At 50.7% G+C, this 141,676-nt stretch overlaps 3 protein-coding genes across 9 annotated transcripts; 1 reads left to right on the plus strand and 2 right to left on the minus strand.

Annotated features, from left to right (window-relative positions):
• Nucleotides 1-17,251: 17,251 nt before the first annotated feature.
• ANKDD1A (ankyrin repeat and death domain containing 1A) lies at nt 17,252-44,627 on the plus strand. 3 transcript variants are annotated; one of them, XM_055126283.1, is made up of 14 exons: nt 17,252-17,412; nt 20,976-21,079; nt 22,871-22,969; nt 26,524-26,622; nt 29,582-29,686; nt 29,992-30,090; nt 32,704-32,802; nt 33,039-33,137; nt 34,873-34,971; nt 36,111-36,209; nt 37,910-38,005; nt 40,775-40,979; nt 42,067-42,198; nt 43,477-44,627. In XM_055126283.1, exons 1-14 carry the CDS (start codon nt 17,355-17,357, stop codon nt 43,536-43,538), a joined length of 1,455 nt encoding a protein of 484 aa, XP_054982258.1. In that variant the 5' UTR covers nt 17,252-17,354; the 3' UTR covers nt 43,539-44,627. The 3 variants fall into 3 exon arrangements, with proteins under 3 accessions (XP_054982258.1, XP_054982257.1, XP_054982259.1); XM_055126282.1 differs by having other exon boundaries at nt 17,254-17,412; nt 43,393-44,627; XM_055126284.1 differs by lacking the exon at nt 17,252-17,412 and adding an exon at nt 18,579-18,701 and having other exon boundaries at nt 43,393-44,627.
• A 7,937-nt stretch (nt 44,628-52,564) lies between these two features.
• On the minus strand, nt 52,565-80,316 carry SPG21 (SPG21 abhydrolase domain containing, maspardin). Of its 5 annotated transcripts, none has more exons than XM_055128805.1 (9): nt 80,177-80,316; nt 75,579-75,665; nt 71,917-72,078; nt 64,080-64,160; nt 61,401-61,546; nt 58,145-58,253; nt 57,765-57,872; nt 54,261-54,401; nt 52,565-53,165 (listed from the first exon to the last, which is right to left on the minus strand). In XM_055128805.1, the coding sequence occupies exons 2-9, from the start codon at nt 75,639-75,641 to the stop codon at nt 53,052-53,054; spliced, it is 924 nt and encodes a 307-aa protein (XP_054984780.1). In that variant the 5' UTR covers nt 75,642-75,665; nt 80,177-80,316; the 3' UTR covers nt 52,565-53,051. The 5 variants fall into 5 exon arrangements, with proteins under 5 accessions (XP_054984780.1, XP_054984784.1, XP_054984782.1 ...); XM_055128809.1 differs by lacking the exon at nt 80,177-80,316 and adding an exon at nt 80,053-80,070; XM_055128807.1 differs by lacking the exon at nt 80,177-80,316 and adding an exon at nt 79,878-80,010.
• Nucleotides 80,317-93,627: 13,311 nt separating this feature from the next.
• MTFMT (mitochondrial methionyl-tRNA formyltransferase) lies at nt 93,628-120,557 on the minus strand. Its single transcript, XM_055129192.1, has 9 exons — nt 120,317-120,557; nt 116,878-117,087; nt 114,726-114,848; nt 112,592-112,694; nt 111,444-111,519; nt 105,668-105,759; nt 96,263-96,341; nt 95,300-95,382; nt 93,628-94,023 (listed from the first exon to the last, which is right to left on the minus strand). The coding sequence occupies exons 1-9, from the start codon at nt 120,529-120,531 to the stop codon at nt 93,874-93,876; spliced, it is 1,131 nt and encodes a 376-aa protein (XP_054985167.1). The 5' UTR covers nt 120,532-120,557; the 3' UTR covers nt 93,628-93,873.
• Nucleotides 120,558-141,676: the final 21,119 nt, after the last annotated feature.

Genomic DNA, 141,676 nt, shown 5'->3' on the forward strand with positions numbered 1-141,676 from the left:
CCGTACAATACTCCAGCACCTGTCCCTTCAGTGCACATTTCCCACTCCCAATGTCCCACCCCAGTTTCCCTCCTGCCCAGCCCACCTTTATGGTAGACACTTTTCTTCTCTCTCTCTAAGAGGGCTATTTTTTTAAATTTTATTTATTTATTTATTTGCTTTTTGGGTCACACCTGTCGATGCACAGGGGTTACTCCTGGCTCTGCACTCAGGAATCACCCCTGGCGGTGCTCAGGGAACCCTATGGGATGCTGGGAATCGAACCCGGGTCAGCTGCGTGCAAGGCAAACGCCCTCTCCACTGTGCTATCGCTCCAGTCCCCAAGAGGGCTATTTTTTTTTTTTTTTAATTTTTAAAGTTTTATTTATTTATTTATTTATTTTGCTTTTTGGGTCACACCCTGCAATGCACAAGGGTTACTCCTGGCTCTGCACTCAGGAATTACTCCTGGTGGTGCTCAGGGGACCATATGGGATGCTGGGAATCAAACCTGGGTCAGCCGCATGCAAGGCAAACGCCCTCCCCGCTGTGCTATTGCTCCAGCCCCGAGGGCTATTTTTTTTTTAAAAAAACATGGACTTAATTTATGTTTTGTCTTTTTGGGCCACACTTGGCGATGTACAGGTGTTATCCTGGCTCTACACTCAGGAATTACTCCTGGCGGTGCTCAGGGGACCATATGGGATGCTGGGCATTGAACCCAGGTCAGCCGCGTGCAAGGCAAATGCCCTACCCACTGTGCTATTGCTCCAGCCCCTAAGAGGGCTATTCTTTTTTTTTTTTTTTTTTTTTTGCTTTTTGGGTCACACCTGGCAATGCACAGGGGTTACTCCTGGCTCTGCACTCAGGAATCACCCCTGGCAGTGCTCAGGGGACCATATGGTATGCTGGGAATCGACCCCGGATCGGCTGCATGCAAGGCAAACGCCCTCCCCGCTGTGCTGTTGCTCCAGCCCCAAGAGGGCTGTTCTTGGTCTCAAAGATCAGTTGATGCAGAGCAGCCCTCCAAAACTACGCTGAATAAATGCTCACCTCTCTGGCACCTCCAGGGCAGCCAGAGACCCTCTGGGGGCCCTGCCTGGGACAGGAGTGGGTGTCGCTGCTGAGTGGGGCCCTGGGAAAGGCGGGAGGCCGGCCAGCCCACCGTGCCCAGAGCCTCCCCGTCTGAGGCCAGTGGAATTTCCTTGGCAGAGGCCTGCCTGGCTGGTCGGGTCTCCTGAACAAGGCCCGGCTCTGTGCGGTCCCAGCGTGAATTAGCGCTCTGCCAGCCCTCTGGCCCCTCTCCTGGCGCCAGGGAATGTTTTCTCCAAGGGGGACTTGACTCCGCAGGGTCCACTGGAGTCCTGCACCTCCCCGTTCCGCTCAGGCTGGGCAGTCGGACCCTGCCTGATGGCCAGGCTGCCCTTGCCGGACTGGGGCCCCCCTCCACCCCATAGGCGAGGGTGGGGGCAGGCCCCCACCGCAGCACTCCCAGCCCTCAGCAGGACTCTGTGCCCTCAGAGGGGACCAAGGTCATCCTGGCCCCGCAGCTCAGCAGGGCTTCGCCTCTGGGGTCTATCTGCCCGAATATCTTTCAACCCACACCCAGAAAGCCGATACTCCTCCGGAAAAAAGCAACATTTAAAACTAACAGGAAAAGTTCTGAGAAGGGGAAGGAACCGGGCTCACACCAAACTCAAAAGTCTTAAAGTAGAAGGTCGATGATCAAAGGGAAGAATGGAAAATGTAAAAATCCAGAGGCCAGGGTGTGGCTCACTGGTGAGCCCCTGACTGAGACCCTGGGTTGATCCTGGCACCAAGACGTCAGAAAAGACCAAAGAAACACCTGAATGGAGCAAATCAGCCAGAACCAAAACGAAACCCCAGTTACACGAGATGAAATCCCAGCTATACACTGGGAAAATGATTTATGTCAAATTCAGATAAACAGACAAACTCCATTCTCTTCACATTTGAGAAATCAATTATCATCATCATCATCATCCCGTTGATCGTTGATTTTCTCGAGTGGTCTCAATAACGTCTCCATTCGTCCTAGACCTGAGATTTTAGCAGCCTCTCTTTACTCGTCCTTCCCAACAGTGCCGCATTGGAGGCTCTTTCAGGGTCAGGGGAATGAGACCCATCATTGTTACTGGTTTTGGCATATGAATACGCCACAGGGAGCTTGCCAGGCTCTTCCATGCGGGCAGGAAACTCTTGGTAGCTTGCCAGTTTCTCTGAGAAGGAGAACTAGGCTATAAGATGTTGCACTGCGCACTTCCGGGAGCTTGGTTTTATAGTATTGAGCTTGGTTTTAAAGTATTGAGAAATCAATACTTTTATTAAAAGGGCAATTAAATGGGGCCAGAGAGATACTATAGTGGTAAGGCACTGTATGCGCCTTGCATCTGCTGACCCAGGTTTGATCCCTGGCAACACATGTGGTCCTAAAGGCCCACCAGGAGAGATCCCTGAACTCAGAACCAGGAGAAGCCTGGATTACTGCTGAGATCCCTGAACTCAGAACCAGGAGAAGCCTGAATTACTGCTGGGTGTATCCCCCCCAAAAACAAATTGACTAAAAAAGACTATTAAATGGGCAAGCAAGTACAAAATATATAAGGAAAGGCCTTTCTTGGGGGGAGGGGGGTCACACCTAGTTGTGCTCAGGGCTCGCTCCTGGCTCTGTGTGCTCAGGGATCACTCCTGGCAAGCTTGGGGGACCACGTGGGGTTCTGGGAATCAAATCTGGGCCACTCACATGCACGATAAATAAATGCCTTGCCCACTATACTAGTTCTCCTGCCCAGTAAAGAAAACATTTTTATATGAACAGTAAGTCAGCCACCAGGCCGCTTTCCGGACACTCGGGCCGAACCTCACGCATGAGTGAAGCCCCACAGAACCAGGTAAAGCAGAACTTTGCGACCTTGGACTCCAGGCTCAATGAGACCTGGAAACAAGATCCTCTGTCTGCCTCCTCCAATCTCCCGCGCTCCAGGGATCAAACCCAGACGCCCCACCTACGGGAGCCAGATAAATACCTTACCAGCCGACCTCCACTACCCAGCCACTGCCATGCTCCAGGCTGAGAGCGACACACCATAAAACACCTAATACCCATTTTCCATAATTTCCGCACCATATTTTATGGGGTTCAAATACATGGGAACACATGTAAGGGTGATTGGAGGCTGCCCTAAAAGCCTCCATCCCTCTCGGAGAGCCTGGCAAGCTACCAAGAGTACCCCATGCACACGGCAGAGCCAGGCAAGCTACCTGTGGCATATTCGATATGCCAAAAATAATAACAATGGGCCTCATTCGCCTGTCACTGAAAGAGCCCCCAATATGGCAGCGTTAAGAAAGATGAGCAAGGAGAGGCTGATAAAATCTCAGGGACGAACTAGACTGCCAAAACTAAGAGGCTAAAATGACTGTCTGTACTTTCAATGCACGTACGCTGGCATCAGAAGCATCCATTGAGGACCTGATGGTGCAAGCACAGAAGATCAAGTACGACATCATTGGTCTGACCGAAACAAGAAGGCATCGTTCACACCACGCTATTTTCGACATTGGAGAAGAACTGTTCCTCGGAACATGTGACAGCAGAGGCATCGGTGGTGTCGGTGTCCTTGTCAACACAAACTTGGCCATGAGCATTGATTCATTCGAATGCCTAACAACCCGAATCGGACGATTATGCTTGAGTAGATGTGGCTCACTGCTGGCAGTTTCTATCTTCATCGTCTACGCACCAACATCCAACTATGATGAAGAAGAAATTGAGAAATTCTACATGGAGCTGGAGAAGTTCTATAAAGAAGACCACACCTTCTACAAGATGATTGTTGGTGATTTTAATGCCAAGATAGGACCGAGAAGGTCGCCCGAAGAACTCCACATTGTCCACATTGGGACCCATGGCCTAGAATGGAACGAGTAGGGTGAGAGACTGTCTGAGTTCATCATGTTGACCGAGACCATCCATGGTAACTCACAATTCCAGAAGGCCAAATCTAAACATTGGACATGGGAGTCTTCCGGTGAACAGTTCCACAACAAAATTAAACACATCATATTCAAATCGAAGGTTTTGCCTGACCGATGTCGCCGTTGTCCCAAAATTCCAAACGGAATCGGACCACCTCATGGAATGGGGGTGGGGGTGCCCCTTTCCATCCCCGGCAAACGAGATCCCAAGTAGCTGCTCATGAGCGGCCTCTCTGGCTCCTGACCAAGTTGCTGAACGGCCAGCCATGATTCCAGAGACTCAGAAACAAATCTCGGAACCCAGCGGCTTTTGGCAGAACTCCCTCCAGATTTAATTATCAAAATTCCAGAACTTCAAAATCGTGTGGCTATGGTATGCTATTCATAATCAGCAATAAAAAAACAAAGTGTCTAATGTTGCTTTTTCGGCAGATCTAAGTCTTGGGGAAAAATCTCAAATAACAATGGTGGGGCCGATGTCGAAATATTGAATGTAATCGAAGTAGAGAGAGAGTAACGTGGACATCATCTGCCACACAGGTAGGGGAGGGTGTGGGATGGGGGTATACTAAGGTTATTGGTGGTGGGAAATGTGCACTGGTGAAGGGACGGGTGTTTCATCATTGTATGACCGAGTCTTAAACCCGAAAGCTTTGTAACTGCTCTCACAGTGATTTGATTAAAAAAAAAAAAAAAGAATGGTCCAGGGGCCTGAGCAATAGTACAGTTGATAGGGCACTTGCAGATTTCACCTCCGAGCAGGTTTCAACCCCCAGGACCATATACAGTCCCCTGAGTCCACCAGGAGTGATCCCTGACCTCAGAGCCAGGAGTAGGCCCTGAATACCGCTGGGTGTGGCCCCCAAACAGAACAAAACAAAACAAAGAGCTGAGTTTCAGGGTGGTTTGGAATCCTGCAGTAAGTATCAGTAAGTATCCAGATCAACTGTCCAAATGTAAGTCCCTTCCTGGAGTCAGCCACGGCACTAATGCGACTCTACCCTACTGAAATAAATACTTTCAGAGACCTAATATCCAGACAAAGACGCCAACCCAGCATTGTTTTGTTTGGGGGTCACGCTGGGCAGTGCTTAAGAGCGATTCCCACGTTGCTGCTCTGGGATTGCTCTCAGAGGAGTATCAGATACCCTCTACTTGAACCCGAGACTCCTGCATGCAAAGCATGTGCTGTAGCCTCACAAGACTGGGGACCTTCACCAGTGCACGTTTCCCACCACCAATAACCCTAGTGTACCCCCCATCCCACACCCTCCCCTACCTGTGTGGCAGATGATGTACACATTACTCTCTCTCTACTTCGGTTACATTTAATATTTCGATACCAGCCCCACCATTGTTATTTGAGATTTTTTCCCCAAGACTTAGATCTGCCTACAAAGCAACTCCTTCATCCAGGGAATTAATGAAACCAATTCATTACATCAAGCCAAATTAATTAGAATACATTAATCTGTTTAATTAATATATTGTCACTGTCACCCCGTTGCTCATTGATTTGCTCGAGAGGGCACCAGTAACGTCTCCATTGTGAGACTTGTTGTTACTGTTTTTGGCATATTGAATACACCATAGGTAGCTTGCCAGGCTCTGCCATGTGGGCAAGATACTCTCGATAGCTTGCCGGGCTCTCCGAGAGGGGCGGAAGAATTGAACCCGGGTCGGCCTCGTGCAAGGTAAACGCCCTACCACTGTGCTATCGCTCCAGCCCAATTAATACACTAATTAATATTAATATATTAAGGCTGCAGATAGCATCTGCTAAAGGTCCAAGACAAGAAAAAGTTCCATTGGCAGGTCCTGGGAGCCTGCAGGGGCGGTCAAGAGCAGGCAGTGAGGCGTGGGCTTGGCCACGGGTCCCCGTGTGACTCTGAAGAACTGCTTGACTTCTCTGCTGGACTGCTAAACTGTCTGCCCATTTCAAGCCACCATCCCCGCCCCCCCCACGGGTAAAAACAAGTCTGATAGTCCTGGAGCCTGTGTGACAAGGGCTGAGGTAAGAAATAAATACCCAAGTGCCATGTCTGTGATGCGGCATTAGACCGAAGCTGAGGGGCTTGGGGTTTGATGGGATCAGCGCCAGGGTTTAGTATTTGGGTGGGATTACAAAAGCCCAGGATTGGCCAGAGATCGGGTCTGACAAAGGTTTGAAGGCAGCGAAAATGGGGGCGCAACACGTTTTTTTTTTTTTTAAAGAAATGGACTCAGACCAGTGACTTCCTGTCCTGCCTCTTGCTATCTTTTACGCAGCTGGGCAGGCGCAGACTCATGCTTCTCTGACCACAGCACGTTGCACTCGCAGTCTGCGGGGCTCCTTTTACTTCACTCCCCTACTGAGAGGTTCTTGGCTGGGGGCCAGGTCTCAGTGCAATTAGAAACAAACAACCAGGAGCCAAACGTCCTTGGGCATTTAGCTTTGCCCCATCTCTGCCATCACTTCTCCGAGTGGATTCCTAGAAATGGGTTTGCTGAGCAGAAAGTGTAAGAACGTTGGAAACAGCCTGATAACTCTGTTCCGTTTGTTTCAATGTTTCAAATGGCCCTCTTCCACCCCTTCACTGCTCTTATTTTTATAACTTTGTGGTCAGTACATGCTTACTTGTTGCAAATGAACTTGAGCGTTCTTGTACCAAGTCTTATCAGAGCCTGGCGTTTGAATGAACTCAGGGCTGAATCAGTTATCAGCTCTGCCCGGTACGCTTTGGTCTTCTGGCAAGACTTGGGCTGAGTGTGGGGGAGACAGGGGTAGTACCAGCTGATACTGGGGCTTTGCCACCCCCTGACAGCAGCAGCATTTTGGGCCTGGGGCGTCAGGGAGGCCTCCACAGGGGGGTTTCTTGCCAAGTCTTTGCCGGGTCACTGGAGCATGATTCTTACAACAGGGAACATTCTCTCCACCTGCCAGAGGAGGACAACTGACGTCTTGGGAGTGAAGACCTTGCCCTGCCTCCCAGCTCTTAATTCTTCTTCTCCCTTCTCTCTGCTCCGTTCCCAGTGTATCTCCCCTCCCTGCCCCTCACCCTCTTCCCGCGGGCTCACTCCTGGCTCTGCACTCAGGGATCACTACTGGCAGGGCTCAGGGGACCGACCATATGGGGAGCTGGGGACCGAGCCCAGGTCAGCGGGATGCAAGGCGAGTGTCTTCCCCCTGTGCTACCCCCCCTCCCACTCCTCGCAGGGCTACTCCGACAGAGCAGGGGACCGGCCCACGTGCAGAAAGGACAGTGTGTGCTCCCGCCTCCCTCCTAGGAGGACACGGTTCCCCGTCCCCCCCCCCCCCCCGCCCCCAAACACCAGGTTCCTGCAGCCCTTCTCCAGCAAGTGCCTCTTGGTGAGGGGCCCTGGAGCGTCCTCCGCCTTTGAAGCCTGCACACATGGACACATGGTTCCAACAAGAACTCAGAGTGCTTGGGGGAAGTCCTCGGGGTCGGGGGTCCAGTACCTCAGCCCCCACTGACTCCGTTTCCCACTGCAGTGTTCCCTTCCTGGGCCCGCCTGACCTCCAGGAGCCGGTCAAGACTCTCAGTCTCTGCGGCTGGAGCGGGGAGGGAACTTGCCTAGCTCGCGGCCGTCCCGGGTTCGATCCCCAGCATCCCATATGGCCCCCCAAGCACCGCCAGGAGTGATTCCCGAAAGCCGAGCCAGGAGGAACCGCTGAGCATTGCCGGGTGTGACCCCCCCCCCAAAAAAAAAAAGACTCAGTCTGGAAGACACCTGGGATCAGACGTCAGGAGGCGGGATGCCAAGGGCCCGACTGGGACAAACCCCCCCGCCCCCCTCGAGCGCGCCGGCCTTCCCAGCGGAGGAACCACGCAGCTTCCCGAAGGTCGCCTTGCGTCTGGCGCCCCCGCGCTTCCATAGTTGGAACTGCAGGCGCGCCGCAGCGGCTGCGCTGTTGCCCCCAGAAGCAGGCGCTCCCACCCGCCTGCAAGTGGCTGGCGACCCCGGCTAGCGATTACTGTTGTCAATAGAGAGAGGCACACGGGAGGCCATTCATAGCTGTCGCCTGCCGCTGTGTGTCCCTGAGGGAGTCACGAACCTCTCTGAGCTTCACATAACATCTTCTGGAAAGAGGAGCTTGGACTTAAGAACATTTACCTCCCCGCTGTCTAATGGCACATTCACTGCGTGTCAGGGACACTCTGGACATTCTGAAACGCCTCCATTAAAATAAGTGTCCTTATCATTAAAACACTCCCTACCCATTCTCCAGAATTACACCACATTTAATGGGGTTCAGACAGCAGGCAACAAATCATAGAGGGAAATATATACATGCATATATACATATTTTCAAATATATATACCAAAACTCACATCACCAAAGCTTTATTTATTTATTTATTTATTTTTGCTTTTTGGGTCACACCCAGCGATGCTCAGGGGTCACTCCTGGCTCTGCACTCAGGAATGACCCCTGGCCGTGCTCAGGGGACCACATGGGATGCTGGGAATCCAACCCGGGTCGGCCGCATGCAAGGCAAATGCCCTCCCCGCTGTGCTATCGCTCCAGCCCCACATCACCCAAACTTTAAGAACATGTTAGTGATGTCCTATCGAATGTCTTAATGGCTCCTGCCAAAATAGAACAATCTTCACACTGTTTCCTATATGAACACTTTTTTGTAAGCATGTTCAGCAGTTCTTCATAACAGATAATACAAAATATATTATTTCTGTTGTGTTTTGGGACAGGGATTGGGGCTTGGGAAGGAAACATCCTGAATTTGGTGGTGGGAAGGTGGAATGGTGGTGGGATTGGTGTTTGAATATTGATTGCAATCAAACACTGTGAACTAACTCATAAAATTAAAAAATTAAAAAAAAAGTAATGTGGAGTTCATGCCCAATTCAATCAGGTTAATTAATGGTTGAATAAATAGCAGTGCTCCTACATTATAAAATAAAATAAAATAAGTGTCTTCCACAGATGAAGAATTGAGGCTGGGTCTGGAGCAATAGTACAGAAGGGAGGGCGTTTGCTCTGCACATGGCCAGCCTGGGTTCCATCCTGGGCACCTCAGATGGCCCGCTGAGCACCATTCCAGGAGTAGCCCCTGAGCATCACTGGGTGTGTCCCAAGATCAAAATAAATAATAAAGGATTGAGGCTGAGGGAGTCCGTGGATTGCCCAGGGCCACACAGAGGGCAAGGCTTAGGACTGGACTCAGAAAGACAGGGCTAGGAAGTGCCGTGAAGGGCCAGCGAGTGCCAGTTTGGAGTTTGTCCAGTGGCCTGAAAATACCCTTTAGGCCATTAATCAGAGCTTGCTCTCTTCAGTGGATGTAAGATTCTAGAATTAGCTAATTAATTCTATAATTAGATAATTATGTGATGCTTTTGTAGCCAGGACTTGAAAGACCATCCAGATGTGCAACCTCCATTGATGTACCAACAAGAGAAGGGGAGGCTCCGTCCCAGTTGCTCCTTAAATTATATATTGGGGGGAGGGCCACTGCTGGCTGTGCACAGGGCTGACTCCTGGCTTCACTCGGAGTTCACTCTTATTAAGGCTTGGGGGACCATATGCGGTGCTGGAGATCAAACCCAGGTTGGCTGCATGCAAGTCTTTTTTTAATTGGGAGGGTCACACCCAGTAATGCTCAGGGTGTTACTCCCGACTCTGCACTCAGGCATTACTCCTGGTGGTGCTTGGGGGACCATATGGGATACCGGGGATCAAATGTGGGTCAGCCGGGTGCAAGGCAAACACCCTACCTGCTGTACTATCACTCTGGCCCCCTGCATGCAAGACTTATCCCCTGTACTATCTCTTCAGCTTCTGATGAAAACACCTTAAAATTAAGTGGTGATGATCCTGCAGTTGAACAATACTAAAAATATTATAATTGTAGACTTAAGTGTCATTATTATCATTATTATTTATTTTTTGCTTTTTGGGTCATACCTGGCGATGCACAGGGGACCGTATGGGATACTGGGAATCGAACCCAGGTCAGTCATGTGTAAGGCAAACACCCTACCCGCTGTGCTATTGCTCCAGCCTCAAGGAGAGAAGTTCTTAAAATGAAAGGAAAGAGGCCTGAGAGATGGTAAGTGGGCAAGCACTGACCATGTGTACGGTGGACCTGGGTTCAATCCCCAGCACCAGGTATGGTCCCCTCTGAGCCCCGACAGGAGTGATACCTGAGTAAAGGTATTTTACTTTTACCAGGAGGCAGCCCTGAGTAAAGCCAGATGTGGGAGAGAAACAGAATTTAAAGGAAAATCTAAACAGGCCTATAAAAATAGTAAAAGTGCTGTTTTATCCTAAATATAAGCTTGTGTCTATGAATTTATTATTATTATTTTTTAAATATCCAGGGGGCTGGACAGGGAATACACGGCTAAGGTGCTTGCCTTGAATGTGGCAGACTCGGGTTTTATTTCTGACACCCTGTGTGGTGTCCTGTACCCAGGTAACCCCTGAGCACAGCTGGGTGTGGCTCAGAAACAAACAAATATCCAGTAGGGCCAGAGTTAGGGCTCACACTTGCTGTGCATGCGTGAGGCCCTGGGTCCCAACCTCAGCACAGCAGGACAGTTCAGGGGGGAGGAGGAAGTGAGCCTCCCGCGGCCCCTGTGCATTCTCCCTCCCTCTGTCTCTCTCTAGGTTGGCTGGTTGGTTTGTTGGGGCTGGGGATTGAGCCCTGGGATCACAGAACTTTAATACAAGTTGATACTATCCACTGAGCCACATCCTGATCACCTTCCTGGAACTGAACAGTGAACAAAAGTCCCCCAAGGGAAGTGGAGGCAATAGATAAGAAGCAACAAGCCACAAAATAGATAATCTCTTGCCTTCTCAAAAGGATTAAGCTGTGTTGGTCAGGACCTTTGAAGGAGGTGATGGGCTGGCTGGGGGCTTCCCTAGAGCCTGTGTGGAAGAGGGCAGAGTCTGCTGGGTTGTGAATCCACAGAGTACTGTCTCTGGAGCTGGGAGAGACTCAAGGGGCGGGGGCCGCTTTGTCTGCGGGAGGCTTGGGCGCAATCCTGAATCGCGGTGTCTTTTGAGCACTCCCTGGAGCCACCTCTGATCATCTCTGGGAGTGTCTCAATGACTACCCCCCTCCAATAACTTAAATGGAAAAAAAAAAAAGATTGGGAAGATGGTGTTAGGCTTTAGAGGGAACAGGAGAACAGGGTGCTGCGAGGTGGGTCGGCCCTAAGGAAAAGAGAAGCTGAAGTCAGTATTTCTTCCTTTTTGGGTCACACCTGGCGATGCACAGGGGTTACTCCTGGCTTTTGCACTCAGGAATTACTCCTGGCGGTGCTCAGAAGAACCATCTGGGATGCTGGAGGTCGAACCCAGGTCAGCCGCGTGCAAGGCAAATGCCCTACCCGCTGTGCTATCGCTCCAGCCCTGAAGTCAGTATTTCTATTTGGTTTTGTTTTCATAGGGCGATTCTCGGAGATTCTGGGGTCCCCAGAACCACATCCAGAGGTGCTCAGGCAGCAGACAGAGTCAGAGCTCGCCCCTGGGGCATTGCTCACGCCAGTGTAATGGGTGGTTGTGGACACCAAGACTTGGGCATCTCAGTAGGGGAAGTGGGCCGAGAGGCTGCATGACCCATTTTTCTGAGGTCCAATGCCAGTGGGACCGCCAGGCTGCGTGGCCCTGGAGAAAGGGAGTGGGATGCAGCTGCCCCTAAGGGCCCCAGGGCCATCAGGACTGAGCCGGAGGCAGGCCTGTGCATCCCCTCTGCAGATGTACAGAAACCCAGAGACACACAGCCTTGTCTCCGTGAGAGTAGCTGTGTGGCCAGCATCTGATCACCAGGTCTGTGGGGCTGGAGCAATAGCACAGCGGGTAGGGCATTTGCCTTGCACACGGCTGATCTGGGTTCGATTCCCAGCATCCCATATGGTCCCCTGAGCACCGCCAGGGGTAATTCCTGAGTGCAGAGCCAGGAGTGACTCCTGTGCATTGCTGGGTGTGACCCAAAAAGAAAAAAAATTAAAAAAAAAAAAAAGGATCACCAGATCTGTGTCCAACCAGAGTGATAGCTGGTCTTTGTGTCTGTCCAGGGCGATGGGTGTGTGTGTGTGGGGGGTTGGCTCTGTAATGGTTCACAGTTCCCAGTTTCCTTAATATTTTCAAGAAGAATAAAAAATATTGAGTATATAGATGCTCAAGCTGAACTTTTCAGTATCTGTATTGCAAACCATAATGCCTAAGAGGGGAGAGAGAGAGAGAGAGAGAGAGAGAGAGAGAGAGAGAGAGAGAGAGACAGACAGACAGACAGACAGACACACACACACACACACACACACACACAGAGGAGAGAGAAGTGCCTGCCATAGAGGCAGGCTTGGGGCATGGGGAGTGATGGGAGGGAACCTGGGGACACTGGTGCAGGGAAATGTACCCTGGTGGAGGGATGGCGTAGGAACACTGTATGACTGAAACCCAATCATGAACAGCTCTGTAAAGGTCTATCTCACAGTGATTCAGTAAAAATAACTTTAGGAAAAAAAGATGCTCAGATTCAGAATTAGATAATAGGGGCCAGGGCAATGATACAGGCGGAGGGCCTAGCATGGTGCCCCAAGCACCGCCAGGAGTGATTCCTGAGTGCAGAGTCAGGAGGAAGCCCTGAGTACTGCCAGGTGGGGCCCAAACACCAAAGAAAGAGAAGGAGGGAGAGAGAGGAAGAGAAAGAGAAAAAGGAAGGAAGTAAGAAAGTGAGGGAAGGAGGGAAAGAAAACTAAAGAAAGAAAAAAGAGAAGGAAGGAAGGAAAGGAAGGAAGGAAGGAAGAAAGAAAGAAAGAAAGAAAGAAAGAAAGAAAGAAAGAAAGGAAAGAAGGAAGGAAGGAAGGAAGGAAGGAAGGAAGGAAGGAAGGAAGGAAGGAAGGAAGGAAGGAAGGAAGGAATTATTTTTTTTCTTGGAAAGTAGATGATTAAAAAAAAAACTCCTCAGCCTCGGAATACTTTGTCCAACACTGCCCTTTAGTACAGAATTAAGTAAAGTATGGCTCAGTTTGTGGGTTTTTATAGGAAAACTGGGTCTTTGTGTTACTTGTTATGTGACAAGAATGTTTTGGAGGATACCAGGATTTCGCAGGATGTTCTGGCTAGCTCAGGCCCTGTCCGCTTATGTGTGACCATTTTCCTAGGCATTGCCCCCCGTCTCGTAGTTTCCCAGAGTCTCAGGTCCCCTCCGGGCAGAATCTAGGATATTGGAAAATTACTAACGTGAGGTTCTCAGGAAGAGCCCAGGAACTTTCAGGAACCTTTTATTTTTATTTTTATTTTTTTTTTCTTTTTGGGTCACACCCGGCAATGCACAGGGGTTATTCCTGGCTCATGCACTCAGGAATTACTCCTGGCAGTGCTCAGGGGACAATATGGGATGCTGGGATTCGAACCCGGGTCGGCCGCGTGCAAGGCAAACGCCCTACCCGCTGTGTTATCACTCCAGCCCCCCCTTTTTTTTTTTTTTTTTGGTTTTTGGGTCACACCCAGCGAGGCTCAGGGGTTACTCCTGGCTTTGCACTCAGGAATTGCTCCTGGCAGTGCTTGGGGGACCATCTGGGATGCCGGGGATCGAACCCGGGTCTCAGGAACCTTTTAAACGGAGATGGCTAACATGAAGTCACTAGCAGCAGCTGGCATGGGGAAACTGAGGCTTTCTCTTTCAAGGATGGACACGCTGGGACACAGGTGGTGCTCAGCTTGGGACCCCCAGGCTGTGCACCCATTTTCTCCCTTGAAAGGAGGATGTACCCACAGGGAAGGAGGCTGGGAGAGAAACCTCACAGCTGGTGTTCAATACCCAGCAGCAGCTCAGAGAGGTGAGAGAAAGAAATTGGCTTGAGAGGTGAGAAGTGTCCTGCCTTTTTGACAAATCCACCCATCAGGGGCTGGAGCGATAGCACAGCGGGTAGGGTGTTTGCCTTGCACGTGGCCGACTCGGGTTCGATTCCCAACATCCCATATGGTCCCCCGAGCACCACCAGGAGTAATTCCTGAGTGCAGAGCCAGGAGTAACCCCTGTGCATTGCCGGGTGTGACCCAAAAAGAAAAAAAAATCCACCCATCAATAAGGAAGGTGGTAAGCAAGAGCCCCAGTCCTGATGTGCAAGGCGGGGAGGCCGGGGAGAAAACTGCAACCTCAGCCAGGAGCAGGAGCTGTTGCAGGCAGGAAGATGGTGGTGGTGGTGGTGGTGGTGGTGGTAGAATTCCAGGCCTAGTGCTGGGAGAGGTAGCGGGACCCCCAGGGAGGAGAGGCTGGACTAGAAGCCAGAGAACATCAAAGGAAAACCATCAGCTACCCCCCCTTGGCAACCACCCTAGCAACGGAATATGGGAAAGACATTTGGGGGAAACTGCACATAAATTAATGTGGTTGAGGCTGAGAGCGAGTCACTCACACATCAGTGTCTTCGCTTGAGATGTGCAGTTAGCCTTTGCCTTGCCTGCATCTGCCCCAGGGGACTCTGACCTGAGGGTGCATTTCCCTGCCTGGGGTGTGTACTTGCTTTTTTGGAGAAGTCCCTGTCTCTCTTGATTACTCTCTTGATTCATCACGTAGCTTCATCAACCTCTCTCATTCCCTCCCTTTATTTCTTGGGTAAACTTTTTTATACGAACATTCTTTTTTTTTGTGAGGGAAAGGAGATGGATCCAAAAAGCCCGAGGAAGGTTTAGGACTGCCTTTCCTTTCCTGCAGAGAGCAATTCCCCTCCGACAGCCTGAGTCCAAGCGTCCCTGGGAAGTCTGGAATTGGGATCATCTCCCACGCGGGGCAGAACCAGCGGACTCGAGGTGCAGCTGGAGGACTGGTCCTGAGACTGGTGAGATGTGAAGTCGGTCCCGTGTGGGGCTGTCACAGACACTCTTCAGTCTTGGTCTCCCCAGCCACGTCCCGGGGGTTATCAGGTAGGGAGAGAGGGAAGCCGGAGATTTCCTTAGGAGGCTGCCACCTCTCCTCCCCGTTTCACAGAAGCCCCCTCGGGAATCCCACTCCACCGCTGGTGGGGATCAGTGTCGCACACCTGCCGCAGAACCACCAAACCCAGATACCCCGCCTCTAACCGTGCCATCTTACAGAGGAGGAGACTGAGGCTCCCAGCCAGCCAGAGCTGGTTCAGGCCACCAGTAGTGGCATTGTGCCCTCCAGGGAAATCCTTCCGATGGGCCAGGGTTAGAGGAGTGCTGTCAAGTCATGCCCGACGGTCAAGGAGAGACAAGGCTGACAGGGCACCCAAAGATCTGAGGCTCCACCCGCTCTCCCGGGTTTAAGGTGTCTCTGTATATGTTTGGGCGTCTCTTGCTTGTGGTTCTCTCCCCTCTATAGAGCTTGGAAATGGGGAGGGAGGCTGGAGTGATAGTGGGTAAGGCACTTGCCTTGCACGTGGCCAGCCAGGCTTCAGTTCCCCAGCATCCCGCGTGGTCCCTGAGCATCACCAGGAGGAACCCCTGAGCACGGTCAGGTGTGGCCCCCAAATAAAAAGAAACAAAAGAAAAGAAATGGGTGGGGAATTGCCCTCATTTAGTCAGGTGCTTGTGCAAATTGGTTGTGGTGTTCACACACATACTTGCGTGTGTGTGTGTGTGTGTGTGTGTGAGAGAGAGAGAGAGAGAGAGAGAGAGAGAGAGAGAGAGAGAGAGAGACAGAGAGAGAGAGAGAGAGAGAGAGAGAGAGAGAGAGAGAGGGTGGGGGTGGGAGTGCAGTTTGTACATCTGATCTGATGACCTGATTGGGTTTCGTGTTTCCCTTTCAGGCCTGGGTGCTGAATCCATGTTTGTCTTTTTTTTTTTTTCTTTTTGGGTCACACCCAGCGATGCTCAGGGGTTATTCCTGGCTTTGCACTCAGGAATTACTCCTGGCAGTGCTTAGGGGACCATATGGGATGCCGGGGATCGAACCCGGGTCGGCTGCGTGCAAGGCAAACGCCCTACCCTCTGTGCTATCGCTCCGGCCCCCATGTTTGTCTTGTCATGCCCCTCCAACCCTCATATTTTTAGATTATTATTTTTTTGTTTGTTTGACTTTTTGTTTGTTTTTGGGTGAACCTGGCTGTTCTCAGGGTTATTCCTGGATCTGAACTCAGGAATTACTCCTGGTTGGGCTCAGGGCACCACACGGATGCTGGCCATCAAAGGTTGGCAGTGTGCAAGGCAAGTGCCCTCCCGCTGTACTGTCTCCAGCCCCTCTTGTTTGTTTTTGGGCCGTGCTCCAAACCTGGCTCTAGTCCAGTGCTCCGGGACCACTCCTGGTGGGGTTCAGAGAATCATATATTGGTGCAGGGCGTCAAGTCTGTGTCTCAAGCAAGGCGAGTGTCGTACCAGCTCTACCAGCTCTCTGCCCCGCTTGCTTCTGGGGATGCACACGGTCCCTTTCTCCCCCATGACACAACACCCCATTTTATCTATCCCACACCGAAGCTGCTGCAATCCCCCAGGTACCAAGTGCCACACAGTCAAGCATCCTCTCTATGGCCCCGAACCTGAGGGAGGTCCTGGCTGTGCGGTATCTGGCTCTGTTACTGCAGGCGGGGTCCCAGCTGCAGGGTCCCTTCTTATCGCCAGGGTGTTTTCCAGAAAGCTCATGGTTGGGGCTGGAGCAATAGCACAGCGGGTAGGGCGTTTGCCTTGCACTCGGCTGACCTGGGTTCGATTCCCAACATCCCATGTGGTCCCCTGAGCACCACCAGGGGTGATTCTTGAGTGCAGAGCCAGGAGTAACTCCTGTGCATCGACAGGTGTGACCCAAAAAGAAGAAGGAGAAAAAACCCAACAAACAGAAAGCTCATCGCAGCATGCCTTGGCTGAGAGCGCCCCATTGACAACCAAAATCTAATTGGCTCATTGTAATTGTCTTTTTTGGTTTGTTTTATTGGGGCCAAACTGGGCCGTGTGTAGGAATTACTCCAGGCAGGGCTCCAGGGAGCCATGTGGGATGCCAGGGATCAACCAGGGTCAGCTGCGAGCAAGGCGAGGACCCTACCTGCCCGCACCACCATCGCTCTGACCCCTCTCAGTTGATTTTATATTTTATTTATGCAATTCATCAAAAAACATAAAGAAAATCTGACCTGTCTTTCAAACTACTCTTTGCCTCGTCCAATTTATTAGGAAATCTTAACCTATGGTCACCCACCCAGAAGCGTTTCGACAGAAACAGAAGCCACTGGGTTTCCTGTTGGTTCGGGGGCCACAGCGGTTTGGGGGCTCCGGGGCGACTCCTGCGCCTGAGCTCAGAGGTCACTTGAGGTGGCGGGGAGGAGAGGCGGGGCCGAGGGCGGGTCTGTCTGGCGCGGAGCGACGTGCCGGGGGTCTGGCTGGCTGGGGGCGGCGCCCGCGGGAGCCGAGCCTGGAGCCGAGCCTGGAGCCGCGGCCTCTGGTCCCCGCGATGGACTCGACCGGCGAGAGTATGGGGGAACCGGCGCGGACCGCGGGCGCCGGCGGCCGTGAGTGCGGGCGGGCGCGGGTGGGCGCGGCGGGCCGGGGCGCGGGTGGACGCGGCGGGCCTGGGGGCGAGGTGGACGCGGTGGGCCCGGGCGCAGGGTGGACTCGGTGGGCCCGGGGCGGGGGGAGAAGGCGGTGGGCCCGGGGCGCGGGGTGGATGCGGTGGGCCTGGGGGCGAGGTGGGCGCGGTGGGCCCGGGGCGCGGGGTGGATGTGGGTCCGGGGCGCGGGGTGGACGTGGGCCCGGGGCGCAGGATGGACGCGGTGGGCCCGGGGGGCGGGGTGGACGTGGGCCCGGGGCGCAGGATGGACGCGGTGGGCCTGGGGCGGGGGGAGAAGGCGGTGGGCCCGGGGCGCGGGGTGGACGCGGTGGGCCCGGGGCGCGGGGTGGACACGGTGTGTCCGGGGCGGGGGGAGAAGGCGGTGGGCCCGGGGCGCAGGGTGGACGCGGCGGGCCCAGGGCGCTGGGTGGACGCGGTGGGCCCGGGGCGCGGGTGGATGTGGCAGGCCCCGGGGGCGGGGTGAACGCAGCGGGCCCGGGGCGCGGGGTGGACGCGGTGGGCCCGGGGCGGGGGGAGAACGCGGTGGGCCCGGGGGCGCGGGATGGACGCGGTGGGCCCCGGGGCGCGGGATGGACGCGGTGGATCCGGGGCGCGGGGATGGGCGCGGTGGGCCCCGGGCGGGGGGGAGAACGCGGTGGGCCCGGGACGCAGGGTGATGCGGCGGGTCCTGGGCGCGGGTGGACGCGGCGGGCCCGGGGGGGCGGGGGTGGACGCGGTGGGCCCGGGGGGCGGGGTGGACGCGGTTGGCCCGGGGGGGCGGGGTGGACGCGGTGGGGCCTGGGGGCGCAGGGTGGACGCGTCGGGCCCGGGGCTCGGGGTGGATGCGTCGGGCCCGGGGCGCGGGATGGACGCGGCGGGCTTGGGGCTGGGGAGAAGGCGGTGGGCCCGGGGCGCGGGTGGACGCGGCGGGGCCCGGGCGCGGGGTGGACCCGTTGGTCACACCGCGCCTGCCGGCGGGAGTAGGGACGCTCGTTCCCGGGTCCCTGCGCGACCGTCCCTAAGCACCCCTTTGTACGGGGAAAGAGGATCACGGGGGCTCATGTGGGGGGTGCTCGGAGGACTGCGGTGCTGAGATGCGCCCGCGCTGGGCCCCGGCGCCTCCCTTGGCCCCTGAGCTGCCTTCAGATAGTGAACGGGTGTTGGGGGAGGGGTGAGGGCAAGAAATCCCGGCCAGGGACCCACGCAGGGCCGAGGCCACAAAGCCGTGCAGGGCTGAGGAAGGGGAGACAGGTCAGTTGACACCGCTGGTGTCTGGGCCCACACCCCCCTGGCACTCTGGCTGCACCCCCTTCTAGGTCAGGGAAGACTGAGGGTGTCAGCGCCGGGCGGGATCTGGGCTGTCTGCTTGATTCTCCTGGTCAATCAGAAACGTCTGGAGCCGCGGGTATTCCCCAGGGTGCTCAGGGCCCACCTGGCAGTGCTGGGCACGCGGTTCTGAGGAGCCACCAGGCCTGGGATTGGCCGCTTGGACCAAATCCTGGCCCTCCCTGCCCAGATGTACAGTGAGAAACCAGGAGGGCCTGAGTGGGAGACAGGAGCCCCCCTTCTCTAAGATCACCCCAAACGCCCCCTCTCAGAAACTGCTTCTTGGGCCTGGACCGCAAGATTCAGGAAGGGAAAGTGGGGGGTCACAGTGGTGCCAGGAGAAGATGGGGCTCTAAGCAGCTCTCGGGTAACTGGTGGTAGCTTGGGAAGGGAGCAGGCCTTTGGGGGTCAGTGGAACGGGTGTTTCCTTGTCCCCGACTGTCATGTGAAGCCTCTTCCAGGAGGCTTTTTCCTGCCTTTTCGAGCATGTGTTTCAAGAACGTAAGAGGTTTTTTTTTTTTTTTTTCTTTTGCTTTTTGGGTCTTATCAGGTGAAGAGACCATTGGGATGCTGGGACTCGAACCCGGGTTGACTGCGTGCAAGGCAAACACCCTACCTACTGTGTTATCACTCCAGCCCCAGAACTAAGAGTTTTAATTGGGGCAGCAACTTCCTTCCTTCCTTCCTTCCTTCCTCCCTCCCTCCCTCCCTTCCATCCTCCCTCCCTCCCTCCCTCCCTCTCTTCCTTCCTTCCTTCCCTCCTTCCTCCCTCCTTCCTCCCTCCCATCCTCCCTCCCTCCCTTCTTCACTCCTTCCTTCATTCCTCCCTCCCTCCCTCCCTCCCTCCCCTCCCTCCCTCCCTCCCTCCCTCCCTCCCTCCTTTCCTTCCTTCCTTCCTTCCTTCCTTCCTTCCTTCCTTCCTTCCTTCCTTCCTTCCTCCCTCCCTCCCTCCCTTCCTTCCTCCCTTCTTCCTTCCTTCCTTCCTTCCTTCCTTCCTTCCTTCCTTCCTTCCTTCCTTCCTTCCTTCCTTTTTTCTTTTTTGTTGGGGACAGTTGAGAACACACCCAACTGTGCTTAGGGATTACTCCTGGCTCTGTGCTCCAGGGACTCTGAATAATGAGGACAGAATTGCGGTTGGCGTGTACAAGGCAAGCACCTTAGCCCCAGTCCTATCTCTCTGCCCCAAGATAATTTACTTTGGGGCACAGGGGTGGTTCCGTGGCAGAGGACCTGCTCTGTATGCCATGAGGCTGTGAGTTAGACCTGCGAGAGCAGCAGTTTGACCCTGGCTCTGCTCTGTGACCCTTGAACTCGCACCTAAGTGTGTTTGACTCACAGTGAGCACCACTATGAGCAGTGTATTATGAGTGCCCCAGTACCCCCCCCCCCAACACACACACTGGCAACCGAGGGAAGAAGCACACAAAACTAAAGCTCATGGGGCTGGAGCGACAGCACAGCGGGGAGCTCCTTGCATGCAGCTGTGCTGGGCTCAATCCCTAGCATCTCATACGGTCCCCAGGGCCCCGCTAGGCGTGATTCCTGAGTGCAGAGCCAGGAGTAAGTCCGGAGCACCACTGGGTTTGATGCAAAAACCAAAAAAAGAAAAAAAGGAAAAAAGAGAGAAAAGGTTACTGCGCTGGTGGCAGTGAATCCCTGTCCCAGCCCCAGGGCAGCCCTGGGGTCCCAAGAAGGGGGCGACGTGCCAGCTGCCCAGGTGGGTCAGGCTGGTGTCACCCATCTGCGGGGTTTTATCCGATCTTACTCATTTGAACACGCGATGAGCTTAGGGAAACCCCCCCCTTTCCCGGGGGAGGCGTCGTGGCCTCTCGCTGCTTTCTCGGAGGGGAGGCAGGGGGCTCCCTAACTCCTCTTGTTTTGGAAGTGGGGGCGCACAGCCAGTGATGCTCAGGGGTCACTCCTAGCTCTGCACTCAGGAGGTACTCCTGGGTGGTGCTCGAGGAAATACCTGGAGTGCCGGGGATCGGTAGTTGTTTGGGTTTTTGTTGTTGTTGTTGGCTCTGGGGCCACATCCCGAGATGCTCCGAGGTTACTCCTGGCTCTGCACTCGGAAAGTACTCTTGGCTCGGGGGACTGGGGATCGAACCCGGGTCAGCCTCATGCAAGGCAAACACTCTGCCCGTTGTGCTCTCGCTCCCACCCCTCTTACTCCTCCTTTGGCCCCACTTCTCCCCACAGTGCTCCCTCTGGAGCGGCAGCTGCACGAGGCTGCCAGGCAGAACAACGTGTGCAGGATGAGGGAGCTGGTGGCCCGGAAAGTGAACGTCAGGGCCAGGAACCACGTGAGTGCTTAGCTCCTCAGTGGGGCACCCGGGCGGGGCGCCGTGGGGAGGTGCCCCACAGGTGGGACCTTGCCGGGGCCACACTTGCATGTGCCTTAGGGACTTGGGCAGCTCCAGAGACCCTGTAACCCCAGTACCCACCCCAGATGCGCCCAAGAAACCTGGGCTGGAGTGAGAGGGCAGGGGTGAGGGGTGAGGGGTCAGGGCTGGCAGGAGGATAGACGCGGGCTAATGCCTGTCTGGGCAGCATCTGTGCTCCGGCCTGCGGGGCTCAGCACTGCGGGGGGCTGCACGGTTAGGGGGCAGCCCCCGGCCTGCCAGGGACAAACCGCTGGTCAGGCCTCAGGGAAGCCCGGGGTCAGCCCCGTCCTCGAGGGGAGGGAGAGAAAAGCCTGTCCTTCTGCTGGGGCGGTGAGGAGGGGCGTCAGCGGGCAGGGGTTCCTGGAGACGCTGAAGCCTGGGGCGCGAGCAGGGCCGGGGGTCGCTGCAGCGTCTCCCTCTGAGGGATGGGGCCAGGCTGTCTCCAGGCATCACTCCGTGGGGCGCTGGGGACTTATGGGGTGGCAGGGATTGCACCCGAGTCCCCCACGTGAAAAGCCTGAGCACTAGCCCTGACCTGTCTCCCGGTGCCGGATTCTCTCGTCCCCTCCCACTCGTCACCCTCCTGCTGCCTCCCTCACTCTCCCTCACCGTCACACTCACTCTCACGCTCTCTCAGAGCTCTCTCTCTCTCACACACACACACCACACCACACCACACTACACACACACACACCATACCACATACCACACTACACACACACAAACCACACACACACCATACCACACACCACACACACACACCACACTACACACACACAAACCACACACACACCATACCACACACCACACTACACACACACAAACCACACACACACCATACCACACACCACACCCCCCACACAAACCACAAACACACGCCACACACATATCACACTACACACACCACACACACACCACACACCACACACACCACACACGCACCACACACCACATACATACACACTACACACACACCACACTACCCCCCCCACACCACACACCACACTACACACACATACACATACAAACCACACACACACCATACCACACACCACCCCCCACACAAACCACACACACACCACACACACACTACACACCACACACATACACACCACACACACACCACACTACACATACACACCACACTACCCCCCATACACACACACCACACACCACACACCACACACACACACACACACACACGCATGCACGCGTGTGCACACACTGTGGGCCTCACCCTCTCAGCTCAAGTCATCAGAGAGGCCAGCGGGCCGCTCATTCCCGATGAGCCAGTGAGGTGTGTGGGCCTGTCGGGGTGCAGGCACAGGGCTGGCTCCCCTCGGAGGCGGCATCCTGACTAGGTTCATTATGGACCCAAGGAGGGGAGAAGTGTTGGTTCCCAGAGGACCACACAGAGAACACGTGTGAGATTTTCCAGAAACTCTGGGTCAGAGTCCAACATCCCGGGGTGTCCTGAGGGTCGAGAGCAGGAGACCTACCCCAGCGGGCAGCCAGGGAGGTGGGGGTCGGTCACGTCCCTCCTCGGGGGAGGGGAAGTTACCGCGGGGCCCCTGGCGCAGGACAGGGACGAGGGAGGACCGTCACAAGGAGCGGAGGCCCTGCCTCGGACCCAGGGCTCCTGAGTTTCCTCCGCCAGCTCTGGGCAGGGCTGAGGGGCCCCGGGGCTTACGGTTGCCCGTCCCCCGGCAGGAAGGCAGGGTGGCCCTGCACTGGGCCGTGGCCGCTGGACACGAGGAGGCGGTGCAGCTGCTTCTGGATCGCGCGGCAGCCGTGGACGACGAAGATGTGGTAGGAACCGTCATGAGGCGTTCTGTCTGTCTCTGTGTGTCTGTCCATCCTTGGCACCGCGAACCAGCGTTGTTGCCGCTTAGCAGAAGTGGGGAAACGGGTGAGGAAGGTGGTCATAGCGCCAGGGCCGGGGGTCCCACGCTGACTCCATTCTCCTTGGCATAGTCACGAGGGCACCGAAGAGAAAGGGTGTCCCTGCCCCTGCCAGGCGGTGAATGTGAGGCTGCTGTGTTTGGGGCCCTTCGGGTTTGAAATTAAACACTGGCTTGGACCAGAGAGAGCAACCTGGGAGGCCTTGCCTTGCACCCTGCCACCTTCGGTTGGATCCCCGGCACCACGCCGGGTCCCCTGGGCCTTGCCAGGAGTGATGAATAAGCCCTGAGCACTGCTTGGTGTGTCCCCCACCAAACAAACCCCAATAAAACACTGGAAACTTTCTTTTTTTTGCTTTTTTGGGTCACTCCTGGCTCTGCACTCAGGAATTACTCCTGGCAGTGCTCAGGGGACCCTATGGGATGCTGGGAATCGAACCCGGGTCGGCCGTGTGCAAGACAAACGCCCTCCCCGCTCTGTTATGGCTCCAGCCCCGAACACTGGAAACTCATACATCATTTTTTTTTTTTACCCCCGAGACCCCAAAATCACCTGGTGTCTTTCCAGAGGAACTGAGTCAAAAAATATCTAGAGGCCCTGAGGTGTGGCTCACATGGGTCCTGGGTTCGATCCTGGCCCCTGGGGCCCCCATTCCCAGCAGCGTGGCGGGGCCTGGTGCAGGTGTGGCCCTTCCTATGTCTCCCCTGTGGCCAGCACTAAGCGCCTGGGGAGACAAAGGCAGGCTGGGGTGTGACCTTCAGCCGTAGGGCGGGGGCACCCCCACCGAAGCCTCCGCCTTTGCTCTGCCACCCAGGCTCCTGCGGTGCTCCCTGTGCCCAGCCCCCTCCTCCCCGCCTAGGCTAAGCGTCTCTCTGGGCTGGGCTCTGAGCCTGTGCGCCCCCTGGGCCCTCGCGGTGGCCCGGGCCAGCCCCTGCCTCTGAGATGCCATGACCGGCCCCGCTCTGTCCCCAAGATTCCAGAGTCTGAGCACACGGTTTTTTTTTTTTTTCTTTTCTTCCTTTTTTCTGGGTGGGGGGGGAGGAGGTGAGGGCACACCCGTCGGCGTTCAGAGCTGATTCCTGGCTCTGCACTTGGGGATCACTCCCGGTGTGGCCTGGGGAACCCGATAGGGTGCTGGGAATCGAACCCGGGCCAGCTGTGTCCAGACAAGCGCACCACCTGTCGAACAGTCTCCTGGGCCGGGTTTTGCCTTTTGCCTGAACCACTTTTACCCCAACACATTTTGGTCCCGAAGGGGAATCCGGAGGCTTCTTTGCCTGGTTTCTCTCGTGAGAGTCTTGGTGAACCCGGGGCGGAGGGCTGCGTGCCCGGGTGCGGCAGGCGGCTGCCCGCTCAGCTCTCCCGGCTCTGCCACCTCCCGAGAGCCCTGAGGGGTTGTTTCCTTAAAACTCCAGTCTGTGAAATCGAGGTGGGTTCAGGACGGGACTGTGTGTGAGGGGTTAGTTGGTCAGTCCTGGCCTCTGGCCCAGGCTGCGGGCGGCTTGGGGCATGCCAGGAATGGGCAGGTCAAGGGGACACGAAGCCTTCACGCATTGCGAGTTGGGTCTGCATGTCTGCTCCAGCTGGGCTGGTCAGCACCAAGCCACCCCGTGGCCTCATTCTGTGGGTGACACATCGTCCAGGAACCTAGGGCTGCTCTCTCGCTCCCTCTCTCTCTCTCTCTCTCTCTCTTTCTCTCTCTCTCTCTGTGTCTCTGTCTCTCTCTCTGTGTCTCTCTGTGTCTCTCTGTCTCTCTCTCTCTGTCTCTCTGTCTCTCTCTCTCTGTCTCTCTGTCTCTGTCTCTCTCCCTCTCTCTCTCTCTCCCTCTCTCCTGTTTTTGTTTTTGGGCCATACTGGCAGTGCTCAGGGCCTGGTGGTGCTCAGGGGATCACATGGGAATCCGGGGATCAACCTCGAGTTGGCTTCATGCAAGGCAAACGTCCTCCCTTTAGCCCCTCCCACTTCTTTCCCCAACACTCAGTGCAGCTTGGAACAGCTCCTAACTCAGTGCTCCGGGGCTGTACCCAGAGGTGTTGAGGGGACTTCGTGTGGCCGGGGTGGAACCCAGGGCTCAAACATGAAAAGCATATGACGTGATCCGGCTCTTTGACCCACTCAAACAAACGAACAACGAGATCCCAAAGGCTGCACTGCACACACAGGCCTGTCCTCTGCCACTGGCGCCACCTCCTGGCCATAAATATATTTTTGGTGTGTCTAGGGGGCGTGTGGGGCACAGGCGCGGGGCCACGGATTTGCTCAGGGCTTTGCAAGGAGGGACTGACCCAGTGAGCGGCGGGCGTCTCCTGCACTCCTGTCCCTGTCGCCCACCTCTGTCTGCGGTTCTGGAAGACCCTCGAACTGGCATTTGAGAACTGGCAGGTGGGGATGTGGCCTCCACCAGTCAGGGCATCAGAAAAGCTCTCCACAGTGGGTGTGTTGTTGTTGTTGTTTTAGCCACACCCAGCGATGCCAGGGCTGACTCCCAGCTCTGCACCAGGAATTACTCCTGCTGGTGCTTGGGAGACCCTCTGGGATGCCGGGGATTGAACCCAGGTCGGCCGCGTGCGAGACAATCGCCCTCCCCGCTGTACTGTTGCTCTGGTCTCTCTCCACAGTGTGGTGGCTTCCACGAAACTCATTTGGAAAAAATATTGTATTTCACTGCGTAATTGTCACAGATTTTCCCCATCCCCTGGAATGGACCGTGTGGGGCCAGGGGGCTCTCCCAGGGCCGGGGTGGAGCCTTTACACACAGCCCATTGGCCCCCAGGCCCCCTGGTCTCGGGAAGTGGCCAGGCCTGGTCCTGGTGGCCGCCAGCACCCCAGAGCCCCAGCGTCTCCCAGCCGCAGTCCCTAGCCCTCGTAGCCTGGATAGGCGGAGCATCCCTGGGGGTGGTCCCAGCCCCCTGAGCTCGTGTGGAAGCCAAAAATATTAAAAGTGGGATGAGACCGTTATGCAAAGCTTTTTTTTTTTTTTTTTTTGGTCACTCCTGGCAATGCTCAGACCCATTCCTGGCCCTGTGCTCGCAGATTTCTCCTGGCGTGTTTGAGGGACCGACCAAATGGAATGCCAGAGACTGTGTTCAAGGCCAACACCCTACCCAACGTACAATCTCTCCGCCCTCCCCACCCCCGGAAGTTTTTAAGATGTATTTATATATCTGATTTTTTTTTTGTCTTGGGGGCCACACCCAGTGGCGCTCAGGGATTCCTCCGGGTGGAGTATGGTAAATTGTGGCGCTGTCCACATTTTGTGTAAAAATGGTGTTTCTGAAACGATGCTGAGTATAGTGGCAACTGATTCATTGTTAAGTTATCGAAGCAAGAACAAAATTGGCATATTCGTGTGTGGGTTTGAATACCTAAAACGGAGCCCCCGGAATGGGGGTCCGTATGCTCCTATGCTGTATGATTCTACATGCCTCACTCGTGCCCCTCACCCGTGTCCTCTCCCCCAGTTTGGAATGAACGCATTGCTTCTGGCTGCCTGCTATGGGCATTTGCATATCCTCCAGACCCTGGTCCGTTCTGGAGCCAACATCCACTGTGAGAACAAGGTGAGTCCTTCGAGTTCATTCTGTTGTTTTGCTTCTGGCTTTGGCCCACACCCAGCGATGCTCAGGGCTTACTCCTGGCTCTTCCTGCAGGAGTCACTCCTGGTGAGTCTCAGGAGACATATGGGATGCCGGGGATTGAACCCAGGTTGGCCACATGCAAACTAAGCCCCCAGTGCACTGGCCTCTCCACTTTATAAAATGAAGATTCTGTGACATGTTTGACGTTTGATGAAATCCTGGGGCTTTGGAGACTGATTCAACCTCCATCCCTTCCCCTCTCGAGTGGGTGGTTAAGTGGGTGAGGCTGTAAACGCCAATTGAATCCACAGCTGGTTTCCATGGCAACCAGCCTCTATCCTAAAGCTACCTGGGGGTGTCCAAGTCACCTCATTAGCATAACAAAGGACACCTTTCTCCTAGGCTTCCTGTGCCAGGGATGAATCCAAACCTGTAACTCTGTCACTGGGTAACCTGGTGAGGATCAGGCTTGGCCTTTGGCATTTCCAGTTTTAGAGACTCTTCCAAGAGGTTTTGTTTTGCACTTCAATACAGGCAAATGTCAGAGATCCTTTCTTATAGCCTTTTTTCCCATCTGAAAAACATCTTATTTGGGTGTCCAAATTATTTTCTAAACATGTTGTTTAATCGATCAGTTTTTAGTCTCCTATATATTTGGATAGGTTTATTTGGTTATTTACTTAGGTTTGGGGGTCACGTGGGGCCATATTCAGGGATTACTCCTGGTTCTACACTCAGGGATTAATCCTGGTGATGCTGGGGGGACCATATGGGATGTGGGGGGGGTGGGGGATTGAATCGGGTTGGCCTCATGCAAAGCAAATGTCCTTACATGCTGTACTCTCTATTTCTCCAGTCCTTGGCTATATTTTAAAATAGTGGGTATTTTGGTTGTTGTTGTTTTGTTTTATGGGCTACACCCAGCAGTGTTCAGGGCTTCTTCCTGGCTCTGTTCTTAATGACCGCCCTATGGGGGATGGGGAACATATGCAAGTGCCCTACCTGCTAAACTATCGCTCTGGCCCCACTGGTCTTTGTTTTGGTTGGGGGCCACATCTGGGTTGCTGAGGGCTCCTTGGTAGTGCTCAGGGTACCTTGTGCTGCCAGGGTTCAGACTGGGGCTTCAGCCAGAGAGCTCCAGCCCCCTGACCTGGAATGTACACATCTTCCGTGTTTACTTGGATTTGGCAGGTGGGCAGCCTAGTTGATGGTCAGGAGGGGCAGCGCCATTCTATTCTTTTTTTTTTTTTTTGCCTTTTGGGTCACACCCGGTGATGCACAGGGGTTACTCCTGGTTCTACACTCAGGAATTACTCCTGGCGGTGCTCAGGGGACCATATGGGATGCTGGGATTCAAACCCGGGTCGGCCGCTGTGCTATCGCTCCAGCCCCCATTCTATTCTTTTATAGCCCACTCACAGGCATGATCTTTTAAAAAAAATTTTACTTATTTATTTATTTATTTTATCGAATCACCATGTTACAGTTACAAAGCTTTCATGCTTGAGTTTTGGTCATACAGTGATCAAACACCCATCCCTCCATCAGTGCACCTTTTCCACTGCCAAAGTCCCCAGTATGCCCTCCTCCATCCCACCCCTTCCCCCGCCTGTGTGGTAGACAATTTACACAATACTCTCTCTACTTTGATTACATTCAACATTTTGACACCAGCCCCAGCATTATTTGGAATTTTCCTGCCACCACTCAAACCTGCCGAAAAGGCGATGCTAGACAATTCGTTTTGTGTTGCTTGTTGTGAATAGCATATGAATAGCTCTCGCAGCCGTGCGCTCCTGAAATTCTAAAATTTTAATAATTAAGGTCGGGAGAGATCTCTGCAGCGAGCTTCTTTGTTTGTGTATCTCTGGATCATGGCCTTTCAGGAGCTTAAAGCGTAGCCAGGGGCAGTTCGTGGGCTTCATCTCAGAGCCCCGTGGGGCGGGGGCCGGATGGGGGGAAGGAGAGGGACGGCTCCTCTCCTGTCCCGTGAGACCTGGCTTTTCGCTGAGTTCTGGAAGACGGTGGCCGCTGGGATTCCTAGGGGGCAGGTGGAGGGACAGCACCTGTCCCCGCCTGGAGTGGCCCGGCGAGAGAGGGCGAGAGTAGCCCATTGCAAGGTCGGGAGGCATCTCTGCAGCAAGCCGCTCGGTTCCGAGGTTCGTTTGTGTGTTGAAGAAGGTCTTATCAGGTCTTGCTTTCTGGATCCACAAGGTGGGTCAGACTTAGGACTTTACTTCCCAGGTAAACCCTGGGGGCTTTATTTCTCAGACACTTCATTGCCCTGGGCCGCCTCCCTGTCTGTCTGCCCACAGCAGTGTCACCTCCTGGTGATCGACGCGGAGCCCCAGCATTGCTCTCCCTGCTGTGGTTGGCCTGGGCGAGCAGGTGCAGCCGTGTGTGTGTGTGTGTGTGTGTGTGTGTGTGCACGCGCGTGGCTGCTCTCGGCTGCCAGTGCTCTCCAGCCTCACCTCCCTCCCCAAATGCCCAAATGCTGCCAGTTACCGAGACTCTCCCCATCAGTGCTGCCGTTTATTCCTTCCAGTCAGCCCCCCACCCCCCCGGCGGGCGGGTGGGATTCTTTTTTTTTTTTTTTTTTTGCTTTTTGGGTCACACCCGGCGATGCTCAGGGGTTACTCCTGGCTCTGCACTCAGGAATTACTCCTGGCAGTGCTCGGGCGACCATATGGGATGCTGGGAATTGAACCCGGGTCGGCCACGTGCAAGGCAAACGCTCTACCCAATGTGCTATCGCTCCAGCCCTGGGCGGGTGGGATTCTTATTCCAACCTGACCCATCAGGAAACGGAGCTCAGGAGCTACAGGTTTGGGGCTGAAGAGAGAGTCGGGTGGGCGGGAGCCTGTGTCCCGGGTGCCCGTGTCACTGCAGAGGACCTGGGGCGCGGCCGGCACCCGGCTGAGACTGTCTGGCTCTGCCGCAGGACGGCCTGGGCCTGCTGCACTGTGCCGCGCAGAAGGGCAACCTGCAGGTGCTGGCCTTCCTGGTGGAGGAGCTGGGGGGGCTGCCCCTGGACGCCGCTGACAAGGTGAGGGGCGCCGGGGGAGGGAGCAGGGCCCTGCGGCTCTGGGGGGGGTGCTCCTGTGAGTGGAGAGCATCTGGGGGTGCGGCAGGGGAGCAGGGGCGGGGCAGCGGTCCTGAAGGAGGGCACAGTCCAGCCCAGGAGGGCTGAGCCCCGCGAGTAGCCCCGCCTCCGGAGCTGCAGGGGGCCTGGGGGGGCGGGAGAACCCCACTGTGGTTCTGCTCTGGGCTCTGGGGGTGGGGCGGGTGAGGGGGGCAGGGCAGGGCCCAGGGTGTTGGGGAGCGGAGGCGGGAGGTTCTCTCTCTCCCCAGCTGGGCAGGACCCCATTCCAGCTGGCAGCGGAAGCTGGGTACCTGCAGGTGTTGAATTTCTTCGTGGACCTGGGCTGCGACCTCAATGTCAAGGACAAGGTGCTGGGGCGCGGCCAGGGCTGGGGCGGCTGCTGGGACAGGGGCCAAGGGGTGGTGGTGCAGAAATCAGCAGGGGGTGGGTACCCTCTGGGCCCCCAGGAACACCGAAGCCCTGTGACGGTGTCAGCCGGCGGGCGGTGTCATTGCACTGCATGGGGTGGGGGTGATGTCGGTGGGCCCCCCCCAGGGAGGCTTCTGTGAGGCGGGGAGGAGAGAGACAGTCACTTTCTCGCGCTCCGCCTCTGTCCCCCCGAGACCCAGCTGGAAAAGCCGGGACTGATAAAGTCTTCGAGGAGCCCCTGCTCGGCACGGGCCAGAGTCCGGCCCACCCCCTCCTGACGTCCGCTCGGTCTTCTTGGCACGGGAGTTGCGTTCTTGGGGAGCCCCAAACTCGTGCTGGGACGAGGAATTGCTTCTTTCAGGAAAGGAGAGTCAGTCCTAGGCGTTACCCAGGGTTGCCGGGCTCTTGTCTCACCTCGCGGAAAAGGACTGCAGGAGTAGATGGTCAGGGAAGTGGAACAGGTTTTATTGGGGGGTTCTGGAAGGGGAGGAGAGAGGGCAAGTGAGAGAGAGAAACACGCTCCAGAGAAAGCACGGGCTTCTCCCCGGGGGAGAGAGCCCCTGCACACACCCAGCGCTGGACTTGGAAGCCGGGAGTGCACAGCTCGCGAGGGGAGACGTGGGCGACACAGGTGCCCGGCACGGCCGCACACGCGGCACGTGGGCTCGGGCAGCGTAGCAGACACGGGGATCTCTGAGTCAGAGGGTGACGCCAGCCCCGAGTGCTGGGGCCGAGCCTGCCCGCATCCCTGGCACAGAGTGGCGTCCCCTGCCCACAGCCCCGCCGCGGGCAGCCCTGGGCAGCTCTGAGGGAGACAGAATCGACTGTGGAGGGACCTGGCGTGCTCAGCGCTGACTCACGGCTCTGCATTCAGGGCTCCTTCCTGGAGGGGGAGGAGGGACTCCACGGGGTGCCGGAGATCGAACCGGTCAGCCACATTCAAGACAAGTGTCTTCCCCTGCTATATTCTTGGCCCAAAGTTTTGTTGTTGTTGTTGCTGTTGTTTTGTTTGTTTTGCCACACCCGGCTGTCCTCAGCGCTTAGTCCTGGCTCTATGCTTAGGGAATCACTCCCGGTGGTGCTCAGGGACCCACATTGGCAACATGCAAAGGCAAGTCCCCCTAACCTGCTGCTGTCCTGTCTCTTAGGCCCCCAAGGCTGAACTTGAGGCTTTGTGTATGGGTGTGGGCACTCACCACTGGGCCTCCTTCCTGGCCCTCCCCACCACACTGCCTGTTCAGATAGTTACTGAACCTTTCCATGCACCCTAGGCCCAGTTCCATATTTCCTGTTGGAATTTGGGGCCACGTGCAGTGGTGCTTCTGGCTCAGTGCTTGTTGATCGTGGCAGTGCTCCAGGAACTGCACGGGACCCGCTGGGCCGCCTAAGCTCCGTCCATCCAACTGCCCAGCCCCCTGCTAGGTGCTGGGGAAACCTCAGGGGCTCCAAAAGGTGCCTGCCTTGTGGCTGGACATTCTGGCAGTCAGACGGCGGCCTGGCAGGGTGGCAGCTGGTTGGAGGTTTGGAGCAGCCCCAGGAGCCGGCCGACGGCAGTTCCCGCCCTCACGGCCCCCGGGCCGGGCCTCCTTGTCTGTGAGAAGCGGCTTCAGCGACAGAGCCAGGTTGTTGGAGCAGGAGTCACGGGCGGCCGCGGGCGGGAGCACTTCTCCTTCGGACTTTTGCTCTTAGAAGTAACGATTCCCCTGGGCCAGAACCAAGGGGCAGCGGGGCGGACGCTTGCCTCACACACGGCCAGCACCACATTTGCTCCCCCAAGCCCCTCCAGGAGGGTCCCTGAGTGCAGGGCCAGGAGTCAGCCCTGAGCACTGCAGGGTGTGGACCCCCCAAACAGAAACAAAACCAGAAAAGAAGTATCCTTTACCCTAAAGCAGGAGAGGCTGGGCCGCAGAGCACTGTTGTGAGGTCCAGGGCCAGAATCCTGTGTGAGGGTTAGAGTCTTGGTATCCCCAGGAGAACAAAATAAAAGGAGGGGCTGGAGTAACGGCACAGCAGGAAGGGCTCTTGCCTTGCACACGGCTAACCCAGGTGTGACTCCCGGCACCCCATACGGTCCCCTGAGCACTGCCGGGAGTGATCACAGAATGCAGAGCCTGGAGTAACATCTGAGCATCGCCAGGTATGAACCCAAAACAGAAAAGAGAGAGAGACAGAGACAGAGACAGAGACAGAGAGACAGACATAGAGACAGAGAGATAGATACAGAGAGAGAGAGACAAGACACACAGAGAGAGACAGACACAGAGACAGAGACAAAGACAGAGGCAGAGAGGCAGAGACAGATAGAGAGACAGAGATACACAGACAGAGACAGAGAGACAGACATAGAGACAGAGAGATAGATACAGAGAGAGAGACAAGACACATAGAGACAGACACAGAGAGACAGAGAGAGACAGAGAGAGCGAGAGAGAGGGCGCACCAGTCTCAGGGTGCAGCCGCTTCTCTGGGACCATCTACCTGTGTCCCCGGACTCCAGCTTGGTGGCCATGCGAGTGCCGGGCCTGCGTGTCCCTTCCTCCCTGTCCCTGCAGGAGGGGAACACGGCCCTGCACCTGGCTGCCGGCCGGGGCCACACGGCTGTGGTGCAGAGACTTGTGAACCTGGGGCTGGGGCTGGAGGAGAGCAATCAGGTGAGTGGGCAGCGGGGGGCAGGGGTGCCGGTGGAGCACAGCCCAGGACAGGGGAGCCCGTGGCCAGCCCCAGGCAGGGACGGGGTGGGGGTTGGCAGCAGTTCCCCACAGAGTTGGGGGCGGACAGACAGAGCGGACTCAGGGGTTGGAGGGTGAGTGTGGCTATAGCACGTGCCCCCCCAAGAGGGAGCATCCCGGGGGCTCGGGACGCCCTGGCTCACGCCCGCCCGTTTCAGAGTGGCCAGACGGCCCTGCACGCCGCCGTGGAGGGGGTGCATCTGCTGTGCGTGCGGCTCCTGCTCCGCGCCGGGAGCAGCGCCAACGCCGTCACCCAGGTAGGCCCCGCCCGCTCTGTGCCCTGGCGTGCCAGGCCGACCCGGGGGGGCGGGAACTGAGGCCGTGGGCAGCCCCCCGGGTTCTGGGTCCCCACTGCTGAAGCCACTTACCCCTTCTCTCCACCGGTGCTGACCCGTCCTAGCAGTGCTCAGGGGCCCTTCCTGGCTCTGTGCTCGGGGCTCACTCCCGGCTCTGTGCTCAGGGCTCACTCCCGGCTCTGTGCTCGGGGCTCACCCCCGGCTCAGTGCTCAGGGCTCACTCCTGGCTCTGTGCTCGGGGCTCACCCCTGGAGACCACTTGAGGTGCTGAGGTGCAAAGCAGGGTCCCCTGTGTGCTAAGCAAGAGCCTTGATCCTTGTGCTTTCTCTCTGGTCGCTGCCTTGTTTCCCAGTTAGACATGGGGCTGATACACGCAGAGCTGAGGGCTGTAGCCACTGAGACGCCTCAGCCTGGAGCCCCGTGGGAGACCACACTGGGCACAAAGTCAGGCCTGCATAGACCCCGCCATTTCCCTCCGGCGATGCACAGGGCTTACTCCTGGCTCTGCACTCAGAAATTACCCCTGGTGGTGCTCGGGGACCATATGGGATGCTGGGAATCGAACCCGGGTTGGCCACGTGCAAGGCAAACGCCCTACCCGCTGTGCTATCGCTCCAGCCCCTCTCCCTGGCCTTGGGACCGTCTCCAGGTGCTGGACAGGCCCGGAGCGTTCCTCAGGCGGGGCTCAGTGTTTTCCTCTTGCTGCTGTGACTCTGCCGGCGGCGCGCAGGGTCGGGGGTGGAAGCCGGCGCCTTGACTAGACTCCGCCTGGGGCCGCAGCTCCAGTGCCCTGTGTGACTTTATATTTTCACTCTCTTTCTGGGATTCAGAAATCTGAATATTATAGCAAAAAAAGAACAAGAAATAATACAATGCAAGTAATAACATCAAATTAGAGTTCAGAAGGGGAATGAAAGTTATAAGACCCTCCACCCCCAAGAAAAAAATAAACCCCACCCACACATTTAACACAAAGGTATTAGTTAAAGAGAATCAGAGGGCTGGAGCAATAGCACAGCGGGTAGGGCGTTTGCCTTGCATGCGGTTGACCCAGGTTCGATTCCCAGCATCCCATATGGTCCCCCGAGCACCGCCAGGAGTAATTCCTGAGTGCAGAGCCGGGAGTAACCCCTGAGCACTGCTGGATGTGACCCAAAGAGAAAAGAGAGAGAGTGAGAGAGAGAGAGAGAGAGAGAATCAGAGCAACAAAGGGTCAGAGACAGAGACAACGAATAGCAAAATGGCAAGTGGAAACGGAATGTAGAACTCCATCAAGGCTGAGCCCTTCTGGATGCGCACGGTGCCATTTGAGCCTGGCTCTTCAGAACAGCTCTGGCCCTGTGACAACTGCTTCCCCAGGCCAGGTGGGGACAGCAGAGCCCCAAGAAGAGGGGCAGCCACCCAGCATTGCTCGGGGCTCAGGTCCCCAGCCCTCTGCCCCTGCATGCCAAGAGTGGTGTCTGTGGCCGGGCCTGCCAGCTGCTGCGAACCTCTCTGAGTCCATTCCAGGGACCCCAGCGGGCTGTGGCCACTGGCCCACAGCGGGGACAGATCCCTGCAGGCTAGACAGTCACTGACTTCTCCAGCTGCAGGTTGCACGGGGCTAGTAGCCACTGGGGTGTCTGAGATGCAGATGGGGTGATCGAGGCCCGTGGACGGGCCTTCCGGCCCGGCGCTGCCATCTCTGCTTTTCCAGAAACAGAGCAGCTGCCTCCACTACGCATCCCTGTGCGGCTCCAAAGACGTGGTCCGGGCCCTTCTCCAGGCGGGAGCCTGCACCAACCTGGCTGACCACGTGAGTGTGGGGCCTGGGGGGCGGGCAGCTGGGAGACTCCGGGGCCTTTGGGGCCTGGAGAGGGGTGGGAAGCAGCGGGGTGTGGGCTGGTGTGATCCGGGAAGCGAACCACTTCCTAGGGGCTCAGCACTAGAGACCCTGCTCACACTGCCTTCCACGGGGATTATCTGCTCCGGTTTTCTTTCCCTGGTTTTGGGGCCACCCCCAGTGCTTCTCCGTAGGAAGGAGAGACCCAGAGCAGTTTTATGGCTTTGTACTGTCGGACTGAAACAATAGAACAGCGGGTAGGGCATTTGCCTTGCACGCGGCCGGCCGACCTGGGTTCGATTCCTCTGTCCCTCTCGGAGACCCCGACAAGCTACCGAGAGCATCCCGCCCACACGGCAGAGCCTGGCAAGCTACCCGTGGCGTATTCGATATGCCAAAACCAGTAGCAACAAGTCTCACAATGGAGCGTTACTGGTGCCCACTCGAGGAAATTGATGAGCAACAGGATGACAGTGCTCCAGTGCTCCAGTACTGTCCCGTCATGTGTCACGGTGACCCCTAGAGGGCGCTGCGGAGGCGGCCGTGGCCCGATCCACAAGGGCTGGGTGTCAGGGCACAGCAGCCCACACAAGAGGCCTCAGCCACACGTCTTAAGTTTCCTGAGCATCAGTGTTTCCGTTTGTGAGAGATGAAACTTGGGAGGCGAAGAGCAGGGCAGAGTGTCCTGGTCCATGTGGGGTCCGAGTGAGCCGATCAGGGAGCAGAAAGCCACCGCACATTGCTTTTGTTCTTTTTTTGGGTCCGGGGCCACGCGTGGCAGTGCTCAGGGGTTACTCCTGGCTCTGCACTCAGCAATTATCCTGGTGGGCTCCGGGGACCACAGGGGGTGCTGGGGACCAAGTCCAGGTCGGCTGTGTGCAGGGCAGGTGTGCTCCCCACCTGGCTCCGGCCCCTGCTGTGCTCATCCTCTCTTGCTGGCCTTTTATCATTCCCCCCCCCTCCGCTGCCGAGTGCTGACTGAGCCCAGTGTCGGGTCTCCCATGACTTTGAGAGAAACTTTGTCAAGTCCTGCCTTGATTCTGCCTCGGCTCTGAGTCCCACGGGGCACCTGCAATGCTTTTCAGCCGCCCTGTGCCCTTATCTCTTCCCAGAGGCAGCAGACGCCCCTGCATGTCGCGGTGGAACACGCCAGGCACGATATCGCAGAGATGCTGCTCCTCGCTGGCGTGGACTTGGACCTGCGGGACAAGGTACCTCTACTCCCGTGTCAGCGCCTGCCGGAGCTTCCTGGGCTCCCTGCTTGCCAAGACCAGAGACCTGCTGTAAAGGTCTCCTGCTCTCAAAGCAGTCAAGGCCTCCTGTCTTTCATCAGCCAGCACAAAGGTCACCACCTCCAGGAAGCCATCCTGTCCTTCCACCACCTGCCCTGCCTCCTACGAGGCCTTTTCTATGATTGGCTGTTGGGTTTCATGATCTCGGTCAGACTTTGAGCCTGTCACCTGGCGGGTCTGTTGGAGAGAGAGCCCCTCACTCCCTGGCCCCCTCCAGGGGGAAGAAGCGTGACTGTATCCTGTCCTGTGCAGGCTCCTCCTCGGGCCGAATGTTCACAGGAGTGAGGGCCGGGGGTGGTGCTGAGGGAGTCCTGACTGGTGACCAGGACTCGGCAAGGCCAGCTATGGGGAGCGGGTGGGGGACGGAACAGACCTAAGGCTGGTCCCGGGTGGCTTCTTGGCTGTGAGCTGGGTCCTGCGGCCACGGCTGGAGTTTCTTCTTCCAGGGGGAGGGGTTTGATCCCACCCTGGACAGTGTCTGGGGGCTACTCCTGGCCCTGTGCTCAGGGCTCGGTGCGGGTGGTGCTGGGGATGGAGCCGGAGCTGGCCGCGTGCGAGGCGCGTGCCTTCCCGCCTGTGCTGTCTCTCCTGCCCGGCAGGCAGAGTTTCCACCAGCTCCAAGGGGCTTTCTCACTTCTGTGTTTTGGTCTGTGTTGGGCCACCCCTGACAGTGCTCAGGACCCTCAGGGACGGGGCTTGGGGGACCCTCTGGAGTGCTGGAGACTGAGCCTGGGTCAGTTGAGAGCAAGACAAGCGCCCTGCCACCCTACCACCGCCCAGACCCCACTGCTTCAAGGGCAAAGGGACACAAGAGGGAGCATGGGGAGCGGCCCAGGCCGGGGCCCAGGCCCTGCAGGCAGAAGGCCCCGGCTCAGTCCCTCCGAGAGAGGATTCTCAGTGCCTCTGGTCAGTGTTCGGGAGGCACCCCACCCTAAGACACCTGGAATTCTCCATCGCTCTGCTGCCTTTGACCGAGTCCGCTCTGCAAATGTCTGTGCAGAGTCTGTGCTGTTGGGTTTAATTCTCTGCAGGCCAAGGCAGGGGAAAGCCGGCTGCCCAGGTCTCCCAGGTGCTGCTGCTTCAGAAGACCTCAACTAAACGCAAAAGTCAGTGGGGCTGAAGGGATGGTACAGAGGGGAGGGCACGTGCCCTGCACGCAGCCGACCCAGGTTCAATCCGTGGCATCCCAGGTGTTCCCCTGAGCACCACCAGGAGTAATTCCTGAGTGCAGAGCCAGGAGTAAGCCCTGAGCACCGCCAGGTGTGGCCCAAAAGCAAAACAGAAGAAGGAGGAGGGGAAGAAGGAGAGGAAAGAAGGGAGAGAAGGAAGGGAGAGAGGAAGGATGGGAGAAGGAATCCTTTCTGGGATGATGATGATGATGATGATGATGATGATGATGATGATGATGATGATGATGATGATGATGATGATGATGATGACTGCCTTATTCTGCTGGACTTTTCCACATCCCTCACTGTGCCTCCCCCCCACCCCCCCTTCCGCAAGTCTGCTGTTCCCCGGTGTAGATGGCTGGAAACCACTTTCTCTGGGAGGGAGGGTTTGGCCGGTGTTGGATGCCTTCGATGGCTCCCGTAGAAACTCGGCTTCTCCTCTCGTAGCAAGGGAAAACCGCCCTGGCTGCGGCCGCGCGCAGCAACCACGTCAGCCTGGTGGACATGATCATCAAAGCCGAGCGATTCTACAGCCGGGAGCAGGTATGGCCTCAGCCGCCCTGCGGGGCGGGGCGGGGACGGGGAGCACTGGGCTCCGGGCAGTTTGCTCTGAACCCCGGTCCTGGCCTCAGCTGCCGGAGGGGTGTGACAACCTGGAGATGGCACTGTCCACGCACACTGCACCCGGGGCCCAAGTGGCCACACGGACCCCAGGGTGCTGGCTTTGCACGCAGCCAACCCTGGCTCCCGCCCCATCACCACATACGATCCTCAGAGCACCCCCGGGCGGTCCCTGAGCACTGTGCCCCCAGCCAGAACAAAAGCAGACTGAAAGACTGGCCAAGTCCACTGCATCGCAGCCCAGTGAGGGCGATCAGGTCGTGCGGCCATCAGGCCGCTGCTGCCCTCCTGAGTGACGAGCAAGTGTGTGCAGGGATGAACAGAGAGACGGCTCGGGGTGGATGAGAGGCACCAAGGACGGGAGCACCCAGGTGCGATCCCCTGGTTCCGTCCCTGGCACTGCACAGTCTCCCTTCAGCACCGCCAGGTGTGACCTCCAGAGAGACGGCCACGGGGCTCCGCTCTCTGCTCACACCTCCAGGTCTGCTCTGCAGAGGTGCTGTGTTCAGGCGACTCCCTGCGAGCCTGAGAGCCCAGCAGGAACGTGTGCTGGGATCGACTGGTGATGCCTGCCGCAGGCCCGCAGAGCCAGGGCAGCCCGGGGGCAGCGTCTTCGCTAACCCAGATGTGGAGGGCAGGTGGAAAGATTTTTTAGTGTCTTCAAAGGTGTTTATTTAGGTTTGGGGTCACACTCAAGCACCTCAGGAGCTGCTTCCGGTTCAGTTACGGGGGGACTCCAGCCCTTCCTCTCTAGCCCTTTGGGTTCTTAGAACTGTAAGAACTTGATGTTGTCAGGTGCTTTTGTACTTTTTCCCCAAAGTATAGGGGCTGGACAGTGCAGTAGACAGGGCACTTGCCTTGCATGCAGCCTACCTGGGTTCGGTCCCCAGCATCCTAAGTAGTTCCCTGAGCCCGCCAGGAGTGATTCTTGAATAGAGCCAAGAGTAAGCTCCCCAAAGCAAAACAACCCCTCTCCCCCCCAAAAAAAATAAATCAAAGTACAGACTGCATTATTCTAGAGAACTTTTGGGGTATGTGTGTGGGTTGAGTCATACCTGGTGGTGCTTAAGGGCTTACTCCTGGCTCTGTGCTCAGGGATCACTCCTGGCAGGGCTTGGGGGTCCGTATGTGGTGCTGGAGATCAAATTTGGGGTCAGATGTGCAAGGCAAATGCCCTGTGCACTGTATTCTCTCCAGCACTGATTTTTATTTATTTTTATTTTTAAATTTTAATTAATTAATTTATTTCTTGGTTTTTGGGTCACACCTGGCGATGCACAGGGGTTACTCAGGAATTACTCCTGGCGGTGCTCAGGGGACCATATGGGATGCTGGGATTTGAACCCGGGTCGGCCGCGTGCAAGGCAAACGCCCTACCCGCTGTGCTATCACTCCAGCCCCAGCACTGATTTTTTAAGAATAGGAATGCCCCGCAAATGACCCCTGAGTGTAAGACCAGAAGTAGCCCCCAGCAGTGCTGGACGTGGTCCGGCCACACCTTGCAAGTAGGGACCAACGCCAGGCAGTGGTGGGTCATCTGTGGCCTGATGCTTTGTGCTAGGGGACCTCTGGGGACCCTGGAACCACAGCCAGCAGTGCTCGAGGGCTCTGCAGGGCTGGGGGCTGAACATGGGGCCTGGCCATGCTGGCATGTGCTGTGTCCCTTGCGCTCATTCCACGACCCGAGATCTGGCTTTTCTGCCCCAGATGAAAGCCGGCCCATTAGACATTCATACACAGGACTGACTGGACATGGTCATACTCGGGGATCACTCCGGGGGGTGCCTGGGAAACCATGTGTGGTGCCGGGGATTGAACCGGGGCCAGGGTGAAGGTCTTAGCCCCTATCCTCTCCCCGAGCTCGGTAACGGCCAACGCCCGGCATCCTTCCCAGGGGCTTGCGGGCCACGATGGGTCTCATCAGGACAGTGCACAGTGCTCTCGAGCCTCACCTCTTGCAACTTGCTTTGGGCAGAAAAGTCCTACCAGCAGCCCTCACAGGAGCTGGGTGTGGTGAGCCTGGTCTGGGGCCCCGCCTGCCCGGAACCACAGCTGCAGGGCCATTCCGGTTTCCACCGTCTGGTCACAGGAAGGAGGGGTGCCGCCACGGCTCCCTGGGACGGGGGCTCCGGGGTGGCAAGAGGCTGGATGCACAGGGAAGAAAGAAAAGGAATCTTGGGGTGAGCAGCTCCTGTTTGAGCCAAGCAGGTCAGAGAGTCAGGAACCCCAGGGGATGGACCGGAGGGATGCTACACTGAATAGGACATTTGCTTTGCACACGGCCCACCCAGGTGTGATCCTTGGTCCCGTGTGGCATGCTGAGCCCCTCCAGGAGGGATTCCTGAGTGCAGAGTCAGGAGTAATCCCTGAGCATCGCCAGTTTTGGTATTGGTGGCCCCAATACCAAAAAAAAAAAAAAAAAGGAAAGAAAAAAGGAAAAGAAACCCAGGCAGAGAGATAGCATAGTGGTCAGGCTCTTGCCTTACATGTGGCCAAGCTGGTTCAATGCCCAGCACCCACAGGATTCTCCAAGCACTGCTAGGAGTGATCCCTGAGTGCAGGGCCAGGAATCAGCCCTGAGCACAGCCAGGCGTGGGCCAAAGCCGAAAAAGAAAACCAAAACCAAAACCCGGACGGTGGGGAAGCCCCAGGCCCGCCACGGCTTCTCTACTCTGGGGGTCTGCCCCGCAGGCTCGCCTCTCGTGCAAGGACCCTGCGGACCCCGTGGAGAAGACGGTGACCTTTAAGTCAGACTTTCGGCCGGAGATGCGTCCGCTTCGCTTCGTGCTGTGGCAGCTGGCCTCCAAACACCTGCAGCCAAACGAGTGGAAGCAGCTCGCGGACTGGTGGGGGTTCACGGAGCCCCAGGTCGAGGCCATTGAGCAGCAGTGGACAGGTACCACCGGTGGCAGGGGGTCGGGGCCCAGGAGGGATGCTCGGATTTCTGTGCTTCAGGGAATAAAGCTTGTGTGGCCCCCAGCCCCAGTCCACATCCAACAACCCCCACCCCCCACCGCCCAGACACACTCAATGCCTCCAGGCCTGCGTGTGCTGCCCAGCTCTCCCGTGACCCTTGAACTCGGGTCCTTTGTGAAGTCAGTCCCAGCTGTGACCACTTCCACAAACTAAGCCCAAGGCACTCCCGGGAAAGTGGGGGCAGCTGGAGCCACCCTAAGGTCCCTCGGGAAGCCTTGGCCCTGTATGACAGCAGGACACAGAAACAGAAACGGGGTGAACAGTAGAAAGAAAAAGGGTTGGAGAGATAGTACAGAGGGGAGGGCGCTTGCCCTGTAATGCAGCCGACCTGGGTTTGATTTCTGGCCCTCCATATGGTCCCCGAGCCCACCAGGAGTCGTTCCTGAGTTCCTGAGTGCAGTCAGGAGTAAGCCCTGAGCACTGCCGGGTGTGGCCCCAAAACAACACACACACACACACACACACACACACACACACACACACGAAAGGAGAAATTTGTAAATGCCAGATTTACAATAAAAGAAGTCCAGAAGAATAAACTTTAAAGCTCTGAGGATAAAACAATCAGTGAAGTGACTAAGCGTAAGATACGCAAACATCATGGTTGGGTCGAGAGTCGGATTAGTTTTGTCTGTTCCCTTGCTTCCCTCCACCCTAAACATACACCCACGGAGCAGTGCTCAGGGGTCACTCGTGGCTCTGCACTCAGGAATCTCTCCCGGCAGTGCTTGAGGGACCACATGGGATGCCAGGGATCAAACCCAGGTCAGCCGTGTGCAAGGCAAGCACCCTCCATGCTGTATTATCTCCCTGGCCCGTTATTCCCCCCTTAAAAAATATTTCCTGTGTGAATGGTGACTTTGTCTTCTGGAAACAATTTCTCATTTCGGGCACCCGCACCTCCCCATCACCTGAGGCTCCTCCAGGCGGTGTTGGTAGCTCGTGCACGTGGTCCGGCCAGTGTCAGCTGGGGGCTCCTCCTCTCCCTCTCCCCATGTCACTCACAGGCACCAAGAGTTACCACGAGCACGGCCACCGGATGCTGCTCATCTGGCTGCACGGGGTGAGCACTGCCAACGAGAACCCCTGCAAAGCGCTGTTCGAAGGCCTCATGGCCATTGGCAGGAAGGAGCTGGCAGGTAAGCAAGACCCGGCCCCGGGTCTGTGTGGCCCCCTCTGGAGTGCAGGACCCTCCAAATGCCCTCAGACCCCCCTGCTCGGGTGCTGTCTCCAAACCCTCCAGGTTCCTTCCTCGCAGCCCTGGGCAAATGACCGTGCCCATGGCCCTGGCTTTGGCCATCTGGGTTGGCCCTGATGACCCCTGATCTTTCAGGCCCCGGCCACTGAGTCCAGCCTTTCTCACTCTCTCCCCTATTATTCTTTCTTTCTTTTTTTTTTTTTTAAAATCCCTCTAGCTCGGAATAAAGCTAGAACTGTTTGTTGGCTTTTTTCACCAGCACCAGGAAAGGCGAGACTGGGGGTGCAGCTCAGAGGCAAAACTGAGTGAGAGGTTCGGGAGTCCCATCTGGTGACAATAAGGAAGACAATGGCTGGTTCATGCGGAGAGGAATCAAATTGATTTTTTTTTTCTTTGCTTTTTGGGTCAAACCTGGTGATGCTCAGGGGTTACTCCTGGCTCTGCACTCAGGAATCACCCCTGGCGATGCTTGGGGGACCATATGGGATGCTGGGAATCGAACCCGGGTCGGCCGCGTGCAAAGCAAACGCCCTACCCGCTGTGCTACTGCTCCAGCCCTCAAATTGTTTTTTTTTTTTTAATTTAATTTTGTGTGTGTGTGTGTGTGTGGGGCACATCCAGTGGTGCTCCCAGCTCTGCACTCAGGAATCACTCCTGGTGGCTCATACGGGATGCCGGGGATTGAACCCAGGCAGACACCTCACCCTCTGTACTATTGCTGTGGCCCCGGCTGTTTAATTTTGACTAAGGGCCGTGTCCACGAGGGCCTGGGGATCTGGGCAGTGCTGGGCCCACCAGTCTCCGGGGTGCCGAGGACTGAACCAGGGTCTCACCCGTGCTCGCAAACTGCTCTGCCACTGCCCGAGCGCTACAAGCCTGTGGCCGCCAGAGTCGTTTCTCTTCTCAAATTGCCCACATGGGAGAACACGCCCCTCAAGGATGAGGCGAGGAGCAGCTGCTGGTTTGGGGGCTGGGGACAGTGCTCAGTGGCTTGCGTGTCTGAGGCCTTGGGTCTGATCCCCAGTGCATGCACAGACACACACACACACACACACACACACACACACTCTCTCACACATACACATGAGCTATGGGGCCAGAGAGATAGTACAGCAATTACTGTGTCTCCTTTCAGTATACGCTCTGGAGGACAGTCAGAATGTGGCCTTGTGTGGCGAGGCCCTGGGCACGGAGTGACACTTCCCGTCGTCTTTGGCAGAAAATATCCGGAAGAAAGTGAACGCAGAGCCCCGGGCCCCCAGGAGATGCTTGGCCATGTGACCCGGAGCGGGGACCAGGGCACAGAAGAGGACAAGCACTGAGGGCTTTTCAGTCTCGTAACTGGACAGGCCTCCAGCTGCTTCCTGTGACGCCCGGCAGACACTGTGTGACGTGCCCTGACCCTGGTCCTTCGGACATACTGCAGTGTGCCCTGACATTGGTCCCTCAGACACTGTGTGACGTGACGTGACACTCGTCTCTCAGATATTGTGTGATGTGCCCAAACTGGTCCCTCAGACACTGTGTGACGTGCCGTGACACTCGTCTCTCAGATATTGTGTGATGTGCCCAAACTGGTCCCTCAGATGCCTTGTGATGTGCTGACATTGGTCCCACAGACTGTGATGTGTGACACTGGTCCCTCCTCTCCTCGGGTCAAGCACAACTTCACTTCTGAACTTCTCCTAGTCCTTCTGTCCCAAGCCTCACTTCCGTCCCCAGGACTTTGGGATTGCATACTCAAGTGCCAGCTACTCTAGGGACACGGGTTGGTGGGAAGGAGTTTTTCTTCAGGCCCTCGCACCCTGAGAAGGCAGGAGTTCTTGTCCCAACAGGACCCAACCTCTGGCCTTGGGGTTAAAGAAGCTGGCGGGAAAGTCAGAATAAACTCTGGTTGTGGACAGGGGAGGGGAGGCCTGTCTGGAAGCAAGATGGAGCCTCTGACGCTTGCTCACTTGTCCCCTGAGGTGAAACTGAATCTACCCAGACAGGCTCTGGGGGTGGGGGTGAAAAAGCAGGTAAGTTGTGGCGAGACTCGAGTCCAGTGTTACTATGTGCCGTCTACCCAGCCTGACCGTTTCCTGGCAAACTGGATGCCGCTTCCCTGGCTCCGATGGGAGAGGGTGGGGGTGGGGGTGGGGGTGGGGGGGCGCCTCAGCTATTCCTTTGCCCTGTCTGTGACTGATTTCAGATGTAATTCAACTATCTCAGTTATAGCTTAACGCATATACTTGAAGTGGACATAATCATAGGATCATTTTCAGTCTCTTCAGCTGAAATTTCTGTCTCTGGGACTTTGCCTTCAGCATTGATGTCTACACTGTGCCTCTAGAAAATTCGCTACTGCTTAAATGGCTTGAGAGAAAGGTCTGTGGTGTTTCTTCTGATTCGCAGTGCTGGCGTGGAAGCTGGGGCCTCGGGCACATAAGGCATGTGGACAAGGGACAAGGGACAAGGCTCTACCACCAAACCATATCCCGGGCCGCTGTGGATTTACTTTTTTCTTTTTCCTTGAGGGCTGAGGGGGGGCTCCTGGTGGTGCCTGAGGGACCAGGAACAGACTCAAGACTCTGGCCTGCAAAGCCAGCCCGCCAAGTCAGCCCCCAGCCGCCCTTAATTTTCTTCTTTTTTGCTTTTTGGGTCACACCAAGCGATGCACAGGGGTTAACTCCTGGCTCATGCACTCAGGAATTACTCCTAGAAGTGCTTGGGGGACCATGTGGGATGCTGGGAATCGAACCCAGGTCGGCCGCGTGCAAGGCAAACACCCTCCCCGCTGTGCTTTCGCTCCAGCCCGCTTTCTTCTTGAGCTTTGTGGGCTCAGGGGCCCGCGCTGTCATTCTGCTGGCGTGAGTGGCTCTCTGGTAGCCCGTGACTCCACTCCTATGGAAATCTTATAAAAGGGGCTGAATTTTTGAAAACACTTATTTTGAAATTGCTGCAAACTGACAAAAATATTGCAGAAACACAGCAAATTGTTTCTGGATACACGTTACTCGGCTTCCCCCAGGCTGGAGGAAGCGGCGGGGGCCAGAGTGACAGCACAGGGAGGGAGGGCGCTTTCCTCACACGGGGCTGGTCCATCATCCCAGGTGGTCCCCCAAGCCCACAAAGAGTGATCCCCAGGCGCAGAGCTAAGAGCAAACTCTGATTGCCTCCAATGTGACCCCAAAACAAACAAAATACCCAGGATGGTAACTTTTTTTTTTTTCTTTTTTGGTCACACCTGGCAATGCACAGGGGTTACTCCTGGCTCATGCACTCAGGAATCACCTTTGGCGTTGCTCAAGGGACCATATGGGATGCTGGGAATCGAACCTGGGTTGGCTGAGTGCAAGGAAAACACCTTACCCGCTGTGCTATTGCTCCAGCCCCCCAGATGGTAACTTTTAATACATTACTATGACTTCATTTTCAGACACTCTAAGTTCTGATAGTTGAGGCCTTTGTGTCTTTTTCTCTGGACCAGGATCCAACCTGGCACCAGACCTTGCACTTAGTTGCAATTTTCTCATTTTTCAAAATGTATTGCCATTCTCTTTAAAATTTCAAAATGACCTTCACATAACATGGCATATAATTTTCTTGCTTTATGGGGTTTTGGGGGGATACCCAGTGATGCTCAGGGCTTACTCCTGGCTCTGTGTTTAGGGATCACTCCTGGTGGTACCATATGAGGTGTTGGAGATTGAACCTGGGTCAGCCGCATGCAAGGCAAGTACCTGCTGTACCAATGCTCCCATGCCCGTGTTATACAATTTAAATCAAATATATAAAAACCAAAATCCTTGGCTGGAGTTATAGCACAGTGGGTAGGGCATTTGCCTTGCTCATGGCCAACCCCGGTTCGAATCCCAGCATCCCATATGGTCCCCTGAGCACCGCCAGGAGTAATTCCTGAGTGTAGAGCCAGGAGTAACTCCCATGCATTGCCAGGTGTGACCCAAAAAGCAAAACAAAACAAAACAAAAAAATCCAATTAGAATGTAATATAACAGTGGAAATCTAACTGTATACAGGAGGCTGGAGAGATAGTACAGTGGGTAGGGAACTTGCCTTGCATGTGGCCACCCAGGATTGATTCCCATCACCACTTATGGTCCCCTGAGTCCTGCCAGGAGTGATCCCTGAGTACAGAGGCAGAAGTAAGCCCTAACTGCTGCCAGATGTGGGCCCCACCTCTTCAAAAAAGCACATGAAAAAATATAATTGTGAATGACTTCAGAAGTCTTTTTTCAGATACAGCATCTGAAGGTAATATTCCTATCACTTAGGAATCCATATATACAGGAGTCAGAGAGACAGTACAGCAGATCAGGTACTTGTCTGGCGTCCTGGAGATTGAACCAAGTTCAGTCTCCGGCACTGCATATGTTCACCAGAGCACCACCAGGAGTGGTTCCTGACTGCTGCCAGGTATGGTCCCAAACCAGGGCCAGAGAGATAGTACAACAGGTAGGGCCTTGCACATTTGCCTTGCACAAGGACAACCCAGGTTGGATCCCCGGCATGCCATGTGGTCCCACGAACACTGCCAGGAGTAACCCTTGAGCACTGCCAGGTGCAGTCCAAAACCCAACCCCCAAAACCACCAAAACCCAAAACTAAAACAAAAATTCGTAATAGCAGAGTACCCCTCTTAGACATGTGGGGCCCTGGCTCTGATTCCCTGCACCCCCCAAAAACCATCCTGAAACAAGTCTATATCTAATACAACAAAAATACTTGTAACACATGCCTTCAGTTGCACATTATTTTGCCAAGGCCCCTAGTGGGCATCACTTGAGAAGCTCTTCCCTGAGAACCAACCGCATTTTGACAATAGGTTGGAGATACAGGGTAAGTCCAGAAGGCTCCCGAAGTCGGCAGAAGGACCTACATGGTGGGCAACTCTGAACTTTCACTGGGCCACTAAGCAACAATTTGGAAAAGCACCTGACTCCGAAACAAATCTTCACTGCCTGCCGGGCTGGGATGCGGCCCCCAGCCCTCCCTTGGCGTGGGAGATGCTGGAGGGAGCTGTGACTTCTCCCCAGGCCCTCCGGTGTCCTGGCCCTTCCCTCCCACGGGGCTCTGCTCAGCAGCTGGGTAGCTCGGGGCCTTTCCCCACCCCCTCGTCCCTCCAGCCTGCAGTCCTCACTCTCTTCCTTGCTTCTAGTGACGGTGGAAATTCAGGCTCAGACTCTGGGACTGGGCTCTGGGAGCTGGTACAGCAGACAGGGCTCCTGCACACGGCCAACCCAGGGTCGGTCCCCAGCACCACTGGGTGTGGCCTCCAAATCAACCAATTTCTAGCACTTTGGTCTCACTCCCACGACAGATCCCTGAAGGTGTCACACCGTAGGGAATGACCAGGTCAGCCCTTTGTAAGGTACAGGAGCTGGTACATCGGGGGTGACAGGTGTCCGTGAGGCATTCCCCCAGTCTGGGCAGGAGCTGGCCCTCAGGAGGAAGGCTGGCTGGCAGGAACCTCAGGTTTCCAGAAGAGTGTGAGGTGTGGCAGATTTGGAGATGTGCAGCCTGGCCCCTTGGGGAAGGCCCGGCTGCAGTGTATGGGGTATGACCATACCCCTCTTCCAGCTGTCAGGCCCTGGTGGGTTCCAGTTCGCTCATGGCCACGTGCTCCCCAAGGCAGCCACATCTGGACACTGAGCAAGGCAGAGGTGCATGCCCTGTCCCCTCAACCCTTTCCACGGCAGGTCAATACCCCCCATCCTTTCCCCAAGCCCCCTGTCCGGCTTCCTTCTCCCAGCACCTCCCTCTGCCCAGACCATCTCCCGTCCAGACCTTCCTTCCCACTTGAGAGTGGACAGAGCTTGTATAAATACAGTTACAACTGAGACGGGGAAGGAATCAGAACTTTGTCTCGTGCAAAAATGAGAGTCGTGCGGACTTAGCATCCAAGTTAACGTGTGCTGTGGTTCCCTTCTGCAGTTATGAGCACTAGACAGCGCTGTACCCTGTCCTGTACCGCTGGTCCCCTTTTATCTCTGCTCTTTTTTCCATCTCTGATCAGGTCTTTCCTGCAAGCCCGCACACAACGCCCAGAGGCCTGGCATGTTTCTACTAGGGGTTACTTACTTATTTTTTGATTCCCCGCACCCTCCCCCCAAAATCCTAAAGTATGCATCTTAGCATATACAGTTAATTAATCTGGGCACTAAATGGGGAAAACAACAGGTCTAAGACCAGATGAAAGAGCCAAGTGAATGTCAGACTATATTCCATTTATAATGGAGCCTGACTCCATTATATTATGTGCGTGGTGAACACCGCAAGCCTAGGAAGCAACCAAATACGATTAGAATCTGGGCGGCACTTTGACTGGGGGAAATCACACCCCCCAGCTCCTATCCTGCTCCTCCCTCTTATCAGATTCTCCATACATGTTCTGTCCCTTGTTAACTTGGCCCATTACTCCATGTTGACCATGCCCGCATGCCCATCTCTGATTCTGTTTTGTGGGAGTAGGGTGTTAGTTGGGGGCCACACCTGGCTATGCTCATGGATCACTCCTTGCAGTGCTTGGGGGACCACAGGGAATGTCCGGCATCAAATCTGGTCAGCTGTGTGCAAGGCAAGGCTGTGACCTCGGAGCTGTCTCTCCAGTCAGAGCACTCTGAGTCTTTTGTTTAGGGCGCCACACCCAGTGACGCCAGGGCTTACTTCTGGCTCTGCACTCAGGAATTACTCCTGGAAGTGTTCAGGGGACCCTATGGGGTGCCAGGCATCAAACCTGGGTTGGCAGCGTGCAAGGCAAATGCCCTCCCTGCTGTACTATGGCTCCGAGACCCCCTGCACTCCGATTCCTGTGTCCATTTCAGTGAGCTGCTTCTGGGAAACCAAGAGCGGGACCCCCAGGCCAGGGCTAACTGGGTGCTGCCAAAGGTCTTCCCCAGACACTGACCCACAATAAACACATCACACCCAGAGCCTCTGCTTCTGGGAAACCAAGAGCGGGACCCCCAGGCCTTCAGGATCGCACGCAGACTCTGTCATCAGCAGGGCTGGGCAGGCATCCCCGGAGAACTCAAGACACAACAGGACGGCCCACACCGCCCCTTGCAAGCTCACCTGCCAGCCCTGTTCCAGAGACTCATAAGGCGATCTCGAAACAGATCAAGTAGCCACAAAAATCTCTCAAGACACCCCTTCCCGGCTGAGACCTCTGGGGAGATCTCAGAGGGGGGTGGGGGCAGCTAAGATCGGCAGCCAGATTGCTCAGTTAAATATTCTGGATTTTCTGGAACGACATCGCCAAACTCTACCATAATGTCATCCCAGTAGCAGCTCACCAGATTGGACGGGATGTAACGTAGAAACTAACCAATTTTTGCCAGCAAAAACATGAACACAGAACTTGCAACTACAGCTCAGTAAACCCTCAGACAAGGAGGGTTATCTCCATGTCTCCATGATGAAATACAGTAATTTTCACAAATACTCTTCTATGGGAATATTTTTTGATCATTGTGAACCATTCAGTGGTAACAAGCAATATAAAATAAATGATTGTGGTCCTGCCATGGGCGGAGGGAACATGGAGACAGCCGGGGAGGGAGGTGACAGTGGTGGTGGGATTGGGGTGGGGACACTGAATGCCTGTAACAAGTCATCATGAACAACTCTGTAAACCACGCTGTTTAAATACAGTGGGGGGAAAACAAACAGGATAGAATATAAACAATCAGAATGAGAATACTGTTTTATGAAATTCTTGCTATGCATCTCTTAACATCTGTATCCAGTAATATGTGGAAGATTTTTTTTTTTTCCTTTTGGGTCACACCTGGCGATGCTCAGGGGTTACTCCTGGCTATATACTCAGGAATTACTCCTGGCGGTGCTCAGGGGACAATACGGGATACTGGGAATCAAACCTGGGTTGGCCCCATGCAAGGCAAACGCCCTACCCGCTGTGCTATTGCTCCAGCCCTGAAGATTTAAAATATATTCCCAAACAAATGTGAACAAACAAACAAATAGAAGAAATAGAGGGGCTGGAGCGATAGCACAGCAGGTAGGGCGTTTGCCTTGCACGTGGCCGACCTGGGTTCGATTCCTAGCATCCCATAGGGTCCCCTGAGCACCACCAGGAGTGAATCCTGAGTGCATGAGCCAGGAGTAACCACTGTGCATCGCCACGTAAGAATAAGTAGAGGTGCCAAGTCCCACCCGCTGGCCCTGCTGGTGACAGACACTTGGCCACAAGGCTCTCTGCAGTTACGGAACCAAGATACAGCGAAACTACAGCAGCCTCGAGGAAGCCTCACGTGGAAGAGTCAAAATCGCCAAGCCCTGGGCCAGGGAGCTGGTTTAAAAAGCCAAGCGTGGCATAAGTGGGCCCCAGACTAGAGCACCAGCACCACAGAATCTCTGAGCACTGCTGGAAGTGAGTTCTGAGCACTGAGCCAGGAGTAGCTGCCAACACTACACTGCTGGATGGGGCCCAAACTCCAAAAAGAAAAAAAAGGAAAAGTCAAGTCCTGCCCTCACAGTCCCCTAGTGTTTTTGGAGGCGGGAACATCCTGGTTCCGGCTTCCAGGCTCATCAAGACACATGGGAGTGGGGCTGGAGAGACGGTGCAGTGGGGAGGGCGTCTGTCTTGCACCCAGGGTTCAATCCCCGCATCCCATATGGTCCTCTAAGCACTGCCAGGGATAATTCCTGAGTGCAGAGCCAGAAGTAACCGCTGAGCACTGCCAGGTATGGCCCAAAACACAAAAAAAATTAAAAAATTAAAAACAGACACATGGGAGAGAAGACACTGTGTCCTCGTGGAAAGAGCTGGCTCTAGGGACAGACCCCAGACGTCTCCTCCCAGCTCCTGACCTCACCTGTGAAATTAGCTTCATCAGGCCCTGGTGAGGATGAAATGAGGAAAGCATGGTGACGTGATATTCTGAAAACTTAAAGGGAAATAAATGTTAAGGCTGACGCTTGTGTCAGATGGCGGCTCTGGATCAAGAAGCCCGAAGAAGGGGCTGGAATGATAGTACAGCGGGGAGGATGCTTGCTTTGCACGTCACCAACCCAGGTTTGATCCCTGGCACCCCATACGGTCGCTCAAGCACTGCTGGGAGTAATTCCTAAGCACAGAACCAAGAGTAAGCCCTGAGCACAGTGGGAATGGTCCAAAAACGAGAGAGAGAGAGAGAGAGAGAGAGAGAGAGAGAGAGAGAGAGAGAGAGAGAGAGAGAGAGAGAGAGAGAGAGAGAGAGAGAGAGAGAGAGAGAGAGAGAGAGAGAGAAGAGAGTGAGAGAGAGAGAGAGAGAGAGAGAGAGAGAGAGAGAGAGAGAGAGAGAGAGAGAGAGAGAGAGAGAGAAGAGAGTGAGAGAGAGGAGAGAAAGAGAGAGAAAGAGAGAGAGGACAGAGAGAGAGAGAGAGAAAGAGAGAAGAGAGTGAGAGAGAGGAGAGAAAGAGAGAGAAAGAGAGAGAGGACAGAGAGGAGAGAGAGAGAGAGAGAGAGAGAGAGAGAGAGAGAGAGAGAGAGAGAGAGAGAGAAAGAGAGAAGAGAGTGAGAGAGAGGAGAGAAAGAGAGAGAAAGAGAGAGAGGACAGAGAGAGAGAGAGAGAAAGAGAGAAGAGAGTGAGAGAGAGGAGAGAAAGAGAGAGAGGACAGAGAGGAGAGAGAGAGAGAGAGAGAGAGAGAGAGAGAGAGATCTCCACTGAGAAGAAGGGAATAAAGAGGGATGACACAGGTGTGACACAGCAGTAGCTTAGCAAATACTAAGCACTGTCAGCTGACAACAAGCAAGCCATGCTTCGGAGCAGGCAACTGAGTCTGAGTCCCACAGACTCAGGAAACAACAGCCTAAGTCACCCAGTCAGGAAGCCCGGGCACTGCTGGACGTCTGGGGGACAGACATTCCCGCAGCAAACGGGCTGGCCAGGAACAACAAGAATTCCTCTGCTCTGGCAAGCAGGGGGGCTTCCTGAGTGAGGGGGGCTGGGCTGGGAGGAAGGAGCAGAGGGGCCTCAGGGATGGGATGCTGGCAGTGGTGCAGTGACACGAACGGCGGATGAAGCTAAACCTGGAACTGTCGAAATACAGTAAACCAATGACACGTCAATAAAAAATGATGTTTTAAAATTTTTTTCTTTTTGGGCCACCGCTGGCAGAGCTCGGGGCCCTGCACCCAGGGATCACTTCTGGTGGTGCTCAGGGGACCCTGTGGGGTGCTGAGGGCTGAAGCCGGGATGGCTGGGTGCAAGACAAGCACCCTCCCCGGCCCGATTATTCTAAAACAGGTCCCGCGCCTGCTGCTGCCCAGCCAGGAGGAGTGCAGAATCATCACGAAAGCCAGCTGCTGAAACTGAGTATTTATTCCAAATGAGCAGAATGGTTGGGAGACAACAGTCGCCGGGAGAGCACTTGCTTGGCAGGACATGAGAAGTAGCTGACCTATGGGACAGCAGGGGCGGCCCTGGCAGTCTGATGGTACCGCCAGGAGCGCATGGACATGGCCACGATGTGTAGCACTGCCAGCAAGTGACACTGCCAGACAGGAAGACAATGACAACGATGGCGGTGACAGGAAAACGGGGGACATCCACATTCACTTCAGGACAGAGTGGCGAAGACTTTGGTAGCAAAATTGATGCGATTCTTAAAACGGGAATCCCAACAGTACCTCTTCAGAGTCAAAAGCTAAAAAAGACCAGGAGGCGGCAGGTCCCCCGACCCGGAAGAGCTGCTGCCTGTCGCTGAGACACTGCTAGCCTCTGTGTCGGGGCCGGGCCCTGAGGCCGCAGGGTGCGAGATCACGCCGGCACGCGTCAGGCCCGTCCTGGGCTACTGCTCCTCGGTGCCACTCGGGCTGCCTTTCTGCACCTCCAGCTCCTCGGCGCTCACCATCGACGGGTCGATGGCCGCGTATTTGGTTCCGTGGAATTGAAGTAAGTGTATCTGCAGAAAGGCGGCAGCACGGGGACAGATGTCATGCCTCGGAAGCCACGGAGTGACAGACACCAGAGAAAGACTTAGAAAACAGGCCAGTCACCTTGCTCGTGCCCCTGCAGACGCCCCGGGGCAGGGGGAAGAACTCGCCCTGTCCCTCGCCATCTGCCCGTCCCCCTGCTGTGGGACTCAAGGTCCCCCTGGCCTCGGCTGCCTTCACACCCGCACATGTGACCATCGCTAATCCAGGGTGCTTAGACCCACAGCCACAGCTCCTGATGGGGTCAGGGGTGGGACAGGGACAGGGTGCTCTAGGGACTTCTTGCCAAGGCCAAGGCAATTGTTTCTCGCCCCTTTTCCCAATATTCATGACCCGGAGGATCAGGAGGCTGTGCCTGGGGGCGGGGAGAGGTCCTGAAGGGCTGGCACACAAGCTCTGCTTTGCGGGGGGGGGGGGGGGGGGGGGGGAGGCTGGGGTGTGAGTCAGGGCACTGCAAGACCCCAGTACTGCAGGAAGGCGGGCCTACAGCACTGCCAGTGAGAAAACAAGACACAAAAAAGACTCTGTGTGTGTGTGTGTGTGTGTGTGTGTGTGTGTGTGTGTGTGTGTGTGTGTGTGTGTGTGTGTGTGTGACAGGGGTCAAGGTCCCTTCCCAGAGCTGGGCCGTGGCTGCTGCTGTGCAGTTCTGGGGTGTCTCCAATGAATCTGAAGTCTCCAAATACGATCACTGTGTTTTTTGCTTTTTAATCTTTGGGTGGGATTTTGGGGTTACACCGGGCTGTGCTCGGGCCTTACTCCTGGCTCTGAGCTCAGGGATCATCCTGGCAGTGCTTGGGGAACCACATGGGGTGGCAAGGCTCGAACCCAGGTTTGCCTTATGCAAGGGGTGCCTGTGTCCTGTCACTCCAGCCCCAGAAACAATCACAGTCAACAATCAAGCCAGTGTTTCACTTGGACAGAAAACTCTGCAGCTTTCTTACTCTCTGACTCTACCATAACAACCAATACAACAATTTGTTTCCAATCCCACAGGCGTCCTCCCCCCCCCACCCCACCTCCCCACGGTGCCTTACAGGGTCTGCAGGCCCCGAGCTCGAACTCACCTGCACGTACAGGTTCACCTCTGCGCTCCTGCACAGGTACGGGAAGTTGCCCCCCGTCTTCAGGTGCGCCCTCCGTGCGTTGGGGTACAGCTTGTACATCTCCTCCTTGGCTTCCGTGGACAGCGCGCTCTGGTCAAACACCTGTGGAGAACACGCGAGGCAAGGCGGAAGCCTCCTGCCACTCTCACAGGATCCTTTCACAACAGGCCCAGCGTCCCCCCAAAGCCACCGTTCTAGTGAAGGGTTGTCACTGAACCCCTGTGTACTTACTGCTCAGCTCCAATGCCAACTTATGACATTAGCTATAGGGGTTTTTTTGTTTGTTGTTTTTTTTTTTGGGTCACACCCGGCGATGCACAGGGGTTACTCCTGGCTCTGCACTCAGGAATTCCTCCTGGCGGTGCTCAGGGGACTATATGGGATGCTGGGAATCGAACTTGGGTTGGCCGCATGCAAGGCAAACACCCTACCCGCCGTGCTATGGCTCCAGCCCCATTAGCTATAGGTTTTTTTAAAAAATGGGGGGAGGGGCTGAGGTGGGGGTTTGAGCCACTCCTGGCAGTGCTCAGGGGATAATTTGGTGCCAGGGATGAAAACTGGGATTGGTCACTTGCAAGGCAAGAGTCCTAACACTTGCACTTTCTCTCTGGCCCCCAGGTGTGTGTGTGTGTGTGTGTGTGTGTGTGTGTGTGTGTGTGTGTGTGTTTGCCAAATATCTAAAATTTTCTTTTTCCTTTCTTCCTCTTCTTTATTTTTAGGCCATACATGGCAGTGCTCAGGGCTTACTCCTGGCTCTACACATCGGAATCACTCCTGACAGGGATCAGGGGACCATAAGGATTGAATCTGGGTGCTACATGCAAGGAAAGCACCCTATAGGCTGTACGATCGGTGCGGCCTCAAATAACTCATTTTTCTTTGGAGAAAATTCTAATGTGGGTTTTTTCTTAACTATGTTTAAGGATTTCTTCTTAAATATACTGTTTGACTTAGTTAACTAAATCAGTTAATAGCATTTACCGTGAACAACCATTATTGAAAACTCCAATGAACTGATTCGAAGGCCATGAAGTGCTGACTCAGCAGCCTATTGAGTATTATTGCAACAGTCAAGACAGGGACACAGTCTAAATGCCCGTCAGACAAAGCTGTGATTGACCCACTACGCAGCTATTTATAAAGGTAAGATCATGCCTTCTGGGAAGCCAGAAATATAATACAAGGGGTAGGGCACTTGCCTTGCATGTGGCTGACCTGGGTTAAGTCCCCAGCACTCTATCTGGTTCCCTGAGCCTGGCCAGGAGTGATCCCAGAGCACAGAGCCAGGACTGAGCACTGCTGGGTGTGACCTCCAGCCCACCAAAAAAACATATGTTTGTGCCTTCTGGAACACAATGGAAGGACTTCAGTGACTGTAAGTGAAATATGGAAGCAAAACACAAGTTCCAGATCGTTTCACCCATACAAATAATCAAAACAAACAAATAGGATAAAGCAAGAAAACTCACTCCTGGATTTGAAGGCTAACGGCTACCAGAAGGAAGGGGAAAGTGTACACGGGGAGAGCTTTGTGGTGACGGGATGGCTACAACTTTGTGGAGGAGTGATGCTGAACCCCTGAAGTTCAACAAGGCAATGAAAAATCAATTAAAAAGTTAATGTGGGGGCTGGAGTGATAGTACAGTGGGTGGGGCATTTGCCTGCATGCAGAGGACTGGGCTCAGTCCCAGCACCCAGCATCCCATATTGTGCGTATGCGTGCACATCACCCCTCTCTTCCTCTTTCTCTCCCCATCCCTCCCTTCCACCCTCCCTCCCTCCCTCTCTCTCTCTGGCTCTCTCTCTCCCTCACCGTCTGTCTCTCTCTCTTACACACACACACACACACACACACACACACACACACACACACACACACACACACACACACACAAAGCACTCTCTGTTTCTGGTCTCCCAAGCAGCAGTTGGGCCTATCCCTGGAGACGCCCAGCCAACAGGCCAAGTAGTCTAATGTGAGCCTGAGGATATGGTGCCTGGTAACCACTTTGCTTTCCTCTCTGTCCACCTCCAAATTTTATCATTTTTAAAATTTTTGATATTTTTGGGTATGCCACCCCCAGCAGTGCTCAGGGATGACCCTTGACCCTGCACTCAGGGATCACTCCTGGTGGAGCTCAAGGGACCATACGGGTGCTGGGAATCAAACCTGGGTTGGGCCCACTCAAGGCAAATGCCTTAAGCCTTATACTACAGCTCCGGCCCAGGACTTTATGGAATTCATGATTCTCTGTCATTCTTGGTGCTATATAATGTAAGAACAAGAAAAAGACGACACCATAGGGTAAGGACTGTATTTATTTTGATTTCAGTGGTGTCATTCCTGACAGGAAAAATTATTGATAAACAAGAAAAATTATTTTAAAATTGAGAAAATGGGGGCCGGAGCGATAGCACAGCGGGTAGGGCGTTTGCCTTGCACGCGGCCGACCCGGGTTCGATCCCCGGCATCCCATATGGTCCCCCAAGCACCGCCAGGAGTAACTCCTGAGTGCAAAGCCAGGAGTAACCCCTGAGCATCGCTGGGTGTGACCCAAAAAAAGCAAAAAAAAAAAAATTGAGAAAATGGGGCTGCAGCCCAGAGTACAGCGGGTAGGATGTTTGCCTTGAGAGCAGCTGACCCAGGTTCAATCCCCAGCACCCCACACGGTCCCCCGCTAGAAGTGATTCCTGAATGCAGAGCCAGGAGTAACGCATGAGCATTGCCAGGGGTGGCCCCAAAACAAAAGCAAAATAAATAAAATAAAACTGAGAAGAGCGGGGAGAGCAAAGGGATGCTAAAAAATAAAATCCAGGGCTGGAGCAATAGCACAGTGGGTAGGGCGTTTGCCTTGCACGTGGCCGACCCAGGTTCGATTCCCAGCATCCCATATGGTCCCCTGAGCACCGCCAGGGGTGATTCCTAAGTGCAGAGCCAGGAGTGACCCAAAAAGCAAAAACAATAAATAAATAAATAAATAAAATAATAAAATAAAATCCAAGGTAGCATTTGAAGAAACACACCGAGAAATTCTAAAATAATGATAACAGGATCTTGACAAATATATTTAAAAAATCAGTGGGCTGGAGCGGTAGTACAGTGGCCAAGGCACTTGCCTTGCACACCTGACCTGGGTCTGATCCCTGGCACAGTAAGGCCCCCTGACTCCCACCTGAGCAGAGTCAGGAGCAAGCTCTGAGCAAAATGTGGCTTCCAAACAAACAAACGGGAGTTCAAATAGGCTGGAGAGATACTACAGGGGTTAAGGCACTTTCCTTGCAGGTGGACAGGCCAGGCTGGTCCCCGGCTTAGGGCAGGCTGAGCAGCATGGCCTCCTCGGGCCAGGGTGCAGCTGGCCAAGACAGACCCAGCTGGGAGTCCCCCTTTATGAAAACAAAAACAAAAATAAAAACAAACCCACAACACAACACGACACCGACCAAACAAAAAAAGGGAAAGCTTACATCCATGATGGTGACGGGAATGTCCCGAATTTTATGAGGCTCCACGTATGAATTCTGACAATTCAGGGTAAGTCTTGATGCTAGTTCACTCTGACCTAAACTTTCCAACTGCAAGAAGAGACAGGCAAAGTATCAAAATTGATTTGGGTTTGCACACTGACATTCAGCCCACAGATTTTTTTTTTTTTTGGGGGGGTCACACCTGGCAATGCACAGGGGCTCTCTGGGGAAGCCAGGCCCGTACCAGGCATTTATCTGTCGGGATACACTCAAGTGAATGCGGGACACCGCTGACCAGTGCCTCGAACACACCCGCAGCGGGCAGAGAGGGACACTCCCAGCACACGCATCCCTGGCCCAAAGCCACGACCCACACTTACCCTGTCCACCATGAAGTCAATGGCATTAGCCATCATGGGGTCCACGGGGCCAGATGAAAAGTTTCCAAGAACTATTTTTTTAAGCATAAATGATGGCATGAGCCAAAAGCTGTGGAAAAAAGAAGTGATCAGTTACATGTCCAATACTACATATGAAAGGCAGTTCGTTCATCCAACAGTGAAGTTTCATTATCTCAGGACTTGGGCACTTGATATGAAAAGACCTCCATTCTTCCTTCAGAAAGCTAGTTCTGAAGTACCTAATTTTCCTGTATATCCCAAAATGCTAAGAATCAACACGATTTAACTTTTATTTGAGCATTAGGAACAACTTTACACTATATTTGATATTTTGATAATGCCAAGATTTCCCCCCTTCTAATTAGAACTTATTTCCAACTGTTAAACAATTTCCCTTGGAAAATAAACACTGAAGAAATCAGCCTTCGGGGCCGGAGACAGTACAGAGGGTAAGGTGTTTGCCTTGCATATGGCCACCTGGGTTCAATCTCCGGTACCCCATACAGGCCCCTGAGCACCGCCTGGCTCCAAAACAAAAGAATGAACCTTCATGGGGGGCCAGAGAGATAGTACAGTGGGTAGGGGGCTTATCTTGCACGTGGCTGACCCAGGTTCATTCTGGCATCCCATATGGTCCCTCAAACTCTACCAGGAGTGATCCCTGAGCACAGAGTCAGCAGAGAGCTCTGAGCACTGCTCACCTGCTGAGCTCTCTTGGGCTCTACTTTTCTAGTTCTCATTCCCCACAACAACTCCTCCTCCTTCTCCTCCTCCTTTTTTTGGCTTCTTGGGCCACACCCAAGGAGTGCTCAGGGCTTACTCCTGGCGGGGTCAGGGGACCATATGGGATGCTGGAGTTTGAACCTGGGTCAGCCCTGTGCAGGGAAGTGCCCTCCTCATTGTACTGCCTCTCAGCTCCAACTTTCTCTTCTTTTTATTTTTATTATTTTATTTATTTATTTATTTATTTATTTGCTTTTTGGGTCACACCCAGCGACACTCAGTGGTCATTCCTGGCTCTACACTCAGGAATTACCCCTGGCCGTGCTCAGGGGACCCTATGGGATGCTGGGAATTGAACCCGGGTCGGCCGCGTGCAAGGCAAATGCCCTACCCGCTGTGCTATCACTCCAGCCCCCTCTCCTTTTTATTTTTAAAGGAAACAACAGTCTTTTTGTTTTGAGGCCACCCCTGGCAGTGCTCAAGGCGGTGCTCAGAGGACAATGTGGAATGACAGATATTGAATTCAGGTCAATCTCGTGGAAGGCAAATGCCCTCCCCACAGTGTTATCGCTCTGGTCCCATCAACCTTCTCTAAAGGCCAAGCGTGGCCTCGTGAGTGGTGGCCCTCGTCTCTGCCTCCCGCCCCTCTTCTGTGCACTCTCAGATTCAGGAAGCAGCTCCAGGGCAGAGCACATGGCCATCAGCTGAGTGCAGGAGGAAGCCCAGAGAACGGCTCGGTGTGGTCCCAAAACCAAAACCAAAAGACCAAAACTCAAACAGAAACAAAGGGTCAAGAAAGATGGTCCCCACACTGGTCCCGGAGCGGAGCCAGGAGTAAGCCCCAAGAGCCACTGCGTGTGGCCAAAAGACCCAAATAAATAAACTAATTAAATTGTTGGCAGCACATAGGCGTGCAGTTGAGGGGAAGACGAGACAGACTGAGTTAGACACAGGGAACGAAGGCCCAGGGGTGTGAGGACGTGGGTGGGAGAGCAGATACGCAAACCCCGCTGTGACACTGCAAACAAGACCCAAACTCCAGTGACCAAACTTCACAATGGGCCTGTCCAGGGGGACCCTGAACCCTGGTGAGGGAAGATGCTGGTGGGGGATTGGTGCTCAAACATTATACTATCTAAAAACCAACTGTAGGGGCTGGAGTGATAGCACAGCGGGTTGGGCGTTTGCCTTGCACGCGGCCAACCCGGGTTCGATTCCCAGCATCCCCTATGGTCCCTTGAGCACCGCCAGGGGTAATTCCTGAGTGCAGAGCCAGGAGTAATGCCTGTGCATCGCCGGGTGTAACCCAAAAAACGAAAAAAAAAAAAACAAAAAACAAAAAACCAACTATAACTTTCTAAATCATAGTGTTCTAATAAAAGTTAAAAAAAAATTAAAATTAAAGAATGAAATTAAAACACAGCAGATTTGTGTATTAATCTTTATAATTAAATGATCTTAAATTCACTATTCATTATGTATGTGTGTGTGTGTGTGTGTGTGTGTGTGTGTACTCCTGGCAGTGCTCAGGGGACCATGTGGGGTACCGGGGACAGAATTCAGGTTGGCTACATGCAAGGCAAACACCCTCCCCACTGTGATACTGTTCCAGCCAATTTTTAAATGTTTTTGAATGTTTCTGATTTTTAATATTTACATGTTTTTTTAATGGTTTTTGGGTTTGTTTTTTTTTGTTTTTTTTTTTTTTTTTTTTTGCTTTTTGGGTCACACCTGCGATTATTACTCAGGGGTTATTCCTGGCTCTGCACTCAGGAATTACTCCTGGCAGTGCTCGGGGAACCATATGGGATGCTGGGAAACAAACCCAGGTTTGCTGTGTGAAAGGCAAACGCCCTACCTGCTGTGCTATCACTCCAGCCCCTAAGTGTTTTTTAGATGTTTCTGATACTATCTCAGGAGACCGGCATTTACACAGAAATCTTTCAGACATGTCGGCTACAAACAGTTTAAGTCCACATGATGCATTAAGGCTCAATGATCATGTTTCCTGGTCTGGAACGTTGTTTTGATTGCAAGAAGCGAGACTGCCTCATTCCTAGCGGTGATCAGGGGATGCCAAGGATGGAACCCAGGTTGGCCTTGTGCAAGGCTAGCCTTTCTACCTGCTGAGCCCTCACCCTGGCCTCTGTTTCTCACTTTATTTTATTTTTTAATTTAATTTAATTTTTTTTTTTTTTTGCTTTTTGGGTCACACCCGACGATGAACAGGGGTTACTCCTGGCTCATGCACTCAGGAATTACTCCTGGCGGTGCTCAGGGGACCATATGGGATGCTGGGAATCGAACCCGGGTCGGCCGCTTGTGAGGCAAACACCCTACCTGCTGTGCTATTGCTCCAGCCCCTGTTTCTCACTTTAAATGACAGGGTAGGATGGAAGACACAGCGGAGCAGACCTCCCCCTCTCTACTGCACACAAAACCCCAAATCAACATTCTCAAACCCCGTGAAGCAAAACTGTTAAAGACGGTGGCTGGATGCCTCTGGTCTCACCTGTTCGCAGTCCAGGTCTGGTTGAAGATGGAGGTATCACTGAAAGAGTTGCACAGGATGAGGGAATGGACTCTGGGAGATTTGTGAGTATATTCAGCAAATTTCTGGGCCAAAAAGCCTCCCAAAGATGCCCCAAAAAGATGAACCTAATTGCAAACAAATGTAAGAGGTGCTGAAGCAATGATCATTCCTTGTTTAATAATTAATCACCACAGGGCTGGACGATAGTACGGCAGGCAGGGCGTCTGCCTCCTATGTGGTCGATCTAGGTTTGATCCCCGGCATCCCATATGGTGCCCCAAGCACCGCCAGGAGTAACTCCTGAGTGCAGAGCCAGGAGTAACCCCTGAGTATAGTATCGCTGGGTGTGACCCAAAAAAAGAAAAAAAATGAATTATCACAAGTGTTGTTTTTTGAGCAAACTCAGAGTATCGTGTCACCACTAGACACTAGTTAAGCTGAACTTTATCTACTACAGTTAGAAATGTGAAAAACCCACACTTGAATGCAGCTCAGCTGCCCTGTCAAGTAGAACAACTGCACAAGTTAAAAAATATGACTCAGGGGCACAGCAGGGAGGATGGTTGACTTGTACTGCTGATCAGAGTTCAAGCCCCAGCACCACATGGTCCCCCAAGCACTGCCAGGAGTGATCCCTGAGCACTGCCAGGTGTGGTCCCAAATTAAAAATTATTTAATTAAAAATAAATTTTAGCAGCTGGAGCGATAGCACAGCGGGTAGGGCGTTCGCTTCACACGTGGCCGACCCGGGTTCGATTCCCAGCATCCCATATGGTCCCCTGAGCACCGCCAGGAGTAATTCCTGAGTGCAGAGCCAGGAGTAACCCCTGTGCATCACCGAGTGTGACCCAAAAAGCAAAAAAAACCCAAAAAACCCAAAAAAACAAAAAAAAACCCAAAACAATAAAACAACAACAAAAAAACAAAAATAAATTTTAAATGAGATTCATATTTTATTAAAAAAAAAAACCTTAATGTTTAAGAAACTCTGATCCACTCCTTTCGCTACCAGGTATCTACCCAAGTGAGTCACATAAAGACTTGAACAGGAGGGTTTATTGTCAGCATTATTCCTAACAGCCGGACAGTAGAAACAATCCAGACAGGTATAAGTGATGGACAGATGATCATATAGCAGGTTACTGCTTATCAATAGAAGAAAATGAAGTGCTGATCCCAGATGAGGCTTGTAAACACTCTGTGACAGAAGCTGGTCACCCGAGGGCTACCCCAGAGACAGAAAGTGGATTAGGTTACCTGGGTGAGGGAAGAGAGACACTGGGAGGAATAACTCCTAATATAGTTTCTCTCAGGAGTGAAAAATGTTCTAAAATTGGCCAGGGATGTAGCTCAGCAATAAAGCAGTTGCCTTGCCTGGGTGAGGCAAATGCCACCCTGGCATCATACCCTCAGAAAAGTTTCTTTAAAAAATTAATTTTAGGGGCTGGAGCGATAGCACAGCAGGTAAGGCATTTGCCTTGCACGCGGCCGACCCGGGTTCGATTCCTCTGCCACTCTCGGAGAGCTCGGCAAGGTGCTGAGAGTATCCCGCCCGCACGGCAGAGCCTGGCAAGCTACCCGTGGCATAGTCAATATGCCAAAACCAGTAACAAGTCTCACAATGGAGACGTTACTGGTGCCTGCTCGAGCAAATCGATGAACAATGGGAGGGCAGTGCTACAGTGCAGTGCTATTATTATTATTTGGTTTGGGGGCTACACCCAGTGGTGCTCAGGGCTTACTCCCAGCTCTGAGCTCAGGAATCACTCCTGGCAGTGTCGGGGAACCATATGGGGTGTTGGGGACCAAATGCAGGTCAGCTACATGCAAGACAAGCGCCCTACTCTCTGTACTATCGTTTTGGTCTTCAAAAAGTTTCTACATGGGGCTGGAGCGATAGCACAGTGGGTAGGGCATTTGCCTTGTACGCGGCTGACCCGGGTTTGATTCCCAGCATCCCATATGGTCCCCTGCACACCTCCAGGAGTAGTTCCTGAGTTCGTGAGCCAGGAGTGACCCCTGTGCATCACCAGGTATGACCCAAAAAGCAAAAAAAAAAAAAAAAGTTTCTACAGTTGACTCCACCACGTGATGATGGTATGTAACTGAGAATACATCAGAAATCATCAAATTATATACTTTATAAGGCTAAATTGTGAGGGGTATGACTGTATCTCACACAAGACATTATTAAAGCAAAATGGCCCAAGAGCTTTCTAATGTAACTGTTGCAGTGAAGTCAATGGGTGGCCCGAGAGGACAGGGATTAAGGCACTTGCCTTGTATCCTGACAACCCCAGTTCCAATCCCTGGTTCCACACACGGTCCCCTAAGTACCACCAGGGGTCGCTCCTGAGCATAGAGCAGAAATAGCAGAAACAGCCACTGAGAACCACTGGATGTGGCTAAATAAATAAATAAAATATAAGAAAGCTGGAAATAGGAAGCTGGAAATAAGAAAGCTCAGAGGTAGAGCACTTGCCTTGCATGACCAGCCCTCAGTTTGACGCCTGATGGGGGCGGGAGAAGGGAAGAAATAGGGGGAGGGAGGGAGGATGAGAGGGAGGGAGGGGGGAGAGACAGAGACAGAGACAGAGAGACAAAGAGAAAGAGAAAGGTGGGGGAAGAAATGCAAGAAATTAGTTTCAGGGTACTCACTTTATCCAACTGCAAATGGTCTAAAAGTTTTCTGAATCCATCACAGAATTCAAGATGGTCCCAATAAACTGGATACTGCAACTGAAATTTCAATTTTAGAATTCATTAAAAAAAATTAAAGATAAAATGTAACTCATATACCAGAAATATTTATGATTCACATAATAGTAGTTCTCAATTTCTCAAGCTGTGCTTTTTATTAAAAATTATGTAAAAATAAACTCCTTATTGTCTCCTAAATCCACATTTTGCATAACAGACCACTTGAAAAAGAATTAAAAAAGCACACTCCAGCAGTTCTCATACGAACAATTTAATTGTTAATTCATGCCATTTCCCCTTCAAAACAGTTAAGACAGTTTGCGATCAAGGATGAACAGAGCAGAAACAAACTAAGAAAATAGGTCCCTTTAATCCAATTCCAGGACTCAGGGAGGAATCCCAGAAGACAGCGACTTGCCGGAGATCTCTGCAGACCCATGCCGGGCCGGTTTCACCAGGGAAATCTCAGATGGAGCAGGTGTTCTCTCTCCGCCTACTCCAAATGAACCCCTGGCAGCCACAAACTTCCAAAAGAAAAGTCCAGGTACGTGGGACCGGGGACTGAAGACTCCAGGCCACAAGGCGGCAGGGACGGGCAATCTCTCCTTGTCTCCCCACCCCTTCCGGGTCCTGGCTGTCACGCCCACGAACTGCCTCTGGGTTCCAGAGACTCACAAATGAATCTTGGAATGGATTAGCTTGCTGCAGAGATATCTCCAGACCCCAGTCATTTACAACCTTAGAATTCTAGGAGCGCGGGCTGCTTTCATGGCTGCGTAGTATCTCATGATATTCATAACAAGAAACAGGAAATAATTTATCTAGCGTCTGCCAGTGGCAGGCAGGCTTGAGTGATGGTGGGAAAATTTAAAATAATAGTGGGAAGGCGTAATGGTGGTGGGATTGGTGTTGAAATATTGAATGTAATCAATTAATGTGAACAACCTTATGAAATAAAATAAAAAAAAAATCCAATTCCACCCAGAGTTAATGGCTTAAGAGAACTAGAAATAACATCTGTCCTAAGGTGGAGCTGGAGAGACAGTACACGAGGGGAATGCTTTCTTCGCTCGCAGCTGATCCCTGTTTGGCCCCCAGGACTGCACAGGGTCTCCCACTAAGCACTACCAGGAGCGATCTCTGAGCCAGGAGTAAGCCCTGAGGGGCTGGAGCGATAGCACATTGGGTAGGGCGTTTGCCTTGTGCGGCCGACCTGGATTTGATTTCCAGCATCCCATATGGTCCCCCGGGCACCACCAGGAGTAATTCCTGTGTGATGCTGAGTGTGACCCCCCCAAAAAAAAAAGGAGTAAGCCCTGAGCAACACTGGGTACCGTTCAAATTAGCGACCCCCTTCCGCCAATTCATTCTAATGAGAGATTCTCTTCTTCCCTCCCAGCAACTCTCTTATTTTTGGGTCACACCTGACAGTGCTCAGGGATTACTCCTGGCTCTGCACTCAGGAGAGTGCAGGTGCTGGCGGTGCTCAGGGGACCATATGGGGTGCTGGAGATCGAATCTGGGTTGGCCACATGCAAGGCAAACTCCCTACCTACTGTATGGTCCAGTCTCTCTGGCCCCAAGATCCTCCCTTCACTACCATTTTTAAAGGGGTATTCAAAAATATTGTTGTTTTTTTTTTTAACCTTATATATCTTATGACCTACTTTTCCCTCTGGGAGAAACTAGCAAGCTACTGAGAGCTTCCTGTCCACATAGGACAGCCTCACAAGCTTCCCATGGTGTATCCATAGGCCAAAGCCAGCAACCAACTGAATCTCATTCCCCTGAACCTGAAAGAGCCTCCAATGCAGCATCGTTGGGAAGGCCGAGTAGAGAGAGGCTTCTAAAATCTCAGGGATAGGACGAATGGAGAGGTTACTGAGCCTGCTCGAGCAACTCGACGATCAATGGGATTTCGTGATTTTTTTTTTTTTTAGCTTTGTGGGTCACAGCCGGCGATGCACAGGGCTTACTCCTGACTCATGCACTCAGGAATTACCCCTGGCGGTGCTCAGGGGACCATATGGGATGATGGGAATCGAACCTGGGGTGGCCGTGTGCAAGGCAAATGCCCTACCCGCTGTGCTCTCGCTCCAGCCCTGTTTCTCTCCTTTATTTTTTATTTATTTATTTTGTTTTGCTTTTCGGGTCACACCTGGCAATGCACAGGGGTTACTCCTGGCTCTGCACTCAGGAATTACTCCTGGCAGTGCTCAGGGGACCATATGGGATGCTGGGGATCGAACCCGGGTTGGCCGCATGCAAGGCAAACGCCCTACCCGCTGTGCTCTCGCTCCAGCCCTGTTTCTCTCCTTTAAATTGACTCGGTCATTCTGATTTTTTTCACCTTCCCAAGATGGCGCGAGAGGCCCAGGGGCCCTTCTGGGTGATTTGGAACAATGGTTCCACACGTGGGGCTGGGGAGACGGTGCTGCTTGGCGCCTGCAGTGCTGGGGATAACCCAGGCTTGGGGCAGTCCTGAGGGCTAGGGACCGTGTGGGGCTGGGATCAACAGCTGGGTCAAGGGCATGCAAGGCCCACACACCAACCTCTGTATTACCTTTCTGGCCCCTCTATCAGATTTTCTGTCTGTATTTGTGACCCCAAAAGCGGGATGCTTGATCCTACAACAGCCTGGGCATCAGTGTTGAAATAAGGAGAAATAAGCATGGGCCACTCATTTGTCTCTGGGGACTCAGGCCTGTCACCAAAGTATCCCTCCTAGGGCTGGGAGGATGGCGTACAGGGCTGGGGGTTACCTCCAAGTGTGCTCACCCTGACCCTGTCCCAACCAAAAAAAAAAAAAAAGACTGAATTAATAATTTCTTTCTCTGAGAATCCTGTGGGTATAAGACAGGCCCTGAGCTGGGGCTGGAGGGCGAGACCGTACACTTGCCGTGCATATCATCACCCCCCATCCTTGAGCACCGCCAGGAGCAAGTCCTGACTGCAGAGCCAGGAGGAACCCTTGAGCATTTTGGTGTGACTCCAAAACAAAACAACAATAACAAAAAGACAGGTCCTGATCACCCATAGTGCGTCTCCAGTGAGTGGCTGTGCTAAGTTTTTTTTTTTTTTTTTTGGCTTTTTGGGTCACACCCAGTGATGCAGTGTTGGATATCATTGGTTTGTCCTGCTCCCCTTGCCACTAGGAGCTTAGGTATATCAGTCATGCCCATCAAAGTGCTCCCGAGTCACTCCCATTCCTTTGTTTATCTGTAACCACTTCTACCAGTTTATCTGCTCTTCCTCTAATCAAACTCTTAATTTGTAAGGTCAGACCTTGCTAGGACAGTGTACTTGTAATGTAAGTTAATACTGTCTTTCTCCTCTCTATGTCTTTTGAATAGTTTACTTTAAAACAATATCCTTTTTGTATGGACAAAGAAAGACAGTTGTTAATATGCTTTGGTAACATGGGATTTAATTGGCTTCAAATATTATTCACTCCCGGGCATCTGCTTTCTGGACTTAAGCCTCAGCTGCCCTTGCTTCCTAGCACCCCCAAAAGCAGGGTCCCGACGAGGGACGGGACGGACCCAGGGCAAGCGGTGAGTTGTGTGCTACCCTGGCATCGAGAAGGGCCTGGCCAAAGTGCCTAATGCTTAACTATATGTTGAGAGCTTGGTCATGGGCATGTCATGTCATGATCCAAAAGCAACACGAGACTAGGGCCCTGCTAGGGCGAGGAAAGACTAATCTGGCCTGAGCACTATAGTCTGAGATCGAGGTTACCCGGGGAGAGCAATTCTATAAGCTTAATGCGTCTCTTGCTATGTCCATACAAAATGATTTATAATATGAATACTTATATGTTAGTTGGACAAAGAGAGGGGAAACACACCCAGGGGATTCTGCTCTTGGGAGGATATCCTGCTGAAAGAGATTCTGTCCTAGTGAAAGCACCCCCTGAGGGATAGAACTTTACCCCCTATTGATTGTAACCACACCTATGCATAAGCCCCGCCCCTGGAGGATGGGGGGGAGGGGGGATTTAAGGTGGCTGTGAGAGGGGGCTGGGGGCGAGTGCTGGCGAGTTCCAGGGCAGACCCAGAAGAGAGAGAGAATGAAGTAGGATGGGAGAGGAAGAAGCAGGAGGAGAATCAGAGGAGAATGGAAACGGGAATGGAATAAACTGCGATTAAGACCAACCAGCCTGGCTCTGTTCCTTCCTTCACGTGCCTTCAACCTCCCCGGTGTGGTGTCGCCTTTGCCCTTTCCTTTTTCTTTTTTTGTGTTTTTACACAGCACAGGGGTTACTCCTGGCTCTGCACTCAGGAATTACTCCTGGCGGTGCTCAGGGGACCCTATGGGATGCTGGGAATCGAACCCGGGTCGGCCGTGTGCAAGGCAAACGCCCTACCCACTGTGCTATCGCTCCAGCCCCAGGCCCACTCTTAAGACAACACAGCCACCCAATAGGTTTATCGGAAGCGCTTAGATTCATTCTGCTATTACAAACATCGGACTGGACCTGAAATGTAGAGGGGCTTTCAAGTTTGCTGTAGTACCACTGTCTGGGGGAAGCCTCCGCTCGGCAACGTCAGGCACTGACTTCCAGGCACCAACATGCAAACAACCCCTGCAGACCCCGGGAACCACTATCCTGGCCCCCAATATGTTACTTTGAATCTTAAAGTTCCATTTGTGGAAACCATTTCCCAATTCTGAGACAGGGTGGAGACAGGTTCCTAACCAGGAAATCAGGGAATCTGTGTCAGCTAATAGATAGGACGTGCACTTTTATAAGGCCTTTAGCATTTTTTTCTTTTTTGGTTTTATTTTGTTTTGGGGTCACACCCAGCCATGCTCAGGGAATCATATGGGATGCTGGGAATCAAATCAGGTCAGTTGCATGCAAGGCAAGCACCCTACTTGCTGTACTATCACTCCAGCCCTAGGAAGCCTTTAATTTAAAAATACTGTGCCAGGTCTTAGAAAGAGAGTTCAAGGGGCTCAAGCACAGGCTTTGCATGTAGGAGGCCCAGGTTCCACACCCAGCACAGCATGGATACCCCAGAGCACCTCTGGGTAAGGTGCCAAAACATAACTCCCCCCGCTTAAAACATTTTCCATTCATGACTGTTTTCTTTCTTTTCTTTTTTTTCTTTCTGGGTCACACCTGGCGACGCACAGGGGTTACTCCTGGCTCTGCACTCAAGAATTACTCCTGGCGGTGCTCAGGGGACCATATGGGATGCTGGGAATCGAAGCCGGGTCGGCCACGTGCAAGGCAAATGCCCTACCCGCTGTGTTATTGCTCCAGCCCCTCGTGACTGTTTTCACCAGAGAAATTTTTATGCAATCTGGGGTCTGTAGGTATATGAAATAAGCATACAAATCAAGTATCCCATAACAATTCGAGTTTCTTTCAAAGTAAATTTGTCATGACCCCCATATCCAGTTACATGACAGAGCTGAGACCCACAGTTTAAGTTCTAAGAAGCTTCCTAGGCTGTCGGAAGGAGACTGCACTGCATGCAGCTGACCTCTCGATGCCCGGCACCACGTAGGGTCCCTTGAACACTTCCAGGAGTGACTCCTGAGCAAGAAGCACAGGGTCCCCCTGAGCACGGGCGAAGCCAGGTATGCCTCCTGCACCAAAGGGGGGAAAAAAGTAAGCTCTAGAGAGGTGATGAAATTAGATGCAACTCAGTACACAGAACTGACTCCAAGTCAAACTGGGAACTACAGAAACATGTGGGTTGTGGCTGTCTTTTGTCACTAAAGTTTTGCAAAACGTTGCCATGGAGGGGAGTCGTACTAAGTGTCAAAGGGTTGTCTCCTGAAGTCCTTCCTCACAGCTGCCTGTGAGTCTAGAATCAAACTTAACTGGTAAAAAGAATTGTGCCTCTTAGCTGCTCGGTTACCAGGAAATACCCGTCAGGTTTGAAACTTCTCCACAGGTTGAGGTACCTGGTCAAACTCCCGCCCCCTTTGTTTCTGTCACTGCTGCAATGACCGGGAGACCCACACCTAGCTGTGAAGCTAATACACGTGGTGGCACGCTGCAGTGTGGCACTCAGACACACGTGGCCGTGGTGCTCAGGAGAGCCTGTATGGTGTGGCAGGGACCATCCCACAGGCAGGTGGGCGCTCCCGGAGCTGCGTTCCCTCCCCGGCTGATCATCTGTGGCCCTGGCGAGACAAGGCCATTCCCAAGGCGGGGAGAGGTCTGGGCTGAGAGCTGCTTCCACCTGCTCTTCTGGCCTCTGGAGGTGAACAGAGGTTACCGAAAACCTAGAACAGAGGCTCAATGAGCCCTCCCAGGAATCTGTTTTGTTTTTCTGTTAGTCTGTTTTTCAGCCACACCTGGAGATGCTCAGGTGTGCTCCTGACTCTGTGCTCAGAAAATACTCCTAGCAATGCTCGGGGAGCCGTATGTGTTGTCAAGGACCAAGCCAGGGCCCGATGGTTGCAAGGCAAGCGCCTTACCCGCTATGCTCTCTCTCCAGCCTCATCTTTTGAGGGATTCCACAGAAGAAAGAGTTGGGGGAGGCAACAGGAAGTGTCGGCAATGAGTCCCCAAGAAAGAGGGCATCAGGAGGAAGAGGAGTTGGATTTGGCTTATGTGGCCCGGGCTTGCCGGTAAGAGATCTGTCCTTGAGACAGACAATAAAATAAGGAATATACGGAGTACTCTGCTCTGACGGAGACTAGCATTTCCACGTCCATATTCTAGGCCCCCCAAACAGCTGCCAGCTCCAAGGCCAAAGAAACCAAATTTCTAGGGACATGAGGAGACCAAGGCAGGAAAGTCACTCATGAGTGTGGTGCTGTCCCCAATGACACCTTCCTTCTACAGGAGATGCAAGAAAGGCCACGGCACACTGAATTTTGAGAAACTCAGTGATAAAGTAAAAATCAGAAATAAACAAAAAAAGGAAAAATAAACCCTCCTTGGCCAAACACTAAGGGTCTCGGGGCTTGCCCTTACCTCCAGGTAAGGGGTTTCCACAGGCGGCAGCTTCAGTCCCTGGGCATGAGGGGGCCCCCTGTGTGCTGGGATCCCCCTCATTGCCTCAGAAGTAGGGCTGCAGAAACGAGGTGGCTGAGCGTCTCCCCGCTGCTGCTGACCGGGGTGGCCTTGCAGCTGCCAACAGGGACGGAGCTTCCTGCCTATGAGCTACGTCCCAGGGGAGAAGCACGAAAATGCAGAGGCACACTCGGGCACCGCGCTACGCTCACACGCCGCCTTCCTCAGAGGCACACTACTCGGGCACTGTGCTATGCTCACACGCCGCCTTCCTCAAAAGGCTTCCACTCACATTTGCACTTCTGGGGGAGGGAGTTCCCAAGTGGTGCTCAGGAGGTCTGGGGACCCCATGACAATTTTCGGCCAACCAGGTCGTTGGTTCAGCACAAGAGCTGCAAGGATCGGGCATGCCCGGGCCCCACCCCCGGCAGTACCTGTAAGACCAAATGGCACCAGGAATGAGACCCGAGGCAGGGAGCATGTGCAGCCTGACCCCTCAGCACTGCACTATCTCCCACCCCTCATCTCCCATTTTTGTTTTTGTCTGGGGGCCAGATGTAGAGGGTCTCAGGAATCAGTCCTGGAGAGCCTGGGGGACCACATGGGGATCAAACCCAGGTTGGCTGCGTGCAGGGCAGGTGTACTATCCACTGTACTATCTCTCCAGCCCCTCGTTATTAGTTTTTAAGATTTTTAAAAGGGAAACTTCTAACTTCAGTGAAAGGCTGGAAGTTTCTATGCCCCAGCGCAGTCATTCAGAAGCACAGAAACACAAGCCGTGGGCTGGGGCCCGGCCGCTGACTCGGCTGTACTTACAGCAATGACCCGGTAACCCCATCCGGTCAACGTCAGAATCTGCCGGAAGAACACATCTGCGGTTCCGCTGACTGGAGGCAGGAATATGAGTGGGCACCGGATGTTTCTGGGGCCTGCGTCGTAGAGTGACCATATCTTACTGTCATCGTCGTCCACAATAATCTGGGGTAAAGGTTTAGGGGAAGAAAGGGACAGCATTTAGATCTGGCTTCACAACACTGCTTTACACCGTGATTCCACTGGCAATTCGCGTCACACCGCCTGCCTGGGTCAACACAGACCAGTGTGCATGATGATGAACTGCTTGACTCTTTCTTCAGTGCTGAGAAAACACTCCACAGAGCCACTTTCTATCAAAGAATGCCTTGTTATGAGCTGAAATGTTTCCTCCTCATTCATCAGTAGATGACGTTTGTTTTGTTTGTCCTTAGCCAGATTTGGTCTCTGTCTGGCACCTTCCTTCTTCCATGACTATGTGCGTGTATCTATGTGTGTGCATGTGTATGTGCACATCTGTGTGAGTGTATGTGAATGTCTGTGTACAGTATCTACATGTGTATGTATGCATTTGTGTATTTGTAATATGCATTTATCTATATCTGGGTATGTGGATCAGTGTATGTGTATATATTTTTGTTTGTTTTTTTTTTTTTGCTTTTTGGGTCACACCCGGCGATGCATAGGGGTTACTCCTGGCTCTGCACTCTGAAATTACCCCCTGGCAGTGCTCAGGGGACCATATGGGATGCTGGGAATCGAACCTGGGTCAGCCGCGTGCAAAACAAACGCCCTACCCGCTGTGCTATTTCTCTAGCCCCTGTATGTATATGTATTTGTACATGTGTGCACCTGGGTACATCTATGCATGAATATTTCTTACCTGTGTGTGTGTATGGACTTGTACATGTGTGCATGTGTGTGTATGTATGCTGGTGCATGTGTGTGTGTGTTTGTGTGTGTGTATGGCTGGCTGAGACAGCAGGATCAGAATGGAAGGAGGAGGAGTCAGGACTTGAAGCTCTCAGAAGAAACTGAGCAGACGGTACCACTCAGGTGATGCTTCAAAACTTGACAGATACCAAGGGGGAGACTGAGGCCAGACGCAGATGCAGATGCCACTGTCCCAAACCGCTCAGTCACGGGTGGAGGACTGCATGAGAGAACATGGGCTTTGCTGGGTCACCGAAGGAGGGGGAGGAGACGAGCATGAGTAAGCCGGCCTGCAGCCCGGCTCAGTGTGGAGTCAGCTCTCGGGGTTCAGTGTCAGTCTGTCTTATCTCACTCTGTGACAGGTTCATTGTAGTTTCTGTGGACTTGTGGTGATATCAGGAAGTACATTAACTGCTTGAACTTATGTAATTCATTTATGAAATGTGCTCAGGGCTCCATATGCAGTGTGGGGGATTCGAACCTGGGTCAATCTGCAAGGTGATGTGCAAGGCAAGTATGCTACTGGCCATACTATCTCCTGGGCCTTGGGTAGCCTTTGGTCAACGCAAATCAGTACTTGTCCTACTTATACATTAAAAAGTTCAAGGCCGGGGCTGGAGCGATAGTACAGCGGGTAGGGCGTTTGCCTTGCACGCTGGGGACCCAGGTTCAATTCCAGCATCCCATATGGTCCCCTGAGCACCGCCAGGAGTAATTTCTGATTTTGTAGAGCCAGGAGTGACTCCTGAGCATTGCCGGGTGTGACCCCCCCCTAAAAAATGTTCAAGGCCTCCAGGTGCTATTTTCTGAGAGTACCTGCTGGTGTCACTGAGGGAGGCACCAGGACACAGATGTCGCTGGGATTCTAGTACAGGAGTGCTGCAGGGCCTACCAATTTCCTCTCCACTTCCCCAAGCTATGCGTGCTCTTGTATTGCCCTTCATATTTTGCTACTCACAGTTTTGCATTTCCTGCTTCTTTTTGGTTATGAATATGATCTCCCCTCCAAAATCTCATAATGACCTTTCATAGTTCATACAGTAAACCTTAATCTTATAAAATCCCAGAGTAACCAAAATGATATTTTCTGAATAGTTAAAACTTGCTTACCATTTCCATTTTTTTGTTTGTTTCCGGCCACACCTGGCAGTGCTCAGGGCTTACTCATGGTGGGACTCAGGGGACCGCACGTGCTGTGGGCACTGTGCCAGCTGTGTGCAAGGCAAGTGCCCCTAAATGCTATCCTATCTCACTAGTCCCACTTCCACGGTGACAATTTTGTTGGAGTTTCTTTAGGAGACACACTAAATGTCTGATCATTTAAAATCCAACATTGGCCCAGAGAGATAGCTCAATGAGCTGGTGCTTATGCTTCGTGAATTGGGAGCCCGGGTTTAATTCCCATACCACGTGATTCCTCTGAGCACTGCTGAGTGTGGATCAAAAGAGAAAAGGAAAAAATTTACCAGGGTGCTTCCTATAACTAAGCACTGCCAGGAGGTCCTATAAATACAGAGTTCAGAGTAGCCCCTGAGCACCAACGGATGTACCCCCCACTGCAAAAACAAACAAACAATTAAAACCCAGCAAACTTTGGCAAACTTATGATGACTCGGTAGCTCAAGCTGATGAGACCACGGACACGGATGAAACTGCTCCCCTTAATCACCTCTCTGAATCTGTAAATAAATGGGGGTGTTGGGGTTTGCTCACCCACTTGCCACAAGAGCAAATGCATCGGGGAATCTCACATGGGTTAGGTGAGGGGGTGGGCAGGCATGGGGTCCCAGGTACCAGCACAGGGTTACAGCTTCCTGGGTAGCAAGAAATAAAGCGGGGTGATTTTGGGTAAGCAGCCAAATTAGTTGTAAAGTTTTTTTTTTTTTTTTTTTTTTGGTTTTTGGGTCACACCTGGCAATGCACAGGGGTTACTCCTGGCTCTGCACTCAGGAATTACTCCTGGCGGTGCTCAGGGGACCATATGGGATGCTGGGATTTGAACCCGGGTCGGCGGCATGCAAGGCAAACGCCCTCCCCGCTATGCTATCACTCCAGCCCCATTAGTTGTAAAGTTAATTTGATTTTTTCCCCAGAGGGCAGGTAGCCCAGCTCAGGGCTTACTCCAAGCTCAGCACACAGAGATCACGTGAGCCTGGTGGAGTTCGGGGACTAGATGGGATTCCAGGGCCTGAGTCTGCGGCACTACCTCTCCAGTTCCTAACAGTAAACGCCTTAAACCACTGTACACTTATACTTCTGAGTAAACACCGAGACTCTAGGCTAACCGGAAGAGCCTCAGTCATCTAGGATTACTGTAGACAATCCAGAGAGATCAGGTTCCCAGATGACTACAGCGATGAGTCACGTGACCCAGGGTAGAACTTTAATCTGAGGCACAGATAAACACTGTTGGACAGCTCTGGGCACTTATTTCACAGCGACTATTGCTCCATACATGCCACTGATCTATAGAGAGCAGGTCAGACATTCCTTCTTGCTCAGAAATGCAAAGCAAAGGTAAAATGAGTATCATTCAGCTCACTTTGACCTCGAATGCTTCTCAAAAGCCCATGACACTGGTGACAGGGAGAGGGAGACTTTTAAGCTCGGTGCCCCAAAGTCCTGACACAGGCAGTAGCTTTTACACACCCACACTAAGGCATGACATCTAGATTACACACAGAACAGTACGGGATTTTGCAAAGAGCAGGTGTAGGAAAAGTCATACATACCTTTTTAAGGGGAACTGTACTTCTAAACCAGTTATAATCAGGAGAGACTTTAATCTCTCCCATGATTAGGTGAAATGGAGGTTAACCCTGAAATAAAAGCAGGTGAAGTTTCATGTCAAGAATTCAGGTTTACATGAGAACTAAACATACAGTCTGGTCTAGTCATAGTAATATTCATAAAAGAGTAACGCCAAGGAAATTGGTTCTTTTACCTTATGGGTATACAGACTTAAATTCCAGAAAGCAATCTGCTAAATCCTCACACTGCAGGGGAACATATGGCCTATGAGGGATTTATCCCACCCCCGCCAAGTTCCTCCTGGAGAGAAACCTGCTCTCAAACCCTGACGTGACTTACCCACGGTCCATGGCTTCTGCAGAGAGAGGGCCAGAGACAGGACAATGCTTTCTTTTCTTTTTCTTTTTGGTTTTGGGGTCACATCTGGCAGTGCTCAGGACTCAGGCCTGTTTCTGCACTCCAGGATCTGTCCTGGCAGGGCTCAGGGTTCCAGGGGTCCCACTCGGGTTGGCTGCATGCCAGGGAAATGCCCTGCCCACTGTATTATCGCTCCAGCCCAGGGCAATGTTTTCTGACTCCATGATGCCCTGTTTACAGGATTCCAAACCACAATGCCATCACCTGTCCTTGAATCACACTTCAAGAACCTATTTTTTTTAAAAAAACCTTACTGAATATGGGGTGCTGGTATTGAACCCAGGTCGGCCAAGTGCAAGGCAGGTGCCTTACCTACTGTACTATCCTTCCAGGCCTCAAGAACCTATTCTAATCAAGATTAAATTCTGTCTGACAGAATTTTTTTTCCACTTTCAATCTTTTTTTTTTTTTTTTTTGCTTTTTTGGGTCACACCCTGCGATGCACAGGGGGGTTACTCTTGGCTCTGCACTCAGGAATTACCCCTGGTGCTGCTCAGGGGACCATATGGGATGCTGGGAATAGAACCCGGGTCGGCTGCACGCAAGGCAAACTTCCTACCCACTGTGCTATCGCTCCAGCCCCACTTTCAATCTTTTTATTAGGACCCTAAAACACAGTTTGGCCAAATGTTACAGACCACCTCGCAGCTGCCCAACTCTGGGCCACTGGCGACTTGGGTCGATCAATCACAGGTGTGGCTGCTGGCTCTGCTTTTCAGTCTGTGAGCATGGTCCTGTGTGAAGGCATGGGACTCACTATACGGCCCCAGGCACTGTACTCAGCAACTGACAAAACTTGTGCCTTCGGGGGGGAGGGGGATGTGTGGGCCTCTGTTTTGCGATCGGCCACTTCTAGCTCTTATCAAACTGGAAAAAGTCACAGCTCCTTTCCGACGCATCTTCCTCTCTCTGACTGTTTCACCGAGCCTAGACTCGGGGAGGCACTCGGCGGGCACCATGTGTGCAGATTACACAAATCACTGTGCCCAAGGCCAGCGCAGTGGCCCCACTGACTCAGGCGGGACGGATCTGTCGGGCGTGTCAACTCCACGGCTGCCCCGCTTCACGCAGGCCTCGTGTTGTCATGACAGGAACTTGAAATGACAGTTCTCTGTTGCGGATTCTACTGCTAAGGGAGGAACTTCTACCCACCGGGCTGGAAAGACTCAGGACTGCTCTGCGTGAGCCTGCCAGTCCCACTCGGGACGTCCTGTGGGCCTGGATGCAGGGCGGACTCCGGGGCACCCTCCCGGGCTGGCTTGGGGCTGTCCTTGGGAGCGGGCCTTGGACTTCAGGGCCGGGGATTCTAGACTCGTCCTACTAAACACTCTCCCTGGGGCTGAAGAGAGAGCACAACGGGGAGGGCGCTGGCCTTGCACATGGCTGACCTGGGTTCGATCCCCAGCATCCCCTGTGGTCCCCCAAGCGCCACTAGGAGTAATTCCTGAGTGTAGAAGGAGGGTAAGCCCTGAACAATACCTAAAAACGAAGAAACAAAACAACACTCTTCCTCAGCCCTCTAGATGTGTCTCCCAGGCCGCAAGAACCCAGCGGGACCCACAGTTACTGCTAACTTTCTGGAACTCCAAGGAAATGGTAACTAAACTTGCTCCACACTGCGGTGTTATTAGAAATGTTTGCTAAAAACCTAATTGCTCTTAAGTAACCCGTACGCCAAACAACAACAACAAAAATAATCTCTCAGTCTCAGCTGAAAATCAGTGTGCAGAGACGTGACTGTTATTAATACCGAAATACAGAATTCTTTGAACATCCATTTTCTCTTAAATATTAACAAGCTTAGGGGCTGGAGCGATAGCACAGCGGGTAGGGCGTTTGCCTTGCACGCGGCCGACCTGGGTTCTAATCCCAGCATCCCATATGGTCCCCTGAGCACCACCAGGGGTAATTCCTGAGTGAAGAGACAGGAGTAACCTCTGTGCATCACCGGGTGTGACCCAAAAACCAAAAAAAAAAAACAAAAAAAAACAAGCTTAATAAAAAGTCATTTTAAACCTTATACTTTTTTTTTTCTAAATCAGTTATTTTTAATTGAAAGCAATGAGCACACATAGCTCCTCCTGGAATATTTTTTTTACCTGAACAGACTTAAATTATTCCCATATAACTGAAATACTTTCTACCACTAGAAAACCACATGTTCTAGATTTGCATTTTTACAGGCAATTTTTCTACACGAGGAGATAGATAGCATCAACTAGTTTTAGCAAGTAACATTCCAATAGGTATATAAAACACCCTAGTGACGTAAAGCCAGGAAGCTGCTGCCGGATTTGGCAAACTTGTGGTAAAGTTGATCAAAGTCACCATTTCCAATCATTTGCAATCATTTGCAAAGTATACACCACACAAACCAAACCACCACCCAAATCCACCTCACGCTGGGGCACACACTTTCAGGCCCCTCCACTTTTTCCCTAGCAGGAAGTAGAAAGAAGTTCCTTACCACAGTCCTCCGTAAGCTCTACAACTACCTCAGCCCAGCAGCACAACATTTTATAACAAATCCTGCTGGATGGAGACATTCCAGCGAGCGCGGGAATTCTTTGCAGAGACAAGTGGCTTGGACACTTGTGCTGCTCTGGCGCTACATGAAAGGCAAGGTCTGGAGCAAATGTCGAAGTGGACCAACTGACTTCTCTGTGAAAAATAGGCTCACTGCTGCACGGGGAAAGCAGCTGGGCACCCTGTGAAAGGAAGTCTGTTTCCCCAGCCCTTTCTCAGTCCCCTAAAGGCAACTGATACTCCTCCAGGTCACGAGAGAAACTTGCAATCGATGGCCAAGGTTCCCAGCGATTGTGACCCAACCGGTCAGTAATAGGAAAGGAGGAAGACAGACCGTGTGCTCAACACCGATTTCTCTCTCCCGACTCAGTTCCTCACAGAGACAAAAGTACCTACGAAAGCTGGTGGGAAAGGGGCGGCAGGTCATCCCTGAGCTGGGTCACTCCCTACAGTGCTCGGGAGCAAACCCAGAGTTCCTGCGTGCAAAGCCGGCTGCTCTCCTGTCCTTCAAGTTGCTTCACAAATGTTTCAACCATAAAGCCGGCCTCACTCGTCAGAGGCTTCTGCTGCTGTAGCTCAATTATCTGTCGCCAACCTCCATACGGATAATCTTTGACATTAATACGAGGCACGACAAAATATTAGAATCGGAGAGCCTCGAAGTGAAGCAACTGGCTTTGCAATGCAAGTCATCCTTTCTCGCCAAACAAGAAAAGAGTTTTTGTTTTGATTTTAGGTTCTGAACCCCTGGCAGTGCTCAGGGAGGCCCGGATGCAGTGCTGGGGATTGAACCCTGGTCAGCGACAGGCGAGGCAAAGTGCCCAACCCCTGCACCACCTCTCTGGCCCCCCTCATCCTTTCTATAGATCACTGCAGGGAGAGGCGTGTCCCTCTTCTGCTCTGGATCTGACTTTAAGCCTCCCGGGAGGAATGACCGTCCACAGCGCACTCCACCGCGACGGCTCCTCTGGGGGCTGATGTGCAATCAGAGCTCCCGCGCTGGATCGATCGGGCAGCGTGGAGGGCGTCTGCCGTGCACCTTGCGGGGTTCGATCCCGGACATCCCATACGTCCCTGGCGCCTGCAGGAGTGACCCCTGAGTCCAGAGTCAGGAGGCAGCCCTGGGCACCGCTGGATGTGGCCCCCAAATAAAATAAAATATATTGAACAAAATAATGTAGAAAAAAAAGTTTTGGGGAACTGGCAGCGGCTCGTGGGTCTCTGGAAGCACAGTACCAACAAGGAGCTGGAGCACTGTGGACGGAGGCAAACCAGCCGCATCACCGCACAACTTACGAGCCCGGGGAGACTCGTGCGCCCCCTCTCTCAAGGCTCACCCTCGGCAGTGACAGCGACACTGTGGCGTGCAGCCTCGGGGGTCCTCCCAAACCCACGACACGCACGCTCCCGGGAGCCTGCCGCCCCGGCCCCCCGCGCCCGTCCCACGCGGGACCACCGGCAGGTCCCCTTGGACTCACTCTCGACCCCACTCGGAGACACACGCTCACTCACGGGGACACGCGGTCACGTGCACGGTCACATGGCCCGGCCGCTCGGGGCCACACGCACGGCCGCCCCGCACAGCCCCGCACAGCCCCGCCCCTGCCCCCGCCGCGGCCCACCCCGCGTCCTCTACCTTCCGCCCCTCCCGAGGAGGCTCTGGTCTCGAACCCGGCCGCGCGAGGGGCGGCGGGCGGGCCGGCGGCGACCGGAGCGGGCGCGGGGCCGCGGGGGCACTCGGGAGCGGGGCGCGGCGGGCCCGGGCGCGCGGCCGACGCCGGGGCCGCAGCTCTCGGTCCGCCCGCCTCGCGCTTCCGGGTTCCCGGGGGCGTGGCCACGCCCCGAGGAAGGGGCGGGGCTGCGGGGCTCGGGCGGTCGCCATGGCGACGGGGCGGCGTGCGGGCGGTGCTAGCGACCCGCGGCGCCCGGGCTGCTTCCCGCCAGGCGTCTGCAGCCTGGAAGTCGTGGACGGGGCGCTGGCGGCCCGAGTCGCCCTCAAATCAGCTCGGGGCCACCTGTTAGACGAGGGAGACCTACGGGAGTGCACGGAGGGGGCGCCCGCCTCTGCAGTCGCTCCTTTTGAGGGATCCCTTTGAGCACCAGGTTTCGATGAACGCGGCTCCACTCTCTTTTCTGGCAAGATTTGTTTGCTTCTAAGTTTCTTTTTGGCCACGCTCAGCGATGCTCAGGGGTTACTCCTGGCTCTGCACTCAAGAATCACTCCTGGCGGTGCTGGGGGTGGGGGGCGGGCGATGCTGGGGATAGAACCCGGGTCGGCCGCGCTCAAGGCAAACACCCTCCCCTCCCTGCTTTCTACGCTTTGGCAAGATTTTAATCCTTTGCTGAATCCCCACCGCCCTCGGTTGCCCCTACCTTGCCGCCTTGACCCCTCTGCTCTTCCCTTTTTAAAATTTGTGCTGACTTTTCCGGAAGCCGCTCCCACGGTTTCCTTCCTCGCTTTCGCTAAAGGGGTAGAGGTTGTTCCGGTATTTGTGATCGTTATTCTCAAGCAAGATGCTGCAAAGGTCATGACTCTTTCAGTTAGTTATTTGCAGGTTGAATAACGTGTATCTCCTTGTTTGAAGGTGGCTTTTTTTTTTTTTTTGTATTTTTTTGGTGGAGGGAGGTGGGGACGGCTTTGGGCCATACCTGACAGTGCTCCGGGATCACTCTTGGTGGGGTTCAGAGGATCCTATGTGATGCTGGAGACTGAACCCGAGTCAGCCTACAGCCAACCCTCCTACTATCTCTCTGGCCTTTGAAGATTTTCATGATCCTACTACAAGGGTCCTCTTGAAAGTGTCTCTCCCTGATTTTCAGGAAAACTTGTACCCTGTTCAAAGGAGTTTGGATTTTGCCCTTACTCAGCAACTGTTAGTGGCATGAGAGCCAGAGAGGAGCCAGGATCACTGCGTCTTTAGCATGGTCTCTCCTGCCCTGCTCTCTAGCCTCAGACACCAATCTAGAATATGGAGACGTCCTCAGTGTGCTTCCCAGAGCGCCCTCAAAATCAGGTCTTTTGGAATGGGGACTGAGTCACTTGAAATGGTCATTTATGGGACAGGGAAATAGTACAGAGTAGAGCATTTGCCTTGCACACGGCCGACCTGGGTTTGATCTTCAGCATCCCTTATGGTATTCCGTGCACCTCTAGGAGTAATCCTGAGTGCAGAACCAGCAGTAACCACTGAGCATTGCCGTGTATGACCCCAAAGCCAAAACAACAACAGCAGCAACAACAAAACGTGGTCACATTACCAGCACTGCATACATGTACATATGTACATGGCATGCTTCCAAGGGAGTTTTTTTTTTTAATGTAGGAGTACTGCTATTTATTCAGCCACTGATTAAGCTGACTGAAGTGGCCCTGAACTTCACATTACTTTTTAATTTTTTTAATTGAATATCTTGAGATAAGAGCCCTGCAAACTACCGAGAGTATCGAGCCCACATGGCAGAGCCTGGCAAGTTACCCATGTGTATTGGATATGCCAAAAACAGTAACAATAAGTCTCTCAATGAGAGATGTTACTGGTGCCCGCTCGAACAAATTGATGAGCATCGGGATGACAGTCACAGTCACAGTCACAATTGAATATCTGTGAGATAGACCATTACAAAGCTGTTCATAATTGGGTTTCAGTTATATAATGATCCAGCACCCATCCTTCCACCAGTGTATACTTCCCATCACCATGTTTCCTGTTTCCCTACCACATTGCTAACACCTCACACCGCTCCCCTGCCCCCAGCTTCCCTCTATGGGAGACACTTTCCTTCTTGCTCTCTCTTTCCTTTTCCTTTTGAGCCTTATGTTTTGCAATATAGGTACTAAGAGGTCATCGTGTTTATTCAGGGCTTTCAGTATTTTTGTCGGGATGGTAAGACTGGAGCAGCTTTTTAATTGGCTGGCAGCTTTTTAGTTGGATGGCAGCTTTGGGGTATGTATGTGACTACCGAGGCTTCCAGAAGTACAGGGAGGTGGGGGGAGGTAGCCCACTCCCATCCTGAGAAAGCTGTGTATTCCAAAAATAAATACTAAACCAAGGCACTCTCTCACCGCCTGCATTCAGTGGTCTCGGGATGCGTGCCCCACCCCAGATAGCCAATGGCAATGGGCAGACGAAGGAGGAAACGAGGGCCAGGCTGGTTGATGTTCAGTTGCAGTTTATTCCAATCTCGTATTGATTCTTCTCCCAATTCTCCTTGATCCTCCTGTCCCTGCCCGCTCCTACAGCTTTAGTTATCTCCCCAAATCATGAGGGGTTGGGTAACAATTACACATAGGTGTGATCATACAATCAAAGGTGTAAAGTCCTTCCCTCAGAGGAAGCTTCTTCTAGGACAAATTCTCACCCAGCAAGATGACCCGCCTAAGGGCAAAATACCACCTAGGGATGCGTTTCTCCTTTCCTTAGTCCAACAACCATTTAAACATTCATCTTAATTCTACTTCTTAATAATATAAGTCAATTTGTATGGACACAGAGATACAGCAAGCTTATAGGGTGGCTCTCCTGGGGACATCTCACTACAGATTTCAGACTACAGTGCTCAGGCCAGATTAGCCTTTCCTAACCCTAGCAGGGTCCTAATCCAGTTGTTACTCTTTGGGTCATGACAGAATTTGTCCGTGATCATGCTCCTAACTTGTAGTTAAGTATTATGGCACTTGGCCTGGCCCATTTCGATGCCAGGGTAGCTCACAGCTTGCCCTGGGTCCATCCAGCCAGGATCCTGCTTTTGGAGTGCTAGGAACTAAGGGCAACTGAGGCTTAAGTTGAGAAAACAGATGCCCAGGAGTGAATATTATTTGAAGTCAATTAACTCCCAAGTTACTAAAGCATAGCATTAAGTGTCTTCCTTATCTATACAAAAAGGACATTATTCTAAAGTAACTCTGCAAAGGACATAAGGAGAAGAGAAAAGCATTATTTCATTTACAAATACAAATCCAGAGTCCTTAAAAGGATCTGACCTTACATGTCAACAGAGTCTGATTTGAGTATAAAGGTGATTGACAGGTTGGGGAAGCAGAGCACAGAGAAAAGGTTACAGATAAACACAGAGGAATGGGAGTGCCTAGGGAGCACTGTGATGCGTGTAACCCAATAAATCTAAGCTCTCTGTGGCAAGGGAGAAAGGACATACCAATATTAAACCTAAAATGTTTAGAGCTATATTCCAATAAACACAGAGGAATGGGAGTGTCTTGGGAGTATTGTGATGGGTATAATCCAGTAAACCCAAGCTCCCTGCGGCCAGGGAGAAAGGACAAACCAATGTTAAGCCTAAAATGTTTAGAGCTATATTCCAACAAAAGCCTGGAGATTTCAGTCACAAAACCTGCATACCCGAATTTTCAGCAGATTAAATCTTGGTGAGGTCCATCCTGACAGTGGAGTCAGGCCAGGGGGATGGCAGTAATTTTGAATTGTGGGAGCAAGCGGCTGCCAGGGGCTCTGCTTAGGTGGGCACCAGGCTGACCTGCTCCCTTCCAATTTTCCCAGTTCTGTTCAACTATGCGGAGTCCAAGATTAACTGTGGCTTTTGATCTCTTTTGAGATTAATTTATGGGTCTCCTCCAGATGCTGTTTAAGTGCATTAATAGCCATGATCCAGAGACTCACAAATGAATCTCAGAACTAGCAGCTCACTGAGGAGATGTCTCCAGACCCTAATTATTCAAAATTTTAGAATTCCAGGAGCGTGGCCACTTTTGTGGCCATGTGACATCTCATGCTACTCATAACAAGCACTGTCACTGTCACTGTCATCCTGTTGCTCATCGATTTGTTCGAGCGGGCACCAGTAACGTCTCTCATTGAAAGACTTATTGTTACTGTTTTTGGCATATCCAATACGCACGGGTAGCTTTCCAGGCTCTGCTGCGGGGCTCGATACTCTCGGTAGCTTGCCGGGCTCTCTGAGAGGGGTGGAGGAATTGAACTCAGGTCTGCTGTGTGAAAGGCGAACGCCCAACTGCTGTGCTATTCTTCCAGCCATAACAAGCAATACAAAATAAATTATCTAGTATCTGCCTGTGGGGCAGGCTTGAGTAGTGGTGGGAAAATTCAAAAATAATAGTGGTGGGAAGGTGTAATGGTGGTGGGATTGGTGTTCAAATATTGAATGTAATCAATTTTGTGAAATACTTTATGAAAAATAAAATTAAAAAAACTGTAATTTATGGGTCTCTGAAATAAGGCTGATAAATGAGCTTGTATAGCTGAGCTGGAGATGGTTTGAGGGCGTGGCTCCCACATACCTAAATTGGGCCATTTAATTTTTTCATAAACTTGCTCCCAAAGTTGTGGGGGTCCAGCCAAAGGCACAGTGTCAATTGGGGAGTATCAGGAGGCCTGAAGGCACCATGAGCTTGGTGATGTACTCGCCCTGCAAGTACAGGTTGACCTGCTGGCAGCACCAAACCCCCAACACATTCACCGCATTACTGTCACTGTCATCCCATTGATCCTCCATTTGCTGGAGCGGGCGCCAGTAACGTCTTCATTGGTCCTAGCCCTGAGATTTTAGCAGCCTCTCTTTACTCGTTCTTCCCAGCGGTGCCACACGGGAGGTTCTTTCAGGAAAAGGGGAATGAGACCCATCATTGTTGAAGGAAACTCACCCGCCTGGCTCCGAGAGGCCTCGGTGAAGACAACCAGGCACGGGGGCAAGAGACTCTGAGTCACTCTCTTCTGGGAGCTTTGTTTCATAGTCTCTGGATCTTGGCCGTTGATGGGATTACTCGGCGCCACTGGGGGCGGTTTGTGGGTGTGGCTGCCAAGCTACTGGTAAATGGGAGATCTGGGTGCAGGAGGCCCAGTCCTGATCTGAGCAGGCTTGGAGATCTCAGCCCCGGGTCCCGCACACCTGGGTTTCTCTGCTGGTTCCTTCATGCGTGAGGCTCGTCCGAACGTGTGGAGAGGGGCCTTGAGCATGGCTATGGCTGGGTTCCAAAGATCTTTGACTGCTGGGGCTCTGCTCGGGGTGTGGGTGGGGGTGGGGGACTCAATCCACCCTGCTCTGAGGGGCCCCAGTGAAGACAGCCAGGTACAGGGGCAAGAGACTCTGCCCAACACATTACTTTCTAAAATTATTTTTTATTGAATAGTCATGAGATATATCATTACAAAGCTGTTCATGATTGGGTTTTAGTCATACAATGATCCAACAGCCATCTCCCCACCAGTGTACATTTCCTACTGCCAATGTCTCCTGTTTCCCTCCCACCATCCCCCAACACCCCATCCCTCACCCCTAGCCTCCCTCTATGGGAGGCATTTTTCTACTCTCTCTCTCTTCTTTGCCTTTTGTGCCTTATGGTTTGCAGTATAGGTACTAAGAGGTCGTCGTGTTTGTTTAGGGCATTCAGTATTTTTGTCATGGAGTAGATTTTTAACTGGTTGGCAGCTTTGGGGTGTAGACATGACTGCCGAGGCTTCTAGAAGTACAGGGGTCAGGGGGGAGGTAGCCCATCTTGACCCTCCCCCCTTGAGAAGACTTGGGAGATTTCAGGAACAAAACCCATATACCCGAAATTTCAGCAGATTATGTCTCGGTGAGGTCTGTCCTGGGATGTCAGGCCAGAGGCATTGTGACAATTTTGGATTGTAGAAGCAAGCGACTGCAGGGGGATGTGCTTGGGCAGGCACCAGGCTGACCTGTTCCCCTCCGATTTACCCCAGTCTGTTCAGCTTTGCTGCTTTTGATCTCTTTCAAGATTTATTTATGAGTCTCTGAGGCAAGGCTGATAAATGAGCTTGTATAACTGAGCCAGAGGTGGTCTGTGGGCATGACTCCCACAGACCTATCTTTTGGCCATTTACTTTCTTAGAAAACTTGTTCTGGAGTTGTTGGGGTCTGGCAAGAGGCACAGCAGCAGTTTGGGGATATCGGGAAGCCTGAAGACACCATCAGGCTGCTAATGCACCAACCCTGCAGCTTGAGCTGTCAGCAGTCCTGTACCCTCTCCAAAGGGAGATTCTCAACTGTGGAGTTCTCCCCTCAAATCTTTGGAACAAGACAATTGACAAATCACTAATTGAATTAAAATCCCTTGTGGGCACTCATTGCTTTATATGTGTCCTCCCAATTGGGCTGGGAGCTTTAATTAGAGCAGAGGGAATTCAACAAGTGCCTTAGCACATGACTTGGCTTTACTAGGTTCTAAATGTGCATTGAATGGATTAATGAGTGCTTAGCTAGGTTTAGCCACGTGTATTCCTAGGCCATTTTTCTTTTATTCTCTTCTTTTCTTTCCTTTGTGGGTCACACCCAGTGATGCTCAGAAGTTACTTCTGGCTCCACACTCAGGAATTACTCCTGGTAGTGCTTGGGGACCATATGGGATGCTGAGAATTGAACCTGGGTTGGCTGCCTGCAAGGCAAACGCCCTACCCACCATGCTATTGCTGCAGCCCCATCATTTGTACTCTTTTATTTGGTCGCAGTGGGGGCTTCCAGGCAGTGCTTAGGCGCTGTTCCCAGCAAGTTAGCTCAATGCTAGGACTCAGGATGTATTGTTCCTTGGGCCCCCGAGATGTGCCGGGGGTGGGGGCCCTCCAGGGCTGCACCTGACAGTGCTAGGGGGCTTCTAGGACCACCCCAGTGGTGCTGGAACCTGCAGGGCTGGAAACAGAACCAGGTCTGTGCTCTCCTAAAACTTATGTGTACTTTTATTTCCATACCCAAGAGCAAACCCGATAATGAATGTTTAGTTTCCCCCGGTCCTTGGATCCTCAGTTGTTCCTTAACACACAACAAGCACATTGCCCTCCTGGTTGAAACAAGGGATACTTCATCTCTGTGATCACAGCTGTCCTATGCACAGATGCAGGGAACTAACTTTGGACCCAGGACAGCCATCGTGAAAAAGACGTAGTGGAAATGCTGTGGGTGTTTGCAGCTGTTGTGGCTGGGGTCTGCAGACGGTTCCCATGGTGCCCACTCCCATGGGAGAATCCCACTTCAACTCAGGAATGTGATTCACCAAATCCTCCAAGCAGTACAGAGTAGACAGCCGGCCAGCTGGCTCTCAGAACAGCCCCAAGCTGAGCTCTGGCCCTCAGGCTGATATTTTTGACGCAGGCAGGTAGATTAGGGAAGGCCCTCCCCCCACATGATGGCAATAAAATATCTGGAATAAGGCCACCAGTCCTAAGTCTGACCCACCTTGTAGATACTGATAAGACCTTTTCCAGCAACAGACTTTGAGGAGACTGGACCCCTCCCTACAGAAAGAGTCTGAAGGAAACTACTGGAGAACCCTCAATTCCTTCCTTTAATCCGATTAACCTTCAGCTAGCCCAGACCAGAGACTCTACCAGACCTGGCAGAGCTTCCTGCCCCCGCACCTGGCTGTCTTCACCGGGGCCCCTCGGAGGGGGACAGGTTGGGTTTCCCTCCCCGCCTGAGCAGAGTCGCAGCAGCCGAAGACCTCCAGAGCCTAGCGACAGCCATGCTCAAGACAACTCATCACACACTCAGACGAGCCTCATACATGAAAGAACCAGCAGAGGAACCCAGGTGTGCGGGACCCGGGGCTAAGCCTGCTCGGATTGGGACTGGGCCTCCTGCACCCAGATCCCCCATTTTCCAGTGGCTTGGCAGCCACACCCACAAACTGCCCCCGGTGCCTTGTGGTCCCATCAACGGCCAAGATCCAGAGACCATAAAACAAAACTCCCGGAAGCGCATGGCTGCATTTGTGGCTGCACAACCTCTTATTGTCTAGTTCTCCCTCTCAGAGAACCCGGCAAGCTGCCAAGAGTATCCTGCCCACACGGCAGAGCCTGGCAAGCTCCCTGTGGAATATTTGATATGCTAAAAACAGTAACAATGATGGGTCTTATTCCCCTGACTCTGAAAAAGCCTCCAATGTGGCACTGTTGGGAAGGATGAATAGAGAGGGGCTGCTAAAATCTCAGGGCTAGGACGAATGGAGATGTTACTGGCACCCGCTCAAGCAAATTGATGAACAATAGGATGACAGTGATACAGTGAATCTGATTAACCCTTAGCTAGCCCAGACCAGAGAAGGCTGGAGCCCTCCTCCAAGAGAAGGTCCAGCAGGAACAAAGGTCAAGAAATGGAGTTTCAAAGGCCACACCCAATTCTACCCACTTAGCAACAACCCTAGCAATGGGCTCTTATCTAGGTTAAGCCCCAAGAGGGGGCAGGTTGAGAAATCCTATGAAAGACACCTGGAGCGAAGGAAGGGTGCACTTATGCTGCCCGAGCTCACGTGGCTGGGCACATGTGTCTGCCGCATCTCCCCTCCTGAGATGTGTACTTGCATGCTTTCCTGTCTATGCTGGGATGGGTGTAGGGGCTCTCTCCACCCTTGAAGAAGCCCGGGTTTTCTCTTGAGCACATTACCCTCCACTCTCTCCCACTTTCTCTTCCTCTTCCCCTGCAAAACCTCCGAATAAAATCTGTTTCACTTCACTGCTCGTCTACTTTGGAAATTCTTTTCTGCAAGGTGAGACAAGATCCCAGTAGCCTGGGTCCCAGGTGGCAGAGGTGGATGGGGAGAAAGTGACCGTCTTTCTCCTCCCCGCTTCACACGAGCCATCCGTGGGGCCCACCGACACCAGCTAAAATCTTGAAAACCCTGGATAAGCCCTGCGACTGGTTTCTCCTTTCCTGCAAAGAGCAAATCCTCACTCCAGCCTGAGTCTGTGGCTCCCTGAGAAATCGGGTGGTGGGGATCGATTTCTGTGCCTGGAAGACCAAGCAGACGTCAGGTGTGACCTGACAGTCACCTGGTGGGGCTGGCGGGGGGCCTGGTGAGGGGCCCCAGGCCCGTGCCCAGCAGGGGCTCATCGCAGACTTTACCAGTCCTAGTCTTCCCAGCAGCACCCAGGTGGCAGAGGCAGACTGGGAGAAGGTGCCCGTCTTTCTCTCCTTCCCAACTCACGTGAGCCACCTGTGGGTCCACCGACATTATTTTCACCTTAAAACTATGACGAGTGCAAAGAAAAATGGTGAAAATAAATAGGTCGTATTTCCTCAAATACAAAATGTAAAATCAATAAACAACCTTTCCAGAAACCATGCTCAAGAGCTTCATCTTACGCTCAGGAACAGTTCTTTTGTCCCTCAAACCACGAATACAATCTGTCCCCTTAAACAGGAAGACAGCAGGGAACTGGAGAGACCGTGCGGTGACAGGGCATTTGCCTTGCGTGCACCATACACAAGTTTGATCCCAGCATCTATGGGCTGTCTGCCTTCCTGTGTCAGCAAATTCATTCAATCAGCTTTCCTGATTTTCTTGACAAGACTGCCATTACCTTTCCATTAAGCATTCTTTTCACTTAACAAGGTTTTATTTTTCAAAAGGAACAGTTGGGACTTGCTCATGCATCTTCCAGCAGCTGGGGGATCTCCCTCGTGTTCACTGAGCTCTGTGGTTTGAAACCAGTTTAGAAAGGCCTTTGCTAAAGAGCTTCTGAAGGGCCAGCCGGGCCAGGGACCCCACATCCTTTGCCTCTCAGACACAGCAGCGGGAGTATAAGCTTCTAGTTGGGGACTTCCTTGCAGAGCTTGTCGTAGGTGGCTTTGTCAAACAAGATGAGATTATTGAGTTTGTCCCAAACTTTGCCTTAAGGGACTTGTTTTCTCCTTGCTTCCATAATTTGTTCACCGGGTCTTTGTCTTTCTTGGCTCATTTTCCAGCTTCTTTCTTCTTCTGGTTGTCCTTGGGAGGGGTATAGCTACCATCACAACCTTAAAATGTTGCCATTAAGCATTTTTTTCCTTTTTGGGTCACTCCCGGCAATGCACAGGGGCTACTGCTGGCTCTGCACTCAGGAATTACTCCTGGTGGTGCTCAGGAAACCACATGGGATGCTGGGAATCGAACCTAGGTTGGCCGCGTGCAAGGCAAACGCCCTACCCACTGTGCTATCGCTCCAGCCCCACCATTAAGCATTTTTAACTGTCACATTTACTTACATTGGCCTCCCCAGTACAATGAAGATGCCAAATACTCTTTTAAAATTTTTTTAATGAAACAACATGAGATACAATTATAGACTTACACACTTTCATAATTAGGTTTTAGTCATACAATGATCGAGTGCCCATCCCTCCACCAATGCCCATTCTCCACCACCAATCCAGTATCCCTCACGCCACCCCTGCCCCATCCCCCTCCCGCCTCTGTGGCAAGCACATTTCCTCATGGTTTGCAATACAGGTATTAAGTGGTCATCATGTTCGGTCTATAGACTACTTTCAGCCCGCATCTCCCATCCTGAGTAAGCCCTCCAAGCATCCTTTGCTTGGTGGTCCGTTCTCTATCTTATCTGCCGTTCCCCCCTGCATGTGAAGCTGGCTTCCAAGCCGTGGAGAGATCCTCCTGGTCTTTATCTCTACTATCCTTGGGTGTTAGCTTCCCATTATGTTGCTTTATATTCCACAAATGAGTGCAGTCATTCTGTCTGTCCCTCTCTTTCTCATTTCACTTAACATGACACTCTTCATGTCAATCCACTTATGTGCAAATTTCATGACTTCATCTTTTATAACAGCTGCATAGTATTCCATCGTGTAGATGTACCAGTGTTTCTTATTTGTAACTAGTCATTTGTATTCCTAAATTTTGAAATTTCCGACAACCAGCAAAAAAAGCTCATTATATAAAAGTGGCTAATTTTGAAAAAGCCCCAATTAACAGGGTGTCCAGATAACTGTGACCAGGTAACTCCTGGTTTTCACCTGTTGCTTTTACTCATAAATCTGTCCAATTTTTTTTTTTTTTTTGCTTTTTGGGTCACACCCGGCGATGCACAGGGGCCAATCCTGGCTCCGCACTCAGGAACCACCCCTGGCGGTGCTCAGGCGACCATATGGGACGCTGGGAATCGAACCTGGGTTGGCCGCGTGCAAGGCAAGCGCCCTACCCGCTGTGCTATCACTCCAGCCCCTTGTTTGTTTTTTTTACTTTTTGGGTCACACCTGGCGATGCTCAGGGGTTACTCCTGGCTCTGCACTCAGGAATTACTCTTGGCGGTGCTCGGGGGACCATATGGGATGCTGGGAATCGAACCCAGGTTGGCCACGTACAAGGCAAACACTCTACCCCCTGTGCTATTGCTCCAGCCCCTAAATCTGTCTAATTTTGATAGTTAATTGTGTGATCACTCTATCATTGTGTTATCACTGTCATCCCGTTGCTCATCGATTTGTTTGAGCAGGCACCAGTAACGTCTCTCTTGAGAGACTTATTGTTACTGTTTTTGGCATATCCAATACGCACGGGCAGCTTGCCAGGCTCTGCCTCGAGGGCTCGATACTCTCAGTAGCTTGCCAGACTCTCTGAAAGGGGCGGATGAATCAAACTTGGGTCGGCCGCGTGAAAGGCGAATGCCCAACCACTGTGCTATCGCTCCAGCCCCACTCCATCAATATTGTTGAATAAGCAGATTAACAAATGGAGAAAAGTTTAACTGACAGAGTGTAGCAGGAAAAACTTTTATATAAAAATTTTCAAGTAAGTGAGGAAACCCAGCGGCCACCACAACACCGGAGAATCCTCCAGGCCCCATGCCGAGCCGGTATCTCTGGGACACCCCAGCTGGAGCAGGTGCAGTCTCCCCGCCTTCTCCAGATGGAATCCCGACGGCCATCAGCTTCTACAAGCATGGCTCCGGTATGTGACCGTCAGGACTATTCCTCCGAACAGCTTGGCCACACGGCCTTTCCTGATAAGCAAAGAGAGCAGTGACACACGCGGGTTTACGTGGCGGGGTGTGTGTGTGTGTGTGTGTGTGTGTGTGACTGCTCTCATCTGAACTGAGCATTAATTTACGCGCCGTGCCACCCTGGGTGAGGAAAGGTGTCTGTCCCTTCCCCCTGCCCCCCTCCCACTGCCCCACAGCGTGGTGGCTGCCACTTTTTCAGAGCCTATTAGACAGCCAGGTATGAGACTGCTTCAATGTGACACATGGGGCCTCTCTCCCTGCCCCGAAGAGGCCCCAAGTTGCCACCCACAAGCGGCTCCTGACTCCTGAACAGCCATGATCTCAGAGGCACAAAAACTAATCTCAGAACCCAGAGGCTTTTGACAGAAATCCCTCCAGACTGATTACTAAAATATCAGAAATCCAAAATCGCATGGTTGCAAAGCAGCCAGGTGACATTAAATGCTCTTCATAATCAGCAATAGAAAATAAATTATCTAATGATGCCTTTATGGCAGGTCTGATTGTTGGGGAAAATTCCAAATAATGGTGGGTCTTTTGTCAAAATATTGAATGTGATCAAAGTGGAGAGTACAGTGGAAAGCATCTGCCACACAGACAGGGGGAGGGGTGGGATGGAGGGTATACTGGGGTGGAAAATGTGCACTGGTGAAGGCATGGGTGTCTGACCACTGCATGACCGAGATTTTTTTTTTTTTTTTTTTGCTTTTTGGGTCACACCTGGCGATGCACAGGGGTTACTCCTGGCTCTGCACTCAGGAATCACCCCTGGCCGTGCTCAGGGGACCACATGGGATGCTGGGATTTGAACCCGGGTCGGCCGCGTGCAAGGCAAACGCCCTACCCGCTGTGCTATCTCTCCAGCCCCATCATGACCGAGATTTAAACTGGAAAGCTTTGTAACTGTTTTCACGGTGATTAAAAAAATTAAAAAAAATATTCAAATAAGAAAATTCAACACCTGGCTCTTTCCTCCTGCAAACTCCTTAGAGACAGCAACAGTGAATTAGAGACATGTTCAATAAACTTATTGTCTTCAGTCCCCTCTAATCTCTGTCTTTCCTTTATAACTGAAGCACCATGATTTACAAAGTTATTCATGATTGGGGCTGAAGAGATAGGACAGCTCCTTCAGCTCCTTATCTGTTTCCTGGGAACTTGATGGTAGAGAAACTTTACATTACTTACTGAAAATCCAAAATGCCGACCTAACGTTCCTAAAATGGTAACAGGATTTTAGAAATCTGACTATCTAGAGTAACTTCCCTCAGAGTGTGTGTGTGTGTGTGTGTGTGTGTGTGTGTGTGTGTGTGCGCGTGAGTGCGCGCCGGTTACTCTTGTTCTTAGGAAAAGACACAATCCCCTTGCGTTTGATATTATAAATAAAAAATTTATTTAGAGCTTATATTGTTATTCGAGTAGAAAGTTTTTAACCACTATTAAACTGAAATTCAGAAATGTGGTCATTCTGTTGGACAATCTCTCTGGCAGAGGCATCTCCGAAAGCTGGGCTGATTCCTTAGGAATAGTTCTCCACATACGCGAAGGTCCTGTCCATCTTCTTCTGAGCTACTTACTGCACTGCTGCCGAGCCACGTTTTTTGGCCCCTGCTTCTTATTTTTTGGGAGTCTGAGTCTGAAATCTGCACTGGCTGGGTTGAACCTGGGAATTCTTCTGGTACCAGGAGTGCAAATATCCATTGTAGAAATCAGTAGCTGTCAGTTTTTTCCTGAGGATTACTGACTGGACACCGACCCAGCCATCCTACAGGGCAGAAGACAAACGCAGATGAGACGTGGCAAAACCAAGGACGTTTCTAATTTATAAAACACTAACCATGAGGTGCTGGGGCAATAGCACAGCAGGCAGGGCACTGGCCTTGCACGAAGTCAACCCAGGTTCAATCCCTGTTCCCCAGAATGGTCCCCTGAGCCCCACCAGGAGTGATCCCTGAGCACATATCCAGGAGTAAGTCATGAGCATAGCTGGGTGTGCCCAAACCAAAAAAATAAATAAAACATTTATCATGGAAACCAGCGTATCAACAAATCCTTACTAAATGACTAGTTGCAAACAGCACTATGCTATGTAATGGAATATGGGGTGCTGGGAATCGAACCCGGGTTGGCTGCATGCAAGGCAAACACCCTAGCTGCTGTGCTATCACTCCAGCCCCTGTAACGGAATAGTTTAACTTAAAAAACTTATTCCCAAGAAGTGATTAACAGAAATACAGAATTGGAGAAAGCTTTTCAATTTAAAGGGAGAAGAACAAAAACCAGTGCTTTACAGCTTTCAGAGTTTGTCCATGTACCTTTATTTTGTTTTCTGGGCCATACCCAGCCGTGCTCAGGAATCACCCCTGGTGGTACACGGGGCACTAGAGTGTGTTGGGGATTATACTGGAGTTAGCGTCGGACAAGGAAAGCACCCTCTTCTCTGTGCTATCCCAGCTCATGTCCACGCATCTTATTGTGATGGATCTAGTATCATCTCCATTTCAGAAACGTGATACTCAGGAGGAGGCGAGTGATCTGCTGTGACACAATGCTGAGATTCAAACTCACATGTTCCGAGACATCCAGCTGCTTCTTTCACAGCAAACTGAAGACTCGGAATATATACAGACCCAGACAGGGAGAGCAAGACATACACACTGGGGTCACAGCGCTGCCTTGTATGTGGTCAACCTGGGCTCAATTTCTGGCATCCCAAATGGTTCCCCAAGCACCATAAGGAGTAACGCCTGAGTGCAGAGCTGGCATAATCCCTGAGCACAACAGGTGTGGCCCAGATGTCCTCCCCGCCCCGCCCCCCAGCACTAGAGATACTCAATCTTCTTTCATTGTTTGAACATAATAGTAATGCCTTGGAAAAACATTATTTTCAATAATTAGAAATTATGATTAGAAAATGAGACTACCATTGGCTTCATTTGATGGGATAGTAGTTGAGTGAAGAAAGGCTTCATCAAAAAATAGCAAGTGATACAAAGTATAAACTCAGAAAAACAGAATTTAAAACTTAAGGGAAAATGTACCTTGCAACCGACCAGGAGTATCTGTGACTTTCTGTGGTATATTATAGACCCTGGAATGACAGCCTGTCCAGTTAACTTTGCATCTAAGAAAGTTGGGGAGGGGATATGAGAAGAAAGAATATAATTACGGAACCTCACAGGTGGTGCTGAAAAATCAAACCCCGTCTTGGGAGGCACAGGAGAGGGTAATAGAGTGGTCCCCGCACCAACAAGGGTGCATGGCGCTGTGTGCGTGTGAAACTAAGGGAAAGCTTCCCTCTCACTGAAGTTACTGGGGCAGTGTCACCTCCCCAGAGCTCGGCCTAGAAAGTTGAATATAGATTTTTTGATCCTTTGGGGGAGAAACTAGCTGCCAGTGGAAAGGATGCTTATTAGGCTCTACTCTGGCCTTTCCCCCTGTGAACAAGCAAAATTCCTGGCATTCCGGGGAAACTCAAGCTCCTTCTGTCTGGTATGGGCTCACTCAGGGGTTGCTCGGCTACCACCCACCACCATGGGCGGCCCTCACAGGCCGGGAACTGTGGTGTCAGGGCAGGTGACTCCCGGACTAGTGAGTGCTCAATCTGAGGCCTAAGGCCTGCTGGGTGCTGCCAGGATGTTTCAAGAGTAGCACACAGACAGAGGGGCCACGGCACCACAGGAAGGAAATGAGTCACAAGGGGGGCCCACAGCTGGGAAACAAGGCTCTTTCATTCTAGAACTTTTCATTATGTTATTTACCAAAATCAACTGAACCAAGTCAGTCTGTACTTGTGGGTGGCTGAAGAGCTTAGAATGGGAGTGAGCAATGTCCTCGGCCTACTCCTAGGTTTTTCTGAAGGTTAAAAGAGAAAAAACAGCCCAGCGGGACAGTGAGCTAAATAACAAGCCAAATTCTAACTTTTAGAGAATGTGACCCGTGGGGAAATATATTTTCAAAGAGGAGACAGGGAAACTGTCTGTCAGCTACTCGGGAGTTGGTACCGGTGAGGACTGAACTCTCAACTTCTACCAAATCCAGAAGTTTGACGACGGTATCCATCCAGAGTGTCTGCAACGGGACCTGCAAATAAAATTAAAGATATGATCAAGGAATACACTCGGCCCTAAAAACACTGTTCATTAATTTGTTCTGGCTTCTCTCTCAACCTACATAGAAACTGGAGATTCCATCTCTGATTTATGACACAGAACATAAACCTGATCCTATGTACCAGCTCCTGGATATGTAAGTATCAATGTGTTAAACACTTTAAAATCAATGTTTGTATTTTATTAGTACTTTAAAAATTAATTCTGGAGCTGGAGTGATATAGCACTGTGGGTAGGGCGTTTGCCTTGCATGCGGCCAACCGGGGCTCGATTCCCAGCATCCCATATAGTCCCCTGAGCACCTCCAGGAGCGATTCCTAAGTGCAGAGCCAGGAGTAACCCCTGAGCTCGCCAAGTGTGACACAAAAAGAAAAAAAATTAATGCTACTTACAACAATGCAAGCATAACAGCAATTATGCCTAAATAATTTAGAAGGTACTCCTTCCTCCTATCCTGAGGTAATCACTGTTAACACACACAAACAAACACACGTGCACACAGACACACCCAACAGTGCTCATGGCTTACTTCTGGCTCTGTGTTTAGGAATCACCCATGGCAGTGCTCAGGGGACCATAGGGGATGCTGAGGATTGAATCTGGGTTGGCAACATGCAAGGTAAGCGCCCTCCTCACTGTACTGCATCTCTAGCCATAACAGCTAACGTATTTTTTTAAAATGTAATGCTGGAGTGTTGCTATTTATTCAGCATTGATGAAGCTGATTGAATTGGACATGAACTCCTCCCTCCACCAGTGCACATTTCCCACCACCAATGTCCCCTGTTCCCCTACCACCATCCCCCAACACCCCACCACCTCACCTCCAGCCTCCCTCTACGGGAGGCACTTTCTTCCCTTCTTGCTCTCTCTCTTTCCTTTTCCTTCTGTGGATTATGGTTTGCAGTACAGGTGCTAAGAGGTCATGGTGTTTGTTCAGGGCATTTGGTATTTTTATCGGGACGGTAATGCTGGAGTAGATTTTCAATTGGGTGGCAGCTTTGGGGTATGGATGTGACTGCCAAGGCTTCAGGAAGTACAGGGAGGTGGGGGGAAGTAGCCTATCCCAACCCCGAGAAATCCTGGAGATTTCAGTCACAAAACCCACATACCAGAATTTTCAGCAGATTATATCTTGGTGAGGTCCATCCTGAGATAGTGGAGTCAGGCTGGGGGTATGGCAGTGATTTTGGATTGTGGAAGCAAGTGGCTGCCAGGGGCCCTGCTTGGGTGGGCACTAGGCCAACATGTCCGTCCCCCTCCGATTTAACCCGGTCTGTTTAGCCATGCATGGGTCCAAGATTAATTTGGTTCAAGATTAACTGTGGCTTTTGATCTCTTTTGAATTTATCTCTGGGTCTCTGAAATAAGGCCAATAAATGAGCTTCTATAGCTGAGCTGGAGGTGGTTTGTGGGAGTGGCTCCCACATATCTAACTTTTTGCCGTTTAATTTCTTGGTAAACTTGGCCCCAAGTTGTTGGGGTCTGTCCAAAGGCACAGAGGCAATTTTGGGGGTATCAGGAAGCCTGAATGCACCATTAAGCTGCTGAAACACTCGCCCCACAGGTACAGGTTGACCTGTTGGTGGCACCATACCCCTGGAGTTAGTGTATTTATCTGTATTTTCACACAAACACTGTTGTCACATAATCTAGAATGTACTGTTTTACAAGTAACTTTTTTTTGGGGGGGGGCTTTTTTGGGTCATACCCGGTGACGCTCATGGGGTTATTCCTTATTCTGCACTCAGGAATTATTTCTGATGGTACAAGGTAAACCCCCTAGCTGTCACTATTGCTTTGTCCCCCAGGTTTTAATTTTTAGTAGTTTTTTTTTGTTTTGGGCCACACCCAACAATGCCTGGGGCTTACTCCTGGCTCTGCACTTGGGAATTACTCCTGGCAGTGCTCAGGGGAGCAAACGGGATGCCAGGGGACCATACGGGATGCCGGGAATTGAACCTGGGCCGGGCAAGGCAAATGCCCTACCTGCTGTACTCTTGTTCCAGCCCCACAAGAAACTTTTTCATCTAGCCATGGAATATGGAGAACTTCTCATCAGTATGTGCTTATCTATTCCACATCTTTTCTCTTCTCTATAGCAGTCTATTTTTGTTGTTTTGTTTTTGGGCCACATCTAACAGTGCTCAGGGCTTACTCTTGGGTCTATACTCAGGAATCACTCCTGACAAGTTCAGAAGACCATACGGGATACCAGGGCTCGAACCCAGGTTGCCTGTGTACAAGGTAAATGCCCTAGCTGTCCATTATTGCTTTGTTCCCCAGATTTTCATTTTTATTAGTTTTTTGTTTTGGGCCACACCCAGAAATGCCTGGGGCTTACTCCTGGCTCTGCACTTGGGAATTACTCCTGGCAGTGCTCAGGGGACCAAACAGGATGCCAGGGATTAAACCCAGATTGGTCATGTACAAGGAAAGTGCCCTACCCACTCTCTGGCCTTTGGAGATTAGTGGTTTTAAGTAGACCAAGTAGGTTGAAGAACATCAATATGCTTTTCCCTAAGTGAATGAATGAATGAAAACCATCTGCTGAGTCTCAAGGAGCCTAAGGTACTTTCCACATATTTATGAGCATTTTACTTGTTTCTCTGAAAACTGCTTATGTATTCTTTTTACCATTAAAAAAAAAAGAGTGATAGTACAGCAGGTAAGGTGTTTGCCTTGTACACAGTCAAGCCGGATTTGATCTCTGGCTTCCCATATGGTCCCTCAAGCACCACCAGGAGTGATTACTGAATGCAGAGAACCATTGATGTGGTCCCCAAACAAAATAAAAAAAAACCCACCCCAAAACAGAAAAAAGTAAAATAAAAAGCAAGGAGCACAGAGGTTAAAGCACTTGCCTTGCACGTGGCCAAACTCAGTTCAATTCCCAGCAGCATGTGGGCCCAGGAGCATGGCTGGGTGTAGCCCTGAAGATTCCCCAGCACTGCTGGGGTGACTAGATTATCCTGACACCCTCAGGACCCACACTGACCTGCTGCACAGCAGCCAAGACTGCTGGGACAAGCTCTGGCCTGCTGGAACACAACTGGGGGAGTCCCAGGTAGCCCCTGAAAATAAAGAGGGCGCTTTCTGAAATGCGTTTGTTTCAAGATTTGAAAATCAAGAATGAAATGAACCTGAAAATAGCCTTATATTCTGGGTCATACCCAGTGATGCTCAGGGCTTACTCCTGGCTCTGCACTCAGGAATCATTTCTGGAGGGCTTGGGAGACCATACTGAGTGCTGGGGACTGAACCTGTGTCAGTTTTGTGCAGGGCGAGCTCCCTACCCACTGTGTTAGGCCCCAGAAAACAGCCTCGCATGTCATACTTTCATGGTGCGGCGACTCTTTCTTCTGCTCCCAATAAAATTATGAAAACATTTTCAGATGTGTAACCTTTTTTCTTTTACAGACTCCAACATCCTTAAAAACCATGCATACTGACAGGACAAGACAGTTCTCATCCTGAGATCAAGTTCTCTCGCTGCGTGACCAGAACAGGGCAGAGAGAAAGGAGCGTAATGACAGCCAGCGCCTCACCCATCATGTCTGCAGACATCTGGGGGTGTCCGGCCTCCGGAGATCTGGGGCTCATGGCGGTTCTTGGCCCATGGACACAATGCAGAGGCCCGAATGGGCGACCCAATGGTGCTGGGTGGGCTCCAGGACATAGCTGGTGGTGCTCAGGGGTCTCTAAGCAGCACCCAGGATGCTTGGGGACTGCACCAGGTCAGGAACAAGCTAGACAAGCATTGGAAGCACTGTACAACCTCCTGTTCCATGTCTGCAGACACTTTAACTCCATTTACCTCCTTTTACCTTGACACTTGCAAATTTGATCAATGCCAGAGGTTATAATAGAAGCCAATGCTCCTGGGTTAATTAACTGTCAGTTTGAAAAATCAAATCTCACTTTCTGGGGTCCACATGGTTGCTCAAAGAGTTTTGCATGCTTGAGGCCTGGGTTCGAGTCCCAGCACCACGTGACTTCCCAAGCACCACTGGGAGCAACACCCAGGTACCAAGAGGGAGTGGACCCCCAGAAAAAAATCCAATCTCTCCTCTGCTTCCATGTCCTCATTCTGTTAGAACATAAGCTTTCGCTTGTAGAGGGGCGGTGAGGCAGACGAGAACAGCACCTGGACAGGGCAAGCCTCTGAAGAACCCGTCTGTTCCCCAGAGTCTGGACTGCATGTATGCACACCAACGAGGGCACCTGGTTTCTCCACATCCTCCACAAGTCACTGCGATTTACATTCTGGTGAGCCCGCAGGGATGGAGCAGTGTCTCAGTGTAGTGTTAACTTCCAGTTCCCTAATGACTGAAGGAGTTGGTCAGATGTTCCTAAGCTTGTCGGCTGTTTACTTATGTGTTATCTTGTGAGGAATGCTTACTCAGAGCCTTTGTTCATTTCCTAATCAGGTTATTGGCCGAACTGCTGCAGTTTTAAGAATTCTTCATATTTTTGTCATGACATTTGCTTATACATGGATGGACATGGAGAGTATCATGCTGAGTGAAACGAACCAGAGGGGGACTTAATTACTAAAATACAAGAATCCCAAAAGTGGGCGACCGCTTTCGTGACCACGCAACATCACATGCTCTTTGTTATCAGCAATAGAAAACATATGCTCTAATGACGCCATTTCGACAGGTCTGATTGTTGGGGGGAAAAGTCCAAATAATGATAGTGGGTTTTCTCGTGGTGTCCACCATTCTCCAGAACTCACAACCCAGAGGTACGAGCTTGTGGTGACGTGGTGCGAAAGAGATCATGGGATGGGGGTGTTACCGGCACGCTCTCTGCCCAGATGAGATCCGGGGCAGCTGTGCACGACACGGCCCCTCTGCTCCTTAAAGACTATGATCCGGGAGGTCTACTAACCCATTTTGGCACCCAGAGACTTATAGAAATGCATCTAGACTGTAAACTGAGCTAAAACAACAGAAATCCAAAAGCGTGCAAGCTCCTATAATCTTCATTCTCAGCAATGGAAAACAAACTATGAAATGATGCCTTTTCACCAGGTTTGATTGTTGGGGAAAAATTCCAAATAATAATAGTCAGTTTTCTGTTGAAATATTGAATGTATCCAAAGTATAGAGAGAATAAAGTGAAGATCATTAGCCACTCAGGTGCGGGGGAGGGGGGAAGTGTGGGAGGGGGGTATATTGGGGTTCTTGGTGAGGGAACAGGTGCACTGGTGAAGGGATGGGGGTTTGACCATTTTATGACTGAGACTTAAACTGAGACTGAAAGCTTTGTAACTTGTCACGGTGATTCAATAAAATAAAATTTTTTTTAAAAAGTGGGTTTTCTGTCAAAAATTGAATGTAATCAAAGTCAAGAGAGAATAAAGTGAAAATCATCTGCCACACAGGCAGGGGGGAGTGGGAGGAGGGACAAGCTGAGGTTCTTGGTGTGGAACATGTGCACTGCTGAAGGGATGGGTTTTTGATCATTGTATGACTGAGACTCGATCCTGAAAGTCCTGTAATTGTTCTCACGGTGATTCAATAAAATAAATAAATAAATAAATAAATAAAATGAAAGTAAAACTTAAAAAAAAAATGAGTCAGAGGGAAGAGAGACAGAATGATTGCACTCATTTGCGGAATATGAGAAAACACAGTATGAGAATAAAACCCAAAGACAGTAGATACAAGGACCAGGAGAACTTGTCCATATCAGGAAGCTGCCACAGAGGGGCAGGGGGAGGGCAGTTAGGACAGAGAGAGGACCACCATGACAATGATAACTGGAAATGATCACTCTGGACAAGAACTGCTGGCTGTAAGGCGCTAAAGCGAGACATAGTAACCTTTCAGTAACAGTCAAACCACAGTACTACAACCCAGGGGGGTGTGGGGAGGAAGAAAAATGTCTGCTACAGAGGCAGACTTGGGGCTGGTTGGGAAGAAAATTTGGGACACTGGTGGTGGGAAATGTGCACTGGTGAAGGGACAGGTGCTGGAACATTGTATCACTGAAACCCAATCATAAACAACTTTGTAACTGTGTATCTCACAGTAATGCAAATTAAAAAATAATTCTTTATATTTTGTAGATACTAAGCCCTGAACAGATATGTAATTTATAAACACTTTACCCCATGATATAGGTAGCTTTTCCATTTCCTTTCTTTAGTTTTAGAGTTAATAAACAGTAAAGAAGGTCTAAGTAAATAAAAGATCTCTTATGTTCATGAATTGAAAGGCAGTATTATTAATATGCAATTATTCTCCAAATTAATCTATAGATTAAATATTGTTCTTACAGTTGAATTCCTTGTAGACACTGACCAGCTGACCTAAAATTCATATGGGATCGCCAGAGACCCGGAAAACCTTGAAGAATAAGATTGGGAGGGGTCATACTTTCTGAGTTGAAAAGACAGATTTAGAGAGTGGAGAGACAGTACAATGGGTGAAGCACTTGCCTTGCAGGTCGAGCCTCCCAGATTCACTCCCTGAACCCTGAGTCAGGGGTAAGCCCTGAGCATCAACTGTTTGGCCCCCAAAACAAAAATCAGTAAGGGCCAGAGAGGTAGTACAGTGGGTAGAGCACTCGCCTTACACACAAATGAGCCCTGGTTTGATCCCCAGCACACTATACAGTTCCAAGACCTGTCAGGTGGAAGACCTGAACACTGCTGGGTGTGGCCCTAAAACCAAAATAATAAAGTAAAGAGTGAAACTCAATAGGGTCTGGAGTGATAGTACATGGGCAGGGCATTCGCCTTGTGCGGCAGACCCACAAATGACCTCTGATATCCCATATAGTCCCCAGAGCACTGCCAGGAGTAATTCTGAAGCGTAGAGTCATACATAAGTTACCCCTGAGCATTGCCAGGTGTGGCTCCCAAACAAATACACAAACAAAACCCAATAAATATGTCAAAGAACAGAGAAACTTACCTGGATGTTTTATCAAGCTATTCTAACTCTATAGACAGTGAGAACAGAAGAATTCAATTGTAAAAAAGAACCTCAGGGGGCTGAAAAGATAGCATAGTGGATAGGATCCCTGTCTTATGGACAGTCAGTCCTGGTTTGATCCCTAACACCACATGTGCTTCTAGGACTGCCACTAGAAGTAACCCCTGAGTACAGAGCCAGGAGTAACCCCTCAGCAGCCACAGGTGTGCCACTCACCCCACCCTCTCGCACAAACCAATCAAACAAAATAAACATAAACAGAAAAACCTGCTAGAAAAAAATTGGCTTAGGAGTTAAAAGGTTTAGTTTCGTCATTTAGTAGCTAGGCATTCCAAAGCTGCCCGTTCATTTTCATTCCCCTCATCTATGAAATGGAATAAAACTTGGTTATGGAAACTTCAAAATATATATTTAATGCACTCTGTGAATTTGAAGAGCTTTATACAAACAGTTTAATATTTAAAAAGTGAATTTTTTTTTTTTTTTTTTTTTTTTTTTGCTTTCTGGGTCACATCCAGTGATGCTCAGAGGTTACTCCTGGCTCATGCACTCAGGAATTACTCCTGGCGGTGCTCAGGGAACCATATGGGATGCTAGGAATTGAATTCAGGTCGGCCTCATGCAAGGCAAACACCCTACCTGCTGTGCTATTGCTCCAGCCCCTAAAAAGTGAATTTTAAGGGTTAGAGCAACAGTACAGCAGGAAGGGCACTTGCCTTGCAACCAGCAGACCTGGGCTTGATCTATAACATCTCATATGGTCCCCTGAGTACTGCCAGAGTAATTTCTCAGTGTAGAACCAGTGTGGCGGGAAAACAAAAAATGAATTTCAGATAAACAAAATAATCCAAAACAAAAACCCAAGCAGTTATGTGTTTACTAATATGGCAGAACCATTCACGATTGCCCAAAGGTGCAAATGACACAAATATCCATCAACATATAACTGCCACAACAATAGTGAGTTTTGTGTTGAAATACGGAACGTAATCAAGGTGAAGAGAAAATGAAGTGAAATTCATCAGTTATACAGTTGGGGTGGGGGACGGGGGTATACCGGGGATTTTGGTGGTGGAATATGGGCACTGGTGAAGGGATGGTGTTTGAATACAGTATAACTGAGACATAAACCTGAGAACTCTGTAACTTTCCACATGGTGATAAAATTAAAAAAAAAATAAAAATTAAAAAAAATATCCATCAACAGATTTAACAAAAACTGGGGCTGAAGAAATAGTACAGCAGGTTAGGCACTTGCCTTGCATGTGGGCAAACTGGATTCAGTCCCCAGCATCCCATATGGTCCCCTGAGCACTGCCAGGAGGGATTACTGAGAGCAGAGCCAGGGGAAACCGCTGAACACTGCCTGGTATGGCCCAAAACCCAAAAACAAAAACCAAAAAAACCACCCCCGAAGATTAACAAAAACAAAAATTTATTTTTGGGTTTTTGGGTCACACCTGGCGATGCTCAGGAGCTATTCCTATCTCTGCACTCACGAATTACTCATGGCGTGCTTGGGCAACCATATGGGATGCTGCGGGCCAAACCTGGATTGGCTGCATGCAAGGCAAAAATCCTACCCGATGGAGTATTAGTAAGACTCAAAAGGAACGACAGTCTGACATAGTGAACTCTATAGTGAAATCACACTGAGCGATGAGCTTGCATGACTGCTTGCATGTGCAGTACCTGGAAGCAGCAGGTTTCCAGAGATAGGAAGTAGACGAGAGGTTACTAAAAGGTGATGGGGTGGGGGACAAATGGTTGTTATGTTATGCACTTTTAGTAAAGTAAATTTTTACTAAATTTAGTAAAATTTAGTAAATTTTAGTAAAATTTACTAAAAATTTACTAAAAATTTATTTTAGTAAATACATTTTTGTTTTTTACACTCCACAGAGCTTGTAGGTTGCTGCCAGTTGTGCTCAGGGGACCATGTGGACCAGGGATTAAACATGTATTTTCTACATGCAAAGCACATACTCAGCCACTTAAGCCATATCTCTTGCCCGCCCCCCCCCCCCCCAATTTTATTATTATTATTTTTTTAAATACAATGATTTGGGGGCTGGAGAAATAGTATAGCAGGTAGGGTGTCCTGGGTTCAATTCCTGGCACCCAGATCTGGCATCCAGGTCCCCAGAGCACTCCATGTGCAGAGCCAGGAATAAGCCCTTAGCATGCCGAGTGTGGCACTCCAAACCAAAAATAAACAAATACAATGACTTAATTTTTGCATTCTTAGGTTCAGTGTATAAAAGAATCATCCTCAGCAAAGTATTTCTAAAATGAATCACACTTAAACACACAAACAAGTAAAACTGCAATCCAACTTTCAACTTACGATACTTCCGATGGCACGGTAAAGTCTGAGTATCTGTTCTGAAGTTTGTTCTTCCCATTTTACACAGCCAATACCAGCAGATATTTTAGGGGCTATAAGATAAATGCAACACAGGAAGGAATATCAGCCTCACTGTTCACAAACTGATCGTTATGAATGCGACATGACAGGTACAGGAGAATTCATTCTATCGTTCGCAACTTTACCCTACTATAAAAATAAAACATAAATATATAAGAAGAGATGGGTGAATTTCTTTGTAATTCATGAGTAGACTTTCAGACAATTCCATAAAAACAAAAACAAATAAAAAACAGAAGTATTTAAGAATTTATATTGTAAATATTTGTAGACCTATGTTTTAATAATATCTATTTATACATAATTAGATATCAGATTTACATGGGTAATTATTTCTATTATACTTAGGATTTTTTTTCTACTATAGCACTGTAGCACTGTCATCCCATTGTTCATTGATTCGCTCGAGTGGGCACCAATAACATCTCCATTTTGAGACTTGTTACTGTTTTTGGCATATCGAATATGCCATGGGTAGCTTGCCAGGCTCTGCTGTGCAGGTGGGATACTCTCGGTAGCTTGCCAGGCTCTCCGAGAGGGACGGAGGAATTGAACCCGGGTCGGCCGTGTGCAAGGCAAACGCCCTACCCACTGTGCTATTGCTTCAGCCCCATTTTTCTACTACAATTGTTTTTGTTTTGTTTTGTTTTTGGGACCACACCCGGCCATTGGTGCTTAGTGCTGACTCCTGGCTCTGTCTTCAGGGATCTCACTCCTGGCAGGTTAGGGGAACTATATTGGGTATTGGGGATTGAACCTTGATCAGCTACAAAACAAGTACCCTACCTGCTTTATTACCACTCTGGCCCCATAGATTTATATCCACAACATAAAGTACTCCCCAAAATTATGAAGACTGAAAAAACCTGACAGAAAAAGAGGCAGAAGATACAACAAACTTTTCTCAGAAAAACAAAATACATAAAGTCCTGAAATAAATGGAAAGACCCTCAAACTCCCTGAAGGGTGATGGAAATGAAAACTACTCCAAGACAAAAATTATTTATTCTATGAGATTAAAAGGTGATAAATGCATAAACTTCCCTGTGGCTCAGTAGTGAAGCAACTGAAAGCACGAAATCCCTAGGACCAAAGAAAAATCAACAAAACATCAACTTCTTTACAGTGGCATGTGTGAAGAAAGACGGGGTGGGGGAAAGATGGCAAAAGATGGGAAACAGAGTGAAGAATTTGGGCCGCTCCAGCAGGCACCACCAGCTGGAGATTGCTCCGGACCCCAGACCGGGCCCACAACACCGGGGTGCCAGACGGAGAAGGTACAGCCAGCACGCCCTCTCCAGATGGAGCCCCGCGACACTGAGCTTCTACTAACACAGCTCCGGTATGCGGGACTGGGACATCTCCAAGCTGCGCGGCTGCTTACGCGGCCTCTCGACCTTTCCTGATATACAAACTATATGCTCAGGAATGGCCACACCACCCCTGAGCGTCCATTATCCCAAAGGCACAGAAACCAATCTCAGAACGCAGGGGCTGCTGGCAGTTATACTCCTGGATTCTGAACTAAGTAAGATATGGCCCTGTGCAGCCCCCGGAGGGGAAGGGTTTCTGTCCCTTGGCCTTTTCCCCCCTGGACAGCATGGCGACCACCACTGTTCAGAACCAGTTGGACAGAGAGGTAGGAGTGTGCAGTGATGGGACGGATGCATGGGGAATCTTGTGATGGGGAAGGCAAAACCGGCCCTGCCTCCTGCCCAAATGAGACCCCGAGCGGTCGCCCATGGACAGCTCCTCCGCTCCTGAACAGCCATGATCCCAGCGCCACAGAAACCAATCTCGGAATGCAGCGGCTGCTGGCAGAAGTATCTCTGGACCTAACACCAGAAATCCAAATCTGGGTGGCTGCTTTCTCGACTGTGCAACATCTTATGCTCTTTGTTACCAACAATGGAAAACATACAATCTAATAATGCCATTCCGACAGGTCTGACTGTTGGGGGAAAAACTCCAAATAATGATAGTGAGTTTCCTGTGGAAAATTGAATGTAATCAAAGTAAGGAAAGAGTAAAGTGAAAATCATCTGCCACACAGGCAGAGGGGGAGTGGGAGGGGGGTATGCTGGGGTTATTGGTGGTGGAACATGTGCACTGGTGAAGGGATGGGTGTTTGAGCATAGTATGACTGAGACTCGATCCTAAAAGCCCTGTAAGTGTTCTCATGGTGACTCAATTAAAAAATAAATTAAAACAAATAAATTTAAAAATAAAAAATAAAATAAAATTTTGTTTTTAGCCAAAAGAAAACAAACAAACATGGGAAACAACCCAAATGTTTGCTAATAGAGGTCTGGTGAATAAATTATGACATAGCCAAACTGTCAGACTGTTATTAAAAAAAGAACAGGAAGTTTGTTATTAATAATGTTCTGAGAATGGGAAAGTGACTCAAAAGGCCAGAACATGTTCTGCACAGGGGAAGTTGGGGTTCAATCCCTGGCACCACACGTCAAGCACTGCTGGGAGTACCCTAAAACCCAAAAACAAACAAGAGAAGGAAAACAAAGGAGCTCAAAGTAATAAAAATTTACCTATAAAAAGGAAGAAAACAGGACTGTGGAATACCGGATAGAATAAAATTTCTCAGAATATAATACCTTTTCCACATCTAACATGAGGGACTGGAACAATAGCAGGGAGAGCCGGGTGTTGGCCCTGCATGTGGCCGACCCTGTTCAATCCCCAGCATCCTAACAGCTCCTTGAGCACTGCCAAGAGTGATTTCTTTTTTTTTTTTAATTCTTTTATTGAATCACCATGTGGAAAGTTACAAAGCTTTCAGGTTTAAGTCTCAGTTATACAATGCTCAAACACCCATCCCTTCACCAGTGCACATATTCCACCACCAAGAATCACGGTATACCTCCCCCCTTCCCCCCACCTCCCCAGCCCCCGACCCCGCATGTGTAACTGGTAAATTTCACTTTACTTTCATTACATTCAATATTTCAACAAAAAATTCACTATTATTGATTTGGAGTTTGAAAAGAAAGCATTTGATAATTTGTTTTCCATTGCTGAGAATGAAGATATATGAGGTCAGGAGGCGCACTAGCAGAAGCACAGTTTTGGATTTCTGTATTTTAGTATTTTAGTAACTAAGTCCAGAGAAATGTCTGCCAGGAATCGCAACATTGTAAACTTGTACCTCTCAGCTACTTTATATTCCACATATGAGTGCAATCTTTCTATATTTGTCTCTTTCTTTCTGACTCATTTCACTCAGCATGATACTTTCCATGTTGATCCACTTATATGCAAATTTCATGACTTCATGTTTTCTGACAGCTACATAGTATTCCACTGTGTAAATATACGAGAGTTTCTTTAGCCAATCATCTGTTTTCAGGCACTCTGGTTTTTTCCATATTGTGGCTATTGTAAACAGAGAGGCAATGAACATGGAAATGCAGATGCCATCTCTACTATACCGTTTTGCCTCTCCGGGATATATTCCCAGGAGTGGTATTGCTGGGTCAAATGGGAGCTCAATTTCTAACTTTTTGAGAATCGTCCATATTGTTTTCCAAAAGGGCTGAACCAGTCGGCATTCCCACCAGCAGTGAAGGAGAGTCCCTTTCTCCCCACATCCACGCCAACACCGGTTGCTTTTGTTTTTTGGGATGTGGGCCAGTCTCTGTGGTGTGAGATGATATCTCATTGTTGTTTTGATCTGCATCCCCTGATGATTAGTGATGTTGAACATTTTCTCATGTGCCTCAAGAGTGATTTCTGAGTACAGAGTCAGAAGTAAGTCTTGAACACTGCTGAGTATGATGCCAAAACAAACAAAAGTTCCAACTTTTTAGTCAGATAAATGTTCTATAAAATAAGGTTTAGCCAAAAGGGAGTTACAAACAACTCTGAAAATCAAAACCAAACAGACAACAACCCTTGCTATCCATCGAATTAGACAACAAAATCCCTGGGTAAAAATAATCACCCCCCCCCTCCCGGGGCTGGAGCGATAGCACAGTGGGGAGGGCGTTTGCCTTGCATGCTACCGACCCAGGTTCAATTCCCAGCATCCCACATGGCCCCCTGAGCACCGCCAGGAGTGATTCCTGACTGCAAAGCCAGGATTAACCCCTGAGCATCGCCGGGTATGACCCAAAAAGCAAAAATAATAATAATAATAATAATCACCCCTAGCAAGTGTTGAACATTCGTACTCTAAGCCCTGAGTGGGAAAAACTGAAAGGACAAAGGGAAAAATTTTTTTTTTAACTGCAAAAAAAAAATCTTAAATATTATTCTGTAGGTTTACTGTTTGCAAGAAATACTGGTATAACTTAGATATTATTATGCAGAGAAAATCATTAAAATTTTTTTAAAAATATTAATTTAACTAAAAATAATCAGTGTAGGAGAAAATTAAGAAAACTAGAATTAGAAGCAGAGGGCTGGAGAGATAGCACAGAGGTTAAGGCCCTGGCCTTGCAGGCAGCTGACACATGTTTGATCTCCTGAGCCCTCAAGGAGTGATCCCTGAGCACAGAGCCAGGAGTTAGCCCTGAGCATCACTGGGTGTGGCCCAAAAATTTAAAAATGAAAAATAAAATTATAAATATAATTCGAACTCAAACTTTTAAGTTTTATACACATGTGTGCGCACACACACACATATATAATGTCTTGCCTTTTCCACTAAGGCATGTTAGAATAAGCTGTTGCAGTGGACAGCTCCTAGATACCACCCCTGACAATGAACCACGCGAGATAGCGAGTTCCCATGGGAGTACGGTGAGCTCGGAACATCTTGTGGCAGAAAGCAAGGAAGCACTCAACACTGGCCGACGTGGGCGGGAGGAGGGTCAGAAGATGCCAATACCAACTCCAAGTTTCATAGTTTTCAGCTGCGAGGGATCAAACCCAGGGCCTTGCACACGTAAAGAATGTGCCTTCCCCACTCTACCCTGCTCTCCCAACCCAAAAGCCAATCTGGACGGGCTCCCACCCACTAAATACAACCAAAGATCATTCATGAGTGCATGCGATCAAAAGATTCTACTACCATAACTGAAGGATCTGAAAATTGATCAGTGAGAAATAAGAATCAAGAATCAAGCATTTATGCTGCCATATAAGCATTATTTATTATTATTATTATTATTATTAGTTCTTGGGTCACACCTGGTGATGCTCAGGGGTTACTCCTAGCTCTGCACTCATGAAATCACTTCTGGTAGTGCTCAGGGGACCATACAAGATGCCTGGATCGAACCCAGGTTAGCTGTGTGCACAGCAAATGCCCGCCCCGCTGTACTATCACTCCAGTCCCTCATTTTGTCTTTTTGTTGGTGGGGTCAGGTGCAGGGTGGAGGGTGTGTGCTCAGAGCTTACTTCTGTCTTTGCACTCAGGATTACTCATGGTCGGATGTAGGAGAGGGAACCTAGGTCAGCAAGCAGGAGCAGTTTGCCTCTGGGTTAAAGAGATGTTCACTATTTCACTCTCCATCACCTGATCTCTGTGGGGGGGCTGCTTGCTTACCGCTGGGGACTGAATACAGGCCTCAAGCACCTACTTACCACAGAGCCACAGGGCTGGTCTGTGTGGGGTTTTCTTCAAAATAAAAGGTAAGGAAAACTTTCCTGTATTTTCTGAGGGAAGGGGAGACCCCGCCAGCAATCTTGAGAAACATACAAGTTGGTGCTAAGCCTGGTCCCTGTCACTCACCATGGGTCACCCCCTCCGTGGGCTGAGGCTTCCCGCTTCTCACACTCTCAGGTAGACTCTTCAAAACTGAAATCAGCTTTAAAAAAAGAAGGGAGAGTGAGAGTAAGCCAGATGGAAACAGAAAACGCGCTACCATCAGCGCTACAGAATTGCCTACAGTCTGAAAGAGTTGTCGGCCTGGAGAGGAAGCAAATGGCTTTACACATCACAAGTTCCCCAAACTCGGTCCTCCCCGCCCTCGTCTGGCAGGTAGTGGGCATCAGAGCCTCAGAAAGAGTCCCTGTTCTGGGTTCGAATCCCAGCGCCGCCGCCTTCACTGTGGAAGTGGTTGTGCTCTGCCTTTGCTGGTCTGCATCCCTCAACATCTCATACAAAGAGCTGACGGCAAGATACTTCACGGGTTGGTTGGGAAAATGTAAAAGTCAGGGCTGGAGAGATAGCACAGTGGATGACGCACTTGCGGTACATGTGGCCAACCTGGGTTTGATCCCTGGAATTCCATGTGTTCCCTGAGTGGTGCCAGGAGTGACACCTAAGTGTAGAGCCAGGAGTAATCTCTGGATACTGCCAGCTGTGACCACCCCACCGCCCCCCCCCAGAAGAAAAAGCCCCCAAATCAGCCTAGAGAATCTGGAACAGTTCTGGCATCTAAGCCCGCACTTCAGTAGCGAGTGTCTAGGAACAGGGAACACCAGCGACAGGGAGTCAGGGCAATGTTTCCTCTGTAGAAAGAAGATGAGCAGTTCTGAGGACAGACGTCCAAAAGTTCCCTTACCACGCAGGGTACGCAGAACAGGGCCAGTGGGTGCAATGTCTGGAACCCAGCAAGGGAACGGGAGCAAAGTGACTCCAGGTGACCTCCAAAGTGACCCGCAGCTGATTCAGTCTGGACAGGACCCAAGACGCGGTTCAGCTGGAGGGGGAGGCTGGGGGCAGCCAAAAGACCACACTGTGGGGCCTTCTCTTGAATAGGAAACCCAGCTTCTTCTGAAAAGCCTTACTGATAGCTGCTCTGGGTAAATTCGTGAAGGTCTACCCAACATTACAAAAGCCAACCTACAATACCTATCAGAAACTGTTCTTTCCATCATACCCCCTGGGACACTCCTGGAATGCATGGAAAACCGTGAGACTTTGGAGAACTGTACCATGCTGGCACCCAGTCTTGACAACGCAGCTTCCAGTTCCTTTGCGGTGATCTTCGGTGGCACAGGAACTATTTCCTGCTTGAGAATTGGGCCTATATCAAACCTACCAAAAGAGTAAAAGAAAACAATGTGACTATGATTTCTTGCTTTTTTGGGTCACACCCGGCAGTGCTCAGGGCTCACTCCTGGGTTTGTGCTCGGGGATTACCCCTGGTGTGGGCACATGCAGTGGTAGCAGGGTTTGAACCCAAGGCCTCATGCTTGCCACATGGCACTTTAAACCACTGCATCTGTGGGGCTCCTGGTACATAGATTTTAATATGTTTGTTTCCTAAAGAAAAAAGCTTAAGGGGCTGGAGCGATAGCACAGTGGGTAGGGCGTTTGCCTTGCACGCGGCCGACCCAGGTTCTAATCCCAGCATCCCATATGGTCCCCTGAGCACCGCCAGGGGTAATTCCTGAGTGAAGAGCCAAGAGTAACCCCTGTGCATCGCTGGGTGTGACCCAAAAACCAAAAAAAAAAAAATTTAACTACAATGAAATGATTCAACAATCAGTAGTTAAGTAGTATGAAAAATCTATATAATTAAAGCCTACGGCAAAAAAATTATTGTCCATAGAAGTATAGTAAGAACATAAAATTTTTATTTCTAGGGGCGAGAGATAGTACAGTGGGTAAGGATCTTGCCTGAGCACTCTAGGAATGTCCCTGAGTGCAGAGGCAGGAGAAAGCATGAGCATTGCCCAAAACAAACAAACAAAAAATTTATTTTTCCTTTTTCAAAGGATGGTTTTATAGTCACTGGCGATAGACAGATACATGTATATTAGTGCTCTCCATGTCTTATATTTACAACCAGTTTGACAGGTACTAGTTACCTAAGTGGAAAATAAACTCTTAACATAAAAGTTTAATTTTGTGGCTCTAAAAATTCTATTTTCAACTAAAATAAAATTTATGTTTGATATCTAGTAAAATATTATTAAAAAGTGCAAGTATTCACATAAAATAAAGTGAAGGGTCTAACGAGTCACCTGAACACATTACCCAGATTTCCTCTCACTTTATGGCCCGAGGACAGAGCCGAGGCCTCACACACTCGAGGCTTGTTCCTATTAAGAGTCAGCACCCAGATTTTTAGAATAATCAGGTTTTATACTTTTGTTTCTTCTCCTCCTTATATTTTTTTATTCAATCACCATGAGACAGTTACAAAGCTTTCATGATTGAGTTTCAGTCATAAAATGATCACACACCCATCCCTCCACCAGTGTACATTTTCCACCACCAATGTCCCAGTATCCCTCCCCCCATCCCAGCAGTATGTTAAAGCAAATGCTGGGTATTGGGTTATTCACGAATCTGTGAACTGTTCTCCTCTATGAGAACAAAATGTGGTAAGAGGCAGAGACTGAATCAATCCTGGAACAAGTTTAGATAGTCATGTCTTAGACTCTTCAGTATGATTCCAAAAAACTAAATGTTTAAGACAATTAAGGACAATCTAGGACAGATTATGCTCAGAGATCATTCCTGGTGGGCTTGGAAGACCATAACTGGTGCTGGGGATTGAACCTTAGTCAACTGCATGCAAGGCAAACACACTACCTGTGTATTGTCGCTCCAGCCCCATCGGTCACAGAAATAAACACAGAAATCAAGGCCAAAAATATAAAGATTCTTAACTACTATCATCCAAAAATCCACCTCTCATTTACTCAATGCCTGCTATAGGAAATTCAGTTGCTAGTAATATAATGCCAATCATCAAGACAAAAATTTCACAAGAGGGCTGGAGAGGGTAGGGCACTTGCCTTGCAGGTGGCAAATGCGGATTCATTGTTGGCACCACACAGAGTGCCCCTGGCACTGCCAGGAGCACAGACCTGGAGCAGAGCGCCAGACATTGCTAGGAGTACCACCATGTGGCCCAAAATACCCAATCCAAACCAAAACCAAACGAGAAACACCAGTGGTTTTATGTCAGAAAGCAGGACAAAACAAAAGGGCTCCAAACCATAGAAATACTCAGGGTCCTTGCAGTTCGTGACCAGCATACAGCACGCTAGCTCTCCTCCTAAACTGTTATCACATTAAAAATGCGCCCCCCTCTACCCCCAACATTTGCTCTACCTTTTAGGTCTGATTTGCATAATGGTCACTCCGGTGACTGTGTCTCCGTGAAGCACTGTGTGGATGATGGGAGCTGGACCACGCCACCTGGGGAGGCAGCTGGGATGGACGTTGAGTATACCACTGGGTCAGAGAGGCAAAGACGACAGTGAGGGGTGAGGGGGCTGTCCAGTTACAGTGACATGTTCCTCACTGAACTACATGGCTACATGGCTCTGTTCCTCACCGAACTTCCCCAGAAATACTGGGAGTGCATCTGACATCTAATCTCAGGTTTAGTCTCTTACCATAAGGAGAACAATGTAACAAGTGAAAGAAAACACAGTAAGAACAACTCTTTTCCTTCCAGAGCACGAGAATTTTTTTTTTTTTTTGGTTTCTGGCGATGCACAGGGTTACTCCTGGCTCTGCACTCAGGAATTACTCCTGGTGGTGCTCAGGGGACCATATGGGATGCTGGGATTTGAACCCGGGTCGGCCGAGTGCAAGGCAAACGCCCTACCTGCTATGCTATCACTCCAGCCCCGAGCACGAGAATTTTTAAATAAAATTTGAAATGCATTTTTGCTACATGAGAACCCTATGGAAATGGAAAAATTTTAAGCCATTCACAAAATCATCCTCTCACTGTACTTAGTTTGCATATAAAATGCCTAAAACAAGCTTCCCAAAGCCTCACTGAATGATCAATTCTCCTTTGCTATTTATCCTAATACGCCTATGAGCAATTTAGAGTAATGTGCCTAGAGAATTTAATAATGTGTTTAGGGGAGCTAATAATCAATAATCATTAGCTGAGCGATGCCTCCATGTGTATACATTGGAGAAAGTGCATGTAAGAATCATACAGACGTGCTGGCATTTTTCTAAGTGCTAGATACATGAGAACTGTCAAGTAAACAGAAAAATAAATTTTGCTCTCAGAGTGGGAGATGAGTAATAAAACACAAAACACAGAAAGTCTGTTGGATGGTGCTTGGAGCCGTGGAAAACAGCAGACCAGCAGAGCGGAGGGGTCTGGGTGAGGGATTACACTTTTAGCAGTGGCCAGAGATAAGTGGTCAGTGGTAAGAAGACCCGTGGGGGGAACTTGATCAAAGACACAAGGAGGTAAAGGAATCAGCCACACGGGAGAAAAGCTTTCCAGACAGAGGGACCAGTAAGAACAAAGGTACTGAAAGGAGGATGTTCTGCACAGCTCAGGTTCAAGGCCCGAGGTAGGAGGACGGTGGGGGGGCAGCTGGGCCACAGTGAAGCTGGGTGACAGTGCAGGGAGAGGAGGCCAGAGGGCTGGGAGCAGACCAAACGTCATCAGCCAAAATAACAACTTTAAGTTTCATCCTGTGCAAGACAGAAATCGCCAGAGAATTTTTGAGCAGAGCAATATCATCTAGCTTATGCCCTGAAAGGATCACTCCGGCTTCCGGTGTCAAACGTCTGGCCTCTGGGGGCTGCAGAGATAGTACAGCGGGTGGGGCTACTTGATCGGTTCCATTCCCAGCACCGCATATGGTCCCCCAAACCCCCAAGGGGGACCGAGTGCAGAGCCAGGAGTCAGCCCTGAGCACAGCCAGGTGTGGCCAACTCCCGCCCCCACCTGCTGCAAAAGAAAAACAAGAACATTCTGGCTTTGGGCATGAAACTAAGCGCTGAGAGAAATAAAGACGGAGTCAGAAAGCCGGCACCGCACCACAGGGGAGAGGACACAGAGCTGGAGGTGTGACGAGCGAAGGAATCACTCGGGGACTCCAGGGTCTGAGATGCCCCAGTGCGGGGCTGAGGTGTTCAGAGATGCAGACTCGGGGAGCCCAGGGTTAGGCTGAAACTTTCCGGCATCTTTAAACATCCTGTGGCTGATGAGGCCTCCTTGAGGCATGGAGGATGCCAGGGCCATCAGGGCCTGGAGTTTGGGGCGAGACCTGAACTGGAAGGACCCATCTGGGAGTTACGGCACATCCAGGGACCTTATATGATGGGGCTGGCAGCACTCGATGGCACTAAAGCACAGACTTGGCCAGACCTCGAGGCAACGCCGTGAGGGAGAGAGGAAGCACTCCAGAGTTCGCTCGAGTGCGCCTTTGGATGTTCCGCTCAGGACCCGGGTTTCAATGCTGCCTAGCCTCATAAGGAACTTTCCTTACGAAAGACTTACTAGGGAAATTTAAGAATAAGATCCTCACTCAAAAGCCGGCCAAAGGAAGCCACCACACCCACGTCATAGTCTCCGGAGCCCACTTCCGGCCACTCGTGAACCAAAAGCTGAGACTGCTCGGCAAACTGCTTGACGGGCAGTCCCCGCGCGGACCGGCAGGGCACCGTCACCACCTCCAGCCTTTCGATCAACTCCTCCGCTTTGTTTTCCCTAGACGAAAAGGTTAGAAGAAAAGAACAGGGGTTAGGGTTAGTCTATGGCTCAAAACTAAAGATTTCTTCACATTCAAGAAGCATTTAAGAGGGGCTAGAGCAACAGCACAGCGTGTAGGGCATTTGCCTTGCACACGACTGACCCGGGTTCGATTCCCAGCATCCCATAGGGTCCCCCAGCACTGCCAGGAGTAATTTCTGAGTATAGAGCCAGGAGTAAGCCCTGTGCATCGGTGGGTGTGACCCGAAAAGCAAAAAAAAAGTAGTTAAGATTGTAAATGAGGGCCGGGCAACAGTGCAGTGGGGAGGGTGCATACCTTGCACATGTCCTGATCTGGGTTCGATTTCCAGCACCCCATATGGTCCCCTGAGCCCCGTCAGGAGTGATCCCTGAGTGCAGAGCCAGGAGCAAAAAGCCCTGAGCACCGCCAGGCATGCCCACATCCAACCCCAGCACCCCAAATATTAAATGACAACACTAGTGCAAAGTCCCAAGCAACACTGAGTGTGGCTCAAAAAGTACTATTACTACTACCAAAATCAGCGGGACCAAGACAGTACTTTTAAATTAAATTATTTTGAATGTAAAATTACGTAACAACTGGCTATGGTTTGATCAGAATGTTTTGTTTTTTTTTAAATTTATTCCTGGCTCTGTACTCAGGAATCTTTCATATGGGATGCAGGGGATTGAACCCAGGTCGGCTGTATGCAAGGCAAACGCCCTGCTATATTACTATCACTCCAGCCCCAGAATATTTCCTTCTGTTTGTCTCTGGGTCATACCCAAAGACTCAGCTGTGCTCAGTCTTCTGGCTCTGCACTCAGAGATCACTTCTGGTAAGTACAGGGTGCTGGAATCAAGACGGGTCAGCCGCATACAACGCAAATGCACCATCCATCTTACTATGACTCTGACTTCCAGAATGTTGGGCTTTTGTATGTGTGTGTAGGTGGGAGGGGCACGTTCAGGATTACTTGGGTTAGTCCTGGTTCCACACTCAGAAATCACCCCTGGTGGGCTCAGGTGACCATAGGAGATACCATGGATTAAACTCAGGTTGCCCACATGCAAGGCAAATGCCCTATCCACTGTATCTCAGAATTTTGGGACCTCAGAATTTTTTATTTTTGGGGGCTTTTTGGGTCACATCCGGCGATGCACAGGGGTTACTCCTGGCTCTATACTCAGGAATTACTTCTGGCAGTACTCGGGGGACCACATGGGATGCTAGGAATTGAACTCAGGTGGCCGTGTGCAAGGCAAACGCCCTACCTACTGTACTATCGCTCCAGCCCCATCCCAGAATTGTTTTAAATATAAAAAATACTTATTTTGGAGTCTCCTGATAGTTCTTAGGGGAAAACTCTGTGCCAGGGCTACTCCTAGTGGTGTTCAAGGACACTATGTGGTACCAGGTGTAAACTGGGATCAGCCATATGCATGGCAACCCCTGTCTTGTCTCTTCAGCCAAGGACAAAATGGTTTTAAGGGCTTCTTGTACAGACAGAAAAATATATAGCACACACATTTGCACTTGCAGAATTTATATACTGCTCCATATTTGTTTCTCTTAACAATGCTATATATATATATATATATATATATATATATATATATATGTGAGCCCTTTAAAAAATAACTGAATTGAGCTGGAATGATAGCACAGTGGGTACGGCGTTTGCCTTGCACATGGCCGACCCGGGTTCGATTCCCAGCTGGTCCTCTGAGCACCTCCAGGGGTAATTCCTGAGTGCAGAGCCAGGAGTGACCTCTGTGCATCGCCGGGTGTGATCCAAAATGCAAAAAAAAAAAAAAAAACCCAAAAAACAAAACTGAATTAAATATATACATGCATGGAACTGTACTGAAAAATATAAAACTGGAAACACAGTTGTTTCTAAAGACTCTGGTAACTCAGTACTAAGTTCACTGTACAGTCTTTTTTGGGGGGGTTGGGCCACACCTGGCGATACTCAGGGATTATTCCTAGCTCTGCACTCAGAAATCACTCCCGGCAGTGCTTGGGGGGACCATATGATGCCGGGGATTGAACCCTGGTCAGTCATGTGCAAGGCAAGAGCTCTCCCTGCTGTACTATGTCTTCAACCTCTTTCATTCTCTGTAAAGTCGCTGAATCTTGAATTTTGTACCCTAACCATGTTATCTTCCTTGACAAAGCTATAGGAGGAGGGCTAGGGAAATAGCACAGGGATTAACCTGACTGGCCCAAGTCGTCCCTAAATTCTACCAGGAGTGATCCCTGAGCATTCCCGGTGTGTCCAAACACCTCCCCGCAATTAAAAACTAAAAGTCAGGTACAAATATCTCCTAAGGGCATAACCCCACGGTAGTGCCCTACAAGCAGCGCTGCCAGCGCCCCCTCGCGGCTCATCTGTTAGCACGTTGCATGTGAGAGGCGTGGGTATAGTGAGATGAGGCAGTTTGTGCAGGGCACCCGTGCAGTGTTTGCAGCGGGATCTGGTAGAGCACTGACCGAGGAGTCCCCAAACAAAAGAGGAGCTGCCGAAGTCTCTGCGGGGAACACTTGAGGGAGATGACTGTAATGCGTGCGCTGTGTGTCAGGGGTGATCATTGTTCTGGGGGAATAAAAAAAACTGGCGCTGGGGGAAAAAAGAACAGTGCACATACGGGCGTGAAGCCTCCACCCAACTCTGAACGATCAGGACAAGTTAGATCTCAAATTTTTTTTTCCCCCCAACGAACAGGATTTACTGGACTTTAAGAGTCCTGAGAGTACAGCCAAGAATACCGATTAATAAATGAATTCCTTTGCACACAGTGTGTTTCCGGACTGTGCCTACATGTTAGCCAGAAAACGCTTCACCAGGGAGGCCAGTCAGTGAGACGTGGGTGTGCGGAGGGCTGCACGTGACCGGTCGGGAGGCCCGGAGCCTGGAAGGTGCAAACGAGAGGCCCGGGAGCGGCGAAAGGAGGCGGAGAGGAGCTAAGGAACGGGCCCCCTAGAGCCCCACGCCGGCCCGCTGACAACCTTGGGCGGCGGGGGGCCGGGACGAAGGTTATGTGTGCGGAGCGGCGCAGGGGCGGGGCGCCGGCGGCGCGTGCACCGGGCAGAGGCTGCGCGGTGAGCGCGGGTGTAGACCGCCCCGGACCCGAGCCGCCTCCCGCGGCACAGCGGCTCTCCCCGCCGAGGGCTCGGACATCGGCGCCCCCAGCATCCGGCTCCCCGCGCCCGGCCCGGTACCTGGCGGCGTGCAGCGCCCGCAGCGTCTCGCGGGCAAACTGGTCTGTGCCGAAGAAAAGTACTCGCCAGGGCGGCTTCTCGCGAACTCGGGCGGCCCGGCCGTCCTGCCCGCCAGCACCGCACAGCGCCCGCCACGGGGAGCCGGGGCTGCACCCCGCGCCCGCGTCGCCCGCCGCTAGCCCGCGCCCCCAGCAGCGCCGAACCAGCACCCTCATCACCTCCGCGGGCGGCGCACACTGCGCAGGCGCGCCCGTGCACCGCGCGCCTGATAGGCCGGAGGGGCGGAACTCGATGGGCGGGGCCTACCAGAGGGAGGCGGGGGCTCTGGGGGCGGGGCCTTGGGGGCGGGGCCTTCTGGGCGGGGCCTATCTGATTAGAGGCGGGGCCGTCTTTTTTTTTTAATTTTTTTTAAATTAATTAATTTATTTTTAATTCGTGAATCACCATGAGGGCACATTTACAGATTTATACACTTTTGTGCTTATGCTTCCCTCATACAAAGTTCGGGAACCCATCCCTTCACCAGTGCCCATTCTCCACCACCAGTAAACCCAGCATCCCTCCCACCCTCCCCGATCCCATCTCCCCCCACCCCACCCTGCCACTGTGGCAGGGCATTCCCTTCTGTTCTCTCTCTCTAATTAGCTGTTGTGGTTTGCAATAAAGGTGTTGAGTGGCCACTGTGCTCAGTCTCTAGCCCTCATTCAGCCCGCAACTCCCTTCCCCAATATAGCCTTCAACTACATTATAGTTGGTGATCCCTTCTCTGAGTTGCCCTTTCCCCAGAATGTGAGACCAGCCTCCAAGCCATGGAGTCAACCTCCTAGTACTTATTTCTACAATTCTTGGGTGTTAGTCTCCCACTCTGTTATTCTATATACCCTAGATGAGTGCAATCTTTCTATGTCTGTCTCTCTCTTTCTGACTCATTTCACTCAGCATGAAACTTTTCATGCCCATCCACTTAAATACAAAATTCGTGACCTCCTTTTTTCTGACAGCTGCATAGTATTCCATTGTATAGATGTACCAAAGTTTCCTCAACCAGTCATCCGTTCTAGGGCATTCGGGTTTTTTCCGGATTCTGGCTATTGTAAATAGTGCTGCGATGAACATACATGTGCAGATGTTGTTTCGATTATACTTTTTTGCCTCTCTGGGATATATTCCCAGCAGTGGTATTGCTGGGTCAAATGGGAGCTCAACCTCTAATTTTTTGAGAGTCGTCCATATTGCTTTCCAGAAGGGCTGAACCAGTCGGCATTCCCACCAGCAGTGTAGAAGGGTCCCTTTCTCCCCACATCCTCTCCAACAGCGGTTGCTTTTGTTCTTTTGGATGTGTGCTAGTCTCTGTGGTGTGAGGTGGTATCTCGTGGTTGTTTTGATCTGCATCTCTCTGATGATTAGTGATGTAGAGCACTTTTTCATGTGCCTTTTGGCCTTTTTAAAAATTTTTATTTTATTAGAGAATCACCGTGAGACAAAGTTACAGACTTACAGGCTTTCACACAATGATCGAGTGCCCATCCCTCCACCAGTGCCCATTTTTCACCACCAATGGTCCCAGCATCCCTCCCACCACCCCCACCCTGTCCCCTTCACCCCACCCTGCCTCTGTGGCAGGGCATTCCCATTTGCTCACTCTCTCTGCCCTCTGTTTTTTTTTGTTTGCTTGTTTTCTCCCTTTTTTAAAAAACTGTGATTTACAGAGTTATTGATAGTTACATTTTAGGCATGTAATATTTCAATACTACCAGTGTCAACCTCCCTCCACCACTGTTCCCATATTCCCTCCCAAGTCCAACCCCCTCCCCACACTGCCTGTCAACTTTTTTTCAACTTTGTGCCTTTTTTTTTAATTGGATCACCATGAGATACAATTACAAACTTTCATGATTATGTTTCCATCACACAATGATTGAGCACCCAGCCCTCCACCAGTGCACATTTTCTTTCCACCTCCATTGTTCCCAGTGTCTCTCCCACCACCCCCACCCCTGCCCCTGTGTCTGCCTGTCAACTTGACAGACACTTTCAAAGTTTCAAAGTGGTTGCAGCTTAAGACTCATGTTTTCAGTGTTATTGAATCTGTATTTTGGATATATGGCTATACCACTCACCCATATCACCAGTGTAACTGAAGCCCTGGTGCCTGTTCACCCACTATTTCCCAGTCCTCTTCTTACCCCTGCCCCCGATTTCTCTTTCTTTCTCTCTCTTTCTTTCTTTCTTTCTTTCTTTCTTTCTTTCTTTCTTTCTTTCTTTCTTTCTTTCTTTCTTTCTTTCGTTCTTTCTTTCTTTCTTTCTCTTTCTTCCTTTCCTTCTTTCTTCCTTCTCTTTCTTTCTTTCTTTCTTTCTTTCTTTCTTTCTTTCTTTCTTTCTTTCTTTCTTTTTTCTCCCTCCCCCTCTCTCTTTTTCTTTCTTTCTTTCTTTCTTTCTTTCTTTCTTTCTTTCTTTCTTTCTTTCTTTCTTTCTTTCTTTCTTTCTTTCTTTCTCTCCTCTCTTTATTTTCTTCCTTTCTTTTTCTTTCTTTCTATTGAATCATTGTGAGATACAGTTACTAAGCTGTTCAGGATATCAGTCACAGTGTTCCACCAGTGTACATTTCCCACCACAAATGTCCCCACTTTCCTTCCCTCCCAGCACTCCTCATCTCCTGTTTATGGCAGACACTTTCCTTCTCTCTCTCTCTCTCTCTCTCTCTCTCTCTCTTTCTCTCTCTCTGGGCATTATGATTTGCAGTATAGATACCTAGAGGTTATCATGTTTGTTCCTTTACCTGTTTTCAGCACGCAGTTCTTATCCACAGCGATCATTTCAAACTATCTTTGTCATAGTGGACTGGAGCGATAGCACAGCAGGTAGGGCATTTGCCTTGCACGTGGCCAACCCTCTGTCCCTCTCAGAGAGCCCGGTAAGCTACTAAGCTACCAAGAATATCCTGCCCACATGGCAGATCCTAGCAAGCTCCCCATGGCATATTTGATATGCTAAAAACAATGACAACAAGTCTCACAATGGAGACATTACTGGTGCCCACTTGAGCAAATCATTGAACAACAGGATGACAGCGACAGCACTACAGCGTTTTGTCTTAGTAGTCCCTTCTCTATCCCAACTGCCTTTTCCCCTAGCATGCTTCCAACCATGGACCAATCCTCTTGGCCCTTGTTCTTACTGTCCTTGGGTATTAGTCTCATCACTGGATCACTGGATCACTGTCATCCCGTTGTTCATCGATTTGCTCGAGCGGGCACCAGTAATGTCTCCATTGTGAGACTTGTTGTCACTGTTTTTGGCATATCGAATGTTCCACGGGTAGCTTGCCAGGCTCTGATGTGTGGGTGGGATACTCTCGGTAGCTTGTGGGGCTCTCCGAGAGGGACGGAGGAATTGAACCCCAGTTGGCCTTGTGTAAGGCAAACACCCTACCTGCTGTGCTATCACTCCAGTCCATTAGTCTCATATTATGTTTTTTTATATCCTACAACTGAGTCCAATCGTTCCATGTCTATCCCTCTCCTTCTGACTCATTTCACTCAACATGATACTCTTCATGTCCATCAATTTATAAGTGAATTTTATAACTTAATTTTTCCTAATAGCTACATAGTATTCTATTATGTAGATGTACCATTGTTTCTTAACAAGTCATCTGTTTTTGGGCACTCAGGTTGTTTCCAGATTCTGGCTGTTGTGCATAGTGCTGCAGTGAACATAGAAGTGGAGATAGCATTTCTGCTGTGTGTTTTTGGGTCCCTGGGGTACATTCCCAGAAATGGTATTACTGGGTCGTATGGAAATTCAATTTCTAGCTTTTTGAGGAAGACTCATATTGTTTTACAAAAAGACTGGACCAGTCAGCATTGCCCCCAACAATAAAGGAGAATTCCTTTCTCCCTGCATCCACGCCAGCATTGGTAGCTCTTGTTCTTTTTGATGTTTGCCGGTCTCTGGCACAAATCAAAACAACAATGTGTGAGATTGTTGTTTTGATTTGCATCTCCCTAATGATTAGCGATTTTAACAGCTATGTGCTCACTGCTGTGCCATAGCATTAACTCATGTCCACCATATAAGGTAGGTATTATCGTAATTTTTATGAAAAAAAGAATCCAAGATTCGCTGAAGCTAACTACCCTCCCATGTAATTCCAAAGTGTGTGATTCTCACTATCTACCATTCGTAGCAATCCTACTAGGAAAGTATTAAATGCACACATCCCCAAGGGCATTGGGGAAAACAGAGGCTGCTTCCTCATAGTCACTCTGGTGAGTTAAAGTCCCACTCTTGTCCCTAGCCTGTTGGTTTTGTCCCCCACAAAGGGATACCAGAGCGGGAATTCTTAGGGCAGGGAAGCTGTCTCAGGAAGGCCTACAGGGCTCTTTAAACGCAGATCTATATTCTACATGCTTTCTCCCGTGGAGGAATGAGAAGACGTCCTACAGATTAAATGGAGGGTAGAGGGACAGGTGGGGTATAATTAGTCCTTTGGGTTTGGACCTGAAAAAATTGTTCAGTGGGAGTGGGTAGGGCAGGCCCAGCACTCCATATAGTACCTCAAGCCCACCTGAACACAGACAGGAGTCAACCCTGAACATCACCAGGTATTGGCCAAAAAATCAAATTAAAAAAGAAGTGTCCAGAGGCCCGGGAAAGATAGAGGAAAATGATCTAAACTTTGATTGGTAAGGTAATCACTGCCCAAGTCCACAAGAATATGTGGTCAGTGCCAGGAGCTGAGCCCAGGCCAGGCCTCAAAGCCTTTTGTGATGGAGTCCTCTGGTGCAGGCTCCAGACAGCGAGACCTGCCTGTAATTGCACCAGAGATCCACCAGGGGCCACTGCTCATCTCACTTTCCCGTAATTTTGAACAGTTAAATTCCAGTCCCTTGGACTCTGTTTACATTATGGTATCACTGTCTCTCGTGATCACAGTAGGCGATGTCACTCCGTACGTCCCATTTGCCCTGTAGGGCAGGATTGGGGCTAAAGGTTCATGGCGGCTCCCTTCCCCGCTTCCCAGAGTTTAGGATTGACACCCAAATATTATAGACTCCCCTCCCAGGCTCCCCATCCCCACCCCTCCCCCTTGGAAATCGCCAAGTAGTAAGATAGTGTGGGTCATAGAATGGGTCTCCTCCTACACTGGAAAAGATCACAGCCTTGTGAGCAATGTCAGGAGTTCCCAGAAGGGAGACAGGATGTAGCAGTTTCCTTCTCTACTGAGAGTCAAATTAGGAAAGGAAGAGAAGTAGCAAGATAGACGTAAAGAGATGAAGTCTTTGACCCAGCAACGCACAGGGGTTACTCCTGGCTTTGCACTGAGGAATTACTCCTGGTGGTGCTCAGGGGACCATATGGGATGCTGGGAATCGAACCCGGGTCAGCTGCGTGCAAGGCAAACGTCCTATCTTCTATACTATCGCTCCAACCCCGAGATGAAGTCTTAAAACCTTTGGTTTGTTATCTATTCCTGGGCTTCAGGCTCTGGAGCCTTGCAAAAGGACTGGGATGGCCCAAATGTCAGAGCAGGCTTCTACCCAGTAGAAGATAGTAGATGTATGTACTGTCAAAGGGAAGACCTGAGCCTAGGTTCATAAGGAGGTTGATGAGAGTAAAGGCTTATTTGACAGAGCTCCCCATGGGGCTAGTCTAGACACTGGTCTCGAGAACTGGGAAAGAGAAATGAGAAAAAGAGAAGCAAGTGTTCAAAGAGGACAGGGGAGCTCCTATGAACGGAAAGTGTTGTGGGGTCACAGTCCAAAGACCTCTAGGGACCCAAAATAGAATTGGAGGAGTCTTTATTGACACCGGCTGGCCGGCTGTCCTGCTAGCAAGGGCAACAGCTTCCCCAGCAGAAGCACTGGTCTTTTATTTATTTTTTATTTTTTAATTTTTATTCTTTTATTGAATCACCATGTGGAAAGTTACAAAGCTTTCAGGTTTCCGTCTCAGTTGTACAATGCTCAAACACCCATCCCTCCAAGCACTGGTCTTTTAATAGGGTAAACCTCACCCTGGTGCCCTGAGCACTTCTGTGAGTACCTGTAAAACTTGTTTGCCCACAAGGGTCCACATTCTGGTGCCCAGTAAACTCAAGCAAGCCCAGCAAAGCAAGCATTGTTACAGAAATGAGAGAAAGGGGTCACCGCAGGAGCCCAAGAAACAAACGGTCACCTTTAACCATATCCCACTAGGACCCTATTTCATTGTTCCCGTTTGCAATCTGTGAATGGATTTTGGGTCCTTGTGGGAAGTTCAGTGTACTCAAGAAATGGCAGAGTTAAATCTGCTAAAAATGAAACTTCTAAAAAACTAAACTCCCTGTTTCTCCCTTTCAGTCTCCCCTTTACAAAAGTCTGTGGCTACTCAGTCTGGGGAATGAGCAAGAAGTAACCCCTGAGCATTGCTGGATGTGGCCCCAAAACTAAACTAAAAAGGGTTAATATCTATTGCAATATGTCCCAATGTTTTCCCTTGTTCTTTAGTGAAGTAAAATAGTTTATATCCTTTTTTTTTTTTTGCTTTACATCCATCAATGCTCAGGGTTACTCCTTGCTCGGCACTCAGGAATCACTTCTGGTGGTGCTGGGGTCGGGGGGACCATATGGGATGCTGGCGACCTAACCCGGGCCTGTATCGTGCAAGGCAAATGCCTTACCCACTGTACTATCTTTCCAACCTCGAGTAGTAAAATAGTTTAAAAGAAATTTACTTAGAGGGTAAGAGAGAAGATGGCGGAGGTGATGGCAGGGCAGAAGCAGGCGCCAGAGTGGCAACAGCTCCCAGTGCTCTGAATAGTGAGGCTGAGGGGCTCATAAGGTTTCTGTGTGAATGACTGTAAGTGCCCTTTAAATATTTTCTCTAGGTAGGGGGGTTGTGGGGGGGGTGGGAGGGATACAGGGAACATTGGTGGTGGAGAATGGGCGCTCGATCATTGTACGACTGAAACATAAGCACGGAAGCTAGTAAGTCTGTAACTGTATCTCACGGTGATTCATTAAAAAATAGAAAAAATCAAAAAATATTTTCTCTCAAAAAAAAAAATGACTGTAAGTGGAACCAAACTGGCGCCCATGGCAGAGTGCAGACCAGAGTGGGCCCCGTGAAGATGTGGCTGTGGCACACGCCCGCGTGGGCTACGGAGCTGGTGGACCTACAGGAGCTCTCGCAGCTCTTGGCGCCGTGGGCCACCGGCTGCTGTGGCAGCAGACGTTCAGCGTGAAGGAGTGGGGCTCTTCAGGTCCAGCCTGGCGCTACTGCAGAGCATCGGGCCCAGAGTTGAGGGGGGCGCCTGGGTTCCCGCTATGCGAGGCCAGCTCAGGCAACGTGCCACCAGAGGGCATCCCCGCCACCATTTCTTCCCTGGACCAGCCCGCAGCATATTATGGAGGAAGGGCTTCTGAGTGCCAGCTGTCTGGAGAGCGAGAGTAGGGGGGTGTGCCCACCTGGAATGCTCAGGTCTCAGATGGCAGCAGCCCTGATCTGGGTCCCAGTTCATGCTGGGGCCACAGCTATGATTGCCACTAGGGCCCAGCAGGCGCAGCCCCATTGGTGGGTCAACCTGGACACAGGGGGCAAGGGCATCAGCAGCCTGATGGTGCCCTCAGCCTTCCTGATACCCCCAAATTGCCACGATGCTCTGGTCAGACTCCAGCAACTCAGGACCAAGTGTTCTAAGAAATTAAACCGTCAAAAATTAGGTATGTGGGAGCCACACCCACAAACCACCTCTGGCTCAGTCATGCAAGCTCATTTATCACCCTTGCTTCAGAGACTCATAAATAAGTCTTGAAAAAGATTTTTAAAAATCGCAGTTTATGGGGCTGGAGCAATAGCACAGCGGGTAGGGCGTTTGCCTTGCATGCGGCCGACCCGGGTTCGATTCCCAGCATCCCATATGGTCCCCCGAGCACTGGCAGGAGTAATTCCTGAGTGCAGAGCCAGGAGTAACCCCTGTGCATCGCAGGGTGTGACCCAAAAAGCAAAAAAAAAAAAATCGCAGTTTATCCCAGACCCATACAAGCCTGAACAGACCAGAGTAGATTGGAGGGGGCAGCTTTGCCTGGAGTTGGCTCATGCAGAGTCCCTGGCAGCCACTTGCTCCCATAATCCAAAGTTGCCACCATGTCCCCCACCGGACTCCAAAGCTTTGGGATGGACCTCATGGCGATAATAATCTGCTGAAAATTCAGGTATAAGGGTTTTGTGACTGAAATCTCCAGGCTTTCTAAGGACTGGGATGGGCTACCTCTCCCCATCTCCATATCTCCAGAAGCCCTGTCAGTCAGGTCCACACTCCAAAGCTACTACCCAACTAAACAAAGTTACTCCAGCTGTACCTTCCCGGTAAAATACTGAAGACCCTGAACAAACATGGTAACCTCTTAGCACCAATATTGCAAACCATAATGCACAAAAGGGGAGAGGGAAAGAAGAAAGGTGCCTGCCATAGAGGCAGGAGGTGGGTGGGGGGCTTGGGGAGGGTGATGGAAGGAAAACAGGGGACATTGGTGGTGGAAATGTACACTGGTGCAGGGATGGGTGTTGGAACATTGTATGAGTGAAACCAAATCATGAACAGCTTTGTAATGGTTTATCTCATGATGACTAAATTTAAAAAAAGAAGAAGAAAAAAGAAATTTACTTAGAGAAGTGCAAGGGGAGAGAAAGCAATACAGATGCATGTTCAGAAGAGAACACAGATATCTCCAGAAAGAAAAGAAGTCAATTTTGTTTTATAGCTGAATACTATTCAGTTTTTAAAATCCATCAGACTTAACAGACAATAAGGCCTGTTTCTTCTTGCTGGCTGTTATGAATAACACCGCTACTAGCATCCACAGAAACCTGTTGTGTGGAGTTTTCTTGGACGTGCAGTCACTAAGACCCAGGAGAATTCTATGTTTAACTTTCAGAAGAATTTTGCTTTATTGAGGGAATTTCCAGAGTGATCACACCATCTAAGATTCCCCTTAGTGCTGTATGATGCTGTACCAGCCCACAGGTTAAGCTAAAGATCCTCAGAGGAATAGCCCCTGAGTTCTGGGTTATTCTCTGCCTCTCTCTGAGCTTTGCTGACTGAGTGACTAAGTTCACAGTTCAGGATTTCCAGAACTCCTTTATCTAGAAGTGGGTACTTCTGTAAAGCTTGGGATATTGTTATTCTTGTTCTATTTTGTAGGACATCTGTAAAAAGGGCTCTTTTTCCCACTTCTCTCCCTCAGTTTAAAGACTTCAGGCTGAAAGAAGAGGCTGGAGTGATAGTACAGCAGGGAGGGCGTTTACCTTGCACGAGGCTGATCAGGTTCAATCCCTGGCACCCCATATGGTTCCCTGAATCCACCAGGAATAATTACCAAATTCAGAGCCAGGAGTGAGACCTGAGCACAGCTATGTGTGGTAAAATAGAAAGAAAGAAAAAAAGAAAGAAAGAAAGGAAGGAGGGAAGGAGGGAAGGAGGGAAGGAAGGAAAAAAAACCTGAAAAGAACTCTCTGTTTTAATACATATAGATAAAGAAACTTCTACCCTGAATTCCCCCTATTCCCAGCTTTGGGAATGCTTTCCCTACTTTTATTTTATTTCAGATTGATGTCGGTGGGCCCCACGGGTGACTTATGTGAAGCAGGGAGGAGAAAGACGGTCACTTTCTCCCCATTCGCCTCTGCCACCCAGGACTCAGGGTTACTGGGTTCTTGTCTTGCCTCACAGGAAGAAATTTTGGAGTAGACAAGCAGTGAAATAAATAGGTTTTTTGTTTGGAGGGTTTTAAGGTGTGGAGGGAGAGAGGGTGAAAGAGAGGGAGTAATGCACTCAAGAGAGAACACGGACTTCTCTAAGGGCGGAGAGAGCCCCTCCACACATCCCAGCATTAGACATGAAAGTACACATCTCAAGAGGGGAGATGTGGGCGACACATGTGCTCAGGTACACACGGCCTCAGGCAGCATATGTGTGCCTTTCCTTTGTTCAAAGTGGCCTTTTTTTTTTTTTTTTTTTGCTTTTTGGGTCACACCTGGCCATGCACAGGGGTCACTCCTGGCTCTGCACTCAGGAATTACCCCTGGCAGTGCTCAGGGGACCATATGGGATGCTGGGAATCGAACCCAGGTCGGCCGTGTGCAAGGCAAACACCCTACCCGCTGTGCTATTGCTCCAGCCCCCAAAGTGGCCTTTATAGGATTTCTCCAACCTGCCCCCATGTGGGGCTTCTTCCTAGGCAAAAGTCCGTTGCTAAGGAGGTTACCAGGGAGGGTGGGAGTGGTGATGGTCTTCTTTGGGCTGAATCACTAAAGTTAAGGTATTCGAGGAATTTTCTTCACAGGGAGGGATCCAATCTCCTCAGGGTCCATTGCTGCTCAAGGTCTTATCAGGCCTTCTTAGTTCCTGTTTTTCCCATTTCTGCAAGATTGGCTTTTGCCATTGCCCTGAGAGGGGGGACTTCCCTATCCTGCCTACATCAAGATGACCCCTCAAATTCATGAACAGCAGAGCAAAGTGTCTTGTGCGTCATCCACTGCTGAGAAGTAAGGGAATGCCTTCCCCGTGCCACACCCCATTAGCGCCCAGGGTCTGTATCCTGCCCACAGGAACAAGACCTCCTAGAAAATCTTAAACAGAAACTCGAGTCTGCATGAACTCAGATGAGTTTCAGGATTATGCCTCCCCAAGATGCAGTTCTTTGGGGGAGGACACGACAGTGCTCAGGGGCTGCCCCCAGCGCTGAGGAGGGGGTGGTCACAGGATGTAGGCAAGGCATGTGCTAGAGCCCATTGGACTGTCTCCCTGGTCTCTTTAAATTCATTTTGCTTTTTTTTTTTTGGGGGGGGAGGGGGGTCACACCCAACGATGCTCAGGGGTCACTCCTGGCTCTGCATTCAGGAATAACAGCATATGGGATGCTGGGAATCGAACCCAGCTGCGTGCAAGGCAAATAAATGCCCTACCCGCTGTGCTATTATTGCTCCAGCCCCTAAATTCATTTTGAAGTTAGTTAAGCTGTTAGTTAGAATGAGTATAGTGGGTAGGGCATTTGCCTTGTACGAAGCCCACCAGGGTTCAGTTCCCCCACCCCACCCCCACCCCAGTCCTGCCAGGAGTGATTTCTGAGCACAGATCCAGCATAAACCCTGAGCACTGCAACCCCTGCCCCACCCAAAAAAACAGGTTAAGGTGAGCAAAATAAAACTTCCCTATAACTTTTTCCACCGCAGGAGACAGCACCACTTTGGGGAGGTGATTTGCATAAGAACTGGTTCTCCTTTTACAAAGGAATGATGGGAAAAAAACCAAATGTGTAAACAGGACAGACAGGCAGGAGGGTAAAGTTGAATTTCTTTGAATGTGTTTGAAAGTTCCTGTGCAGAAACACGGGCTGTATTTCGCCTATGTGGAAAAGATGCTCCACCGCCCTCTGAGGAAAAGACAGTTTGACCGCAGAAGCACCTGTCTCTTCAGGCAGGCCAGAAGACAGGGACAAGCTTTATGGAGCTGGAGAGTCTTGGAAAGGAGCCAGCAAACCTGCCGATTCAGGTGGAGCTTGGCTCCTGGCCTGTGACCGAACCAGTGAGTCATGAACATGTGTGAGGTCATCAACAACCTTGCTAATGATAGGGAAGGAGGGAAGGGGTGGCGACCCGGCCCCAGGGTTTCTAGGTTCAGGCCAAAAGTGAATTCTCTGCCTCTTAGTCACCACTTAGCATTCACCTTTGTGATTGGGAGATACCTTTTGTGAGTCTCTGAATTAAAATATAACAGAATAACATGTAATGCAGATGCATAAATTGCATGAAATAGTTACCACCAGGAACCAGAGAGATAGTGCAAGGTTAAGGCACTGGTCTTGCAGATGGACCACCTGGTTTGGTCCCTGGCATCACATATGATCTTCCAAGCACTGCCAGGGATCACTCCTGAGCATAAAGCCAGAACAGCACCTGAGCACTGCCAGATGTGGCCCAACCAAGAAACAGAGAGAGAGAGAGAGAGAGAGAGGGAGAGAGAGAGAGAGAGAGAGAGAAAGCGATGTTGAGGTAGAAAGAGAGAAAGCGATGTTGAGGTAGAGATTAACACTCTAAGATGAGTTGTGTATGTTTGTGTGCTAACTTGCTTTTATATTTACAAAACTCACACAAAAGAAATGATCAAATAGGCAAGCAATTTAATTTAGGAGCTGGAGAGATAATATGGGGGTAAGGCATTTACGGCTTACCCAGTGTTGCATGCAGTGACACTAGTTAGATCCCAGGCACCACCTCTAGTCCTGAGAGAGGGCCAGGAGTTAAGTCCTAAGCACCACTGGGTGTGGCCCAGAAATAAACAAACAAACAAAAATGTAATCAGCATAAAGGTATAGTTTTTCACACTGTCTGGGTGTGTTTATAAGATACCTTAAAAGTTATAAGAACCAGGGCTGGAGCAATAGCACAGCGGGTAGGCTGGGTAGGGCATTTGCCTTGCATGCGGCCAACCCGGATTCGATTCCCAGCATCCCATATGGTCCCCTGAACACCACCAAAAGTAATTCCTGAGTGCAGAGCCAGGAGTAACCCCTATGCATAGCTGGGTGTGACCCCAAAAGCCAAAAAAAAAAGTTATAGAAACCAAAGAAAGGGCTTTAAAAAGAAAAATGTTCTGCAAACTAATTAAGGATCAAACTTTTTTTTTAGGCTGCTTTAGTTTTTTTTTTAATAATAAATTTATTTATTTTTAATTAATGAATCACCATGAGGGTACAGTTACGGATTTATACACATTTGTGCTTATGCTTCCCTCATACAAAGTTCGGGAACCCATCCCTTCACCAGTGCCCATACTCCACCACCAGTAAACCCAGCATCCCTCCCATCCTCCCCAATCCCATCTCCCCCCACCCCACCCTGTCACTGTGGCAGGGCATTCCCTTCTGTTAGCTCCCTCTAATTAGCTGTTGTGGTTTGCAATAAAGGTGTTGAGTGGCCACTGTGCTCAGTCTCTAGCCCTCATTCAGCCCGCAACTCCCTTCTCCCGCATGGCCTTCGACTACATTATAGTTGGTGATCCCTTCTCTGAGTTGCCCTTTCCCCAGAATGTGAGGCCAGCCTCCAAGCCATGGAGTCAACCTCCTGGTACTTGTTTCTACAATTCTTGGGTGTTAGTCTCCCACTCTGTTATTCTATATGCCATAGATGAGTGCAATCTTTCTATGTCTGTCTCTCTCTTTCTGACTCATTTCACTTAGCATGAAACTTTTCATGCCGATCCACTTAAATAAAAAATTCATGACCTCCTTTCTTCTAACAGCTGCATAGTATTCCATTGTATAGATGTACCAAAGTTTCCTCAACCAGTCATCCGTTCTAGGGCATTCGGGTTTTTTCCAGATTCTGGCTATTGTAAACAGTGCTGCGATGAACATACATGTGCAGATTCCATTTCGATTATACTTTTTTGCCTCTCTGGGATATATTCCCAGCAGTGGTATTGCTGGGTCAAATGGGAGCTCAATTTCTAATTTTTTGAGAATCGTCCATATTGTTTTCCAGAAGGGCTGAACCAGTCGGCATTCCCACCAGCAGTGTAGAAGGGTCCCTTTCTCCCCACATCCTCTCCAACAGCGGTTGCTTTTGTTCTTTTAGATGTGCGCTAGTATCTGTGGTGTGAGGTGGTATCTCGTGGTTGTCAAACTTTCTTTTTGAATGATTTAATTCACCACTTTCTCTTGTATGTGTGTGGGGGAGAAAGATGATTAATAGTAAAAATGCTTTAAAAGCTTTTGGACAGGGCTGGAAGGACAACCTAGTGGGTAGGCTACTTGCTCTCCTTGCCTGGATTCAATTCTCAACACCCCATATGGTCCCCCGAGCCTTTCCAGGAGTAAGTCTTGAGCACAGAGCCTGAAGTAAGCCCTGAGCAGTGTTGGGTGTGACCCCCTAGCCCTGCCAAAATTAATAAAAGCCTTTGAATAAGCTTTCAGAGCATTAAGACTTCTGAAAAATTCACTAACCAACGACCCACCCAGCTGACATCAATAGAGAGACTTAGTGACCTTTTAATGGATCAGTAGAAAGAAAAGGAAAGAAAGAAAGAAAGAAAGAAAGAAAGAAAGAAAGAAAGAAAGAAAGAAAGAAAGAAAGAAAGAAAGAAAGAAAGAAAGGAAGGAAGGAAGGAAGGAGAAAAGAGGGAGGGAGGGAAGGAAGGAAGGGAAAAAAGAAAGAAAGGAAGGAAGGAAATCAATGTAAGACTACATTGATTTCTTTAACCATTCACCAAAAGCGAATGTCTATACTGGGATTGCCGGAGGCCTTTTCTTTTATAGGAAAATGATAATAAAACTGACAAGCTATGAAAGAGATCAACATCAACAAGTTGCTGATATACTTGCAGATCCTGTCCCAGACTGAGTCATTTGGAGCACCCAGAGAGGGACAGGTGAGCCCATCACCCACCCAAACAGCCCCAACAGCCGAGAACCTCCACAATCCACAATCTCGGCCGTGCTCACAGCCAGACCCCACTGCGCAGGATGGACCTCATCCAGAAATTGATCTGTTGAAAAACTCAGATATGTGGGTTTTGTGACTAAAACCTTCAGGCTCTCACAGAGTAAGGAGGTGGGCTATCTCCCCACATCTCCCTGTTGTTCTGGAAGCCTCAGAGTCATGTTCATAAACTGCCTCTGGTGCTAAATAAGCTCTTAACTGGCCATGAATCAGATTCATAAATAAATCTTGAAAGAGATCAACAAGTTGCAGAGATGCTTCCAGACCCTGCACCAGGCTCTGTTGTTTGGGGCACCCAAAGTCACCATCCAGTCAAAATTTTAACTCCAGCTTTATCACCTCATTCAAAATTTTTGAATTCCTGGAGTGTCACCTCAAACTCTATACCACTGAAAACCCAGGAGTAGCATACCACATTGGATGGGATGTAAAGTAGAAGGCAATCAGTCTTGATTAAGAAAATATAAACACAGAGGTCTTAACCTGTAGCAACATATTAGTAATATCTTCTACAAGGACTTAGTGGTTCCATGGTAAGTTAAAAAATATTGACACACCTTGTTTTTTTACAAATTTTAATTTAATTTTTGTAAAGTTGTTCACAATAATTTATTATATTTAATATTCAACAGGCTGGAGCGATAGCACAGCGGTTGGGCTTTCGCCTTTCACGCAGCCAACCTGTGTTCGATTCCTTCGCCCTTCTTGGAGAGCCCGGCAAGCTACTGAGAGTATCTCGCCCGCACGGCAGAACCTGGCAAGCTACCCATGCATATTGGATATGCCAAAAACAGTAACAAGTTTCTCAATGAGAGACGTTACTGGTGCCCGCTTGAACAAACTGATGAGCAACGGGATGACAGTGACAGTAATATTCAACACTATTCCATCACCATTACACCTTCCCATAATCATATTTTTAATGTCTCCACCCTGTCCCCCAAAACCTGCCCCCAAAGTGGGACCTAAATAATTTATTTTGTATATCTTATTATGAATAATCTGCTAAAAATGATCCCCAAAATTTCCCTAAAGGAAAGATTTTGTTTTTTAATTGGAAATAATGGTGATGGGAAGGTGCAATGGTGATGGGATTGGTGTTGGAATGTTGAATGTAATAAGTCATCATGAGCAACTTCTGGAGCGATAGCACAGTGGGTAGGGCGTTTGCCTTGCATGCGGCCGACCCAGGTTCGATTCCTCTGCCCCTCTCAGAGAGTCTGGCAAGCTACTGAGAGTATCTTGCCCGCACGCCAGAGCCTGGCAAGCTACCCGTGGTGTATTCGATATGCCAAAAACAGTAACAAGTCTCATAATGGAGTCGTTACTGGTGCCCGCTTGAACAAATCGATGAGCAACGGAATGACAATGACAGTGACAAATTAAAAAAAATAAAACTGACAAGCTAAACTGTCTAAAGAATTTTCTTACCTACCAGGACCCACCTCTTGGGAGAAGTAAGAGCAACAGAATTCAGACAAATGAACATATAGTGCTTCCTTATCATTCCTCAAATACTACTAAGACAACCACAATCAAGAGGAAGCTACCCAAAGCTGTTGAGTTTGTGACTGATCAAACCTCAAGCACCTCGTCTTATTCCATGGAAGACTTTGATCCAATTCTCCTTTGCTTGGACTTTGGCCTAGAGAGGCTTGAAGAAAGTATTTGGTTATACTGTAACCAGGAATAAGGGGTCAAAGACATAGAGAGAATTAAGGATTGTAAATAAGGGCCAATGACATGAGTGTCAAATGGAACAGATAAGATGAAAGGGACCAAAAAACCCATAAACTTCCCGGAAGAAAGTGCTCATGCTGTTTTATTTGCACTTAGCCCATTTCTGCCCAAACTTCCAGACTTTGCACACGTCCCTGAAGTTCTTCCAGCAAATTGTGTGTCTGCTGAAAAAGCATCTGGTCAATGAGACCACAGATGAGTCATCAATTGGTGCTGAAGCGCCAGTTCTTTGGGGCTCAGTTGAGCGGTGAAGCAAGAATGGGCAGAGTGTGCTTGTCCCGCTGGCATCAGCGGACAAGGCTGAGAAAGGGGCCGGCCGGACCTGGAATCCTGAGAGATATATTGGCAGGCGTCCCTGACCAGAGTGAGGCGGCAGGAGGGTGAGAAAATGCTCACCACAGAACCCAGAGTGCACAGTGGAGCCCTACCTGGCACTTTGACCCAGGACTGAGATGGGAGTCAGGGCTGTGGTGTTCTGAGTCTCTCCTGAGCTTCAGTACCCTTGGAGCTGAGGTAGAGGGTTCTCTTCGTTGTTCTAGGGTTGTTTTTGGTTTTAGGGGGTGCACATCTCGTTGTGTTCAAGGGCTATCTTTTCAGTCCCCCTTTTATCACCTGTGTTGTTTTCCGTTTTGCTTTTTTGTTCAAAAGGAGAGCTCATTGGTTGACCCCCTGGAGAAAATATCCAGAATTTTCAAGGCCTAAATTTCTCATTACATAATGGGCTGATCCTGGTTATAGTTTTTAAATTATCTTGCCTGGATTTAGAAAGATACCACAGGGCTTAGAGCACTTGCCTTGCCATGTGGGTCCTGTAGGCCCTACAACAACCCCTGTTCTTGGATCCTGCATTGAACTACCAGCCTGGCTGACCAAGAATGACAGAGACGGGGTCCCTGGCCTCCTGATCACTGGCAACCCTACTTCCAGATAATAAAATTAAACACCTCTCCTTCACTTGTCTTTGAAGGGTATAAAGTGTGATGAGGAAATTGAGGTCCAAGTGATGAGCTCAAGATCACGTGGCTATTTGTAGACAGATGCAAACTATCTTTTTCTTTGAAAAAATGTTTTCTGAGGCTGGACCAATGGTAGAGAGGGAGGGGGCTTGCCTTGCATGTGGATGACCAGGGTTTGATCGATCCCCGGCATCTCACATATGGTCCACTGAGCCTGCCAGGAGTGATTTCTGAGTAAGGAGTGATGCCTGGAGTAACCCTGGGTACCATTTGGGATGGCCCCAAGACAAAACAAAACAAATTTTATATGAAAAAAAAAATGTTTTCTGTGAAAGGGCTGAATAACTTGTATTTTAGACTTAGGGTGTACACTGTCATGCTAGTGTCGTGTGAAAGCATAAACATTACACTAAGCAAATGGTCATGGACCATGTTTCAATAAAAGTATTTGCAGTGCCAGTGGCCGGAGCAATCGGCAGCAGGTGAGGTGCTTGTGTTGCACACAGCTGACCCAGGTTCAATCCCCATCACCCCATATCATATGGCCCCCAGAGCCTGCTGGGATGACTCCTGAGTGTAGAGCCAGGAGTAACCTCTGAACACCTGAGTGTGGCCCTAAAACAAAAAAAATTACTTACAGGGCCAGGGGTGGGTTCAGGAATAGTGTTTGCTCTGTGTGTGTTTGACTCTGGGGGCACCAACTACTTACAAACCAGGTGATATTCTACAGGTTAGGGAAGGTATTGAAGTAATAACCTCTGCCCTAGGTGTCCTTTTGGATCCTACCATATTTACTTTGAAATGGCTGAGTCAAAATATTCCTTATAAAATCATGATCCAGGGGTTGGAGAGATAATACGGCAGCAAGGCACTTGGCTTCGGCTCCCTTAGGTTCCATTCCCAGCACCATATATGATCTCCCAAGCACTGCCAGGAATAGTCCCTGAGTACAGAGCCAGAAGTAAGCCCAGAGCACTGCTGGGTGTGGCCTAAACATCCCCCAAAATAATAAGAAAAAATAGAAAGAAGGAGAAAGACAGAAAGAAAGGAAGAAAGAAAGAAAGAAAGAAAGAAAGAAAGAAAGAAAGAAAGAAAGAAAGAAAGAAGGAAGGAAGGAAGGAAGGAAGGAAGGAAGGAAAGAAAGAAAGAAAGAAAGAAAGAAAGAAAGAAAGAAAGAAAGAAAGAAAGAAAGAAAGAAAGGAAGAAAGAAAGAAAAAAAGAAGAGAGAAAGAAAAAAGGAAGGAAGGAAGGAAGGAAGGAAGGAAGGAAGGAAGGAAGGAAGGAAGGAAGGAAGGAAGGAAGGAACCAAGACAAAGAAGGAGGAGAGGGAGAAGGACAAGAAGGAGGAAGAAGAGGCGGAGGAGAATGAAAAGCCGGGCAGTGGGAGCCTTGGCAGGGTGGTGAGAGCGGGACATAAGACGTCTGGCTTTGGACGATTTTCTGCTTCCTTCTCTCTTTGGCATTTTCCCACGGACGAGCATGTTTACGAGGAAGAAGCCAAACTTGGTTTTCGTGTGTATTTCCGCGTGTAGACACTCCTCAGGGGGAAGTGAACATCAAAGGCACACTAATACCACTCTAAAGTGGCATGCTTCTGACTCCTCTGTGCACAGCCGTACTGGGATGGCGGGAGCTGGGGTCTCTCTCGAGCCGCCACAACCCAGAGGGTCTCTTGTCACGAGGAGGCCTGTGTGCTGCAGGGCAGCCACAAACTCTGCTGCAGTCTACACAGCAGTCTCTGGCCCACTCTAGTCACAGTCTACACGGCAGTCTCTGACCTGTTCTAGTCACAGTCTACACGGCAGTCTCTGACCCGCTCTAGTCACAGTCTACACAGCAGTCTCTGACCCGCTCTAGTCACAGTCTACACAGCAGTCTCTGACCCACTCTAGTCACAGTCTACACAGCAGTCTCTGGCCCTCTCTAGTCACAGTCTACACAGCAGTCTCTGGTCCGCTCTAGTCACAGTATACATAGCAGTCTTGGACCTGCTCTAGTCATAGTCTACACAGCAGTCTCTGCCCTCTCTAGTCACAGTCTACACAGCAGTCTCTGGCCTGCTCTAGTCACAGTATACACAGCAGTCTCTGACCCGCTCTAGTCACAGTCTACACAGCAGTCTCTGACCCGCTCTAGTCACAGTCTACACAGCAGTCTCTGGCCTGTTCTAGTCACAGTCTACACAGCAGTCTCTGGCCTGCTCTAGTCACAGTATACATAGCAGTCTTGGACCCGCTCTAGTCATAGTCTACACAGCAGTCTCTGGCCCTCGCTGGGGTTGAGTATCCTGCTTAGCCCACTGGCTGCTGCCCTCCTGCTCGGGGGGAGTGTCCATTGCCTACTGGGCTCAGAATCACCAGGTTTATCCTCTCACAGACTATTTTTCCATCTGCTCAGTGACCGGATGATTTTATCTCTCCCTGTTACCCCTTATTTTCTGCTCCAAACTTAGGAGTAATGCCAGGGGCTGAACCCGCCTCCTTGGGAGCATGTGGCCAGTTCAGAATCGGTTCCCCAATTTCCTCAGAGGGACTTCAGAGATTCTGGTTTGAGAAAACGGACCCTTATTGTGGGGGACCGGGACCCTGGGAAAAGGAGAACTTAGCCATTTCCCCAGACAGGGAGTGCCCACCAAGATATTGTATTATGTAACAGACATCCTGTACCAAGGGCGAGACCCACAAAGATGACAGGCATATCATGTTCCAGTCTGCTGATCCCCCTTACGCAAATGCCATGCGAATGCCCCGCGTGATCCACCCTGGCCCCCTCGCAAAAGCCTTGCCCCTCAGCCTATATATTCTGTATACTTTCCTTCAATAAACGAGACCTTGACAACAGTTCCTTGCTTGGTCTCCCTCTTCTTTCTCGCCCTTGCTATTTCAGGTAGCGCCTCTTCAGACCCTGGAATAACTTAGTCCCGCGGGACGGGACAAGTGGCGCCCGAACAGGGACCTGAAACACGGCCAACTACCGGACGGCGCCAGCAATGGAGAAGGCCCCCGAAGGATCAGTGCTGCCCGAGCGACCTTCGGAGGCGGGGGACATAAAAAGGTATACCTATTCATATGCCATCCCATTCAGCATGGGCCATTCATTATTTAAGGAACAGAGCTTTATTAAGGAGCTCAAAAATTCATTCAGGGAAAGAGGAGTACGGGTTAAGAAAAAAAAAAATTTGGTAAAATTTTTTAGTTATATTGATGCTCATTAATATAAGGATGAAACGGTCACTGGCGGAAAGGCTTGAATTCCCTTGTCTTGTGTGTGTGTGTGTATGTGTGAGTGATTGTGCAGTCTTGGACGTCCTCGTCCTTGTACTGAGTCTGTGGCTCCACGACTTGGCATCCTTAAGATCCCTTTAAGGTTACGGAGTCCGATTGGGCTGTCTGCGATTCCACGAGGAACATATGGTCTAGGGTGGTGCTGGTTTAGACACTGGCCGCAAGTCACCTCTCAGGCTGATCCACTATGGCTAAGTTCCTCACCGGCCAGACATGCATCTGTGTGGTTTGTTATGAGTGCCCCCCCCTTCTTGTTCATTTCCGTCGAGTTAGAGAAACAGCCTACCAGTGACCCTTTCCTTTCTGTGTTCTCATTTCTGTCGAGTTGGCAGAAACAGCCTCCCAGTGAAGATAGTCACTGGTGGAAGGTTGAATCCCTTTGTCCTGTGTTTTCATTTCTGAGTCCCCAAGTCTGATAAGAAGATACTAGTTCCCCACCTCAGAACTAGTCTTGACCAAGAAAGAAAAATGCTAGCATCTGACCACCTTAGGTTTCAACAATTTTGAAGAGGTTTTGCCGGCTTATATCAACAAAAGTGCTTTCTTGACCCATTTTTGATAAGCAGGAGACTGGCTGGTCAGGCAGGGAAACGGGGAGCAGTATTCCCAATCGGCCGACAGGGCTTAACTTTGCCCTGGGGACTGCTCCTTCCTATCTCAGTCTGTCAGTTTTCTCCCTGCCGTTTCTGAAGGGTCAGATAGAAAGATCAACTATAGACGTGTGCATATGTACGTGTGGTGTTTTTTAGTGAACTAATTTTTAGTGAACTTATTGTCTGTCTGTCTGTCTGCCTGTCTGGAACACTCGAGTGTTAGAGCTAGTTTGAAGTCAGTAATTCTTAAGACCTGGGCAAACAAAATCTAGAGAGATCAGAGTGATATGAAGCTCAGCAATT

Source organism: Sorex araneus, chromosome 2 (genome assembly GCF_027595985.1).
Source record: "Sorex araneus isolate mSorAra2 chromosome 2, mSorAra2.pri, whole genome shotgun sequence".
Lineage (NCBI taxonomy): Eukaryota > Metazoa > Chordata > Mammalia > Eulipotyphla > Soricidae > Sorex > Sorex araneus.

What these genes read in the sequence shown, in the direction of transcription:
- SPG21 (XM_055128805.1), bottom strand. Translation starts at nt 75,641, where the DNA reads ATGGGAGAGATTAAAGTCTCTCCTGATTATAACTGGTTTAGAAGTACA. An exon ending in GGGGTTACCGGGTCATTGCT is followed by an intron (nt 64,161 to 71,916) that starts GTAAGTACAGCC and finishes TTGAAATTTCAG; the next exon opens with TTGCAGTATCCAGTTTATTG. An exon ending in TTCCCGTCACCATCATGGAT is followed by an intron (nt 54,402 to 57,764) that starts GTAAGCTTTCCC and finishes TGTTCTCCACAG; the next exon opens with GTGTTTGACCAGAGCGCGCT.
- ANKDD1A (XM_055126283.1), top strand. Translation starts at nt 17,355, where the DNA reads ATGGACTCGACCGGCGAGAGTATGGGGGAACCGGCGCGGACCGCGGGC. An exon ending in CCGTGGACGACGAAGATGTG is followed by an intron (nt 22,970 to 26,523) that starts GTAGGAACCGTC and finishes CCTCTCCCCCAG; the next exon opens with TTTGGAATGAACGCATTGCT. An exon ending in TGGCAGGAAGGAGCTGGCAG is followed by an intron (nt 42,199 to 43,476) that starts GTAAGCAAGACC and finishes CGTCTTTGGCAG; the next exon opens with AAAATATCCGGAAGAAAGTG.
- MTFMT (XM_055129192.1), bottom strand. Translation starts at nt 120,531, where the DNA reads ATGAGGGTGCTGGTTCGGCGCTGCTGGGGGCGCGGGCTAGCGGCGGGC. An exon ending in ATGCAAATCAGACCTAAAAG is followed by an intron (nt 112,695 to 114,725) that starts GTAGAGCAAATG and finishes CTCTTTTGGTAG; the next exon opens with GTTTGATATAGGCCCAATTC. An exon ending in CAAGACTGGGTGCCAGCATG is followed by an intron (nt 111,520 to 112,591) that starts GTACAGTTCTCC and finishes CTTTTTTTAAAG; the next exon opens with CTGATTTCAGTTTTGAAGAG.